At 44.4% G+C, this 144,179-nt stretch overlaps 2 protein-coding genes and 1 long non-coding RNA gene across 9 annotated transcripts; 1 reads left to right on the forward strand and 2 right to left on the reverse strand.

The window, feature by feature from the left end:
- Window positions 1-2,673: 2,673 nt before the first annotated feature.
- Window positions 2,674-30,148, reverse strand: SLC41A3 (solute carrier family 41 member 3). 5 transcript variants are annotated; one of them, XM_040406824.1, is made up of 11 exons: window positions 29,995-30,148; window positions 20,731-21,062; window positions 7,905-8,012; window positions 7,758-7,829; window positions 5,597-5,741; window positions 5,368-5,514; window positions 5,146-5,290; window positions 4,772-4,851; window positions 4,551-4,685; window positions 4,211-4,359; window positions 2,674-3,082 (listed from the first exon to the last, which is right to left on the reverse strand). In XM_040406824.1, exons 2-11 carry the CDS (start codon window positions 21,025-21,027, stop codon window positions 2,897-2,899), a joined length of 1,464 nt encoding a protein of 487 aa, XP_040262758.1. In that variant the 5' UTR covers window positions 21,028-21,062; window positions 29,995-30,148; the 3' UTR covers window positions 2,674-2,896. The 5 variants fall into 5 exon arrangements, with proteins under 5 accessions (XP_040262758.1, XP_040262760.1, XP_040262761.1 ...); XM_040406826.1 differs by lacking the exon at window positions 29,995-30,148 and adding an exon at window positions 29,803-29,954 and having other exon boundaries at window positions 20,731-21,059; XM_040406827.1 differs by lacking the exon at window positions 29,995-30,148 and adding an exon at window positions 29,626-29,766 and having other exon boundaries at window positions 20,731-21,059.
- LOC120978594 lies at window positions 26,670-59,536 on the forward strand. Of its 3 annotated transcripts, none has more exons than XR_005774130.1 (2): window positions 26,670-26,774; window positions 59,322-59,536. It is a non-coding gene; the product is annotated as an uncharacterized LOC120978594 (long non-coding RNA). The 3 variants fall into 3 exon arrangements; XR_005774132.1 differs by lacking the exon at window positions 26,670-26,774 and adding an exon at window positions 26,966-27,113; XR_005774131.1 differs by lacking the exon at window positions 26,670-26,774 and adding an exon at window positions 58,356-59,204.
- Window positions 59,537-61,146: 1,610 nt separating this feature from the next.
- CHST13 (carbohydrate sulfotransferase 13) lies at window positions 61,147-87,591 on the reverse strand. Its single transcript, XM_040407505.1, has 3 exons — window positions 87,430-87,591; window positions 64,716-64,795; window positions 61,147-63,211 (listed from the first exon to the last, which is right to left on the reverse strand). The coding sequence occupies exons 1-3, from the start codon at window positions 87,515-87,517 to the stop codon at window positions 62,366-62,368; spliced, it is 1,014 nt and encodes a 337-aa protein (XP_040263439.1). The 5' UTR covers window positions 87,518-87,591; the 3' UTR covers window positions 61,147-62,365.
- Between the last annotated feature and the right edge of the window lie 56,588 nt (window positions 87,592-144,179).

The following is a 144,179-nucleotide window of genomic DNA, read 5'->3' on the forward strand; positions in this document are numbered from 1 at the left end:
CTTCTCCCCTGCTGAGAGGAATTAGTGTATAGGAGACAGAGAGCTTCTGGCCATAAAACTTGCCTTGGAGGAGTGGCGTTATCTATTGGAGGGGGCCCAGCATCCGGTGATAATCTTCACCGACCACAAGAATCTTACGTATCTGCAGACGGCCCAGTGTCTGAACACTCGTCAAGCCAGATTGGCACTCTTCTTCTCCGATTTTAAGCTTCACTTACGCCTGGCCGAGAAGAACATCAAGGCGGATGCTCTGTCTCGGTCATTTGACTTCTCCGACCAGCAGGAGGTGCCCCAGTATATTGTAGATCCTGCTCGCTTTATTACAGTGACTGTCCTGGTAAAAGACATCCCTCCCGGGAAGACATTCATGCCATCTGCCAAGAGAAAACGTATTCTAGCTTGAGGGCACAACTCCAAACTGGCCGGTCACCCAGGGATCCGCAAGACCACAGAACTTTTGTCTCGCCACTAGTGGTGGCCCACATTGTCTAAGGATGTGTGTGATTATGTGTCTGCCTGCACTGTCTGTGCTCAGAATAAAGTCTCCAGGACCAAACCACCCGGGCTGTTGTTACCTCTTCCTGATGCCCCATGGCAACACATTTCCATGGACTTTGCTACAGATCTGCCCTCTTCTGCAAATGTACAGGATGGATCTTCTCCAAGATGGCGCGCTTCGTTCCTTTAGCTGGACTGCCCTCGGCTGCTGAACTTGCTAAACTGTTCATGAGACACATATTCCGCTTGCATGGTCTACCTTGGCATATTGTGTCCGATCGCAGAGTCCAGTTTACCTCTAAGCTCTGGAGAGCTCTTTGCCAGCTGCTCGAAATTGAGCTGGACTTCTCTTCTGGTTATTATCCCCAGACCAACGGGCAAGTAGAGCGGGTCAATCAAATATTAGAGAACTATCTCCGGCCTTTTGTTTCAGCCCAACACGACAACTGGGTACAATTGCTACCGTAGGCTGAGTTCTCCTATAACAACTATTCTAGTGAGTCTACTGGATCCTCTCCATTCTTTGTCGTTTATGGACAACACCCTCGTACTCCTCTCCCTGTTCCTACATCTTCTGGGGTACCAGCTGCGGAGGGATTTTTTGAAGATTTGGTGTGACACCAAGGACTGCATCAACAAAGCGGTGACTCGCACGGAAACGAATGCAAACAAGAGAAGAAGAAAACTGCCTCAGTTTACGGCTCTCTTCTAAAAACATCTGCTTAAGGGTTCCCAGTTTCAAGTTTGCTCCTAGGTTCCTTGGATCCTTTGAAGTATTGAGGAGGATCAACAAAGTGACATATAAGTTACGTCTGCCTCTCTGTGTATTCCTAAGGACTTCCACGTGTCCTTACTGAAACCAGTAGTCCTTAATCGCTTCTCGACGGCTTCTTCTACTCCAGCTCCGGTATATGAAAATTCTGATGAGATATTTGAGGTCAAAGACATCCTGGACATCAAGAAGCGTGGCAAGAAGACCTACTATCTTGTGGACTGGAAGGGCTTTGGTCCTGAGGAGAGGTCTTGGGAACCAGAACAGAACATTCATGCTGCGAACTTGATAAAAAGGTTTCTGTCTCATCGTGGACTTAAGAAGAGGGGGCACAAGGGGGGGGGTGTACTGTAACAGCGGGTGCTGTGTGCCACTGTTCCCCTCCTTACCGCCGCGGTCCCGGGCGCCATGTTCAGCGGTGATCTGCTGCCAGTGCTTCCCATTCACCTCTGCAGTCCTGGGCTCTGTCTGTGTAAATACTGTTGTTCTGGGATTCGCTCCACAGTTTCCTCTCAGCCCTGGCCACAGCATGCTTGCTGCTTGTTTCCTGCAGCACTTCCTTAAGGGCCAGCGCGCATCACTGCCTGTGCTTTATGGGTTAGATCATGTGACCTCGCTGACCAATCCTAGCCCTCCTGCACATATATAAGTGGCTCAGCCCCCTTCCCAGATGCCTCAGTGTCAAGGTCCTTGTGTCCTGCTAAGGTTCCTGTTATCCGCTTGTGTTCCTGACTCGTACTTGTATTTCTGGACTCCGCTACCTGTCTGATCCCTGCCTGCTTGCCTTGACTCTCCTGTTGCCGATCCGGATTGCCTGACCTGTACCTGCCCTATTGCCTGTCTGACTTCGCCTCTGCCTATTCCTTCGGTCCTGCGCTGTTGCTCCTGGTTACGACTCAGCCTGCTGACAACGCCTGTACCTCTGGCACCTTTCTCAGGTACCTCCTGGTCCGCCTGTACCAGCTGCCTCGTGTGCCTATCCTCCTCAAGAGGTAGCGACCTGGTGTTCCCCTCGGGAAAGTCTATCCCCACCATCAGGGGTACTGTGAAGATCGAGGGGTTCACTTAGACAACGCCCTTAGAGGTAGGACACATGGCACAGTGGGTTCACACCCACTGGTTCGTGACAACGTCCATGTGACATCCGTAATGCATGCGTTTTTTTTTTTTGCAGATCCATTGTAACAATGCCTATCCTTGTCTGCAAAATGGACAAGAATTGGACATGTTCTATCTTTTTTGCGGACCTATTGAAGTGAATTGTTCCAAATACAGTCTGCAAAAAAACGGAACAGACACTGGAAAAAAATATATGTTTGTGTGCATGAGCCCTAAATGTATGGATTATGTCCCTACGGCAGCAGATTTCCCGACCCCCCCCCCAACATTAAGATTCCATCAGAGCACACAGTTTTATTGCAAACAGCATCCGATTCCTATATAAATAAAATATCTGGATACTTCTCTATAAATCCGCTGTTTCGGCTGAGATTTTTCGCTGATGATAAATGTCAGTGGATAAGTCGTCCGTCTGGTAGAAGACACTAAATCCTCTATTGTTCCTTTCAAGTGCAAGTTTAGTAGCAAAAAAAGGAAAAAAATAAAAGCCAATCTGGATCGGCCCATTCAGTCTCCCAGGTTCGACTCCGCACCAGTAAGGAGCCAGACAAGCCGGAAGCAGACAGCCAGGAATCCGGTGCCCAGAAGGTCGCCGAGGGCGGTGAGGTACGGGATGGAAAAGTTGTCTGGGTCCAGGCCTCTTCTCCACATGAAGCGCACAATGAGGTCAGCTATGTACAGTAAGATGCAAACCTATAATATAAAAAAAATACATAAAAAGTTATACTTTGTGGTTCAAATCCTCCATTTACAAGACCTTTATGTGCTGTCAGTGAACGGAAACATTCTTACACAGGATGAAAGCTGTACTGCTCACGCAGCTGCAGGGCTTGTTACAATGTATCGTTGCTTTCTTTTTGCACCATGATAGAGACAGGTTTTCTGCCTCAGAAGCTAAACAGTTAATGGTTCCAATGAGTGACAGCAAGCGGAGATCTTGCAAATGGTCAGGAATTGAACCACAAAGTCTATTGGTAAGGCCTCATGCACACGACCGTTCCGTGTGCCTTCCGCAATTTGCGGAACGGAATGGGCGGCCCATTGTAGACATGCCTATTCTTGTCCGCAAAACGGACAAGAATAGGACATGTTCTATTTTTTTTTTGCGGGGCCACGGAACGGAGCAACGGATGTGGACAGCACACGGAGTGCTGTCCGCATCTTTTGCGGCCCCATTGAAGTGAAAGGGTCCGCATCCGAGCCGCAAAAACGGCGGCTCAGATGCGGACCCAAACAACGCCTTAGTCGTATAATTTTTACAAATGTAATGAATTTCCGTTACTTTCTCCCTCCTAACAGGCTCATAACAGGCTGACGCTTCCTGTTCTGTAGAGATCACTCATCAGCAGTCATCTCAGTATCACCATGGCCAGGATTAAAAATGACAAGTAACATATACAGTGTATATATATATATATGAGACAGGATCCACCATTCACAATAAATGATGGTCACAGCTCATCTCCTCCCCCTCCCTGCACAGTGACCCCTGCATAGGTCACAGAGCATGCTCACAAAGCTCTCCCATGTAATTCAATGAAGTCCTTGCCAGTCTGTTGTGTCTAGGGTCCATGATGGCTGCTGTAAAGCATATCGCTCAATGTTGTTAACAGCCGCTCAGGAAAGATGGCCGCCCCCATAATCATATACAGAAAACAGAACTGAAAAAAATCTACAAAAAATGAATATCTATCAGTATCTGGTTTAAACTAGTAAAATAAATATAAGTGATATGTTCCCTTTAAGAGCAGATCTGAGAATTTGAATATGCAAATTTTCAATGATGGGAAGCCCGCCTCTCGGCGGTGACTCCTCCCTCACCTGTAGGAAGGCTGCGGCCAGGTAGAAGGTGACAAACAGTAGAGTGATGGCGGTGTGACCGCCCTGCAGCAGGTGGATGGTGTACATGAAGACCAGGTGCCCGGGCACCACCAGCAGCAGTAATACTCGGGCTGATTTCGAATTAACACCTGAAAAAAGCAAAGACGGGAGGAAAATGAGGTCGTAGGGCAAATAATATGCGGAGTGTCCCTCCCAACATGCCTCAGGGTGGAGCGCCTGTTTCTTCGCACTGGGAGGCTCGTCGCCTCATCACGTGGGACCCACCACGAGGAGTGGGGGAAGGGCAGTGACAGCCATGTAATAGGCCCTGGGCTCCTACCTGAGGAGAAGAACGTCGTGCAAGGGTTGGGCCAGTGCTGCCTCATCTTGTACGGTAAGACGCCGGGCATGCTCCAGAAATGGAGGAACGTGGAGATCCGACTTGCCTGAATGGCCACCAGATTCCCGGCTACTCCTGTGACCAAAAGCAGAAAAAAAGCTAAATAATGAGGGGGAAAATACAGCAAGGGCCTTAAGGGCAAAAACAGCGCTTAACCGTACCGTTTATGACGGGGGTAAAAACCGCCATGCCCTCGAATTTGGGGTCCGTTACTGTCTTGTCTAAGATGAGTCCACCAAAACTAGAAAAGATCAGAAGAAAAATGTGAAATACTAAATTAAATTCTGTCATTTATGCTACTCCTCCAAATCCCCCCCCCCCCCGCCAGCTCCTAATTAGGAGTAGGGGGTGTTCTGGTACTGTGGTCATGTGGTCATTGAGATCTGTAGTAGAGCAAGTACTCGCTTTCCTCCACTGTTTTCAATGGTTGCCCAGAGCTGGAGTCAAGAGGGGTCTCCCAACCAAGGGACCTCACCCATTTCCAATGTAGTCTTGCATGGAGGACAATTTAGACCTCTCCACCAGTTTCCATTACCTGCTAATCGACATGGCCACAATCACCGGCTGCCAACCCGACTTCAAAACTTCAGCAATGGACGGGCTCTGTTTGGCTATGGCCACCCACAGCGGGATCAGGATGATAAAGACGGAGCAGATCAATGGAGAGAGATACTGAACATCTAGTGGGGGCAAAAGAAACCTCGCGGTTAGACTGCCGCGCGCCCGCCTCCGCCTGTCAGATGTCGCCATCTCGTACCTCTGTAGTCAAACAAGAAGCTGCTGATTCCCGCGAGCAACGACAGGGTGATGAGGTCCCCCAGGCTGGCCGCGATGGGGGTAGCAACATTGTCGGGGTTGATTCCCAGCTTCCTAGAGGCAATGATGACCCCGACCATCACCAGACCTGATGGACAGAAGGATCAAAGCAAAATCAAAAAGACCATCGGGACGAGAGGGATTTAGACTGAAGCGATCACGGGTCTTACCCAAGGACAGGGCAGCAATGAAGGCTGTGGTCACGCTGCTGGCACAGAGGACGGCGGCCTGGTCAAATTCCACGTAACCTTTAGATAACGCGCCCAAGAGGATAGCAGCAACAGCGGCCAAAAGACCGACGACGGTGGCCTGAACCTGCAACCATAGAACAGTATAAGGCCTCAAGCCCAGGGATGTTCCGTCAGCATGGTGTCATATGGCGGTGAATGGCCTGCACAACGGATGGTGACACGAGGCTATAGACGCTTTGGTAAAAGTGTCCCTTTTAGTTGTCTCCACCACAACGGGTCAATTCAGCACCGCCATAGGAATGTCATTTCTAAAATAGATAGGCCTCTTTCACACGGGCGTCATGGTTTTGGGCCGGATAAGATGTGGGTGCGTCGCGGGAAAATGCGCGATTTTTCCGCTCAAGTGCAAAACATTTTAATGCGTTTTGCATGCGCGTGAGAAAAATCGGCATGTTTGGTACCCAAACCCGAACTTCTTCACAGAAGTTCGGGTTTGGGTTAGGGTTAGGTGTTGTGTAGATTGTATTATTTTCCCTTATAACATGGTTATAAGGGAGAATAATAGCATTCTGAATACCGACTGCAAAGTACAATAGCGCTGGAGGGGTTAAAAAAAAAGAAAAAATAATTAAACTCACCTTAATCCACTTGTTCGCGCAGCCCGGCATCACTTCTGTCTTCTTTCTTCAGGACCTGGGTAAAGGACCTTTGATGACATCACTGTGCTCATCACATGGTCCATCACATGATCCATCACCATGGTTATGGACCATGTGATGAGCACAGTGACGTCACCACAGGTCGCTTTCCTACTGCACAGCAAAGAAGAAGACAGAAGGAGATGCCGGCTGCGCGAACAAGTGGATTAAGGTGAGTTACATTTTTTAATTTATTTTTTTAATCCATTCTGTATTCAGAATGCTATTATTTTCCCTTATGACCATGTTATAAGGGAAAATAATAATAATCGGGTCTCCATCCCGATCGTCTCCTAGCAACAGTGCGTGAAAATCGCACCGCATCCGCACTTGCTTGCGATTTTCACGCAGCCCCATTCACTTCTATGGGGCCTGCGTCGCGTGAAAAACGCACAAAGTAGAGCATGCTGCGATTTTCACGCAACGTACAAGTGATGCGTGAAAATCACCGCTCGCGTGCACAGCCCCATAGAAATGAATGGGTCCGGATTCAGTGCGGGTGCAATGCGTTCACCTCACGCATTGCACCCGAGCGGAAATCTCGCCCCGTGTGAGAGAGGCCATAAGCAGCTACCAAGAAGCATGGCGCCGCTTATCTAGGGAGAAACAAAGGACTGGACAAGTAAAACTTCTACTTATTTTATCCCTGTTGGTCTGTTGATGGATCCGGTCACCGCACATGTGAATATGCCCTTAAAGATGATTGCACTTGTCCCATGGTACCTTCCCCAAGTGTCACATAGGTCACAGAAGGTATAGTTATATAGAGACGGATGATGAAGAGATTCAGGTCTAGGGCACAGGAGAGGCAGGAGTCTGCAGCGGGCAGCATGTCACGGGCGGTGGTGTGCCGTTCAGGCTGCTGCAGTGCCTGGTGAGAAGAATTGCTTGCTAACAGCTTTATATCCTATGCGTCTCTATAAAGGGCATCTGTCAGCAGTTTTGTCCCTATGACACTGGCTGACCTGTTACATGTGCGCTCGGCAGCTGAAGGCATCTGTGTTGGTCCCATGTTCCTATGTGCCCGCATTGCTGAGAAAAGTGATGTTTTAATATATGCAAATGAGCCTCTAGGAGCAACGGGGGCGTCACCATTACACCTAGAGGCTCTGCTCTCTCTGCCGCATCCCCGGCACTTTGATTGACAGGACCAGGTGTGATGAGGTTTTCATTGTCTGGTCCTGTCAATCAAAGTGCAGAGGGCGCGGCAGTTGCAGAGAGAGCAGAGCCTCTAGGTGTAATGGTAACGCCCCCGTTGCTCCTGGGGGCTCATTTGCATATAATAAAACATAATTTTGGGAGGCATAAAAAAAAACTGGGGGCGCCACCACTGACTCCAATGTCCATGATCTCAGCAAATATACATTATTTTTAGTGCATTTTATATCAAAATACTGTATAATTGTTTTAGTTTGAATATGACATTTCATGGGATGACGAACCTGGATTAAAGCCAAATTACTGATCGCCATCTTCCATCTCTCGCTGGGGTCGTCCAGCTGTCCTGTGTTTGCCTGTGGACGGGATAAAGTGAGCGAGGACGCAAGGCGCTAAAACGGAAGGCTGCCGCCCTGGAAGCAAAAACTCACAGCTGTGGAGAGCCGAGAGGCCAGCGTCATCTCCAGGTTGCCCTTGAGGCCCACCAATGCTGGAACCAGAATGAAGACCTCTGTGATGGTCCTGAAGACAACCCAGTGCTGGAACAGAGGAGATGATGCACAGAAGGTGAGGAGTCATCTCCACTTAAAGGGGAACACCATTTAGTTTTACATCGTAGGTGAATACAACAGTAGGAGCAGTCAGGTGGCGCATACACGGATACCCGCCATCGCCTGTATAATAGAACCTTACTTCAGAATACAGCAAGATCCTGTAACACCGGCGCCCCCTGCAGTCTGGGACTGCCTAGAGGATAACTATCAGATCGGTGGGGGTCCTGCCGATGTGACCCCCACCGATCACGTGAACGGGGCCCTGTACCTCCTGCTGCTCCCCTGAAATGACGGGGCAGCCGGTTGCACATGCGTTCCAGAGAGTGGAGCGCTGCACTCCCATAGGAATGAATGGAGCGGCTTCACACACGTGCGACCGGCTGCCCCGTCATTTCAGGGGAGCAGCAGGGATTCTCGTGATCGGTGGGGGTCCCAGCGGTAGAACCCCCACCGATCGATAAAGGATAACTTGTACCTACTGGAATACCCCTTCAAAGAGGACCTCTCACCTCTCCTGACATGTCTGTTTTAGTAACATTCCCCATGTAATCACAATTCTGGAGCATCTATTCGTATGACTCTATGTTGTGCCGTTCCTCTATTACTCTTACTAGAGGTTTATAAATGAGGTGGTCCAGCTGGGTGTTAGCATTTGGGGGGGTCCCTGCACGGTCTGACAATATTAAATCAGTGCTGCCAGTGTCAGACTGTCCAGGGACACACCCCTACCGGGTAACACCCATCTGGACCTTCTATGCAAACTGCTGGCAATTCATTCATAAGCTTCTATTGGGAATATCAGAGGAATGGCACAACATAGAGACATGAGAATAGAGGCTCCAGAATTGTTATTACATGGTGGATGCAAGTAGCTACTAAAACAGACCTGTCAGTAGAGGTGAGAGGTCCCCTTTAAAGTGAGGTGATTACCTCGCCTCATGGTCAGTGCACTCCTGATCCCATTGTACACAGTATAGCTAAAAGGTCTAGAAACAACACCATAGACCGAACCCCAACATATTGGATTTTTGAGATCAGGAAACTCTTTTTGTCCTACACTATTAGGGTCCATTCACACATCAGTGTGTGTTTCGCGGAACCACGGATCTGCGGATCCGCAAAACACGGACAGCGGCAATGTGCATTCCGCATTTTGCGGACCGCACATTGCCGGCACTAATAGAATATGCCTATTCTTGACCGCAATTGTGGACAAGAATAGGACATGTTCTATTTTTTTCGGGAACGGAATTGCGGACCCGGAAGTACGGGCTGCCCCATAGAAATGAATGAGTCCGCAATTCCGTTCCGCAAAATGCGGCACAAAATTGCGGACGTGTGAATGGACCCTTAGGGCATCTAATCCCCAGAACGTGATGGGGGACATTCTACTTCTTTATTTTACATTCTCTGGTCCCAAAATTTTTTTTTTTTGTCGTTTGATTCTAAAAATGTAACAAAACAGATGCAAAAAGTTAGGTGCTAACAGAGGCGTAACGAGGTTCCTGGACCCCCGTGTAAGGGCTCCTGCACACGACCGTTGTTTGGGTCCGCATCCGAGCCGCCGTTTTGGTGGCTCGGATGCGGACCCATTCACTTCATTGGGGCCGCAAAAGATGCCCGCATCCTTGGCTGTCCGCATCCGTGGCTCCGTTCCGCGGCCCCGCTAAAAAATTATAACATGTCCTATTCTTGTCTGTGCTTTGCGGACAAGAATAGTCATTTATTTTGCCGGCGCAATCACGGGCGGAAGGCAACACGGGCGGCTTCTGTTTTTTGAGGATCCGTCGTGTGCATGAGGCCTAAGACTGATATCTGCCATGTTGTCATTTATAATACTGCCGTCTTCTCAAGTGGCAGAGGGGGCTGTGGACCCCCTTAGGCACCAGATGCAACTGCCACTTCTGCAGCCCCTACAGCCAAGGCCCGGTGGCCTAGTAACAAAGCTTCTTGGCTCCCGAGATTCTGACAACCCTCCTATCTTGGAGAAAAAAAATATATACATTTCCAACCCTTCAAACCGGCCAAGCAAGGTGCAGCTGATGTTGAGGAGGGAGACCCCCGGGCCATCAGTATGACTGGGAGTCGTAAGGTGGACTCTTGAAACATTCTTCTGCCTCTTGACTACAAGGCTCATCATTCCGGTTCCCACAGCCTGATCAGTAGATGACCCCACACATACCGTCTGACATCCATCATCCTTCCACCATTCACACCTTCCCAACTCTAATCCCTGTGATTGAAACATTTGGTCTAAAACCGAATAATTGTAATTAATTCCAAAAATGTTCAGGTTTTTTACCCCTTAGGGCACTTTCACACTAGCGTTTTTGTTTTCCGGTATTGAGTTCCGTCCTAGGGGCTCAATACCGGAAAAAAATGGATCAGTTTTATGCTAATGCATTCTGAATGGAGAGTAATCCGTTCAGGGTGCATCAGTTCAGTCCCTCTTACGCTTTTTGGCCGGAGAAAATACCGCAGCGTGCTGCAGTTTTCTCTCCGGCCAAAAATCCTGAACACTTGGCGGATTCGGCATTAATTTCCATTGAAATGTATTAATGCCGGATTCGGTACTAAGTGTTCCACACTTCTGGTACTGCCACTCAACTCCATTGCAGTGAACAGGGTCAAGATGCAATACCACACACAACCTGTGGACAGGTGGGGAGCTGTGTTTAGAAGAAAGCACCCTAGACAACCCCTAGAAGCAATCTCCATCCACAGTGCTACTTTTCCATCCCAACCATGGCGGAACCTGGTGGACCTTATAAGCTAGGGCATCAGGGTCCTTTTACCCAACTTTCCAAAGCCTGAGGGCCCAATCAGCCTAGTTATGCAACCAGAAGGGTGTGGAGGACATGTCATTGAATAACCAGATTGTAAACTGAGCTCGGTGTGATTTCAGGACATCAGAGCAAAAGTCGTGGAAAGTCACTATCCCAATCCACTGCAATGATATTACACAAGGAAGATAGCCTGGTATATGGTGGGGGGGGGGGGGGGCAATAATGATAAAACTCTCCTCTATTACATTTATAACTCGCTATAAAGAAGAAACTAACTAGAAATACAATTTATCCGGGGTAATTCAGCCATTCCAGAACCTTTATGGCCCACTATAAAGAATAGGAGCACTCTAGTTAATGAGTCACCAAACTTGGGGGCAACAGATTATGACCGAGGAAGCCCCAAAAACATCATCATGGCCCCCTCAGGAGTACGTACTTGAAAGATATCCATCAGCAGTCCAGCCGCCACCATGCCCAGTCCGGCCATCAGGAAGGGCAAGAGCACCTGGGCTGCAATGGAGAAGACAGTCTCCGGAAAAAACCCGTGGGGTAACCTTGAGAACTTGCATTTAAATCCTCTCAGCTTCTTCCCGTGATAGCAGAACTCCAGTTCCAAGTGAGTAACCACCATTTCTTTGCCTTACGACCTGGATTGTACAGAACTGAGGAGCCTTCAGGATCATCCAAAGAGCAGGGGAAGACCTGCATCCATTGACGTTGAAGGGAAAGATTCCAAAAAATGTTTTAAAAACTTTTTAGACTGGAGCCTGTATTTCCAGAAATGTCTTAGCCCATAATTAGTCCACGAAGGAATGAGATGGCTGACATAAGCTCGCAGTCCGCCAGTTTACCTGGGCCGATCTGCATGGTCCGCTTTTGGGAACCTCTTGTCGAAGGGCTCCGGGAGGGTGAAACTTTTTGAATTTGCAAAGTAAACCTTTTTAAAATCTGACCTTCAGAAGTGTGGTCTGAGGGTTCTCGTGTTGCTTTCTCCTGCAGGTTTCAACTACAAATGTCATGAAAGTGAAAAAAAAATAGAAAAACTTGACTGACCAGCTGCGAACACGAGGACTACAGGTTCTTGGGCAATAATAGTTGCTACAATGAACCGTGTGGTGATCGCTGATAATGCACACGTGCAGAGCTATACATAAGCGGCATATCTTTCCAGCACAAGATCCAGGATGGCGTCACGTAGTGACCGTCTCGCTCCACGCCTTCAGCCTATCAGTGGGATGTCAGCATCGTTTTCTCCTTCAGTTATAAGGAATAAGCGACTTTTACTAAGAACGCAGAAGACGAGTAATTCACTCTCTCTTGTGCTGGACAGAAGGTGTAATGTCAGAAGTGTTTCAGCGCGGTATCTGTAGACTGCGTTCCCTGGAAGAAGCCAATCACCAGCCAGAGATTCTTATCAGATGTCCTCACTTTTTTGTCACTAGTTTATGAGAACCTAGATAAAGATCCTGGTGGTGAGGCTTTCTCCAAGGTAGCTGAACTCTGAATAAATGTAATGGTTTATAAAATAGAACACAGATCAAACAAAGCTAAAAAAGTGCTTGTTAAAAAAAAAGCCTGACACCAAATAACTGATATTGGTAGGACCTTTCCACCCACAAACTTAAATATATTTTATTGGGATTTTATATGACAGACCAACACAAAGTAGCAAGTATGTGTGAAGTGAAAAGAAAATGATACATGGTTTTCAAAATGTTTAATAAATAAAAATCTGAAATGTGTGGGTGCATTTGTATTCAGTCCCCTGCACTCTGTTACTCCTAAATGAAATCCAGTGTGACCAATTGCTTTCAGAAGTCACCTAATTACTAAATAGAGTCCACCCGTGTGTAATGTATTCACAGTATTAATACAGCTGATCTCTTCTCAGAGGTTTGTTAGAAAACATTAGTGATCAAACGGCATCATGAAAAAAAAAAGGAACACCCTAGACAGGTCAGGGATAAAATTATGGAGAAGCGTAAAGCAGGGTTAGGTTTTAAAAACCTATCTCAAGCTCTGAACATCTCATAGAGCACTGTTCAATCTATAATCCTAAAATGGAATTAGTATGGCACAACTGCAAACCTACCAAGACGTCATCGTCTACCTAAACGTACAGACCAGGCAAGGAGAGCACTAATTAGAGGAGCAGCCAAGAGGCCCATGGTCTCTCTGGTGTAGCTGCAGAGATCCACAGATCAAGTGGGAGAATCTGTCCACAGGACAACTATTATTCGTGTTCTCTACAAATCTGACCTTTATGGAAGAGTGGCAAGAAGAAAGACATTTTTGAATGCAACCCATAAGAAGTCCTGTTTGCAGTTTGCCACAAACCATGTAGTGGACAAAGCGAACATGTAGAAGAAGGTGCTCTGGACAGATGAGACCAAAGTTGAACCTTTTGGCCCAAGTGCAAAATGCAATGTGTGGTAGAAAACTAACCCTGCACATCACCCTGAACATAACATGCCTACCACGCAGAGGCGCATGCGCGAGATGATACTGGGGAATCGCGCCGTCTCGCGCATGCGCACTCTCGCTGGCGCGTCCCGGAAGTATTTAACTCCGTGGCACAGTTACTAGGTGCGCTCGCCAGGACGCTACTCCCACTGCTTGCTGAGGTAAGTAAGGTTGGCGTACGGGGATAACATGCTTGGCACGATCTGGCATAGGTTTGATGCGGCTGTCCCTTCCTCTGTGCACACTCTTCGGTGGTGTTGGGGTAAAGGAATGAGTTTTTACTGATACTCCTTATTTATTTATCAGATGTCTGCCTCCCCAGTCCAGACAGCGATCCTGCAGGAATTGTGAACAGCCTATGCCAGATGATGCTCGTTCTGATCTGTGTCAGGGCTGCACTTCTGTACATTCTGAGTCTCCCCCCTCCCAGAATAATGACTTTCTGCACTGGTTTAAGGATCAGCTGTCCTCTGTTTTTAATGAAGTCAGAGCCTCAAATAAAAAAAACAAAAGATCGCATGAAAGTTCAGAGCCACAGTTTGCCTTATCCTCTGACATCTGAGGGAGAGATAGACTCAGATTCTGAGGATATGGAGTACACTATGCTGTTCCATAAGGAGAATCTAGGGGATCTTCTCAAAGCAGTCAAGCACACTATTGAATCCGATAGAGATATTTCTAATAAGTCAAAATGTGACAAGCTGTTTTATTTTCCCAAATCAGGATGCAAAGCTTTTCCAGGGCACCCGCTGCTCAATGATTGGCTAAGGCAGGATTGGGATAAACCGGAAGATTCAAGCATACATATAAATTAGCGGACGACACATGTAAAGAATGGATGTCAGTCCCTAAAGTAGACCTTCCAGTGGCCAGATTGTCAAAGAAGGCGCTTTTTCCATCTGAAGAGACTTCCTTGATCAAGGATCCAGTTGACAAAAAGGCAGAGTCTTTTTTGAAAAAAGCGTATGCGTCCACTTCTTCTTCTTGTGTACCGGCCCTAGCCTCTGTACCAGTGGCAAGATCACTGCGGATCTGGCTTTCCCAATTATCTCATGACCTGGAAGATGGGGTTCCAAGGGAAGAAATTCTAAAAAGTATTCCAGTTATGAAGCATGCATCTGAATTCTTGTGTGATTCTCCATTAGATTCATTAAAGTTTGCATCACGTTCTTTGGCGCTCATTAATGCCGCCAGAAGATCCATATGGATTAAGCAGTGGTCAGGTGACCTCTTGTCGAAGTTCCACTTCTGTAACCTTCCATTCCAGCCCACGTCCTTGTTTGGTCCTCAGTTGGATAAAATTCTGGAGTCATTAAATGACAGCAAAGCTTCTAAATTTCCTGAAACAAGAAGGAAGCCTTCCAGATCCTTTCGTTTTCAGAGAAGAAGATCTTCTAGATTTCGGAACAGACAGCAGTTTGACAGACAAAGAAGATTCCGGAACAGACAAGAGAGACCTGACTTCAGAAAAAAGAAGCCCGCAGAACAATGACGCCAGGCCTCAGCCCCGGGTAGGAGCAAGATTAAAAGAATTCGTGGAGGGACACGTTGAGCGACGCCTGGGTCATTTCCACTATTCAGAGAGGTTATGTCCTGGAATTTTCAAATTACCCTCCAGACCGGTTTCTTATAAACCAGACAAATTCAGTGATCCTTCAACTGTTAGAAGAATTCACAGAGAAGGCGGCATTGGAGCCGGTGCCTTATATGGAAGCGGGCAAAGGCGTTTATTCCAAGGTCTTCCCGGTACACAAACCAGGGAACAAGTGGAGGCTAGTAGTGGATCTAACGTACCTAAACAAGTATATTGCCAAAAAGTGGTTCAGAATGGAATCAATCCGATCGGTGATCTCACTATTAGAGGAGAACAGCTACATGGCATCGGTAGATCTCCAAGATGCGTATTTACACATTCCAATACTTCCCAAGCATCGGAAGTATCTAAGAATGGCGATTCAAACTCAACACAGAACATCTCATCTTCAGGTCACCTGTTTACCCTTCGGGATATCATCGGCATCCAGGGTGTTCTCAAAGGTAGAAGTGGTCCTGACAGAAGCGTTGCACCTCAAAGGCATATGTTGCATACCGTATCTAGACGACTGGCTTCTGATAGCGAACTCTGTGGCTCAACTATCAGATTTAAAAGAGGCTCTACTAATGCTCCGGAATCATGGGTTTCTGGTAAAATCACAAAAAATCTCAACTTGTTCCTTCTCAGGAGATAAAGTTTCTGGGATTCATACTGAACTCGAAGAAAATGAATGTCAGGCTATCCGCAGAACGGATAATAGCTATCCAAAAACATGTCTCGCGCCTGATCTCTTCCTCCAGAGTAACATTTCGACGGGCCATGTCTCTACACGGTTAACATCCTCAGTGGATGCAGTTCCGTGGGCAAGAGCTCACTTCAGAGAGCTACAACATGCCATCCTCACAGCGTGGGACAAGAGTTATCACTCACCAGACAGGAAGTTTGTGATACCAGTGTCGACGCGTCATCATCTCGGGTGGTGGATGTCACCCAAACGCCTTCAAAAGGGAAGAAATCTGCAACCTAAAACCCAGATTCACCTCACTACGGATGCCTCCTCCTGGGGCTGGGGTGCCCATGTCGACAGTCTGTGGGTGCAGAAGAAGTGGAACACAGCAGATTCCAAAAGGTCCTCCAACTGGAGGGAACTAAAGGCGGTACGCCTAGCCTTTATTCATTTCCAGGATCAACTGAAGAGCCGCAGTGTCCTAATCCAGTCAGACAACATCTCCACGGTGTACTACATAAACAAGCAGGGAGGGACAAGAAACAGCAGTCTCTCCAGGGAATGCAGTCTTCTGATGGCTTGGGCCGAAGTATGGACCCAAGAAATAACAGCAGTCCACATAAAGGGTGCATTGAATGTCATGGCCGACCTACTCAGTCGCAGGAAGATGCATCCGGGAGAATGGAGTCTCAATCCGGCTGTTTTTGCAGAAATCGAGAATCAGTGGGGAAAACCTTGTATGGATGTAATGGCAACAGAACAGAACAAAAAGACCAAAATATTCTGTTCCATTTACCGCGCCACTCAAGCGTTTGCGATCGACGGATTATCAATCAGCTGGAAGAAAGATCTGATATACATCTTTCCACCAGTTCCAATGATCTCAAAAGTACTCAAGAAAATTCAGCAGGACCAAGCAGAAGCAATTGTTGTCCTGCCTTATTGGCCACGAAGAACGTGGTTTTCCCTAGCTCTCCGTCTATCCAAAGGGAGGATTTGGAAGATTCTGCCCAGATGGGATCTCCTCAGTCAAAACAGTTTTCTCCATCCGAACCCCAACAACCTCAAGTTATCGGTTTGTAGACTGAGGGGGATTCTTTAGATCATTTAGGTCTTCCTACGGAAGTGATCGATACACTTCTAGCTGCTCGGAAAACCGGCTACAGTTAAAGTTTACAATAGAGTTTGGCGCATTTTTAAAACCTGGTGTCAAAGCATCTCAGAAGACCCAGAATCCCTAAATACGATCATACACTTTCTTCATGAGGGCTTCAAAAAAGGTCTGAAAACCAACACTTTGAAGGTTCACTTTACTGCAATAAATGCGCAGCAACAAGGAAAGTTTACAAATAATCCATTATTCCGCACTTTCTTCAAAGCCTTGAAGAATATTAATCCTTCCTTCCATTCTCCAATTCCATCCTGGGACCTGTCGGTGGTATTGTCCGCCTTGTGTAAACCTCCATTCGAGCCGCTAGAAGAAGCTTCCATAAAACATCTGTCTGAAAAAGCCTTATTCTTAGTAGCAATCGCATCAGCAAGACGTATAAGTGATATATAAGCCCTATCCTGCAGAGAACCATATTTTAGGGACTTAGGCCACTCCTTGGTTCTACGCACGATGTCAGTTTTTTTTGCCTAAGGTTGCTTCAACTACCAACATTAACCAAGAGATATCGCTCCCAGTAATCCAGTCTAACGCTCAAGACCAGGATCTCATTTCCTGGATGTCAGAAGAGTACTTCTGTTCTACCTACGAGTCACTTCATCACTCAGAGGATGTGAAAGTCTCTTTTTACAGCATCAGGGCCCTAATAAGGGTAAAATGGCCAGTAAAGCAACTTTAGCGAGGTGGATCAAACAGACTATAGAGTTGGCCTACCCAATGGCTGAGTTACAGTGTCCATTATTATTAAAGGCCCATTCAACAAGGTCTACAGCTTCGTCCTGGGCTGAGCTGGCACAAGTCCCATTGGAACAAATCTGCAGAGCCGCAACATGGTCTACATCATCGACCTTCATTAAACACTACAGGCTAGACATTCAGGCAGCAGAAGAGGCTTCTTTTGGCAAACGAGTGCTACAATTGGCAGCCAGTGCTCTCTCCCTTTCAGAACTGCTTTAAAATCCCTTTGGTGTGTGCTGCCAAGGACGAACAGGAAAACAAAAATTTACTTACTGAAATTTTTGTTTCCTGGAGTCCGTAGGCAGCACAATATGCCCACCCTTAATAAATTATTGCTGCATACAATACATGGCTCTGTGTGCTCTGTGGTGCTTTATACTGGGAGGTACCATGTAATTAATCAATCTATTGCTTGCTAATTGGTCTCTATTCTGATTGTACATAGGGGACTTAACCCTTTGGTGTGTGCTGCCTACGTACTCCAGGAAACAGAAATTTCAGTAAGTAAATTTTCGTTATAATACTGCTCCTATGTACAAGAATATAACTACTATAATACTGCTCCTATGTACAGGAATATAACTACTATAATACTGCTCCTATGTACAAGAATATAACTACTATAATACTGCCTCCTATGTACAAGAATATAACTACTATAATACTGCTCCTATGTACAAGAATATAACTACTATAATACCGCCTCCTATGTACAAGAATATAACTACTATAATACTGCCTCCTATGTGCAAGAATATAACTACTATAATACTGCTCCTATGTACAAGGATATAACTACTACACTACCGCTCCTATGTACAAGAATATATCTACTATAATACTGCTCCTATGTACAAGAATATAACTACTATAATACTGCCTCCTATGTACAAGAATATAACTACTATAATACTGCTCCTATGTACAAGAATATAACTACTATAATACTGCCTCCTATGTACAAGAATATAACTACTATAATACTTCTCCTATGTACACGAATATAACTACTATAATACGGCTCCTATGTACAAGAATATAACTACTATAATACTGCCTCCTATGTACAAGAATATAACTACTATAATACTGCTCCTATGTACAAGAATATAACTACTATAATACTGCCTCCTATGTACAAGAATATAACTACTATAATACTGCTCCTATGTACAAGAATATAACTACTATAATACTGCTCCTATGTACAAGAATATAACTACTATAATACTGCCTCCTATGTACAAGAATATAACTACTATAATACTGCTCCTATGTACAGGAATATAACTACTATAATACTGCTCCTATCTACAAGAATATAACTACTATAATACTGCCTCCTATGTACGAGAATATAACTACTATAATACTGCTCCTATGTACGAGAATATAACTACTATAATACTGCTCCTATGTACAGGAATATAACTACTATAATACTGCTCCTATGTACAAGAATATAACTACTATAATACTGCTCCTATGTACAGGAATATAACTACTATAATACTGCTCCTATGTACAAGAATATAACTACTATAATACTGCCTCCTATGTACAAGAATATAACTACTATAATACTGCCTCCTATGTGCAAGAATATAACTACTATAATACTGCCTCCTATGTACAAGAATATAACTACTATAATACTGCTCCTATATACAAGAATATAACTACTATAATACTGCTCCTATGTACAAGAATATAACTGCTATAATACTGCCTCCTATGTACAAGGATATAACTACTACACTACCGCTCCTATGTACAAGAATATAACTACTATAATACTGTCTCCTATGTACCAGAATATAACTACTATAATACTGCTCCTATGTACAAGAATATAACTACTATAATACTGCTCCTATGTATAAGAATATAACTACTATAATACTGCTCCTATGTACAAGAATATAACTACTATAATACTGCTTCTATGTACAGGAATATAACTACTATAATACTGCCTCCTATGTACAAGAATATAACTACTATAATACTGCTCCTATGTACAAGAATATAACTACTATAATACTGCTCCTATGTATAAGAATATAACTACTATAATACTGCTCCTATGTACAAGAATATAACTACTATAATACTGCTCCTATGTACAAGAATATAACTACTATAATACTGCCTCCTATGTACAAGAATATAACTACTATAATACTGCTCCTATGTACAAGAATATAACTACTATAATACTGCTCCTATGTACAAGAATATAACTACTATAATACTGCTCCTATGTACAAGAATATAACTACTATAATACTGCTCCTATGTACAAGAATATAACTACTATAATACTGCTCCTATGTACAAGAATATAACTACTATAATACTGCTCCTATGTACAAGATTATAACTACTATAATACTTCTCCTCCTATGTACAAGAATATAACTACTATAATACTGCCTCCTATGTACAAGAATATAACTACTATAATACTGCCTCTTATGTACAAGAATATAACTACTATAATACTGCTCCTATGTACAAGAATATAACTACTATAATACTGCTCCTATGTACAAGAATATAACTACTACAATCCTGCCCCCATGTACAAGAATATAACTACTATAATACTGCTCCTATGTACAGGAATATAACTACTATAATACCGCTCCTATGTATAAGCATATAACTACTATAATACTGCTCCTATGTACAGAGAAAGCTATGCAGGGAATACTTAGAAGGAGATGCACTGCTAAACCAGTGCTGTTGGCCCTTCATTCTCAGAATCATAGGGCCCCCAGAGGTCGGACCACCACCATTCATAAAGTAATGGCTGTCACTTTATAAGGCTTCAATCTGTACAGTGTCAGTCAGGGGCTGGGAGCAGCTGATCTTCATTCACTCTCCGTTTTCGTGTGACGCTTGTTTTCCCAGCGCACCCAGCCACGTGTCGGCCTCGCTAAGCTGACAAGTCACTGGCATGAGCACACGCTGTCTGCCAGGGCCTTATCTGATAACAGGGGGTAGGGTGACCTGTTCCCGCTGCCAAGCAGAATTAAAGGAGACCTAAAATAAATTTCAGGCCGAACCTTCTTGTGAGCGGTGGGTGAAATCACACCAGTACACCCCCCACCCCTATACCCCAACAATGCCTATAAAAAGTATTCACACCCCCACATTTTACGGGAATAGTGACTCTGACGTTTCCTTGTATCCATCCTCTGACTATCACTGTGACATGTGGGGATACTGACAAACAGAAGTGATACAATGTAACAGCAACAATGTTCTGCTTCTCCTACCTGCACCACATCCAGCACCATGCCAGCCATCACCATGCCCAGCCCTGCCAACAGGTAGGGGAACAACACCTGCAGGGTGATGGAGATAGAGGACTCATCTCCTGGTCTGGCCATGGGAACCTTCTTCTCTGGAGGGGGGCGCTTTTCCGGAATGAGTGGCAGATCGTCTTCCACAATCTCTCTGTGGACGCCTCGGTTCTCATTCTGTTTGCCTTTGTTCTTTGCTCTGTTTTTGGTGTGCTCTCCATTCCTGGCTCGGCCCTCCTTCCTCCTCTGCCGGGTCTCCTCACCCTTCATGGTGACCTGGTCGGGCACGGGGACCTGTCACTCTGCAGAGATAATGGTTTTGTTTACTGATTACAAAAACTGATAAACAAACAAACAAAAAAAATCAATAATAATTGCCAGGCTGCCAATTTGAAAGTCTTGATCTTTGAATGTTCATGAGATGCTCTCCTAAATGCATTGGCCGTTAGGGTGAATTCTACTAGTCCCCCCCCCCCACCTATTTTTACTGGCAGTGAGGTCAATGGGTGCCCCCATATTTCTATTGTAGTTAGGTGTGGAGAGTGTAGGGGTTCACCCTATGATTATGGGCAATTTGGTTTTATGCCCCCTAGATTCACTGGCAGTTAAAGGGGTTGTCTCATGATATGCCCCCATTGTCTTATAGGTGCGGGACCCACACCTATTTCGAGAACGGAGCCCCGAAAGTGAAGGAGGGCACACTGCGCATGCGCAGCCGCCCTCCATTAATTTTCTACGGGGCCGGCGAAAATAGCCGAGAGCTGGCTCGTCTATTTCAGTCGGGCCCATAGACGTGAATGGGAGCGGTGGCCGGTCATGCGCGGTGCGCTCCCATTCACTTCTATGGGAGCCGGCTTGGTGGTGGCCGGACCGGAGTCTTCCAGCCATCACCTTGAGGGGCTCCGTTCTCGATACAGGTGCGGGTCCCACCGATAATGGGAGCATATCCTAGCGATATGCCCCCATTCTCTATGATGAGACAACCCCTTTAAGTTTGCAAAGTCTTGGGGTGCACTATATGCTTACAGGCAATTAGGTTTGGAGGTTCTTCTAGTGTCCCCCCTAGATCAGTGGTGGCGAACCTATGGCACGGATGCCAGAGGGGGTGCTCAGAACCCTCTCCGTGGGCACGCGGCTCTTTGTGGGCCATGTGTAGTGCTGCCACCTGTGTACCATTACTCTGTGGCGCACCCATTACTCCCCCTCTTCTGCTTGTGTTAAAAAATAAAAAAAATAGAACTCGCCTCATCCATTGATCGCGCCGCGGGGAACGCTCGCTGCTCACTGGATGCGCAGGACAAGACCTGCCCTCCAGCGTGATGACGTTTCGTAGCATCGACTGGAAGCAGCAGAACCTGCGGAGACGTCATCATTCTGGGGCCCGGGTCTTGTCCTGCGCATCCAGTGAGCAGTGAGCGTTCCCCGCGGCGCGATCAATGGATGAGGTGAGTTCTATTTATTTTATTTTTTGCTCAAAAAGAGTGGGGAAGGGTCCGGGGGCACTAATAATACTGGGAGCTGCGAATGGAGGACAAATAATACTAGGGGGGCACTAATGGGGGCATTCATTTTACTGGGCGACCACTAATGGGGGCTTTATTAATACTGGGAGCCAATACTGGGACAGCTTTAATACAAGGGGGCCTGTGTTAATCCGCGCCCCTTGTATTAAAACTGTCCCAGTAATGGTAACTTAACTATGCCGGTATTTTTCAGTATTCAGGTTACGTTGCCGTGTTGGCGCTTTGATATAAATAAGTGGGCTTTGGGTTGCAGTTCGGGCGCTCGGTTTCTAAAAGGTTCGCCATGACTGCCCTAGATTATTTGGAGGGTCTAGGGGTGCACCCAAAATCAATTGGCAGTTAAGTTTGGAGTTTCTGGGGGTAACCCTTTATATTCATTGACAGGTCTGGAGAGTTGTTTCAAATGAGGCCCAATGCAGTGATCAGGGGGGTCCAGGAATAGGGGGACTTGTAATGGGACCTGCACGGCTGTATGTGTGGATGAGACACTGGTGCTGCCTACCACCCGATACAGCCCCTGCCTGACAACCGCCCCGCACCAGTGCCCCAGATTCACCGTCAGGATCCAGATGATCTCAGATGATAAAAATACATCTGCACCTGTCTAGGAGCCGGGGCCCTCCCTATGGCGTCCTCCGACAGCGCGCACCCGCTCCACGTGGAGCACAGAAGATGAAGTGACAGGAAGACAACGAGCGACCGGCCTCGTGCAGATTTCTGCTCTGAATGAAGACTGGGGAGGTTTATCAGAACTGGTGCAAAGGAAAAGTGGCTTCGGGCACTTTCACACCAGTGTTATTCTTTTCCGGCACTGAGTTCCGTCCTACGGGCTCAATACCGGAAAATAAGTGATCAGTTTTATCCTAATGCATTCTGAATGGAGAGCGATCCGATCAGGACGTCTTCAGTTCAGTCTTTTTGCAGTTTCAGGACGGAGAAAATACCGCAGCATGCTACCGTTTTATCTCCGTCCAAAATTCCGGAACACTTGCCGGCATTTTTTCCCATTGACATGCATTAATGCCGGATCCGGCCCTGAGTGTCCCGGCAAAACGGATCCGGCATTGCGGTGTGCGCACGCTGAGACCCAAAAAAATGTGAAAAAAATAAATGCTGGATCCGTTTTTTCCGGATGATACCGGAAAGAGACGGATCCGGCATTTCAATGCATTTGTCATACGGATCCTGATCTGTCTGACAAATGCCATCAGTTTGCGTCCATATTGCCGGAATCCTCTGCCGCAAGTGTGAAAGTAGCCTTAGCTGATCATAGCAACCAATCAGATTCCACCATTTTCCCAAAAAATGACAGGTGGAATCTGATTGGTTGATATAGACAACTAAGCTTTTACGCCAATTTTGAGAAGTCTCCCCCATTGTATATAATATTACATCCAGTCGTGGGTACAGATGATATCTGGGAAGATCCCACAGACAGAACAAGTTCAAAAATATATTCTTTTCAATTCCTTAACATCTCAGCTTGCGGTCAGTGAATGGGAACATTCTGTTTACATCCAGAGGATGAAAATCCCTCAGACCTATTACTTCTCACAGTGGATGGTTTGCAACAAGTGTATCAGGTGTGGAGTTACCTGCGACCCGGATACATGTTTCTTGCTCTGATACATTGTAACAAACTAGCAGGACAGGTGGGGGGCGTCGGCCGCCGATGAGCGGATCTTACAGAGGACTGACTGTAACGCCATTGTAACAAACCTTCACCTGTGAGAAATATTAGGTCTGTAAGGCTGTGTCCACACTCACATATTGTGCATCCAAAATGTCTTTTACTACAAGATCCAAGTCCAAAGCTGACGCTCAGATTTCTGCCTCGGACGCGCCGCCGGTTCGCAGCAGACCCACACAGGGACTTTCTACGTGTCTCAGGGATCGACTACATCTGTCGTGCGACCAAAGATCGCAGTGTAGCCGGGCTGCCACAGGAACGAATGGGGTCGCAGCACGACCAGGGATATTTCTGGACAGTCCATGAAAATAGCCGAATTTTTTCCTGTGTCCGTAAAAAAAAAACAACAGATGTGTCCGTAATTCTTTTTAGAGGCTGTTGGTTCATGCAACTTCATTGGTTCCTATGGCGGTCCTGCTACAGTGCGATCTTTGGTTGCTGCTGTGGCCAAAATCGAACCCTAATCCTCGCCATTTCCGCCTGCGTCCTACTTATTTTTATGGTGGAATTTTTCCACGCTGGCGATAACATTTCTGTTGCATGTGAACAGAGCTGCTGAAATCCTATTCACACGCAGTGGAAACGGATTGTTGACGCTGATTTCAGTCTGTCACATGTGAACCTACCCTTTGCGGAAACGAGTATAACAGCAAGCAGAGATCCTGAAAATATTGAGAACTTGAAAGAAAGAAAAAAAACGACATAGCTTTCCATTATACAATGAATAAACAGCGATATTAGGACTTGTAGATGTTATTGGGGGGCAGGTGGGGGGCACCCACTTGGGATTCCCCTCTATTGGCTCCAGACTCAACCTTCATTTGGCAGGGCCCCACGTACTACACCCCCCCCCCCCCCCCCCTCGATGCCAGTGCGTAGAGTTGAGTACGACACCCACCCTCCATCTGAACGGGCATTAAACATTTTAAATAAATTATTTAAAAAATCTTGTACCTAATATATGGCGGTGCGATACTCTATATGGCGGTGGGATACTCTATATGGCGGTGCGATACTCTATATGGCGGTGCGATACTCTATATGGCGGTGCGATACTCTATATGGCGGTGCGATACTCTATATGGCGGTGCGATACTCTATATGGCGGTGCGATACTCTATATGGCCGTGCGATACTCTATATGGCGGTGCGATACTCTATATGGCGGTGCGATACTCTATATGGCGGTGAGATACTCTATATGGCGGTGCGATACTCTATATGGCGGTGAGATACTCTATATGGCGGTGCGATACTCTATATGGCGGTGTGATACTCGTGTCCTCCATTATTACTACAGTATTGTGCCATCACGCCGCCAGAGCACCCATGTAAAGCACTGATGTCTCCGCCCCTCCCTTAGGGCTCATGCACACAAACGTTTTTTGCGTTCAGTATGCGTCACTTATACTGAACCATTCATTTCAATGGGTCACCACGAAGTGTCTCCGTGTGCATTCCGTTTCCGTATTTCCGTTTTTCCATTCCATTGAAAGACAAAACATGTTCTATTATTGCCCGCAAATCACGTTCCGTGGCTCCATTCAAGTCAATAGGTCTGCAAAAAAAAAAACGGAACACATACGGAATGTACTCCGTATGTCTTCCGTATCAGTTACGTTTTTGCGGAACCATCTATTGAAAATTGTTATGCACAGCCCAATTTTTCCTATGTAATTAGTGTAAACTGTATATGGCATACGGAAAAACGGAACTGAACCGGAAACACTACTGAAACAAAAAACGGATCCGATACAAACGGCTCGCAAAACACTGAAAACGCCATAAGGTCGTGTGCATGAGCCTTTAGAAGCAGACGATTATCAGGCTGAGGCCTCTTGCACACGACCGTGCGTCCCCCGTGGCCGTATTGTGGCCCGCATACGGCGGTTCCGCAATACACGGGACACCGGCCGTGTGCATTCCGCATCACGGATGCAGACCCGTTCATTTGAATGGGTTCGCAAATCCGGAGATGCAGTGCGGAACAGAATGGAACCACGGAAAGGAAGCACTACGGAGTTCCGTTCCGTGCTTCTGTTCCGCAAAAAGATAGAACTTGTCCTATCTTTTTGCGGAACGGAAGGATCGCGGACCCATTCAAGTGAATGGGGCCGCCATCCGCATGTGGCTGGCCCACAGTCGGTGCCCGTGCATTGCGGACCGCAGCACACGTCCGTGTGCAAGAGGCTTAACTTATAGGGCGTCATTTTGTCTGGGTTCACATCACGTTTTTCCCATCCGTCAAACGCATACGGTAAATGGATGCCTCAGACTGATGCCATACAGTGACATCCGTTCACCATAGAGTTTCATTGTAAAAAAAATATCCGTTTTTGAACGCAGACTATTACTTATAATACGCTTTGTCGCACAATGCGTTTTTATGATCCTGGCCACTTGGGAGTGACGGGGAATGGTTGGGGGGGGGGGGGGGGGGGGGGGCATATTCGATGGCACAGCCCCAGCTTATTTATTTACATTTACGCCAGTTTTAGCCGTAAAAGATTGCGGTCGGAGTAGAGCAGATTTCCGCTCGATGCTCATGGGCTGTCGCAGCCTTTGGCAGTGAAGGGAATGAAAGGCCGCTGTAAAACGCTGGTCTTTGTGAATGACCCCCATAAAGCTCGCGTTATACCAGGTCGGGGTGGTGGCACTGCGCCCCCTGTCGGGGAGAAGCTGCTGTTTTGTATTTCGGGGGCCGGACCCATATAGAGGGCAGCAGAACAGGGCCCAGCGCTCGGTGTCAGCGCCCTCTACTGGGAAGAACCTGCTACTGCAGCAGCCCGAGGGGGGAACGATAGGTGAGTGCAGAGCAGGCGAGACACGGCCGAGGGCCCCTAGAAGGGGGAGGTTGGGGGCCACGTGGCGCTTCGGGCGAAGGGTGGGGTGCAGGGGCTGCAGCAGGTATGTCCCCGCCACTACCTACCTTCTTCCTGCATCGGGGGCCCCCCCTCGGTCGGCGGAGTTTGGGGGGCAGCCCCGGGAGGAGGAGGCCGGGTGTCGGGATCCGCCCGCAGGAGGCGCCGCTCCTTACATGGCCGCCAGGATACAGTGTAACTATCCAGGCTCTCCAGGGGCCCCTGTGTCCGCGGGGCCCTAGGAAGAGCTGGACGGAAGGACTCGCCCCATATATCACAGGGGTAAATGGTAATTTGGTGGCGGTAATAGCACTGACGGGGGCTGAGCCATTATCAGGACCGCACCTCTGACTGCTGTACTGTGTGTGTATATATATGTGTGTGTGCAGTGTATACAGGGCAGTGATGTATATGTGTGTGTGCAGTATATACAGGGCAGCCATGTATATATGTGTGTGCAGTGTATACAGGGCAGCCATGTATATGTGTGTGTGCAGTGTATACAGGGCAGCCATGTATATGTGTGTGTGCAGTGTATACAGGGCAGCCATGTATATGTGTGTGTGCAGTGTATACAGGGCAGCCATGTATATATGTGTGTGCAGTGTATACAGGGCAGCCATGTATATATGTGTGTGCAGTGTATACAGGGCAGCCATGTATATATGTGTGTGTGTGTGCAGTATATACAGGGCAGCCATGTATATATGTGTGTGCAGTGTATACAGGGCAGCCATGTATATATGTGTGTGCAGTGTATACAGGGCAGCCATGTATATGTGTGTGTGCAGTGTATACAGGGCAGCCATGTATATATGTGTGTGCAGTGTATACAGGGCAGCCATGTATATGTGTGTGTGCAGTGTATACAGGGCAGCCATGTATATGTGTGTGTGCAGTGTATACAGGGCAGCCATGTATATGTGTGTGTGCAGTGTATACAGGGCAGCCATGTATATATGTGTGTGTGCAGTGTATACAGGGCAGCCATGTATATATGTGTGTGTGCAGTGTATACAGGGCAGTGATGTATATATGTGTGTGTGCAGTGTATACAGGGCAGTGATGTATATGTGTGTGCAGTGTATACAGGGCAGCGATGTATATGTGTGTGTGCAGTGTATACAGGGCAGCGATGTATATGTGTGTGCAGTGTATACAGGGCAGCGATGTATATGTGTGTGTGCAGTGTATACAGGGCAGCGATGTATATGTGTGTGCAGTGTATACAGGGCAGCGATGTATATGTGTGTGTGCAGTGTATACAGGGCAGTGATGTATATGTGTGTATACAGGGCAGCGATGTATGTGTGTGTGTGTGCAGTGTATACACAGGGCAGTGATGTATATATGTGTGTGTGCAGTGTATACAGGGCAGTGATGTATATGTGTGTGTGCAGTGTATACAGGGCAGTGATGTATATGTGTGTGTGCAGTGTATACAGGGCAGTGATGTATATGTGTGTATACAGGGCAGCGATGTATGTGTGTGTGCAGTGTATACAGGGCAGTGATGTATATGTGTGTGTGTGCAGTGTATACAGGGCAGTGATGTATATATGTGTGTGTGCAGTGTATACAGGGCAGTGATGTATATATGTGTGTGTGCAGTGTATACAGGGCAGTGATGTATATATGTGTGTGTGCAGTGTATACAGGGCAGTGATGTATATGTGTGTGTGCAGTGTATACAGGGCAGCGATGTATATGTGTGTGCAGTGTATACACAGGGCAGCCATGTATATGTGTGTGTGCAGTGTATACAGGGCAGTGATGTATATGTGTGTGTGCAGTGTATACAGGGCAGTGATGTATATGTGTGTGTGCAGTGTATACAGGGCAGTGATGTATATATGTGTGTGTGCAGTGTATACAGGGCAGTGATGTATATGTGTGTGTGCAGTGTATACAGGGCAGTGATGTATATGTGTGTGTGCAGTGTATACAGGGCAGTGATGTATATATATGTGTGTGCAGTGTATACAGGGCAGTGATGTATATGTGTGTGTGCAGTGTATACAGGGCAGTGATGTATATGTGTGTGTGCAGTGTATACACAGGGCAGTGATGTATATGTGTGTGTGCAAAGAAAGTGCAATAGAACAGAAGTATATAAGTGCAGAAAATAAATAAATGTCTGTATATAAATTCCCCCCCCCCCCCCCCCATATCCATGGTGCAATATTTGCCCTCTTTACTTCCTCTATCAGGACTGTAGGGGGCAGACGTGTCCTGCAGGGAGTGATGGAAGGACCGGACAAGGGGCGCTGTGTGACCATGTAATGTCATAGGGACCGTACAACAGGACCGGTGATGGTAACAATGTAGCATCGGCCATAGGGACCGTACAACGATATCAGTCACAGAGACCATATAGTTTCAGCCACAGATGGGGACTATTTAATAGTACCAGTCATATTGACCATATACTATCAGTCGTAGGGACTATACAGTAGTACCATTTGTAGTAATCATATAATATTTGCCATAGTGACCATACAATAGAATCGAAGATAGTAATAATATATTATCAGTCATTAGGGCCAGCTATAGTGACTGTATATAGTAGGCCCATTCACGGCGGCCATATACTTTTAGCCATTGGGACTATACAGTAGTACCATTTGTAGTAACCATATATCAACCGTAGGGACCATACAATAGTACCAGTGATAGTGACAATATAATAGCCGTAGGGACCATACCGTAGTACCAGTGATATTGATCATATACTATCAGCCAGAAGGACTCTGTATCCGTACCCTGTGTAGTAACCCTATAGTATTAGCCATACGGTAGTACCGGCGGCAGTGGTCCTATACTGCCGCACATGGTAGGAGCAGGCAGATGTAGCTGTTGGTGTCTTTCCAGTGTCAGGGAGGAATCTGCTCCAGTATAGCAATGGGTCTGTACAGGTTTCCAGCTTCTACCTGTGACCAGGAATGTTCCCATTCACTGACAGCAAACAGACCTTAAAAATGTTCAGGAACTGAAGCTCGAAATCTACTAAAAAGTTGCAGATCTCATCACTGAAGCCCCCTTGAGACCCCCAGTAGCAGGGACCTCCATGTTACTGGGTTCTGTGTCCGGCTTCACCCTTGGACTCTGCGCAGGATTGTGCTGCCTCCCGTACAGCACAGCGTTAGATACAGATCCGTTACCTGGGATAATTCATACACTGCGGCAGTAATGAGCTGGCGGGGCGGCCCCCGGTCGTTAGCGGCTGCAGGCTGCGCTGGTGCCTCTGTGACTGTGACGACCCCGCAGCTGTTGGCTCGCTGGGGCCACGTTCTCAGCGTCACGGCTAATGTAACCGGGTTAAATTTCTGTCGGCTCAGCCTTACTCCTCTTACACCAGCGAGGGTATAGGTGGCGGGGGTGGGGGAGCAGGCGATAGATTTATCCCTCAGGAGGTCGCGGTACTAAACTGGATTATGTTACATGACCTGAAAAAAAAATCCTCGAGATGAGGAATGGAAGATACTACGAGCGGCGCGGCAATCCGGCAAATATGCAGAGAATCGTCCAGACAGAAACGGCCAATTCCCGGCATTCTCTGCTGGGTCGCAGCGCCGCAGATGTGATCCGTCTTGGCTATGTTACAGATAATACCAAGGGATCCGTTCTGAACGGACGCAGACGGTTGTGTTATCTGGACGGATCTGCACCAAACGTGAAAGTACAGCTTGTATAATAAGACCCTTTTTCACACGACCGTATGGCTTTTTCAGTGTTTTGCGGTCCGTTTTTCACCTCCCAGAACCTACTTGACGTGCCAGGTGAGACGTTGCCATGCTGTGCTGCGGCTGTTGTGCCTGGAAGCCAAGACCCCCACCGGTCCAGCACTGCTTTCAGCTCTGCGGTCACAGGCCGATCAGTGACTAACCCTCTGCGGTCACAGGCCGATCAGTGACTAACCCTCTGCGGTCACAGGCCGATCAGTGACTAACCCTCTGCGGTCACAGGCCGATCAGTGACTAACCCTCTGCGGTCACAGGCCGATCAGTGACTAACCCTCTGCGGTCACAGGCCGATCAGTGACTAACCCTCTGCGGTCACAGGCCGATCAGTGGCTAACCCTCTGCGGTCACAGGCCGATCAGTGACTAACCCTCTGCGGTCACAGGCCGATCAGTGGCTAACCCTCTGCGGTCACAGGCCGATCAGTGACTAACCCTCTGCGGTCACAGGCCGATCAGTGACTAACCCTCTGCGGTCACAGGCCGATCAGTGGCTAACCCCGCTCAATTTGACAGTTGGTAAAGTGGTGTGCGACAACGGTGCCAATCTGCTGAGCGCACTGAAACAGGGCAAAATGACAGACGTGCCGTGCATGGCACACGTCCTGAACTTAGTCGTGCAGCGATTCGTTGCCAAATACCCCGGGGTCCAGGACGTCTTGCAGCAGGCCAGGAAAATCTCTGGCCATTTTAGAAGATCTTAGGCCCCTTTCACACGGGCGAGTATTCCGCGCGGATGCGATGCGTGAGTTGAACGCATTGCACCCGCACTGAATCCGGACCCATTAATTTCTATGGGGCTGTGCACATGAGCGGTGATTTTCACGCATCACTTGAGCGTTGCGTGAAAATCGCAGCATGTGTTTTTCACGCAACGCAGGCCCCATAGAAGTGAATGGGTTTGCGTGAAAATCGCAAGCAAGTGCGGATGCGGTGCGATTTTCACGCACGGTTGCTAGGAGACGATCGGGATGGGGACCCGATCATTATTATTTCCCCTTATAACATGGTTATAAGGGAAAATAATAGCATTCTGAATACAGAGTGCATAGTACAATAGCGCTGGAGGGGTTAAAAAATAATAATTATTTTTAACTCACCTTAGTCCACTTGATCGCGGCCCGGCATCTCCTTCTGTCTCCTTTGCTGAACAGGACCTTTGATGACGTCACTCTGGTCATCACATGATCTTTTACCAAGGTGATGGATCATGTGATGACCGGAGTGACGTCACCACAGGTCCTGTTCAGCAAAGGAGACAGAAGGAGATGCCGGGCCGCGACCAAGTGGACTAAGGTGAGTTAAAAATAATTATTATTTTTTTTAACCCCTCCAGCGATGTTTTACTAGGCATTCTGTATTCAGAATGCTATTATTTCCCCTTATAACCATGTTATAAGGGAAAATAATACAATCTACAGAACACCGATCCCAAGCCCGAACTTCTGTGAAGAAGTTCGGGTTTGGGTACCAAACATGCGAGATTTTTCTCACGCGAGTGCAAAACGCATTACAATGTTTTGCACTCGCATGGAAAAATCGCGGGTGTTCCCGTAACGCACTCGCACATTTTCCTGCAACGCCCGTCTGAAAGAGGCCTTACACGGCCATGGCTCGCCTTGCTGACGTTCAGCGGCGACACCACCTGCCCGTCAGACGTCTGATTTGTGACAGCCCGACGCGCTGGAACTCCACCTTGTATGTGCTTGATAGGCTGCTCCAGCAGGAACGTGCCGTTAACGACTACCTGTACGAACTCTGCGGCGGGACAGCTTCTGCGGAGATTGGTTTCTTTTCACCGCGCCAGTGGCTGCTCATGCGCGACGCATGCAGACTTCTGCGGCCATTTGATGAGATCACCAAACTGGTCAGTCGCAGCCAGGGCGCCATCAGTGACATCGTACCTTACACCTTCTTTCTGGAGCGTGCATTGCGTCGTGTCATTGATCAAGACGTCGAGATGCAGGAGCAGGAAGATGAGGAAGTCGCAATGCTGAATGAATTCCCAGGGGGGGGCTACTCCGTCTGAGACAAGTCAGCAGGAGTCTGAAGAGGAGTCAGAGGAGGATGGTGACTGGGGGGAGGAGGAGGAGCAAGAAGAGCAGGGTTTAAACTTTAGACCGAGGACGACATTCTTCTGGGCGATGAGCAGGAGCCAGGCCGCTCCACCGCTTCCAATTTAGTGCAAATAGGGGCCTTCATGCTCCAGTGTTTGAAGAGGGACCCCCGTATAAAAAGCATAAAGGGCAAGGACCAATACTGGGTGGCAGCATACAAACACAAAATAGCGGACATGTTACCAGCCTCACAGAGGGCTGGCAGAATGCAGCATTTCCAGGCCTTGCTGCGAGAGATGCTGCATTCTGCTGTTGCGGGCGCTGGCAGAGGAATTTCCACCCACAGCGAAACAGGTGCGGGTATCAATCCTACTGCGCCTGCAAGAAGAGGGGGCGGTTTGAAGATGTGTTGATCACTTCAGATATGAGATCATTCTTGCAGCCAACCCATCGACAGCCGCCCTCCGGATCCAACCTCAGGGAACGCCTAGACCGACAGGTGTCCGACTACATCGGGTTAACGGCCGATGTGGACGCTCTGAGAAGCGAGGAACCCCTTGACTACTGGGTGTGCAGGCTTGACCTGTGGCCAGAGCTGGCACAATTTGCCATGGAACTCTTGGCTTGCCCCTCGTCCAGTGTCCTGTCCGAAAGGACGTTCAACGCAGCAGGGGGGATCGTGGCTGATAAGCGCACTCGCCTAGCTCACGACAGTGTGGACTACCTCACATTTCTAAAAATGAATGAGGCATGGATCTCGGAGGAATTCAACACCTGTAATGACCACGTGTAATTGAATTTCCTCATGCCAGCCCACACATATCCGCCACCACCCAGAACAAAGAATGGTCCTTGTCTTATGTATATACAGCGGCATAAAAGGCATTTTCTGTCAGGTGAATGTCTAATTTTTGGGGCCTGTACTCCACTGGCCTAAAATAAAAATTTTACAGGCTCCAGCAGGGCACATTTTTGAGAGTTTCCCTTTAAGATGCATAAAAATGGCCCCTGGGAATTTTTGCCATTGATCCCCCTCTGGTATGTCACTGTCCATGTTGTGGGACGATTTGTGCACTTCTGTAGGTGTTTGCTGGCTGCAAATATGACCTGAAGGTTTTTTAGGCTCGTTTGATCGCGAACGTGGGTTCACGAACTGTCCCGGCCGATGTTCGTCCATCTCTAGTCATGAGGAGCCATGTTGAACTTCCAGTGACCAGTGTGAGAGCGATAACCCCAAATGTAACACACCTGCTCCCCGTTCACACCTGAGACCTTGTAACACTAACGAGTCACATGACACCGGGGAGGAAAAATGTCTATTTGGGCACAATGTTGCCGGTTTCACTTAGGGGTGCACTCACTTTTGTTGCCAGCGGTTTAGACATTAATGGCCGTGTGTTGTTACACACCAAATTTACACCGTTATACAAGCCGTACACCGACTACTGTACATTGTATGAAAGTGTCAGATCTTCAGTGTTGTCCTATAAAAAGATATAAAAAAAAAATTGCAAAAATGTGAGGGGTGTACTCGCTTTTGTTTGTTTTTCAGAAACAGCGCCACCATTGTGCATGGGCTGTGTTTGGTATTGCAAGAAAATGCTCAACTTAAAGGCTCATGCACACGGCCATTCTGTGCATTGGGGGCCACAATTTGCGGTCCCCAATGCACAGGCAGCATCCATGCTGATTCCACAGACGAATCCAGACCCATTCAACCTGAATGGGTCCGTGATCCGTCCGCACCGCAAAAATTATTATTTTATTTTGTTTACAGTGCTGAGGCACGGAGAGAAACCCCACGGAAGCACTGCGTAGTGCTTCCATGGGGTTCTGTGCCTCTGTTCTGTTCAAGTGAATGGGTCCGCATCCGTGATTCGGTGCAAAAAACGTCCGGTGCCCGTATATTGCAGACCCGCTGTTTGCCAGCCACCATATGGGCTCGGCTGTCACACGGTCGTGTGCATGAGCCCTAATAGAGGTGGGTGACAAACTGGGCCACCCCATATATTACATGCATATGGCACGGTATCATGCTCCTGCATGGGCTGAGTTATTTTCTATGCAGCGTCCCTGGTGCTATAGTGAAGAAATTGCCCATGAAGACCGCCATGGATCCCTGGAACAGCGAGGAGCAGCTATGCATATAACTTAGGGGGTGGGGTGAGCACTTTCTGTCCGCTTTGTAGACCCCCGGCTGGTCTGCCCTGCCTTATTTTTGTGTTTAAGCATTGGGTGGTATGGTGCTGTGTCTTCCTCCCAGAGCTGCGGGCAGCGGTAGTTGGCACAGCAGCCCAGGGAAGTCTGATGGAGCAGATTGTAGTGTCCCGCTGGTCTCGCCGGCTCGGTGTACATTCCAGCCGCCCTGTGTTCTGTCCTCAGCTGCTCTGTGACTTTCTCCCCTTCCTGCATTAATGCTGCACATGGGGTTCCTGGCAGGATACCTGGCGCACAGATATGACCAGACTGGCAGAGGATCCTGACCCAGTCCAGGAATCAGTGAGCGGTGCACAAGGCAGGAGGTGAGCGCCACCCAGAGGTATACAGGTTATATCCAATTAATCTACAGGGACCAGTAAAGGGTTAATACAGCCTCAGCCATGCTGATTGGTTGGGGGCAGTTGTCAGACAGGGACCTCAGTGCTGCTAAACTCGGTCTCATGTCCGAGACCCAGCGACTTGTGTAGCTTATAATGAAATGGCTGATAACAGGGAACTACAGCTTGCATTGCACTAGACCAGGGATCAGCAACCTCCGGCACTCCAGCTGTTGTGAAAAACTACAACTCCCAGCATGCTCCACTCACTACTATGGGAGTTCTGAGAACAGCCAAGCAAGTGTGCGTTCTGGGAGTTGCAGTTTTACCACATCTGGAGTGCCGAAGGTTGCTGACCCCTGTACTAGACAATGGGCTGAGCTGCAATACCAAGCACAGCCACTATACAATGTGCGGCGCTGTGCTTGGTGAGCAGGGAGATGGTCGTGGCGCTACTGTGAGCGCAGGTGCCTGCTCAAACAGCTGATCGGTGGGGGTCCCGGGAGTCAGACCCTCACCGATCAGATACTGATGACCTATCCTTTAAATGTATTGACCCTTTAAAAAATGGAGGGAAAAGCTACAGAGAGAACTTGCTGCACCTACAGGCAATGACATAAACTGCACCTGCGTACAATCTGCGTATTATAAAGTATAGCTACAGTGGAGTTCTCAGCTTTTTATACTTCTGCAACGTTCCAATAGACTTTTTACATTTGAATTCCACACGAGATCTCTGCTTGTTTTCAGTGAATGGGGACATTTTGGGAACAACCTTTTAACAAAAATAGGGTATGTATCATTAAGGGAACAGGAGTTTATGCCCACTTCATGAAAAGACATGAACTACTCAGCAGCTTGGGAAAGCTGGGTGAGAGGCCTCCTGGGGGCAGTAATGGCAACCATCCTGTTTGTCCTGAGTACATGGAAATGCTTTAAAAGGGGTTATTAAATATCATATTTATTTACTTACATAGTATGGCTCCACCTGGTGTTCAGTTACTGACATAGTATGGCTCCACCTGGTGTTCAGTTACTGACATAGTATGGATCCACCTGGTGTTCAGTTACTGACATAGTATGGCTCCACCTGGTGTTCAGTTACTGACATAGTATGGCTCCACCTGGTGTTTCGTTACTTACATAGTATGGCTCCATCTGGTGTTCAGTTACTTACATAGCATGGCACCACCTGGTGTTCAGTTACTTACATAGTATGGCTCCACCTGGTGTTCAGTTACTTACATAGTATGGCACCACCTGGTGTTCAGTTACTTACATAGTATGGCTCCACCTGGTGTTCAGTTACTTACATAGTATGGCTCCACCTGGTGTTCAGTTACTTACATAGTATGGCTCCACCTGGTGTTCAGTTACTTGCATGGCTCCACCTGGTGTTCAGTTACTTACATAGTATGGCTCCACCTGGTGTTCAGTTACTTACATAGTATGGCTCCACCTGGTGTTCAGTTACTTACATAGTATGGCTCCACCTGGTGTTCAGTTACTTACATAGTATGGCTCCACCTGGTGTTCAGTTACTTACATAGCATGGCTCCACCTGGTGTTCAGTTACTTACATAGCATGGCTCCACCTGGTGTTCAGTTACTTACATAGCATGGCACCACCTGGTGTTCAGTTACTTACATAGTATGGCTCCACCTGGTGTTCAGTTACTTACATAGTATGGCACCACCTGGTGTTCAGTTACTTACATAGTATGGCTCCACCTGGTGTTCAGTTACTTACATAGTATGGCTCCACCTGGTGTTCAGTTACTTACATAGTATGGCACCACCTGGTGTTCAGTTACTTACATAGTATGGCACCACCTGGTGTTCAGTTACTTACATAGCATGGCTCCACCTGGTGTTCAGTTACTTACATAGCATGGCACCACCTGGTGTTCAGTTACTTACATAGTATGGCTCCACCTGGTGTTCAGTTACTTACATAGTATGGCTCCACCTGGTGTTCAGTTACTTACATAGCATGGCTCCACCTGGTGTTCAGTTACTTACATAGTATGGCACCACCTGGTGTTCAGTTACTTACATAGTATGGCTCCACCTGGTGTTCAGTTACTTACATAGTATGGCTCCACCTGGTGTTCAGTTACTTACATAGCATGGCTCCACCTGGTGTTCAGTTACTTACATAGCATGGCACCACCTGGTGTTCAGTTACTTACATAGTATGGCTCCACCTGGTGTTCAGTTACTTACATAGTATGGCTCCACCTGGTGTTCAGTTACTTACATAGTATGGCTCCACCTGGTGTTCAGTTACTGACATAGTATGGCTCCACCTGGTGTTCAGTTACTTACATAGCATGGCTCCACCTGGTGTTCAGTTACTTACATAGCATGGCTCCACCTGGTGTTCAGTTACTTACATAGTATGGCACCACCTGGTGTTCAGTTACTTACATAGTATGGCTCCACCTGGTGTTCAGTTACTTACATAGTATGGCTCCACCTGGTGTTCAGTTACTTATATAGTATGGCTCCACCTGGTGGTCCTTTACTTACATAGTATGGCTCCACCTGGTGGTCCTTTACTTACACAGTATGGCTCCACCTGGTGTTCATTTACTTACACAGTATGGCTCCACCTGGTGTTCATTTACTTACATAGTATGGCTCCACCTGGTGGTCCTTTACTTACATAGTATGGCTCCACCTGGTGGTCCTTTACTTACATAGTATGGCACCACCTTGTGTTCATTTACTTACACAGTATGGCTCCACCTGGTGTTCAGTTACATACATAGTATGGCTCCACCTGGTGTTCAGTTACATACATAGTATGGCGCCACCTGGTGTTCAGTTACTTACATAGTATGGCGCCACCTGGTGTTCAGTTACTTACATAGTATGGCGCCACCTGGTGGTCCTTTACTTGCATAGTATGGCTCCACCTGGTGGTCCTTTACTTACATAGTATGGCTCCACCTGGTGTTCAGTTACATAGGATTTTATTTACAATTGGTCACTAGGACCACAGGTGTCCCTAGGTTTACACGTGTCATTGATAATAAAATATAGCATTTATTTCTTGTCCTTAAAAAATAGTAATAATATCTAGACCTTTTAGATTAAAATTATCAGCTATATCTGACTTAGTATATTCATAGTCATCCTGTGTCTGATGATAGAGTACAGCCACTAGAGGGCACTCTGCACTTATATCTGTTTTGCTCCTAGCTTCTTTTGTTATAGCATCATCTGTGCTCGGACAGTACTCACTGTTAATTGCACAGTGCGCTGCTTTCCGGCAGCAATTGCCTTAGTGGACTAACTCCTCTTCCTCACCGATCTACCAGGCTACTAATGGGTCAGATATACGCTGGCTAAAAGACACACTGTTATCACTAGCTGCCCCCCGACATGTTTCGCCAAGCACTTGGCGTCTTCAGGGGTATGGGCAGTGGATTGTGTGTTGGGGGCGGAGCCAGGCTTATGAAGCCTCCCCCCAAGTGATTGGCGAAACATGTCGGGGGGCAGCTAGTGATAACAGTGTGTCTTTTAGCCAGCGTATATCTGACCCATTAGTAGCCTGGTAGATCGGTGAGGAAGAGGAGTTAGTCCACTAAGGCAATTGCTGCCGGAAAGCAGCGCACTGTGCAATTAACAGTGAGTACTGTCCGAGCACAGATGATGCTATAACAAAAGAAGCTAGGAGCAAAACAGATATAAGTGCAGAGTGCCCTCTAGTGGCTGTACTCTATCATCAGACACAGGATGACTATGAATATACTAAGTCAGATATAGCTGATAATTTTAATCTAAAAGGTCTAGATATTATTACTATTTTTTTAAGGACAAGAAATAAATGCAATATTTTATTATCAATGACACGTGTAAACCTAGGGACACCTGTGGTCCTAGTGACCAATTGTAAATAAAATTAAACAAGTCCCAACACGTGTCACGGAGCTATATGTAAAACAAGTCAGTTACACAGTATGGCTCCACCTGGTGGTCATTTACTTACATAGTATGGCACCACCTCGTGTTCAGTTACTGACCATAGTATAGATCCACCTGGTGTTCAGTTACTTACATAGTATGGCACCACCTCGTGTTCAGTTACTGACCATAGTATGGCTCCACCTGGTGTTCAGTTACTGACATAGTATGGCTCCACCTGGTGTTCAGTTACTGACATAGTATGGCTCCACCTGGTGTTCAGTTACTTATATAGTATGGCTCCACCTGGTGTTCAGTTACTGACATAGTATGGCTCCACCTGGTGTTCAGTTACTTATATAGTATGGCTCCACCTGGTGTTCAGTTACTTACATAGTATGGCTCCACCTGGTGTTCAGCTACTTACATAGTATGGCTCCTCCTGGTGTTCAGTTACTTACATAGTATGGCTCGACCTTGTGTTCATTTACTGACATAGTATGGCTCCCCCTGGTGTTCATTTACTGACATAGTATGGCTCCCCCTGGTGTTCTGTTACTGACATAGTATGGCTCCCCCTGGTGTTCTGTTACTGACATAGTAATGGCTCCCCCTGGTGTTCATTTACTTACATAGTATGGCGCCACCTGGTGTTTATTTATAGGAATGAGTGACTCGACTTCAGATGCTACATCCGAAGTCATCTCGCAAAAAACATAGTTGTAATACTGTATGGAGTTCCCGCTCCGTGCAGTATTAGAATGTATTGGCTCCGATGAGATGCGAGATTTCATGTAATAAATTTGGGAATTACTGTAAAAAAACCTTGGTACCAAACTCTGGTTCGGTTCCTAGGTACCACTACTAGGTACCAAGGTTTTTTACAGTAATAATTCCCAAAGTTTTTACAAGAAGTCTTGCGCGACTTTGTGAAGTATTAGCTGCCAGTGGGGGAAGGAGACTGATTCTGTCCGCAGCCTGCCCATGGAGGCCACATCAAATTACTAAAAAGCAGTGATTTTCAAAACTTTTGGAATGAACCCATTTGTATATTTTCTGCAGTATGGTGTTGTCTGTGGAAGCGCACAGTGACTGACTATAGCGATGTCTGTGGTGACCGCACTGGTTTTACACTGACAAGTCAAGGTCTAAAATGCCATTAATGCCAGTTGTGAATTTACATAGTGGTCTACGGTAATGATGTGCAGGGATGGTAGTAAAAGGGGTATTCCGGTGGGGAATACCTTGTTTTTACCAGAATATCCCTTTAACAACTGTCACTTTGTAGTGGTGATGGTTCTTTGGTAACTTGAAGCCAGAAGAATTGTGAATTCAGCTCCGGATATGATGTAGTGCTACTCCAGATCAGTAAATAGAAGTTAAGCATAAGTATTTTCACTTTTTTTGTAGATTTTAAATTGTAAAATGTTTATATGCAGCATCCTGAAAAAAGTAACATGCTGATGCACACGGATGAGGTTTTCCTCTGCATCTGATCCAAATTTTTTGGACCCATTTACTTCAGTGGGGCTGCAAAAGATACAGACAACCTGCCGTGTGCTGTCCACATCCGTATGTCCGTTTTGTAGCCCCGGAAAAAAATAGAAAATGGCCTATGCTTGTCCGTTGCATGTATGCAACTTGCGGAACGCACACGGCTGGTGTCCGTGTTTTGTAATCCGCAAAAATAGCTACAGCCGTGTGCATGAGCCCTAAATTGTATGAGGTGTAGCTGTCATAACCACATTTCACCAACAGGTGTCAGTGTTTCACAATTCTGCTCTGCAGCACTGACTTCCTACATCAATATATTTCCCAGTTAGGGCTCATGCACAAAAACTTTTATTTTTTACTGTTTCCACGCCGTTTTTTTTTTGTTTTTTTTTTGCAGCTCGTTTGCGAATTCATTCACTTCAATGGTTCCGCATAAAACACGGAGTTTACACCGTGTCCATTCTGTTTTCATATGTCCACATGGCCATTTTGCCAATAAAATAGAACACTTCCTATTATTGTCCGTATTACAGACAAGGATAGGACTGTTCTGTTCCGCAAAATATGGAATGCACACGGCCCCAAAACAGGCAACGGTCAGGTGCACAAGCCCTAATTATTATTGTTTTCTGATGAGCTGCTGTATTCAATTTTTAATGACTTCTGCCTCTTTTTAAACCTCTGCTTTCCTGTGCTGTCTATTGGAAATCTTTGCATCTATAAAGGGGGAAACTCATACATAATACATTGCTGCCATCAGCAGAATAGTGAGTGCAGCTCTGGAGTATAATACAGGATGTAACTCAGGATCAGTACAGGATAAGTAATGTATGTACACAGCGACTGCACCAGCAGAATAGTGAGTGCAGCTCTGGAGTATAATACTGGATGTAACTCAGGATCAGTACAGGATAAGTAATGTATGTACACAGTGACTGCACCAGCAGAATAGTGAGTGCAGCTCTGGAGTATAATACTGGATGTAACTCAGGATCAGTACAGGTTAAGTAATGTATGTACACAGTGACTGCACCAGCAGAATAGTGAGTGCAGCTCTGGAGTATAATACAGGATGTAACTCAGGATCAGTACAGGATAAGTAATGTATGTACACAGTGACTGCACCAGCAGAATAGTGAGTGCAGCTCTGGAGTATAATACAGGATGTAACTCAGGATCAGTACAGGATAAGTAATGTACGTACACAGTGACTGCACCAGCAGAATAGTGAGTGCAGCTCTGGAGTATAATACAGGATGTAACTCAGGATCAGTACAGGATAAGTAATGTATGTACACAGTGACTGCACCAGCAGAATAGTGAGTGCAGCTCTGGAGTATAATACAGGATGTAACTCAGGATGAGGTATATCTGTACTAACTGTTCTGTGTCATGCTTCGCCTCTCATACCCTGCTCTACGTATAATACATTGGCCCACATGTGCTAATGTGAGTGCACCTAGATTTTGGCATAAATTATGGCAAAATCTGGTACAATTTGGCACATCTAGGTTTTGAGAAATTATCTGTGCCTCACCAAACAAGAGGTTAATGACGAAGGGCATGTGACCTAATATACAGTATTTTTCATAAAAATGTTGGTGTAGAATTCTGTCTGAAACCAATAGTTGGTATATAGTCAGAGAAAGGCGTCTCTCCCTGCACCAGATTTATCATCCAGCCTGCGGCACTGATTAATGTGGTGCCGGTCTATAGGAGTAAACCCGCCCCATTGTGTTCCTTTTTGGCTGGGGAATTACAGATGTGGAGGGAGATCATATGAGATAACAGGCAGCTGATGGAAAGTTTTTCAAGGAAATACAAAATGCTGATTTGGCAGAGATTTGATGATGAAGCTCTACTAGATGTGCTGATACCGCACGTTACTCATAAACCGCTCCGGCCAGTGATTGTGCCGCGTTGTAAGATACAGCTGGATGTACATTCATAGTAGTGATCAGCGGAACCTTCTACTGCAACTAAACAGCACGCTTCCTTCTACGGATCGTACCCACAGATGACGTCCACCCCCGCACTGCAACCCGACCTACAAGCGGCTGTGTCACGGAAACCATTATATATGAATTACATGCTCTCTGTGTTAAACAAGGTTTTTAAATTTAATTGGAAAAATGTATTGTAATGAAAAGAATAGATCGCTATAAGTAGCATATTGTGCCATTCATAAGGGAGTTCTAGTCCAGTGTTATAGTATATCTTCTATTTGCCATAGGGCGCAGTATTATAGCAGTTATATTCTTGTACATAGGAGCAGTATTATAGTAGTTATATTCTTGTACATAGGAGGCAGTATTATAGTAGTTATATTCTTGTACATAGGAGCAGTATTATAGTAGTTATATTCTTGTACATAGGAGCAGTATTATAGTAGTTATATTCTTGTACATAGGAGCAGTATTATAGTAGTTATATTCCTGTACATAGGAGGCAGTATTATAGTAGTTATATTCTTGTACATAGGAGCAGTATTATAGTAGTTATATTCTTGTACATAGGAGCAGTATTATAGTAGTTATATTCTTGTACATAGGAGCAGTATTATAGTAGTTATATTCTTGTACATAGGAGGCAGTATTATAGTAGTTATATTCTTGTACATAGGAGCAGTATTATAGTAGTTATATTCCTGTACATAGGAGGCAGTATTATAGTAGTTATATTCATGTACATATGAGGCAGTATTATAGTAGTTATATTCTTGTACATAGGAGCAGTATTATAGTAGTTATATTCTTGTACATAGGAGCAGTATTATAGTAGTTATATTCTTGTACATAGGAGCAGTATTATAGTAGTTATATTCTTGTACATAGGAGCAGTATTATAGTAGTTATATTCTTGTACATAGGAGCAGTATTATAGTAGTTATATTCTTGTACATAGGAGGCAGTATTATAGTAGTTATATTCTTGTACATAGAGGGCAGTATTATAGTAGTTATATTCTTGTACATAGGGGGCAGTATTATAGTAGTTATATTCTTGTACATAGGGCAGTATTATAGTAGTTATATTCTTGTACATAGGAGCAGTATTATAGTAGTTATATCCTTGTACATAGGAGCAGTATTATAGTAGTTATATTCTTGTACATAGGAGGCAGTATTATAGTAGTTATATTCTTGTACATAGAGGGCAGTATTATAGTAGTTATATTCTTGTACATAGGAGCAGTATTATAGTAGTTATATCCTTGTACATAGGAGCAGTATTATAGTAGTTATATTCTTGTACATAGGAGGCAGTATTATAGTAGTTATATTCTTGTACATAGAGGGCAGTATTATAGTAGTTATATTCTTGTACATAGGAGCAGTATTATAGTAGTTATATCCTTGTACATAGGAGCAGTATTATAGTAGTTATATTCTTGTACATAGGAGGCAGTATTATAGTAGTTATATTCTTGTACATAGAGGGCAGTATTATAGTAGTTATATTCTTGTACATAGGAGCAGTATTATAGTAGTTATATTCTTGTATATAGGAGCAGTATTATAGTAGTTATATTCTTGTACATAGGAGCAGTATTATAGTAGTTATATTCTTGTACATAGGAGCAGTATTATAGTAGTTATATTCTTGTACATAGGAGCAGTATTATAGTAGTTATATTCTTGTACATAGGAGCAGTATTATAGTAGTTATATTCTTGTACATAGGAGCAGTATTATAGTAGTTATATTCTTGTACATAGGAGGCAGTATTATAGTAGTTATATTCTTTGTCAAATTTCTTTTTATTGAAAAAAAAAAGGTAGCAGAGTAAAAACAATGTCGGAACATTCCAACTTCACAATTTGCCATACAAGACAAGGGCATCACATATAATGTACTTAGTTAGTAGTAAAGCATACAATTCTTCATAATATACATTGAATTATGTCACAATAAGATTTAACATAATGAGTGTTGTATAAAGGATTTCACAACAAACCTCGATCCTGTGAAGCGCCTTGTTTCTATAGCATAATTGTTTCTTGCATAGGTAAGCTTTATTATGAAGAATATATGTCAGTGAGTATTGGGATAATTATGCTTCCTGAGGTGAACTAATATTAATTCCTACCACCAGTATCTGTATGAGGTAGAAAAGTTCCAACCAGAAAAGGGGGATACAAGGGAGAAGAAAAAGGGACAGTAGTCCTTAAACTTGGGATGGAAGGGAACTGGGGTGGTGAGGCCTCCTAGGGGGGGCCCTCCTGAACACACATGTTCAAATGCTTTCCATATATGTTTTATCTAAACACGCTCTACCAGGAGTTGTTGGATTTTGGTGGTCACGGATTGAAATTATAATAAGGCGACTGTATAAATTGCATCTCTAACATCTTAGCACACCTGGGGATCTGTTCTCTGGTTCCTGTATGTCAGCCATGGGGACCAAGTTTTAAGATATTTCTCATGCCGTCTGATCTCCCAACCAGCCAGCTCCTCCATTCTACATATCTGGTCTACTTTTATTTCCCAATGTGGGAGTGCAGGTGGATCTTTACTGAGCCACTTCTGTGGTATTAGAAGCCTCGCGGCTTGTATTAAATGTGTAGGCAAGCTTGATTTGGATGGAGACAGGCCTGTAGTGGGAAGCCAGAGAAGCACCAATTCTGGTGATAGCTGGATGTGTCTATTTATAACTTTATCTATTACTTCAGATACTCCTTCCCAATACTCGCGTATTTTTGGACAAGACCAAAATATATGTGTTTGCGATCCACTTTCCTCCCCACATCTCCAGCACAGGTCAGAACTGCTGAGACCTATAGTAAATAGTTGTTTCGGTGTGTGATACCACTGAGTTAGTAACTTGTATGAGTGCTCTTGTACTCTCACGCATCTTGAGAATCCATGCGAATGTGCGTGGATGCGCAAAATATCAGTTTCTGAGAATTCCATATCTAGTTCAGTAGCCCAGGTTTTTAAATAATGTGGGATCCCTACAGGGTTTTGAACATTGAGTGCTAAGTATAATTTAGATATTAGCTTGTTAGGGGGCGACTCTAAATGCATCAGTTTCTCAAACCAAGTGGTTTCTGCTTTGCTCTGTCTATCCTTTAGTAATGGTTTGCTAACAGAATTAAATTCAATGGTATCTAGAAAGTTGCAGGATGACAGTACCTTGTTTATGGGGTGTTGGTCATGAAGAGCACTGGATGCTCCGTCTAGGAATTCTTCTATTGTATAGGAGTGTAATTTGTTCCATGCTGGTGGTACACTATCTGCATTAGGTCTAACTAGGAATGGAGCAAGGTCGGCTGGCATCAAGGATGACGGAGCAAGGAGCAGACTTTTTTCCTTGTTTAGCTGTTTAACAACAGCTACCGTGCCTTTAAGCAGCACATGTGAGTGTAGTGTAGAGGAGTTCAGGCCCCATAAACCCGCTCTCTGCTTCCTATCAAGTTGTGCGATCTCTATTTCTTTGCTTAAGATATTGGACCAAGAAGCATGAATATGCAACCACCTCTTCAGGTGTATGGCTTTATAATATAGCTGCGCATCAGGTAAGGCCATACCTCCTTGAGCTTTTCTTAAAATCAGCGTGCGATGTGCCAGTCTCGCTCCCCTCCCCCTCCAAAGGAACGTGCTAAAGAGTCGTCTGATTTGCGTAAAGAAGGAAGAGGGAAGAAAGACAGGCAGCATCTGCATGGCATATAACAGTCTAGGCATAATAAATGCTTTCAGCATATTCTTCCGGCCCATCCACGATACATACGGGATCCGTAGGGTGTGTAACTGCTGTTGGATATCTTTCAGTAATGCAGCATAATTTAATTGGAATATTTTATCCAGTTTATAAGGAATTTTGATGCCCAGGTAGGACAGGTGAGACGTTTGCCATATAAAGGGAGTATTAGATTTGAGTAAACTGATCTGATTGGCTGGTGCGGACACATTCATTGCCTCTGATTTTGTGTGATTTACTTTGAAGTTGGACACTTGTCCATACTGCTCGAACAGGGAGAGCAGACGCGGGAAGGCCTCGACCGGGTTAGACACCATGACCAAGAGGTCGTCTGCATATGCTGCATTAAGGTGCTCTACGGAGCTATTCTCCAATTTAATACCCTTGATATCTGGGTGTTCCCTAATTGCCTGTAGCAATGTTTCCATTACTAGAATGTACAAAGCAGGCGATAACGGGCAGCCCTGCCTCGTCCCGTTCCTTATGGGGAAGGGAGGCGACAGGGTGCCATTAACTCTGATCCGGGCGCTTGGGTCGCCATACAGTGACATGATAGCATTCCTGAACTGCTGAGGAAAACCAAACTTTTGCAAAGTACTCATCATATAGGTCCAATTCACCCGGTCGAAGGCCTTCTCCGCGTCTATACCCAGCAGGACCAGGGGAATTTTCTTTTTAATAGCTAGCTGCATGATGGACAGGATTCTACACGAGTTGTGACTGCCTTCCCTGCCAGGTACAAAGCCTGTCTGTTCAGGGTTTATGAGTTTAGGGAGAAGAGCACTAATTCTGGTTGCCAAAAGTTTTGCCCAGATCTTAACATCAACGTTTAACAACGAGATTGGCCTATAGCTGCCACATGATTTAGGGTCTTTCCCTGGTTTGGGGAGGATAGTAACTGTGGCTTCGAGGGATTGCTTATGTAACTGAGAACCCTTCAGAAGCTCATTGCACCAGGCCGCCAGGCGGGGAGCTAGCTCTTTTGAGAATTTTTTGTAATAACCCACTGGGAAGCCGTCTGGGCCCGGGCTTTTCCCTAGTGGCATGGAACCTAGAAGTTTGGTGACCTCTTCTTCTGTAACAGGAGATAATAAAGCTTGACCTTCCACCTCGGTTAAAGTGGGTATCTTCAGATGGCTTAGAAAGCCATCTATCAACGAATCTCTTGTTGCTGTGGATCCTGCTACTTCCTCTGGAAGGCCATATAGTTCTTTGTAAAACTTTTGGAACTCTGTGGCTATATCTGACGTTTTGTGTAGGGTAGTGCCATCTCTGGTGTCGATGCCTGCTATATACATTGAGTCCTTCTTTTGTTTAAGCAAAGAGGACATGAGTTTAGTGCCCTTGTCTCCATGGGAGTAAAAGCGGAACTGCGAGTACTGGTACGTCTTCGCATAGCTTATGTTTAGGTGATCTGTTAGCTGTTTACGTAGGGTGTTTAGTTTATCTCTGGCGTCTATAGCTCTGGACCGTTTATGCATTGACTCAATATCCGCAATTTGCTTGAGTAGGCCATTTAAGTGCTCCTGTCTGTCCCTTTTGACCCTGCTGCCCAGTGCAATGAGCGCCCCCCTCATGACTTGTTTGTGCGTCTCCCATACCGTTGTGAGCGGCATTCCTTCCGTGCAGTTTTCTTTAAAGAAAAGAGCCAATTTCTGACCCAGATTATTCAGGTCCGATTGTTTATCTAAAAGTGTCTCATTTAGCCGCCATTGTCTGGCATGAATTGGCAATGTTGGGAATCGGAGTGAGATAGTCACTGGGGCATGGTCAGAGACCGTGATGGATTCAATGGTGGACCGCTCCAGCCTGTCCGCACAGCTGGCAGAGATCAGGACATAGTCCAGCCTCTTATAAGTGTTATGCGGGGCTGAAAAGAAAGAAAAATCCCTGTCGACAGGGTGAAGCAGTCTCCACGAATCCACCAGGTTGGCGTCTGCAAGGTAGCTATTTACCCTGCCTAAGACCGCCTGAGTTAATTGTGAAGTGCCATCAGATGCATCTACTAAGGGGTTTAGTGTCATGTTTAGATCTCCACCTATTAGTCTTATCCCTTCCGCAAAGGAAGCAAACGTCTTCAGAGTGTTGATGAGCCATTTTGCTTGTCCCCTATTAGGGCAATATAAACTAACAAGTGTCACCACCTGGGTACCAATTGAGCCCTTCACAAATACATAGCGCCCTTCTGGGTCCTCTTGTTTACTAATCAATTGAAAAGGGATTTTTTTAGATATGGCGATGCCCACTCCCCTAGCCGCCCCGCTCCATTCACTAGTAAACCAATGCTGGAAATATGTCTTGGGGAGGGTGGGCACACGTCCTGACTTAAAGTGCAGTTCTTGCAGAAAACAGATGTCAGTGTGCAATTTTTTCATCAACCTTATGACTTGTGACCTCTTCTGCGGGGTGTTAAACCCTCTCACATTAAATGATGTACATTTAATCAATGCCATGATATATTCCATATAGAATCTTTAGAGCGAGCAATGGTTTAGATTCACGTGTGTGACCAGGGAAACTAAATAACAAGAAAAACTTTAAAAGCAACTGAAAAGTGGAGTAAGTCTCCAACACGTTGGTCGGGTGACTTGTGCCTAACGCGCAGCCCGTCAGAAAAAGGCAAAGCGCGAATGGCCCAAGCCAACCTGTTCTAAGGCGCTTACACCAGGATTGCGCCAATATTTCCCTGGTGAGTGCCATGTAGGACTGTGGCAGGTGGCAATACAGGGGGGAAAGCCAACCCGCCACATGAGCCATGGCAAACAAGGTGAAGTAGTGTAAACAGCTTAACATCCTAGCCTGACCGGCCCAAGGCCACACTTTGTCATGACAATGCTATATTTTAGTGCAAATGTGATGAAGCAGGCAACATGTCCTTTAAACATAGGACCCTATTAAATGCAGCGCATGTGTTTAAAGTATTTACGTTCTCTAAACCTGATCCTGAGTGGGGTATTCCACCTCAGCAGCAGTGGTTCTACCCACCCGCCATGGAGCGGCCCATCCGCGGCATCACAGCCAAGGCCCTTCTGGGTGCTCGGTCGCGAGGCAGCGGCTGGGCGTCTCACATAAAGCTATACATATAGCAGACATATATGGCATTGCAGTATACTTGCAGCATAAACCATTAGAAACGTCCATTGTGCGGCCTCGTCCGGCTCTCTCGCTTCCAGCAGAAGTCATTGATGTGCAAAGAGGGTGTTATTAGGCAATGCTTGCAGCTTCAAGGCCTGATGTTAGATTTTCTTTTACTTGCTGCTTTGACCCATCTCTGCTCCACGGGTAGCTCTGGTAGTGGGACTCCTGTGTCTGCTGATGGTAGCCAAGATGGTATGTCCAATGGAGTCGTCTGGAGAAGGGACCAAGCTGCCGGTAAGTCTGCTGGTGTGCGTATCGTACATCTCTTGCCCTCTGAAGAGAAGGTTAACCCGAACGGAAAAAGCCATTTATAAGGCATTTTGATTGCCCTAAGGTGGTCTGTGAGCGGCCTCAGGATTCTCCTCTTGCTTAGGGTCGAGGGTGCCAGGTCTTGATATAATAGAATCTTGGCTCCTTCATGGATCGGCTCCTTCTGTTCTCTGGCTGCTTTGAGAATAGCCGCTGTGTCAGTGTATCGCAGCAGACCGCACACCACGTCTCTCGGTGGGTCTGTGTCTTTTGGTCTCGGCCTCAATGCTCTGTGGATACGCTCCACACAGATCTCTGCAGCCCGCGCTGCTCCTAGTAGGCCGGAGAAAATGGCGGCAGCCGCTTCAGGTAATGCGTCATGAGGCACCAGCTCTGGGAGACCACGTAGCCTGATATTTTTCCGACGGCTACGGTTTTCTTGGTCTTCTATTAGGGCGAATGCATTGTCCAGTGAGGAGGCCAGCGCTACACTGTTGTCGCCCATGGTATGAGCAAAAGTTAGTATGGCCGCCTGGTTGAGCTCTAGCTTTTCCACCCGGTGTCCAATGTGCTTCACATCGCTTTTTATCTCTGTGAGATCTTGTAACACCGGAGCCAGTGCTGATGTCAGAGCCTGCTGTATGAATTGGCGTGAGATGGGTGCCGATGGGTTCGCACGAGACCGGGTGTCTCTATCTGTAGAGTCGCCCTCTGTTCCGTCTGCGTCCTGCAGCCATTCATCTTGCTCATGCGGCGCCATCTTGGCAGCACTTGCGGCTGGAGGCCTCTTGTTGAGGAATTTATCCATGTCTTGTGTGTTTCTGTCCGATCTGTTAGGTTCAGGTTTATCACTAGGAATAAATCTACCTACTTTGCCCATTTTTGTAAGGCTAGATAGCGGAATTTACTTGTTTGCTGACTCACATGGAGAGGAGCTCTCTCACATGCGTCTCTCTCGGTCGGCTGTCAGGCTCCGCCCCCCATAGTAGTTATATTCTTGTACATAGGAGCAGTATTATAGTAGTTATATTCTTGTACATAGGGGCAGTATTATAGTAGTTATATTCTTGTACATAGGAGCAGTATTATAGTAGTTATATTCTTCTACATAGGAGGCAGTATTATAGTAGTTATATTCTTGTACATAGGGGCAGTATTATAGTAGTTATATTCTTGTACATAGGGGCAGTATTATAGTAGTTATATTCTTGTATATAGGAGCAGTATTATAGTAGTTATATTCTTGTACATAGGAGCAGTATTATAGTAGTTATATTCTTGTACAGAGGAGCAGTATTATAGTAGTTATATTCTTGTACATAGGAGCAGTATTATAGTAGTTATATTCTTGTACATAGGAGGCAGTATTATAGTAGTTATATTCTTGTACATAGGAGGCAGTATTATAGTAGTTATATTCTTGTACATAGGAGGCAGTATTATAGTAGTTATATTCTTGTACATAGAAGCAGTATTATAGTAGTTATATTCTTGTACATAGGAGCAGTATTATAGTAGTTATATTCTTGTACATAGGAGGCAGTATTATAGTAGTTATATTCTTGTACATAGGAGCAGTATTATAGTAGTTATATTCTTGTACATAGGAGGCAGTATTATAGTAGTTATAGTCTTGTACACAGGAGCAGTATTATAGTAGTTATATTCTTGTACATAGGAGCAGTATTATAGTAGTTATATTCTTGTACATAGGAGGCAGTATTATAGTAGTTATATTCTTGTACATAGGAGGCAGTATTATAGTAGTTATATTCTTGTACATAGAAGCAGTATTATAGTAGTTATATTCTTGTACATAGAAGCAGTATTATAGTAGTTATATTCTTGTACATAGGAGCAGTATTATAGTAGTTATATTCTTGTACATAGGAGGCAGTATTATAGTAGTTATATTCTTGTACATAGAAGCAGTATTATAGTAGTTATATTCTTGTACATAGGAGCAGTATTATAGTAGTTATATTCTTGTACATAGGAGCAGTATTATAGTAGTTATATTCTTGTACATAGGAGGCAGTATTATAGTAGTTATATTCTTGTACATAGGAGCAATATTATAGTAGTTATATTCTTGTACATAGGAGCAGTATTATAGTAGTTATATTCTTGTACATAGGAGCAGTATTATAGTAGTTATATTCTTGTACATAGGGGCAGTATTATAGTAGTTATATTCTTGTACATAGGAGCAGTATTATAGTAGTTATATTCTTGTACATAGGAGCAGTATTATAGTAGTTATATTCTTGTACATAGGAGGCAGTATTATAGTAGTTATAGTCTTGTACACAGGAGCAGTATTATAGTAGTTATATTCTTGTACATAGGAGCAGTATTATAGTAGTTATATTCTTGTACATAGGAGGCAGTATTATAGTAGTTATATTCTTGTACATAGGAGGCAGTATTATAGTAGTTATATTCTTGTACATAGAAGCAGTATTATAGTAGTTATATTCTTGTACATAGAAGCAGTATTATAGTAGTTATATTCTTGTACATAGGAGCAGTATTATAGTAGTTATATTCTTGTACATAGGAGGCAGTATTATAGTAGTTATATTCTTGTACATAGAAGCAGTATTATAGTAGTTATATTCTTGTACATAGGAGCAGTATTATAGTAGTTATATTCTTGTACATAGGAGCAGTATTATAGTAGTTATATTCTTGTACATAGGAGGCAGTATTATAGTAGTTATATTCTTGTACATAGGAGCAATATTATAGTAGTTATATTCTTGTACATAGGAGCAGTATTATAGTAGTTATATTCTTGTACATAGAAGCAGTATTATAGTAGTTATATTCTTGTACATAGAAGCAGTATTATAGTAGTTATATTCTTGTACATAGGAGCAGTATTATAGTAGTTATATTCTTGTACATAGGAGCAGTATTATAGTAGTTATATTCTTGTACATAGGAGCAGTATTATAGTAGTTATATTCTTGTACATACTTCAACACTACTGCCTATACGGCTGCTAACCACTCTTGTCCCAGACTAAAAAAACATAACTTTTACTTAATCATGTTAAAACACGAGTGAAAAAATAAATTGTGAGCTACCTATAGGATTAAAAACACTGAGCACATGAGAATTGCTGTATATTAAGGGTCACTAAAGTGCATGGATTGGCGGGAGTGCACTAGCACCGCTCAACCATACACCAAAAACCCTGCTGTATAAACAGATTCCAACTGTGTCTGATAACTACTTGGCCCCCATGTCTGGGGTATGAACACCAAGATTCAGCAGGCCTGATGGCAGCATTCGTTAGTGTATCAGGCACACAAATCACTGCGAAAACTCAATGTGGTCAGCAGATTAAAACCTAGATTCCGCCCCCCAACATGTTTCGCCAGCTATTCTGGCTTCATCAGGGGTATCGGGCAGACTTGAATACCTACCGCTGGTGGAGGAATTTAACCTCTCATCTATCATTTCCTGTGGGAGGAAGCACCAATCCTAAACAGGTTTGGATCAGGCTGGTTAATTCTAACCTATCATTGCTACTAATGTTGCAATGACAGGTTTGTGGCGTCACTTATGGGGGAAGGTCCAGGATGACCCGATGCGCAGTGGGAACAGCCGCACACACTTACCCTTCATGCGGGCCCGAGGTATCCTAGTGCGCATGCGTTGGGACTTAGATGACAACAGCCTACTGATGCAGTGCCGATCGCCGCCAATGCTTGTCCTAGGTTCGCGCTTTCTAACATTCTGCGCATGCGCCGGCACTTAGACAGACGTATGGTAGGGACACAGTATTTGCTGATTACTTCTATCTCCATAGTGCGCATGCGCTGGGACTTAGACACCAGAATGACATTGATAGTCGGATGCTCATACTTAGCCTCTGGACGCCCCTACTACTCACTACTGCACATGCGCCAGGACTTGGAGAAAGACGAGCTAATGAGGGTGTTGTGGCTGCTCCCATGTTATATTCATATTGCCACAAAATCGTATATACTTGCGTCTGTAGAGTAGGTTACAAAGGAAAGACCCTACCACAGATATCTATGTTATTACGCGTGTATATACAGCAAATTAACCTAGTTTATAAACCCAGTTATGGAAACCTAAGAGGCTATACACTTATTTCCTCAATCCTTATATAATAATGATGGTTTTTCAATATACTTTTTTACATTATATAGCTTTTGCATTTTTAGTGCTATCCTGACAGGCACCTATCGCTTCAAAATCGCCACCATATATCATAAGGGTATTAGCCTTATAGCTAATAACTTGTCAACTCATTAACATGAGGAGATGTTGGCCCCATCTGGGAATTCCTATATCCGGGTCTATTTGCTACTACCCACAAAGGAAAAATTGTATATAAATTTAAATACCCTAAATCAGTATAGTATTAATAGAATTAGATAAACCAGCGTTTGTATCTGCTCACATTGGATTCTATTTATTTCGGAAAGAACCCAATGTGCTATCTTCATCTTACAGAAATGATGTATAGGTGAAGCCTTCATTGAGCCCTTTTGGGCTAAGGCTGTTTAGGCGGTAAATCCACCTTGTCTCTTCCTGTAGCAGGATTTGGTCTAAGTTCCCTCTCCGTGGCCCCAAGGTTTTTTTTACATACACCCCAAAACTTTAGGGATTTTGGGTCACCATTATGAAAAGCTCTGACGTGTCTTGATATTGTTGTATCCGACTTTGTATTAATGCTGCTTATATGTTGGCAAATTCGTCGTCGGAATTCTTGAGATGTTTTGCCCACATATAATTTGGGACACGGACACAATGCAATATAAATGATACCCATTGTTTGGCAGTTAATAAACTCCCTAATCTCATATTTCTTGTCATCCGGGGGATTGGTAAACATCTTAAGTTTTTGTATATATGGACAGAAACTACATCTCCCACAAGGGTAGGTTCCCACTATACTAGACTTTAGCCAGGTGGTTTTAGGTGGATCCGTGCTATGAAAGCTATGCACTAAGACGTCCTTTAGATTTTTACCCCTCCGGTATGTGATCTTGGGTTTGTTTGACACAACTTCCCTAAGGTCATTATCAGTGCTTAGCACATGCCAGTGTTTTTGTAGGATTTGGAACACCTTACGGTGTTGTGCATCAAAGGTGCCAATGCATCTTATTGGTGGCGTCTCATACGTTAATGGTTTGTTTGCTAGGAGGTCTACTCGATTAGTGCTTTTAGCCCTATGAAAGGCTTTATGTAGTGTCTTTTTTGGATACCCCCGTTGGTGGAAGCGGTGCAATAAAGTATTGCATTCCTGAGCAAAACCCAAATCATCGGAACAATTCCGGCGAGCACGTAAGTATTGGCCAGTAGGGATTCCTCTTTTCAAAGGCAGAGGATGATAGCTCTGCCAATGTAACAAGGTGTTAGTTGAGGTAGGTTTTCGATAGACCTCTGTCCTGATGCGGCCGCCAGATTCCAGGGAGATTCGAAGGTCAAGAAATGTGAGCGTATGCTGATGTATTTCTGAGGTAAATTTCATACCTACATCATTATGGTTAAGACTGGCAACAAAGTTGTGAAACAATGCTGTTGTGCCATCCCACAAAATCAGAACATCGTCGATATAACGACCCCAAAAAATAATGTGCTTAGTGTACTGTGAAAAGGTGTCCGTGAAAACTATAGTGTCCTCCCACCAACCTAAAAAGAGGTTTGCGAAGTTTGGTGCGCATTTGCTCCCCATAGCTGTCCCAACTAGCTGCAAATAAAAGTGCCCATTAAATAAAAAATAATTGTGTGTGAGGAGAAAACGTAACAGTGTAAGTACTAACTTATTGTGCGCATGAAATTGTGTACCTTTAGTAGAGAGAAACGATGGCTCAATGAAGGCTTCACCTATACATCATTTCTGTAAGATGAAGATAGCACATTGTATTCTTTCCGAAATAAATAGAATCCAATGTGAGCAGATACAAACGCTGGTTTATCTAATTCTATTAATACTATACTGATTTAGGGTATTTAAATTTATATACAATTTTTCCTTTGTGGGTAGTAGCAAATAGACCCGGATATAGGAATTCCCAGATGGGGCCAACATCTCCTCATGTTAATGAGTTGACAAGTTATTAGCTATAAGGCTAATACCCTTATGATATATGGTGGCGATTTTGAAGCGATAGGTGCCTGTCAGGATAGCACTAAAAATGCAAAAGCTATATAATGTAAAAAAGTATATTGAAAAACCATCATTATTATATAAGGATTGAGGAAATAAGTGTATAGCCTCTTAGGTTTCCATAACTGGGTTTATAAACTAGGTTAATTTGCTGTATATACACGCGTAATAACATAGATATCTGTGGTAGGGTCTTTCCTTTGTAACCTACTCTACAGACGCAAGTATATACGATTTTGTGGCAATATGAATATAACATGGGAGCAGCCACAACACCCTCATTAGCTCGTCTTTCTCCAAGTCCTGGCGCATGTGCAGTAGTGAGTAGTAGGGGCGTCCAGAGGCTAAGTATGAGCATCCGACTATCAATGTCATTCTGGTGTCTAAGTTCTAGCGCATGCGCACTATGGAGATAGAAGTAATCAGCAAATACTGTGTCCCTACCATACGTCTGTCTAAGTGCCGGCGCATGCGCAGAATGTTAGAAAGCGCGAACATAGGACAAGCATTGGCGGCGATCGGCACTGCATCAGTAGGCTGTTGTCATCTAAGTCCCAACGCATGCGCACTAGGATACCTCGGGCCCGCATGAAGGGTAAGTGTGTGCGGCTGTTCCCACTGCGCATCGGGTCATCCTGGACCTTCCCCCATAAGTGACGCCACAAACCTGTCATTGCAACATTAGTAGCAATGATAGGTTAGAATTAACCAGCCTGATCCAAACCTGTTTAGGATTGGTGCTTCCTCCCACAGGAAATGATAGATGAGAGGTTAAATTCCTCCACCAGCGGTAGGTATTCAAGTCTGCCCGATACCCCTGATGAAGCCAGAATAGCTGGCGAAACATGTTGGGGGGCGGAATCTAGGTTTTAATCTGCTGACCACATTGAGTTTTCGCAGTGATTTGTGTGCCTGATACACTAACGAATGCTGCCATCAGGCCTGCTGAATCTTGGTGTTCATACCCCAGACATGGGGGCCAAGTAGTTATCAGACACAGTTGGAATCTGTTTATACAGCAGGGTTTTTGGTGTATGGTTGAGCGGTGCTCGTGCACTCCCGCCAATCCATGCACTTTAGTGACCCTTAATATACAGCAATTCTCATGTGCTCAGTGTTTTTAATCCTATAGGTAGCTCACAATTTATTTTTTCACTCGTGTTTTAACATGATTAAGTAAAAGTTATGTTTTATTAGTCTGGGACAAGAGTGGTTAGCAGCCGTATAGGCAGTAGTGTTGAAGTAATAAATTAACCCTTCCCAGATAGGATCCTTTATAAGTATTCTTGTACATAGGAGCAGTATTATAGTAGTTATATTCTTGTACATAGGGGGCAGTATTATAGTAGTTATATTCTTGTACATAGGAGCAGTATTATAGTAGTTATATTCTTGTACATAGGAGCAGTATTATAGTAGTTATATTCTTGTACATAGGAGCAGTATAATAGTAGTAGTTATATTCTTGTACATAGGAGGCAGTATTATAGTAGTTATATTCTTGTACATAGGAGCAGTATTATAGTAGTTATATACTTGTATATAGGAGCAGTATTATAGTAGTTATATTCTTGTACATAGGGGCAGTATTATAGTAGTTATATTCTTGTACATAGGAGCAGTATTATAGTAGTTATATTCTTGTACATAGGAGGTAGTATTATAGTAGTAATATTCTTGTACATAGGAGCAGTATTATAGTAGCTATATTCTTGTACATAGGATGCAGTATTATAGTAGTTATATTCTTGTACATAGGAGGCAGTATTATAGTAGTTATATTCTTGTACATAGGAGGCAGTATTATAGTAGTTATATTCTTGTACATAGGAGCAGTATTATAGTAGTTATATTCTTGTACATAGGAGCAGTATTATAGTAGTTATATTCTTGTACATAGGAGCAGTATTATAGTAGTTATATTCTTGTACATAGGAGCAGTATTATAGTAGTTATATGCTTGTACATAGGAGGCAGTATTATAGTAGTTATATTCTTGTACATAGGAGCAGTATTATAGTAGTTATATTCTGGTACATAGGAGGCAGTATTATAGTAGTTATATTCTTGTACATCGGAGGCAGTATTATAGTAGTTATATTCTTGTACATAGGAGCGGTATTATAGTAGTTATATTCTTGTACATCGGAGGCGGTATTATAGTAGTTATATTCTTGTACATCGGAGGCGGTATTATAGTAGTTATATTCTTGTACATAGGAGCAGTATTATAGTAGTTATATTCCTGTACATAGGAGCAGTATTATAGTAGTTATATTCTTGTACATAGGAGCGGTATTATAGTAGTTATATTCTTGTACATAGGAGCAGTATTGTAGTTATATTCATGTACATAGGAGCAGTATTATAGTAGTTATATTCTTGTACATAGGAGCAGTATTATAGTAGTTATATTCTTGTACATAGGAGGCAGTATTATAGTAGTTATATTCTTGTACATAGGAGGCAGTATTATAGTAGTTATATTCTTGTACATAGGAGCAGTATTATAGTAGTTATATTCCTGTACATAGGAGCAGTATTATAGTAGTTATATTCTTGTACATAGGAGCAGTATTTTAATATTTTTTATTGAGCAGTGGCAAATCTCATAAGAAAATATGGATTGATGTTGATGCCAAGTTTGATGAATGGAATCACTGTGATAACAACTAATAATAATAAAGTTTCTATAAAAATCCAGCAATACATTTATGTATCATAAAAATGCAGTCAAAGGGTTAACCTTCAGGGAATCCCTCCACACATCTTGCATTCAGGGTACATGTCTGGCTGAAGTCCTGGGCTGTAAGATGAACCCTCTGGGGGATAATGGGCGTTCTAGGCCGGGTGATTGCCAGTGGGTAAACACAGACTGAACCACAGGGCACACAGGAGAACAGCAGCGACTGTTCTCACCTCAATGGAGACTTCTTCTCCACTCGCTGCCCCTGTTTACCAAACTGCTGCCTGTTCCGATCCTCCTCCGGTAGCATAAACTCCCAACACGCAGATCTGCACGCAAACGTTCCAGAAATAGGATTTGGAAAAGACAGATCACTGTAATGTTATAAGATATCAGGGGTATACAAGGAGTATGACCAGACGTTGTCACAGCTTCCGTCCGTGTACTAGGCATGTAATCCCAGGCAATCCTATGTCCAGCGCAACCCCCAACATGAACTCTTGTTCTCCGAACTCCCAGAGAATTGAATGGAGCATGCTGGGAGTGGTAGTTTCACAACACTGAGTGCCGGAGGTTGTTGAATCTAGTGCAGGGATGTCAAACTTGTGGCCCTCCAGCTGTTGCAAGACTACAACTTCCATCATGCCCACACAGCCTACAGCTTATTGGGCATATTGGGAGTTATGATCTTCCAACTGTCCATCACAGGTAAGAAAATTAAAGGGCCAGTCTTGCATAATTTTATGTTTTTTTTTTTTTATTGAATGAAATGTGAGTCTGTAGGTGAGAAATGATGGGGATTTTTTTATTGTAAAAAACTTGTAGGGCAGCCATATTGGAGCCACATACTTCCTTCCTGTGTAGACAGTGAGACAGGGTGTGTGCACTTTGTGGCAACTGCAATGAATGGAAGTTCGCGGTCAGAGAAATGTCAGTGGACGGAGTCTCCGGGAAGTGATGGTGTACGGCCCCTCCCCCACAGACCGGCTAACAGGATATACCGGCTCATTTTTTTGTTCTGTCCACTAGGCCAGAGTGGGGAAAAAAAATGCTACATTTTAGGAATTTTATTATAGATCGGAAACAATGTTATTGATAAAGAACAAAATTCAAAAGAATGACTTTTTGATGATTAATTCCCTTTATATCCAGTTATACTTCCTTCCATGGGCCCCACAATTCTTAAGCCTTAGATGTCGCCAAGCTTGCTTGTTGGCAGGTCCTGCCGAAATTATCTAGTTGGGGGGGGGGGGGGGAGGAGAAGAGTCATAAAGTAGCATGTTGGATTTAAACGTCCTGTCCTTTTTGTTCTCCTGTTGTGAGATAAACAGCGGCTACAGTTATGATTAAAGGGCATCTGTCAGCAGTTTTGTCCCTATGACACCGGCTCACCTGTTGCATGTGCGCTTGGCAGCTGAAGGCATCTGTGTTAGTCCCATCTTCATATGTGCCCGCATTGCTGAGAAAAAGGATGTTTTAATATATGCAAATGAGCCTCTAGGAGCAACGGGGGCGTTACCATTACACCTAGAGGCTCCGCTCTCTCTGCAGCTGTCGCGCCCTCTGCTTTTTGAATGACTTTTTCACTGCCTGGTCCTGTCAATCAAAAATCAGAGAGTATGGCGTTGCAGAGAGAGCAGAGCCTCTAGGTGTAATGGTAACGCCCCCGTTGCTCCTAGAGGCTCATTTGCATACAGTACAGACCAAAAGTTTGGACACACCTTCTCATTCAAAGAGTTTTCTTTATTTTCAGGACTATGAAAATTGTAGATTCACACTGAAGGCATCAAAACTATGAATTAACACATGTGGAATTATATACATAACAAACAAGTGTGAAACAACTGAAAATGTCATATTCTAGGTTCTTCAAAGTAGCCACCTTTTGCTTTGATTACTGCTTTGCACACTCTTGGCATTCTCTTGATGAGCTTCAAGAGGTAGTCCCCTGAAATGGTTTTCACTTCACAGGTGTGCCCTGTCAGGTTTAATAAGTGGGATTTCTTGCCTTATAAATGGGGTTGGGACCATCAGTGATGTTGAGGAGAAGTCAGGTGGATACACAGCTGATAGTCCTACTGACTAGACTGTTAGCTGCTTTTTTCTTGCCATAATACAAATTCTAAGTAAAGAAAAAACGAGTGGCCATCATTACTTTAAGAAATGAAGGTCAGTCAGTCAGACGAAAAATTGGGAAAACTTTGAAAGTAAGGGCTATTTGACCATGAAGGAGAGTGATGGGGTGCTGCGCCAGATGACCTGGCCTCCACAGTCACCGGACCTGAACCCAATCGAGATGGTTTGGAGTGATCTGGACCGCAGAGTGAAGGCAAAAGGGCCAACAAGTGCTAAGCATCTCTGGGAACTCCTTCAAGACTGTTGGAAGACCATTTCAGGGGACTACCTCTTGAAGCTCATCAAGAGAATGCCAAGAGTGTGCAAAGCAGTAATCAAAGCAAAAGGTGGCTACTTTGAAGAACCTAGAATATGACATATTTTCAGTTGTTTCACACTTGTTTGTTATGTATTTAATTCCACATGTGTTAATTCATAGTTTTGATGCCTTCATAGTCATGAAAATAAAGAAAACTCTTTGAATGAGAAGGTGTGTCCAAACTTTTGGTCTGTACTGTATAATAAAACATCCTTTTTCCCAGCAATGCGGGCACCTATGGACATGGGACCAACACAGATGCCTTCAGCTGCCAAGCGCACATGGAACAGGTCAGCCAGTGTCATAGGTACAAAACTGCTGACAGAAGCTCTTTTAAGGCTTCTCAGCTGAAACATATAAACCCGTCATAATGCGCTACTGTGGAAGCGTTTTTACGAAGACAAAGATTTTTTTATCTGGATCGCACGTGGTGCTGGAAGATTGTTGTTAAAGCTGGAGACAACATACATTTGGCAGGTTACCAAGATGAAGAGGGCACATAAGAGAAGATGACTGAAGGATCAGACTACACGGTATGTTTGGTGTCTGTTTCCATGGAAACGCATACGCCTGGATAGTAGCTGTAGAAATTTTATAAAAATAAAATAAAAAATTATATATATTACGTGAATGTAGGTTTGTAAGAATTAAGGGGTCCTTGGAAGGAAGCATTACTGCAGAGTCGGACTACACAGAGTGTTTGGTGTCTGTTACCGTGGAAACATAGGCTCGTAGAAGGCCCTGCATCATATTATTATTATTTTTATTTTTTTTAGATATAAAGCAAAAAAGCTAAGTCGGAAGAACCCAAAAAAGGAGGGCCTAATAGGAAAATAATCATGTTTCCAACAGCAGCTAATCAGAGCCCAGCTTTCATTTCTTAAATGCTCTGGAAAAACGAAAGCTGAGCTCTGATTGGTTGCTTTGGGCAACAGAGACCGGGTTACAGTTAGTTTTCAATAACTGAGGGCCACAGGTGGTCATAAAAACTAAACAAAGCCACCAGTGACATCATAGTTAAAGATAGACATTTGGAAATCCATCAATCATGAAAAATCTTTGCTCATTGTCTCTAAGTGTTATGCAGGTGGCATGGGGGGGGGGGGGGGGGTGTGACCCAAATAATAATAATAATAAAAACCCTCCCAACTGATAAGCGCTTGTGCTGCCCACCGTAGAGCAAAATGGCCGATTCCTGCAGCCTCATCTTGCTGACGGAGAAGGCGACGACTACTTAACACTACAGCATTCAAGTCCTGGTTTCTAGGAAAGGTTGACTAGAAAAATAGATAGCGCTGGCACAGTCTTCTCTGCGTTCACAGCCAAGGCAAAAACACTTGAAAAAGTTTTACGTCACAATAAATAAAGTTTGGCTCCATCGTATTATTTTAAGTGCTTGAGAGCTCCAGGCCCCTGCACCTTCCTCCTCCCGCGCTTAATGTATCTGCAAGTAATGTGGAATACTGTAATTGAAGAGCAAGAAGTCCATCTTGTAGAGGTTGAAGAGACGCCGTTGGTAGAAGCGCTCGATGCCCTTGAAGAACTCTGCTGCCATCCCATCGGTGGTCCGCTTGGTCTTGGAAGAAGATGGGAACTTAATGTAATCTCCTACCCCTATCAGCTGCAGGAGGTAGTTGGCGTCCTCTTCTAGAGTCTCGTATTTGCCCACTATGTCATACTGGACAATACACGGATGGCACAAGGAATGGACTCGCTCCCAGTGCTCATTGAATGGCTCTTCTCGTTGGGTCTGGGGGTCTACCAAGTAATATAGGAATTCCTCAAAGGTGACATCGTCTCCATGTTCAAGTGCTTCAAGAGAAGGGTCTCTGCGATGGCGCTCTATTATCTTGGTGCCGTATCGCTTGTGAAAGGCCGTGTTGTACGTGCGAGTAAATTTGTTCCTGTAGGCAGAGACCAGCCTCTCGAAAGGCTCCCTTACGAAGATGAACTTGAGGTAGTTCCGGAGCCGGTAATTGATCTCTGAGGTGCTGAACTCTGAGAGGGTGCGAAGGTTAGTCGCAATGTGGGCCTCGTTGGCTGGAATGAGCGCAGGATCCTTATACTTGCCCTGGCTGGTGAGGACCATCATAACTCTCTTCCAGTTGGTGCATGCCACCTTCGGAACATAACAATACAGCAACCCATGTGCGTCATCCACAATTAGGTGTTTTAGGTCATCGGCGGTGAGGACGCGTCGTTTTCTGGTGTAGACCTTGCAGGCGCTGGCCAGCAGCTCCCGACGCTTCTGGTGTTTAGCTTGGATTGAAGAAGGCTCAAACTAAGGGCGAAAAGAAAAATAATATGCAGGTAAAAAAAGACCAGAGGAACAACCTACTAGTCACTAAATAGTCAGACGTTTAGGTGATGCTCAAATTCCCCCTCCCATCCCCATCTACAAAATTCTGTGGGAAATGGCCTTAAAATGATAAAATCTTGGCACCCTTGTTCTGAAGAACACAGTGACTGTTTATGTAAATGGTGAGACATCAATGACTTCTTTCCAAGGCTAGTGAGGGAATTGGGATGAGGCCGGGTAGAACACGTTATGTTCTTTTTACTAGAGCAGTCAAGTGCCCAATGGCACAGGTGGGCGCTGACAAATCCCAATTGTAAACCCTAGTCTGAATTGGAAGAACTTAAAAGCACAGAAAGAGCAAGTTGGTCATGGAAGGTGAGAAGCAAAGGTGTATGCTACAGGGCAGCCTCTGTGACCACAAGATCCATATCCTCGTCTCCTACAGACGGTGGCAACATTTGACTTTGCTAAGGGTCCACCCTATGTGCATGTCATGGCGTCTACCCTTAACAGGCTTATCCTATCCACAGGACAGGTTATAAATGCATGATCCTCAACAATCCTGAGAAGAAGGGTCTCTAAATCCCACATTTGACTAGAGTACAAGAGCATGTGACAACTGGAGCATCATCTACACGAGTCCCATATAGATGAATGGAGAGGTGGACGAACTAGTCTGACCTCCATCAATCAGAAATGTATCACCCATTCTGTGGATTGGTGGTCAATGCTGTTCACAGGATAACATTTTTTATTTTTAAGTTCTCCCCCAACCATAAACTCCTCATCTGCTCCTTCATGTAAACTTCCTGCATGGACGGGGGTCACATGCACTGCTACAGCCAATGACTGGCCTCAGCAGTCACATGTCCCTGTCCATGCAGGAAGTTTACTTCTGGGGATCGGAAGACCATGGAAGCCATGGTGCTTGAAAGGAGGAGCAGGTAAGTATAGATGTCTAAACAGGACCCCCCAAAATGACAAACATTTTCTTGGTTGGGTGACTTGATGTTGCTGTGCAACTCTAGCCTTACGCTGGGTTCACACCTGAGCGTACCGAAGGAGCGATCTGTATGCTTGATTTTATCGGGCGTACAGACGCGGCTCCGGCAACTAGCAAACGCCCATTGTCGCGCGTTCCCGGAAGTCTATGTACGGGAACGCGCGACCATATGCCCCAAAGAAGCTCCTGTACTTCTTGGGGCGTAGAACGTTTTATAGCGCGTTCGTACGCGCTGTAAAACGCTCAGGTGAGAACCATTCCCATAGGGAATCATTGGTTCTTGCCTGTTGAGCGTTTTACAGCGCGTAGGAACGCGCTGTAAAACGCTCAGGTGTGAACCCAGCGTCAAGGTGAAGCTGGAATTTAAGGTAGGGCTATACACTGGCTTTGTGAGACCTGCGACCAAAAATCCACCAGGTTTTGATTTTTCTTTGCAACTGTTGCATTGTGGGGCTGCGATCTGGAGACGGGGCGTCCACTCACCTGCTCGCTGTCATACAGCGCTTGCAAGGGGTTTCGTCTTGGCTTCCCATTCCAATGGCCCACAGAAAAATGATCCTCATCTTGAAGAGTTAGAAAAAAAAATATTAAATCAAACAATCTAATATTTGGGACATGGATGCAAGGAAGGAAGGAAGGGGAAAGAGAGAAAAAATAAAATAAAAAATCCCCATCATTCACATAATGGTTTAATAGAACTTCTGGCAGCTTTACCGGAGCCCAGACTGTTTGGTTTACAAGACGTCGGGCTCCGTGACGTCCTTAAGAAAACTTTATGAGCTACTAGCGAAAGCTCTGCGGTTCTTCCAAACGTGACACAAGGGATTCTCCAAATATGTAGTAGTATTTACTTCTAGAGAACGTGAGGTTACCTCATCACCGGGAGCCTCTCCAACCCCCCCAATCATTACAGTCATCAATCTCTGACATTTACACATTCTTTCCAGGTGATATAATTGATATAATAAATAAATAATAATAATAATTCTTCCCTGCCCCCCCCCCCCCCTTTCTATATCAGGAAACAAACAAGGTCTAAAAAAAATAAACCCAAAAATAAAAAATTGGATAAAAACCTTGTTCATTCTACTATTTTATACACGTCAGTCAGCCTTGCGTGAGAGCATTTAGCGTTGCGGTCGCCCCATCAGGATTTAATCCCAAAAATGGTGGTGGAGGAGGGGGGGGATGTATAGTCTGTAAAGTAAAGTCCTCTCCCATGGCCCCTCAGGAATCCCAAATCACATCTGTTTTTTATTCCCCCAGCAATGCGGACTACATAAAAAAAAAAAAAAAAGTTTGAGAACTGGAAAGGTTTGGTATGCGATGACATCACATCATTTAACAGGATGACATCACAGATCATTCAGAATGTGAACAGATCAAAGCTCATTAGTCATGGCACGCGAAGAGGAGCTGCCCCCTCTGCTGCCATGTCCGCTTTAGTAACTCCTTTCATTCACTTGTAATAATTCGGAAGCATCTGCTCTTCTGTCTCTATGTTGTGCCATTCTTCTGTTATTCCTGCTAGAAGTTATTAATGGATTACTAACAGTTTGCAATAAGGGTCCAGATGGGTGTTAATAGTTGGGGGCGTGTCCCTGCACAGTCTGACACTATCCAATCTGTGCTGCCAGTGTAGAGACACACCCTCAACTGGTAACACCCATCTGAACCTTCACTGAAGACTGCTGGCAATTCATTTATAAACTTCTAGAGGGGATAATAGAGGGATGGCACAACAGTCATAAGAATAGTTGCTTCAGAATTATTACATGAAGAATGCAGGAGAGGGGAGAGGTCCCCTTGAAACTGGCCATGACTAATGAGCTTTGATCTGCTCACTTTCCTAATGAGCTGTGATGTCATCCTGTTAAATCCCATGATGTCATCGCATACCAAACCTTCCCTGTTCTCCTTCCCTTTTTTCCCCCTATGTAGTCTGTTCCTGGTGCAAGTTCTTTAAAGGGGGTTTCCATAACTGTAATCTCGTTAGTTTATCTGTAGAATTAATCATCCATATAAGTGAGCGTCCGATCAGCTGTCTGAAAGGGGTTGGCCCACATCATACATTGGGGGCATATCGGCCATTATCGGAAGTCCTATAGAAATGAATGGGAGGCGCACCGTGCAAGCGCGGCCACCGCTCCATTCACTTCTGTGAGGTTGATGGAAATAGCAGAGGCTCGGCTATCCTCCGCAGTCTCGTAGAAATGAATGGAGGGTGGCTGTGCTTTGCGGGCTCCGTTCTAGAGATGGGTGTGGGACCGCACCTATCAGACATTGGGGGCATATCCTAGCGATATGCCGCCAAGGTATGAGACAGGGCAGTTCCTAGGGAAATTTACCAACAGGGCGAACATCAAAAAATAACTGCACCCAGCAAATAGTGCCCCTGACACTAATAGTGTAACCATAATGTCCCCCAAAAATAACTGTGCTAAGCTGATACTGTGCCAGGGTGCCCCCAGAGTAATAGTGCTCCCCAAAATCCCAACAATAGTGATAATTCTGTGCCAGAGTGCACTTAGTAGTAATAGTGCCCCCAACAGTAATTTTGTCCCAGAAGTACGGTAATGCTCCCATAGTCCCCCAGTTGTAATGAAGCCCACCATAATGCCCCTGGTAGTAATAATTCTCTTTATAATGTGCGCCAGTACAAAAAATGCCCCGTTGTGTGGGTGTCAGTAAAAAAATAAAATAAAATTTGTGCCCCCAGTAGAGCCAATGTCCCCAGAATGCCCCCATGTGTTCCAATGACCCGTACTGTGTGCCACTAGAAAAAACACTTAGTGCCCCCAGTTGAGCTTAGGTGCCCATAGTGCCCCTATAATTTGTTAATTTGTGCCAGTATAAAATACTCCTATATAGTGCCCCCAGAAGATGCCCTATAGTGCTCCTTCCCCGCCCCCATAGTGTCCTCCATAATGTGCCAGTATAAAATGCCTCTATATAATGCCCCCATAGTGCTCTTCTTCCCCATAGTGCCCCCCCATAATCTGTGCCAGTAAATAGGGCCCCCAGTAAATGCCCCCATAGTGCTCCTTCCCCTCTTCTCCATAGTGCTCCCCATAATGTGCCAGTATATAGGGCCCCCATAGTGCTTCCCCCTCTTCTCCATAGTGCCCCCCCATATTTTGGCAGTATATAGGGCCCCCATAGTGCTTCCCCCTCTTCTCCATAGTGCCTCCCCCCATATTTTGGCAGTATATAGGGCCCCCATAGTGCTTCTCCATAGTGCCCCCCCATATTTTGGCAGTATATAAGGCCCCCATAGTGCTTCCCCCTCTTCTCCATAGTGCCCCCCCCATATTTTGGCAGTATATAGGGCCCCCATAGGGAGTCCCCTCTTCTCTATAGTGCCCCCACATATTGTGGCAGTATATAGGGCCCCCACCCCCCTTCTTGCCACAGTATACTTTAAATAATATAAACAATAAACACATATACTTACCTTATGCTGCTGTCAGCGATGCGATGCAGCCTCTTCCGGCCTGTGTCCCGCGCTGTACGGCTTAGGCAGCGCGATGACTTCATTGCAATGCCTACAGCGGCCTCTGATAGGCTGCCGGCCCTAGGCCGGCAGCCTATCAGAAGAACGGGCAAGGGAGACGCCCCGCACTGTTCATCTGTAGGACGGCGATACAGATGAATATGGAGATGAGCGATTCCACAATGGTAGCGCTCATCTCCACTCCTGCTGCCTCCAGACAGAAAGGCCCCCCCCCCCCCCCCCCCCCCCCCCCCCCCCCCCCCCCGGTGCTGGGCCCTGCTGACGGCGCCCCCCCCCCTCTTCTGTCCCGAGTTATACGCCCCGTGCAGTCGCACCCCTCGCCCAGCTGTAGAAACGGCCCTGGTATGAGAGGGGCCAACCCCTTTAAGGGGCTGCAGTGCTCCAAAACAGCACAGCTCCATACACTGGGCAGTGGCCGTTAATGGTACTGCATGCCCCCATTTAAAAAGGGGTTCTCCGTATATATGAGATCAGTAGGATTTCCCATAAACGTCCAATAGGTTACGGTCCCAATATTAATAAATAACATGCCGCACGCACGCCATCTTCTCCATTCTAAGTATGGAGCTCCCAAAAATAGCCAAGGGAGCACGCTCCTCAATATTTGGAAGTCGCTTAGAAGTGAATGGAACCATGCTCCTCCGTTCACTGCCGTGGGAGTTGGAGCTCGGCTTTTTTTCTTGAGATAGGAGTAATTCTCAGAGCCGGGACCTGGAGCTATTGGACAGTTATGACAAAGCAGTGGGATGATAAATGTCTAGATGGGAATAACTGCTGCAGTACCGCGGCGAAAGACTACGGCGAAAAACCTTGGAACCAAACTCTGCTTCAGTTCCAAGGTACCACTGAAGCAGAGTTCGGTTCCAAGTTTTGAAGTAGTTTTGCACGGTAATAATCAATTACTGAAGTTATACAACGAAGTCTTGCGCGACTTTGTGAATAACTTACTTGAATCTCCATACAGTATTATAACTAATTTTTTAGCGACGCGGCTTTGAATGTAGCATCCAACTCCCAATGATCTGATATTGATGACCCGTCCTTAGGAAAGGTCATCAATATGACGGCCCCAGAGAACCCCTTTAAAATTAAAGTCACTAGCCAGCTTTTATCCAGCTTTTCTAGGACCCTGAAAGGGGCAAATCTGCTGCTATACCAGACGACTGAATTAGAGCGCAGTTACTACTTCTTAGCCGGTGTCGGCACGGGTCCAGAGCGGTTAGAGTCATCACCATAGATCGAATTACCTGATGTATGGAAAGTATGACCCGTGTGGCTGCAGCCGCCCTCGTATAGATTCTATTTCCCTTTAATGCTTAAAACACAGCGATAGCCGACAGCCGCAGGACCGACTCCAGACAACATGCAGGTGTCAGCCAGCGGGACCAGACCATAGGAGACCGAGACCGCAATAAGAGAGACCGCCCGTATGAGGGAAATGGAAAAATACCCGCACATAAATAAACGTTGGGACTAAAGCCGTATCGCATCATGGGCTTAGATACACTGGCTCAGCAGACAATAACAAGCATAAGAGGCCTAGATACAAAAGAACAGTTTCACATAGAAACTTCGGCCTCTTTCAAACGACCGTATGGCTTTTTCAGTGTTTTGCGGTCCGTTTTTCACAGATCTGCAGTAAGCCAGATTGGAATAATGCACTCTGACGCTATAATATGCAATGACTGGGTCAGGTGTAGATGATAGATAATAGTTTTTGTTTGTGACGCCAATTGCAGCGTGCGCAGGGTACAGTCTCAGGGCCCTTCAGGGTGTTGCAACTCACGTACCAGGTTAGGAATGCCAGAGTGGGGTAATGTCTCTGTGTGGTAGTGGGTATAGTGTCAACGGGGTCTCCTACCTGGGTACGGCTGGTCGCCTGGATCCTGGCTCACTTGCAATAAAATGAGTGTGTTGCTAGTAGGAGTAATTGAGGGATTTGCAGCAATAATTGAGATCCAGACTTGGAATAAAGTTCCAACTGGTCTTTACTTGATGCAGCAGTAATCCATGTGAGCTACAGCAATAGTCTGAAGTCCCAGCAGGTATTGGTAATGTATGGCAGGAATCTATCTTCTGCTCTATCATGTACCTGGAGCTCTTTGCAGGATAAGTCATCTGCTTGGGGCAGGAATCTATATCTTCTGCTGTATTGGGGACTGACTAGCTGAGGAGGAATTTGGCTTCTCCTGGTCTCTGGACGTTACGCACAGTTGTGCTCACAGGGTATGCTTCTTCCTGGAGTTCTGGAGGTGGCTGCTTGCTTTCTACCAGCTGAGGCTGAAGGGCTCAGGCTGGGAATGATGATCTTTTGTCTCAGCCGAGACAAGATTCTGGCTTGGATCCCTAGAACTGGGAGCTCCTACAAGCACAGGCTTCCCCTAGCCGGGGTGGCTGGCACACTAACTCTAACTTCCTTCTCCACCCATGAGGCAGGATGTAGGAACATTCCACACCTCACAGAGGGGGGAGCTAAACTGGAATGTACTATTCCAGTCTAGAAATACTAAACTGAACTAAGTCCCTGGTAAACACATTACTGCCACCTGCTGGTGTACATGGAAATTACAGCAAAATACATTTAACAAGGGTTTCAATGCACATTAGTAAGGATGTGATGTTAAAGAGGACCTTTCACCCGAAGAAAGTATGTAAACTCACCATAAAGATGTGTAGAGCGGCGCCCAGGGATCCCTCTGCACTTACTGTTATCCCCGGGCGCCGCTCCGTTCTCCGGTTATAGCCTCCGGTATGTTTGCAGTTAGGCTCCACCCAGTTGAGCCTGCCGCGGTCTCCTTCTCCTATGCTGTAGCGCTGGCCAATCGCAGCGCTCAGCTCATAGCCTGGCTCACCTCGGAGCAAGTTCTATCTTTTTGCGGTGTGGAAGCACGGAACGGAACCCCAGAAAGCACTCCGTAGTGCTTCCGTAGTGTTCCGCATCTCAAAATGAATGGGTCCCCATCCGTGATGCAGAATGGCCACGGAACGGTGCCTGTGTATTGCGGATCCGCAAATGCTGTCCTCAATACGGCAACAGGCATCACCCGTTCGTGTGAACGAGCCCTAAAGCTGTTTCCAACTTTGTCACAAGGTCTTGACTCAATTTATTTAATCTGGCCCCTCATCAACAAACCCCCTTTTCATTGCTGCGGAGCCAACGCCTTGGGTCCAGCGTATCCAGGTAGGAGCACCGTGACACGTGCACTAACATTAAGGGACATTTAGACCACCCTACACCACTCTGGCATTCCTACACCTGTGTACCATCCACAGTATCACTAAAAGGGGCCCTGTGCCCTTGTTTCTTCACTGCAACTGGCGTTACGAAAACAAGTACTTTTTTTTTTTTTCCTTCTTAAAGGGCCCTGGGGGAAGGCGCCCGCTGCAGATGCATACAGTGAAATCTTCAGCAAAATGTTCAAGTAACTTATTGGAATTTTGATCCTTGGAGGGTTTCTCCTGCTTCAGTTTACATCCTGTGTGGACCTAACCTTAGATGATCAAGTATATTCAATCCTCCTGCTAATTATCATGTATGGGGAGAAGGGCTTATTCCTGGTTAGAAAGGGAAATTCCTCAGGAGGCCTACAATTTTTTCTTCACCCTCTTATAATGTATTGAGGTGGGGGGGGGGGGGGGGGGGGGGACCATTTTGACCTTGGTCTATTCCTGGATGCTCCATTGAAATTGAAGTTTTATAGCTGTATTATTGGACACATAGGGAAGATAAACCTCAGGCTGTACATTGGGGATCAGAGAAGATTCTCAAGAAGCAGACACGCAAAAGACAAGTCCATGGAGAGCTGAAGACAAGTCTTGTCCTGCAAGAAACCACACAGTCTTGAAATCTGATGGTGAAAGAAGAAGGGCAAAAGGGTCATGCTGGCCACCAGAAGGTTCTCCAACAAGACTAAAGACCCACCATAAAAATCACCTATATGATCCTCTATGACCATCCTCTTTCTGGAAAAACTGGGTTCTAGAAAGATTCCAATGTTCATCATCCGGTTTTCTTAGACCCACAAGCAGTACTACGTTCATAAATTGGGTGGGTTGCCATTTAGGAGTCATTTCTTAACATGTGCACAACCCATGGACTTGTATTTCCTCAGATATTTTGTGTCTTTCATCAGCTACAATCCTGTGTAATATGGTGACTCGTCACCCTGCGGTCCTTTTGTCTGGGATTAGCAGTGAACTCTGTGTTCTCCTGAATCAGGACTGGAATTTAGTAGCAGTTGTACATCTGGAAGAGATTAGACCTTCTTCAGATGTCAGTCTACAGAGGAGCAGGATTGATGTATTTAAGGAACCTTTTGTAAAATACTGTCCTAGACGTCTGGTCGCAGGTCTGGTTTTGTGTATACGTTATAATAAAGGAGACACAGTGTGAGGACAATGGCACCTTTCATTGGCAAATTGGATCATATAAATCAGGTATTGGAAAATAGAGGAACCCAATTCTGCAGCAAGTCCATGGCTTCACTTGGGTCTGACCTTGGTACCGGGCAAACCTGAGCAGATGTCAGTTGACTGACTTTGGTGATGGGGAACATGCTCTTTGCTTGTCGGGCTGGTAGAGAAAACACAGGGAAGGGTTATGAGGCCTTGGTCAAGGTTGAGAAGGACTTTTTTGAGGTGTAACCTATGGATTCTTGGCTCCAATGCAATATCTGTAACAGTCCACCACCTACCATGCCCAATTTATAATACTGGTGTCTTCTTACGTAACATCAGAACTCATGAAGAAATCTATTATGTAGGCAGACATCCTTGCTCCATTACTTTTGAAGGTTGGCCATCTTCTCCTCTCTTGGATGGGAGTGCAGCCAGCCAGTCGCAGGGGCAACACGTGAGGTGCACGGTGGACCGATGAGGGGCCAAATAATATAACACACCGTTCATCAGTTTACTCACGGTTAGCAGAAAGCCTCCCTGGGCCGGCAGCACAGTGTTGAGGTGGACAGCACGAAATCCTCCGGGGCACGCTCTGTGGTAGGGAAGCATCAGCCAAGATGGTGGTTGAGGTGCCCTTGATGTTAGGGGTGCTTAGGGTGCTTGTTGCGGCTGAGTCCCTTGATGTTTTTTGTCGTGACGCCGGTACCGTTAATGGTGGTACAACCATAGGTAGTAATAATGAGGTAGACAGTGGTAAGATGCAACTCACAACTTTTACTTTGGATGTCTCTTGGTTGCAGCAGTACAATTATGCAGTCTCTAGATGGTACAGATTCAATTCTGCAAATCCACTGTTTTAGGCTGTTTAGGTTTTGTGGCTTTGGAGCAGTGGGTTAGGTGTACCTGGTTCCCTTAGATGCTTTGGATCCTATTCCTTGTCTTTCCCTACATCTGAATATTCTGGACAGGAAAACTCAACTGTCTCTTAGAAGTTTGGTGTGGCTGCCAGAAGCTATAAATCCTCCACCGTGCAAAGGTGTCTGTGGCCCTCAATAATGGCTCCTATCACCGATGAATACCTAGGAATGCTTGTTTCTTTTCCAGGGAGGCAAACTCTTCTCCTACTGGTCAGGGATGCAAGTCTATAGTCCGGCCACAGAAGGAAAACGCTCTTCTGCGCCTCACATCTGAGTATCACCTCCTAGCGAAGTTGGCTCCACTCACTAATCTGTGTTGCGAAGTCTTCACTCTATCTTTCCTCCCACTAATCTGATCTGAACTACCTCAGATCTGCTCTCTTCTGAACTACATTTTTACTATCATCTCATCTCAACTCCCTCCTGGTCTCAACTGAACTAAACTCCTCTAACTAGGCCTGACCTGAGTATATATAGGACCCGAACTTTATCCCCATCTAGTGGCGGGATGTATAAATTACACCTAATAGGCCTGTTAACAGGGATTTTGCAGATGCACACAAATGCAAAGTTATACATTACTGTACAATGTAATTGTTTAAGATGAAGAAGTACTTTAAGCAGTGCCCACACACACGTAGTGGGACGCTGCAGGAGTTGTGGTCACATGTTCCAATACACTCTGCCACCAGTTGTGGTGACCTACAGAGATTTATACATGCATGTGGACATCTTCAAGTGTTACCTGCATGACTCCTCTGACATTGCAGTGCTACAACCAGAACGATTTGCGCCCCTGCTTGACATAAGACACGGCAAGACCCCCTAAAAATTACAGTGGGAAACAGCTAAAGGAAACTGCAGGAAGATCTCATTTTGGAAGATGCAAATAAGTCACATCTTCTCCTCTTGTGATGTTAGTGTCACTCCACTTCTAAGGACACATTTGTTTATTCATGGCAGTTGAGCAATAAGGTTGCATGCACCAAGTCATAAAAATTCCCAGCGTCATTGGGTTTTCTCCTCAACTTTGTGGTTTGGCTTCTAACGGTTTCTCTTTCACCAAGTTATCTGGTCTCAGGAAACCTAGGGATTCTTCACTGTTTAGGCAAAAGTATAAAAATCAAGGAGGAAAAGATCAGAGCGGAGTGTCCAATGGTTCAGTGCCCTGAGTGTGAGGTCAAGTCCATCTCAATATGCTCCATTTCTTTATCAGGTTCTCCATTTGGTTACCCTAACTCTCAAGTACCTGGCATGTTTGCATATTACATGGACAGCCTGGTGTTGGCTTCAGTGGGCATCTAAAATGATGAGAGGGAAGGGGGAGGAGAGAGTAAAGACCATTAACAGGACAGGTACCATCAAAGTGGCCTAAGGCATACAATAGTGCCCAAATCCCTACAGGAGGGTCCATTTCTGAGGGTCATTTCAGGTTTGGGGCCATAATCTAAAGGGAACTTGTAATATTCTCAACAATGGACAAATGTTCCTGAGTGGTCCATCAGTGACCTCTATTGAATGACCTTGTGCACGGCCTGGGAGACTAGCAGTGTTATTCAATATAGGCCTGTGCGTCTCCATGGTTACAAACTACAAAAAACCCCTGTGTAGTCTGACCCTGCAGCCATACTCCCTTTTGTCTATCCCATACTTAATGTTGAAGGGGTTATCCAAGACCATTAAATGCTCCCCCCATATGCCCAGGCCCCTCACACTGAATATACTTATCTGGCTCCCCGCACTGCCCCTGGTCTCTGCACCGCCGCCTCTCCCCGTGCGCTGATGAAAACATTCGGAGGGGGGGGGGGGGGGGGGCGGCGTTGGTTGCCGTCAATGGCAGGCAGGGATGAGCCTCCCTAGCATCACTGGAGACGCTAGGGAGGCTTGTCCCCATCCCCGCCTGCCATTGGTTGCTATCCCCCCCCCCCCCATCCCTCGACACCGGATGTTTTCATCTGCACACGGGGAGAAGCTGCAGCAAGGGGCGGACTGGGAACTTAACCACTTAAGGACCACAGGTTTATACCCCCCTAAAGACCAGGCCCTTTTTTACAAATCGGCACTCCACAACTTTAGCGGTTTATTGCTCGGTCATGCAACTTACCACCCAAATGAATTTTACCTCCTTTTCTTCTCACTAATAGAGCTTTCATTTGGTGGTATTTCATTGCTGCTGACATTTTTACTTTTTTTGTTATTAATCGAAATTTAACGATTTTTTTGCAAAAAAATGACATTTTTCACTTTCAGTTGCAAAATTTTGCAAAAAAAACGAAATCCATATATAAATTTTGCTCTAAATTTATTGTTCTACATGTCTTTGATAAAAAAAAAATGTTTGGGTAAAAAAAAAAATGGTTTGGGTAAAAGTTATAGCGTTTACAAACTATGGTACAAAAATGTGAATTTCCGCTTTTTGAAGCAGCTTTGACTTTCTGAGCACCTGTCATGTTTCCTGAGGTTCTACAATGCCCAGACAGTACAAACACCCCACAAATGACCCCATTTCGGAAAGTAGACACCCTAAGGTATTCGCTGATGGGCATAGTGAGTTCATAGAACTTTTTATTTTTTGTCACAAGTTAGCGGAAAATGATGATTTTTTTTTTTTTCTTACAAAGTCTCATATTCCACTAACTTGTGACAAAAAATAAAAACTTCCATGAACTCACTATGCCCATCAGCGAATACCTTGGGGTGTTTTCTTTCCAAAATGGGGTCACTTGTGGGGTAGTTATACTGCCCTGGCATTCTAGGAGCCCAAATGTGTGGTAAGAAGTTTGAAATCAAAATGTGTAAAAAATGACCAGTGAAATCCGAAAGGTGCTCTTTGGAATATGGGCCCCTTTGCCCACCTAGGCTGCAAAAAAGTGCCACACATGTGGTATCGCCGTACTCAGGAGAAGTTGAGGAATGTGTTTTGGGGTGTCATTTTACATATACCCATGCTGGGTGAGATAAATATCTTGGTCAAATGCCAACTTTGTATAAAAACATGGGAAAAGTTGTCTTTTGCCAAGATATTTCTCTCACCCAGCATGGGTATATGTAAAATGACACCCCAAAACACATTCCCCAACTTCTCCTGAATACGGAGATACCAGATGTGTGACACTTTTTTGCAGCCTAGGTGGGCAAAGGGGCCCATATTCCAAAGAGCACCTTTCGGATTTCACTGGTCATTTTTTACACATTTTGATTTCAAACTTCTTACCACACATTTGGGCCCCTAGAATGCCAGGGCACTATAACTACCCCACAAGTGACCCCATTTTGGAAAGAAGACACCCCCAGGTATTTCATGATGGGCATAGTGAGTTCATGGAAGTTTTTATTTTTTGTCACAAGTTAGTGGAATATGAGACTTTGTAAGGAAAAAAAAAATAATCATCATTTTCCGCTAACTTGTGACAAAAAATATAAAATTCTAGGAACTCGCCATGCCCCTCACGGAATACCTTGGGGTGTCTTCTTTCCAAAATGGGGTCACTTGTGGGGTAGTTATACTGCCCTGGCATTCTAGGGGCCCTAATGTGTGGTAAGTAGGTAAATGACCTGTGAAATCCTAAAGGTGCTCTTTGGAATGTGGGCCCCTTTTCCCACCTAGGCTGCAAAAAAGTGTCACACATGTGGTATCGCCGTATTCAGGAGAAGTTGGGCAATGTGTTTTGGGGTGTCTTTTTACATATACTCATGCTGGGTGAGAGAAATATCTCAGCAAAAGACAACTTTTCCCATTTTTTTTATACAAAGTTGGCATTTGACCAAGATATTTATCTCACCCAGCATGGGTATATGTAAAATGACACCCCAAAACACATTGCCCAACTTCTCCTGAGTACGGCGATACCAGATGTGTGACACTTTTTTGCAGCCTAGATGCGCAAAGGGGCCCACATTCCTTTTATGAGGGCATTTTTAGACATTTGGATCCCAGACTTCTTCTCACGCTTTAGGGCCCCTAAAATGCCAGGGCAGTATAAATACCCCACATGTGACCCCATTTTGGAAAGAAGACACCCCAAGGTATTCAATGAGGGGCATGGCGAGTTCATAGAAATTTTATTTTTTTGGCACAAGTTAGCGGAAATTGATTTTATTTATTTTTTTCTCACAAAGTCTCCCTTTCCGCTAACTTGGGACAAAAATTTCAATCGTTCATGGACTCAATATGCCCCTCACGGAATACCTTGGGGTGTCTTCTTTCCGAAATGGGGTCACATGTGGGGTATTTATACTGCCCTGGCATTCTAGGGGCCCTAAAGCGTGAGAAGAAGTCTGGAATATAAATCTCTAAAAAATTTTACGCATTTGGATTCCGTGAGGGGTATGGTGAGTTCATGTGAGATTTTATTTTTGGAGCCTTACAGGGGGGTGATCAATGACAGGGGGGGTGATCAATGAAAGGGGGGTGATCAGGGAGTCTATATGGGGTGATCACCCCCCTGTCATTGATCACCCCCCTATAAGGCTCCATTCAGATGTCCGTATGTGTTTTGCGGATCCGATCCATGTATCCGTGGATCCGTAAAAATCATACGGACATCTGAATGCAGCCTGACAGGGGGGGGGGTGATCAATGACAGGGGGGGGGTGATCAATGACAGGGGGGGGGTGATCAATGACAGGGGGGGTGATCAGGGAGTCTATATGGGGTATATGGAAGGCTCCAGGGAGACGCCTGTATGTGTTTTGCGGATCCGATCCATCTATCAGTGGATCCGTAAAAATCATGCGGACGTCTGAATGGAGCTTTACAGGGGGGTGATCAATGACAGGGGGGGTGATCACCACAGTCATTGATCACACCCCTGTAAGGCTCCATTCAGACGTCCGTATGCGTTTTGCGGATCCGATCCATCTATCAGTGGATCCGTAAAAATCATGCGGACATCTGAATGGAGCTTTACAGGGGGGTAATCAATGACAGGGGGGTAATCAATGACAGGGGGTGATCAGGGAGTCTATATGGGGTGATCAGGGGTTAATAAGTGACAGGGGGGGGGGGTGTAGTGTAGTGTGGTGCTTGGTGCTACATATTACTGAGCTGCCTGTGTCCTCTGGTGGTCGATCCAAACAAAGGGGACCACCAGAGGACCAGGTAGCAGGTATATAAGACGCTGTTATCAAAACAGCGTCTGATATACCTTTCAGGGGTTAAAAAAAATACATCTCCAGCCTGCCAGCGAACGATCGCCGCTGGCAGGCTGGAGATCCACTCTCTTACCTCCCGTTCCTGTGTGCGCGCGTTCACAGGAAATCTCGGCTCACGCGAGATGACACCAATCGGCGTTAGTGTGACCTGGGAGCGCCGCAGAAATTACGCCTTTCGGCGTTAGCGTGGCGGGAAGTGGTTAAAGTGGCCCTGGAAAAAAATACTAAAAGTGGCCCTGTTTTGTAGTCAGGACCAAATTGATGGAAGACAGGGCCAACACAAGTAGGCGAGGCCAGCGATACTATAATATGGCACATTATACACCCCAACAGAGCCAAATACCACAGTCCATCACAAAATACATCCACAAAAACTTCCAGTGGCCGGCCGTAAGGAGGGTTCAGACGGACCCCTGGGCATCTCCCTCTGGGAAATTTCCCTGTAGGGTCTATGGCCAATCCGCCCCTGGCTGCAGCGGCGTTGCAGGGACCAGGAGAGGCGCGGGTAAGTATATTCAGTATGGGGGAGCAGTTAATAGTCTTTGATAACCCCTTTAAAGTTAGATTAGCAAGACATTTTTTTCTGCGAGATCTGACAACACAGATTGTTTTTAGTCTGTTACCATAGAGACACATAAGTCGGCATAGGAGCTGTAGATACAAAACGGTAGCACGTATTTAAAAGAACTGATTGCAAAATGAAAGTGTACATAGCCTTTAAATCTACAGAATTATAAACTTTCCTGAATTCAGAAGATTTGGAAACTTCGCCCCAAATCTGTTGCTTTAAGTTTAGAGGGAAAATAAATAAATAATAAATTCCCCAAAAGTTGCAATTCACTATACGTATCCCCCAGGCAACACGAAACATGGCGAGAGCGCGATGGAAAATTACCAGCCGATATTTTTCCTAGGATCATAACTTTCAGAGTCCCCAGTTATCCTGAGGGGGGAATAAGAGACTCTCAATAGGGTCCTATCATTGGACGGCCGTAGAAGGTTTACCGGACACATTATTATTCTAGACTCCTGCCAACACTTCCCTTGCCATGCACTTGAATGGCGCGGTTTACTGCAGCGACGTTGAGAATTATATTCCGTTACAATCTGCATTTAATAACTATCCAGCTGTTCCTGGGCTATTTGTGGTCAACCACTGTCCCCCGGCCATCAAAGCAACAACCTTCCGTTTCTCCAATAGCTCTGGCGTAGCTCAGGAGGAGCAATCGTACAAGTGGAATTAAATGGTAAAATTAATAAAGGTGATCACCGCCATGATGCTCAGTGGCTCCAACCTATGGTCCCTATAAAGAAACCAGCCATCTAGGTCCACCCAGCATCCTAAAACGTGGCATCCTAGATCTCACAGATGTAGCTTCAGGTCATTTCTTCCAGACATCAGACACTACTGCAATGCGAGTACCTAGGAAGTCCTTGAAAACAGATGATCTAATGCAAGGCCAGGTTCTCTGGTTACACTGGGACACACGTCCTCGGCTCTAGTTTCTGAGGACCTGACCTTCCTTATTCAATATTAACCGTGTCCATACACATAAATCCAATCCAGCCCGATCCAGCATAAGTGGCGAGTAAAGGATGTGATGGACATTCTGCATCTTCTCAGTCAATGTTCTTTTCACACCCCAGGAGGTGCTAATGCTTAAAATGTCTGAGGCTGGGAGGCAGCTTTCTGCAGTAACCTCCCTCCACTGCTCAGACTGCAATAGGAGACCAATAGCTCTGCCCCCTCACTCCAGGCCAAGATGGAGCTGATCAGGACACGAAGGATCCTTATTGCCTTTGCTGATGGACGGTCTTGCAGACTAATAGCGACAATTGCAATGTCAAAATGCAAGTGACCCCCAGTCCAGTTGTTCAATCTGCAGCACTCACATTTGTGCAGGACTATTACTGAAGAGTGACTTTTACCCTGTGTGGAGCTAGAGACTGCAAATATCACACAGAATACTGAGCAAACAACTCCCGTCCTGCCACTTTAACCCTTTATTTGGCAGCACTACCTCGATGTTATGTATAAATCCCATGGGAAGTGGGAAATCAGTGCAACCATAGAAGACACCCACAAACACCCGCTCTGGTCACAATCATACCTCACGCCATTTTTTCACATTTGAAAAAGCTGATAAGGAAGAGAGTGTACATGTCACTGCTGGGTGGAGGGGAATCCGTTGTAAAGCTATACTAGACACTTCCATAGTCTGGTCACAGGTCCAGCAAAGTTTAAAGTTTTTTTTTTTTTTATATTGATGGCTATAATCAGGATAGGTCATCAATAGGAGATTGGTGGGGGTCCGACTCCCAGCACCCACACGATCAGCTGTTTGAGGCAGCCGTGGCACCACCGGAGCTCCATTGAGCGCAGTGGCCTCCTGACCGCTTACCAAGCACAGCTCAATCCATTGTATACTGGCTGTGCTTGGTATCGCAGCTTTGCCTTCCTTTAGGCCAGGGATGCCCAACCTGCGGCCCTCCAGCTGTTCCAAAACTACAACTCCTAGCATGCCCGGACAGCTATCGGGGCTTGTTGGCAGTTGTAGTTTTGCAAGAGCTGGAGGGCCACAGGTTGGGCGTCCCTGCTGTAGGCCATTGTCACGGACACTCCCGTGACAGGGGCCAGGAGATCAGAGAGACTGGCAACATGTGGGTTAATCTGAATGGTTCCTTGTGGATCATTCGTGTCTGTGTTGTTTTGGTAATGACCACACCTCTGGCAGGTGTTGTTAGTTTGGTCATTTAACTTCCCCTATTTATTACTGCTTACCCCTTCTAGGGGTGCGGTTTATAGCTTCAGTTTCTGGACTCTGGGCTAGCTGGTTGTTGGTCCTCGGTTGAGCTCCTGGCGCTGCCTTTGCTCCACGTGAAGGTAAGTGTCGTCTTTCCTATTTGTATTTTGTTTGTTGTGTTCCCCTGTCTGTTGTATCCAGGCCTGAGGGAGACTCCTGTTCATCCTTCTGGTGGAGGAATAGGTTGTCTCAAGTCCTGTCACTATAGCAGGGCCCTACAGGGTGTGTTAGGGCTCTAGGTTCCTGTGTATGAACTTTCCTACCATCAAGGTCAGTTCATACTGATAGTCGAGATTTGGATTAGGGTTGTTCTAGGAGGTGACCTTCTCCTTTACCCTAGTTTCCAGGCCTCGTTCCTGTGCTCTGTGTGGAGTTTTCCGCCCACACGGCATCCGTGACAGCCATGTGACAGATGAACGTTACGTCATCTGCCTATGAAGAGACCTAAGCGCTCAAAGGACGCTGTTGTCTTTTCGTACAGCTGATTAGGTTAGGTCGGGTGCGAGGAGACAGACCCCCACCGATTTGGTATTGATGATCTATCCTGAGCTTAGGTCATCAATATCAAAATCTTAGAGAACCTCTTTAAAGGGGTCGTCTGGGTTAGAGAGCCTATTATGCAGTTAACAGAGGAGTCCGCCATTTCAGAACCTCCATCTATTAATGAGAACACAGAATGGCTAGAAAGAGTCCCCCCTCTCTCTCTACGAGGACCTGGAACGTCCATTCATTACATGATCTAGATTGATTTCAATGGTCTCCATGTAATACTTCATTCCCCCTGTGGTGGCGCTGCAGGGAAACTGAAGACAATGCAGAGACCCGTCATGGTTAGCGATCACACAAGTGGTCTTCACACAACTGAATAGAATATTCCTGGAAGACAGAGATAAGCAGATGTATTTCACCAGTCTCTGGACATTGAAGTTCTACAGCCTCCATTAAGGCTACTTTCACACTAACGTTTTTTCTGGATCTGGCAGGGTCCAGCAAAAACGCTTCCATTACTGATAATACAACCATCTGCATCTGTTATGAACGGATCCGGTTGTATTATCTTTAACATTGCCAAGACGGATCCGTCATTGAAGTCAATGGGGGAAGGATCCGTTTTCTATTGTGTCAGAAATCTTGCTCTGCATCCCAGGATGGAAAGCAAACTACAACATGTTGCGGTTTGTTCTCCGGTCTGGGAACGCAACTAAAGGGAACAGAATGCATTTTGAAGCATTCCGTTCTGTTCTGTTCAGTTTTGTCCCCATTGACAATGAATGGGGACAAAACTGAAGCGTTTTTTTTCCGGTATTGAGCCCCTAAGACGGAACTCGATACCGGAAAACTTAAACTCTAGTGTGAAAGTAGCCGAAGACAGCCTGTTGTAAGTACAGTCAATCCTAAACCACATTCCTCTACATCACAAGGATTGCTCAGATGCGATTGCTCTGTTGTCTGTTTTCAAGCAAAAGGGTGATAAAGATTGCAGTTTACCATCCCCGTCCAATGCCTCTGTGACAAAGTGAGCGTCGGAGCGGGGGATGGTAAATACATACTAATGCCTCACACCTGCTGCTGCAAAACCACAACTCCCAGCAGCCACAGGATGTAGAATACCGCCATATGCACTGCCACCTGGGGCCAATAGCAGCTGCTCTGACTATAGTCACAGCCATAACCCTTTAATCAGTCAATTCACCCATCATCACCTCCAGCTTAAAAGGGTTCAGCCATTTCACATCCAATGTCAGATCTGTGCGAGTGGCGTTCTGGACCCCTTCCCAATTACCCAAGGTAAGGGGTCTTAGTAAACGTCTGGTCTGCTACAAGTTTGCTCAGCCCTCTTCATATTAATGGAGAGAAGCATCGAAGAGAATATTGAAAAACTGGACTGCCCCTTTAAGCCTAGAAATAGGTGCAAATTGCACGAGCTCCCGGTGGTGACAACTGCACATCAGAAAGGGCAGTCATCTAGTAATGGGGTGTAAATGAGGTGCTATTTCCCGGTGTGTGGTCACCTGGGATGTGACAGGGACATTTGCCACCTGTGACTACACTGGCATGGCATCAAAACTGTCCAGCGGCCCACAGCAACCAGAGCACAGCTTTCATTTCTAAAACAACTGTGGAGAAATGAAAGCTGCGCTGTGATTGGTCGCCATGGGCAACTGCTTGTATGAGTGAGGCCTAGTGTACACCTGGGGCAGACTGGCTTTACTTGCGCCCAGGACCCCAGACGCCGTGAGGTCACTAGTCCACTGGCGTGTCCGGTCTAGTATATAGCGGCCCTCGTTTAGCTCTATTTAGTCGTTATTGTGATGATGTACACTACTCAAAAAAATAAAGGGAACACAAAAATAACACATCCTAGATCTGAATTAATTAAATATTCTTCTGAAATACTTTGTTCTTTACATAGTTGAATGTGCTGACAACAAAATCACACAAAAATAAAAAAATGGAAATCAAATTTTTCAACCCATGGAGGTCTGGATTTGGAGTCACACTCAAAATTAAAGTGGAAAAACACACTACAGGCTGATCCAACTTTGATGTAATGTCCTTAAAACAAGTCAAAATGAGGCTCAGTACTGTGTGTGGCCTCCACGTGCCTGTATGACCTCCCTACAACGCCTGTGCATGCTCCTGATGAGGTGGCGGATGGTCTCCTGAGGGATCTCCTCCCAGACCTGGACTAAAGCTTCTACCAACTCCTGGACAGTCTGTGGTGCAACGTGACGTTGGTGGATAGAGCGAGACATGATGTCCCAGATGTGCTCAATTGGATTCAGGTCTGGGGAACGGGCGGGCCAGTCCATAGCATCAATGCCTTCGTCTTGCAGGAACTGCTGACACACTCCAGCCACATGAGGTCTAGCATTGTCTTGCATTAGGAGGAACCCAGGGCCAACCGCACCAGTATATGGTCTCACAAGGGGTCTGAGGATCTCATCTCGGTACCTAATGGCAGTCAGGCTACCTCTGGTGAGCCCATGGAGGGCTGTGCGGCCCTCCAAAGAAATGCCACCCCACACCATTACTGACCCAATGCCAAACTGGTCATGCTGGAGGATGTTGCAGGCAGCAGAACGTTCTCCACGGCGTCTCCAGACTCTGTCACATCTGTCACATGTGCTCAGTGTGAACCTGCTTTCATCTGTGAAGAGCACAGGGCGCCAGTGGCGAATTTGCCAATCTTGGTGTTCTCTGCAAATGCCAAACGTCCTGCACGGTGTAGGGCTGTAAGCACAACCCCCACCTGTGGACGTCGGGCCCTCATATCACCCTCATGGAGTCTGTTTCTGACCGTTTGAGCAGACACATGCACATTTGTGGCCTGCTGGAGGTCATTTTGCAGGGCTCTGGCAGTGCTCCTCCTGTTCCTCCTTGCACAAAGGCGGAGGTAGCGGTCCTGCTGCTGGGTTGTTGCCCTCCTACGGCCTCCTCCACGTCTCCTGATGTACTGGCCTGTCTCCTGGTAGCGCCTCCATGCTCTGGACACTACGCTGACAGACACAGAAAACCTTCTTGCCACAGCTCGCATTGATGTGCCATCCTGGATAAGCTGCACTACCTGAGCCACTTGTGTGGGTTGTAGACTCCGTCTCATGCTACCACTAGAGTGAAAGCACCGCCAGCATTCAAAAGTGACCAAAACATCAGCCAGGAAGCATAGGAACTGAGAAGTGGTCACCACCTGCAGAACCACTCCTTTATTGGGGGTGTCTTGCTAATTGCCTATAATTTCCACCTGTTGTCTATCCCATTTGCACAACAGCATGTGAAATTGATTGTCACTCAGTGTTGCTTCCGAAGTGGACAGTTTGATTTCACAGAAGTGTGATTGACTTGGAGTTACATTGTGTTGTTTAAGTGTTCCCTTTATTTTTTTGAGCAGTGTACAATTTTCATCACTGTCAGCAGCACATCCCTTTCTCATAGTAAGTAACAGTCCTAAATTTGCAGGGACTGCCCTGAATTTTCAGAGACATTCCTCCTGGCTAATCTGGCTTGTCCTGGCCTGAAAATGGGTAAGGTTTACGGAGACAGTGCCCAGAAGTGTTCTTGGGCAGGACTGGGGCGTGCCAGAGACAAATTTACCTTCACAGATGTTGGTGAGGCTGGTTTCACATCTGCGGCACGGAGATCCGGACGCTGTGCCGGAAGAGCCTGTGGGAATCTATGCCGCAGATGTGAAACCAGCCTAAGAATGGCATTTACATAGGGCTGCTGACAGCTGATGGATTTTTAATGCTACGTTTGCTCATTTCTCGGACGATTGGTGTACACGTTCACACCGGGCAACTGAACAATCCTTCCCGATAGTCGGTCCTAATGGTGGCATTACAGCAATCTATTCCTCCCTGTCCCGCACAATCCTGACTCCGTATCACATATCTCCCACATTTACATCCACGTGTGTGACGGTTATCAGCTGTGCAGCCACCATAGGCTCCCAGGTAGCGACCGACGCACCAAAATCCTCATTGAAAACCATTAGAAATACCTACCTTAGGCTGCGTTCACACGTGACCGATTAACTGCAGATCTGCCGTTGTGTTTTTTTCTGCGTTTTACAGTACCAGCGAAGTGGATGAGAATTTCAAGAATTCACATACTGCATAAAAGAAAAAATGCTACGATATTACGGATTTGTAATCTGCAGCGTTGTAATCCGCATCCGTTGCTCCGTTCCGAAGGCCCGCAAAAAAAATATAATAGCATGTCCTATTCTTGTCAGTTTTGCGGACAGGAATAGGCAGGTCTACAATGGGCCGTCCGTTCGGTAAATTGCGGAAGGCACACTGGCGGCTTCAGTTTTTTTGCGGATCCGCGGTTTGCGGCCCGCAAAAAAAAAAAGGCACGGTCGTGTGCATGAGTCCTAATATTCAGCTTTTCTGCAACAAAATCCGCAGTGTGTGCATGCCCCCCAGCGCATTTTTCCCCCCGCTGCAAATTAAACGCAGAAAATCAGCAGCTTCTCAGTATTGTGTGAATCCAGCCTTAGGGTTAGTAGCCCTTTAAGACTTGTGCCAGGAAGTCTTGAAGGAGGATTTTTTATTTTATTTATTTTTATAAATATTGCATGGAGGGGCAGCGAGGTTCTGGGGTGATGTCAGCGTTAAAATATTTCAGTGTTTTTATAAGCCCACCGCCTCCAGGGGTCTGAGACAGATTGTGAGGCCGGAGAAACTTCCACAATGCAGCCAGACATGGGGAGCATGTGTTGGGACGGACAGGGGGGGATGGGATGGGGGGGGGTAATATGGAGGTGTTTATTTTGTTCTGCCACATTGGCAGAGGGGCGGGCGAAGCCTAAACAATTAACCCATTCTGTGCCATTCTGTGTTATTTTAGAATCACTGCGCTCTATGGTATGTATACAGTCTGGACCGCAGAATGAATGAACGGACATTTCCTGGGGTAGGGGGTTCTCAAGATAGATGTAGCAGAGCTAAATTTGTCAACTTGCGCATGATTCCGTGCACGATAATAAAGCCTGAATGTGGAAGATGGGGTGCAAGACAGAATGGTGAAGTCCACCTATAAGGATTAACCCCACGATGTGCAGGCTCTACCCGGTGCCTAAAGTGGAAATATCCAGAGAGTTGCTGAGAGGTTCCATTCATTAAACAGCTAACCCAAGAAGGGAACATTCCTGCGCCGACTGCTGGGAGGCAATGCATGAATAAAGGGAATATTTCATGCCCATAGCACAGCGAGGGGGGCACATATTATTTATAGGGTGCCTACAGAACTGGCTTAACACTTTGCCTGCCACACTGTGACAAATAAATTAATGGAAGTCAATGGTCAAGGGAAATGCAGAAAAAAAAAAATAAGAGTGCCAGACTCTAATACTCATACGACAGATTTGGTCAAAGAGCTTGCAATCTGTACCAGCCAGGAAGCTCCAAGGAGTTTGTAAATGTGCCAGTCTTGCAAGTCTTAATCCTCATAGAAGGGCCCGCTCTTTATTTTATGTAGCTCGAAGCTATGCAGATTTGGACTTGCATGCAACTTCGAAGTTTCTTTTTGCAACTTTGTTGCCGCTGTAGCACGACTCAATGGACTCCTATGGACGGTGACTGTGCCGCGAGGATTGCGATGGTCTCGGACGTCTGTGACTTGTCCCGTTCATAATTAACCAATCGCCATGGTGACAAATGACGGAATAGTCACAGACCGGCCACATCCAATACATTGGGAGAATTGATCTTTTTGGTTGAAACCAATAATTTTACCGTCACAGACGCACCAATTGTCATGACGAGAGTGAGCGGACTATTGAGGGGGTCTGTGGCCAGAATTAGTTACTGACCCACGAAGCCTGTAGGGTATAAGTTAGTGGATTGTGCATTCCTTCTCCCAGCCCCTCTACTTCCAACCCTTCCCGGAGGGCAGTCGTCACTTACCTGAGCTCAAGCTGCTCTGGAAGTAGAAGATGATCAATATGAAGGATCCCAGACAGGTAGCCAGGACCATCACTTTGCCTCTCCTCATGCTGCGCAGGGAGCCAGCCCTGGGTGCTCATTGCCTGCAAAGTGTGCACCGATCCACTCTGTCCCTGCACAGCCAGAGAACCCACAAAGGAGTGTACCACCTGCCTCCACCTTGATGGGGGTGGAACAGTCTACATATCCTGGAACATTTTCTTTACAAAACCCACCCTGTAATTTTTGCATCATACAATGGCTGGTCCCTGAGCTTACTATAATTCTGTAAGTGATCATATGATTTCAGGAATCATTTAAAGTAAAAAATAGCCAACGCTTTGCACACCCTCCTCCTATGTGAGAGATGGTACAGACCGTCCTGGGAGCTTCTGTTCTTACACAGTCTGCTGTATCTGCAAAAGTTTGATAGTGTGTGCAAATACCGTTATGTGTGAGAAACAATACCGCCTTGTGATACATTGTAACTGTGTGGTACAGTCCTCCCTGTGATACATTGTAACTGTGTGGTGCAGTCCTGTATGTGATACATTGTAACTGTGTGGTACAGTCCTGTATGTGATACATTGTAACTGTGTGGTACAGTCCTCCCTGTGATACATTGTAACTGTGTGGTGCAGTCCTGTATGTGATACATTGTAACTGTGTGGTGCAGTCCTGTATGTGATACATTGTAACTGTGTGGTACAGTCCTGTATGTGATACATTGTAACTGTGTGGTGCAGTCCTGTATGTGATACATTATAACTGTGTGGTACAGTCCTGTATGTGATACATTGTAACTGTGTGGTGCAGTCCTGTATGTGATACATTATAACTGTGTGGTACAGTCCTGTATGTGATACATTGTAACTGTGTGGTGCAGTCCTGTATGTAATACATTGTAACTGTGTGGTACAGTCCTCCCTGTGATACATTATAACTGTGTGGTACAGTCCTCCCTGTGATACATTGTAACTAGAGATGAACGAATTTCATATTTTGAAATTCGTTCACGCTTCGTTTGGTGGTTAAAAGCAGAATTGCGTTATGGATTCCGTTACCACGGACCATAACGCAATTCTATGATCGAAGGCATATTGGAATGCCTTTAGAGACATCATTCATGCCGTCATAATAGAAGTCTATGGGCTGCGAGACTGATCTGTCGTGTTTCCGTTATGCAGGCCATAGACTTCTATTATGACGGAATGCCTCTAAAGACATTCCGTTATGCATTCTGTCATAGAATTGCGTTATGGTCCGTGGTAACAGAATCCATAACGCAATTCTGCTTTTACCACCAAACGAAGCGTGAACAAATTTAATAACAATACAATTTCCTCATCTCTAATTGTAACTGTGTGGTGCAGTCCTGTGTGTGATACATTGTAGCTGTCTGGTAGAGTCCTGTGTGTGATACTGTCACGGACGTTCCCGCGACAGGTAGCAGGAGATCCGTGAGACTGGCAACACGTGGTTTGATCTGACATGTTTTCCGTTTGGATCAAATGACGTCTGTGTTGTTTCTGGTGCTCGCCGCACCTTCTATCCCCAGGTGTGGCTATTATGGTAATTTAACCCGTAGGATACCAGCGGCGTACATGTACGGCAGGCTGATCGGGCGGGTGCAGGAGCTGCGCCCGCCCAATCAGCGACAGGGGTCCGGCAGTCACTGATAGCCGGACCCCTGCTGTATGCGCTGGCATCAGTGAGCGGGGCTCTGACCGGGGCACGTGCGGTATCCTGCTGGGTGTATGGTGTCCATCGGGTCCCCGCGCTGCTGTTACGGAGACCAGATGGCAGGGAAGGCAGCCCGATGCCTTCCTTAGGCATCGTGGCTGCCTTCCATGACAGCCTGTGAGATCTACTGTGTAATACACTTACAGCCAATGCATTACAATACAGAAGTATTGTAATGCATTGTAAAGGGGATCAGACCCCCAAAAGTTAAAGTCCCAGAGTGGGACAAAAAAATAAAGTGAAAAAAAAAAGTAAAAAAATTAAAGTTTTTCAAAAAAAAAGTAAAAGTTTCAAGTAAAAAAAAAAAAAGCGTCCTTTTCCCAAAATAAAGTGCATATTTATTATTTTTTAAATAGGGAAAAAAAGAAAAGTAGGCATATTAGGTATCACCGTGTCCGTATTGACCGTCTCCATAAAAATATCACATGACCTAACTCCTCAGGTGAACACCGTCAAAAAAATTAAATAAAAACGGTGCTAAAAAAAAAAAAATTTTGTCACCTTACATCACTAAAAGTGCAACACCAAGTGATCAAAAAGGCTTATGCCCCCCGAAATTGTACCAATCTAAAAATCGCCTCATCCCACAAAAAATGAGCCCCTACCTAAGACAATAGGTAAAAAACTATGGCTCTCAGACTATGGAGACACTAAAACAGTGATGCCCAACCTACAGCCCGTGAAGCTGTGTCATGCGGCCCGCGCAGTAACAGAACTTTATCAGCGCAGGGCGCGCTGTGAACGGCACAGGCAGCAAAGCAATGCTGCCTGTGCCTGCAATCTCCCCGCCTCCTAGCTAATTTATTCACTGCACTTGCCTCTGTGAAATTGAAGAGAAGCGCCGTTATCTCGCACAGGCGCACTGGCAGAGGCATCGAAGTGCGCATGCACTGTCTTCCTGGCCTCTGCCAGTGCGCCTGTGCGAGATTACGGCGCTTCTCTTCAATTTCACAGAGGCAAGTGCAGTGAATAAATTAGCTAGGAGGTGGCGCTGGGTGGGGAGGATATCTGTGGCTGACACTGAGGGGGGATATCTGTGGCTGACACTGAGGGGGGATATCTGTGGCTGACACTGAGGGGGGGATATCTGTGGCTGACACTGAGGGGGGATATCTGTGGCTGACACTGAGGGGGGGATATCTGTGGCTGACACTGAGGGGGGGATATCTGTGGCTGACACTGAGGGGGGGATATCTGTGGCTGACACTGAGGGGGGATATCTGTGGCTGACACTGAGGGGGGATATCTGTGGCTGACACTGAGGGGGGATATCTGTGGCTGACACTGAGGGGGGATATCTGTGGCTGACAGGGTGATCTAGGGAGGGGTGTGGGGATGTTGGGGTGGGAGGTCCTGGAGGGGTGTTTGGGTGGGAGCTCTGGAAGGGGTGGGAGGTCCGATAGGTATGTGGGGGTGGGAGATCCGGGAGGGGGGGGGCCCATAAAAATTTGTGCTATGGAGCCTAGTCATTTCTAGCTACGCCCCTGATTGGTAAGATTGGGTGGGCACTGGAGCGATAGAGCTCCCTGCTGTAGGAGAAGCCGGCGGGAGATGAAAGGAGGAGGGGCCAGCTCCTGGTGGTGTCGGGCACACGGCGCAAGCATGGCAGTGGAGGATCTGACTGAAGCCTAAAGACCAGACATCAAGGTAGACCTGCAGAAGGTGACAGCGCAGTATGTGATGTATACATGTGTGTAATGTATGTAGTGCAGTGTGTGATCACATACTGCACTACATACATTACACACATGTATACATCACATGCCTCTCACCGTAATAATGCCAAGATATGTGCCCTCTTCACAGTAGTAATGCTCACACATGCCCCCTCACACTAGTTATGCCTAGATATGTGCCCTCCTCACAGGAGTTATGCCCTGATATGTGCCCTCCTCACAGTAGTTTTACCCTGATATGTGCCCCCTCACAGTAGTTATGCCCAGATATGTGCCCTCTTCACAGTAGTAATGCTCACTCGTGCCCCCTCACAGTAGTTATGCCCTGATATGTGCCCTCTTCACAGTAGTTATGCCCTGATATGTGCCCCCTCACAGTAGTTATACCCTGATATGTGCCCCCTCACAGTAGTTATGCCCAGATATGTGCCCTCTTCACAGTAGTAATGCTCACTCGTGCCCCCTCACAGTAGTTATGCCCTGATATGTGCCCTCTTCACAGTAGTAATGCTCACTCGTGCCCCCTCACAGTAGTTATGCCCTGATATGTGCCCTCTTCACAGTAGTTATGCTCACACGTGCCCCTCACAGCGTTTGCATTTCTTTCTGGCAAAGCTACCTGGTTCCGGCCCGCAAAATTTATACCAAGTCTAGTGCGGCCCTCAGACGAAAAATGGTTGGGCACCACTGCACTAAAACATTATTTTTTTTGTTTCAAAAATGCTTTTATTGTGTTAAATGTAAAAAAAAATAAAAAATTATACATATTAGGTATCATCACATCCGTAAGAACCTGTTGTATAAAAATATCACATGAACTAACCCCTCAGGTGAACACCTTAAAAAAAATAAAAACGGTGGAAAAATAGCCATTTTTTTGTCACCTTACATCACAAAAAGTGTAATACCAAGTGATCAAAAAGTCATACCAATCAAACCGTCATCTCATCCCGCAATAGTACCAATCTAACCGTCACCTAATCCTGCAAAAAATGAGCCCCTACCTAAAACAATCACCCAAAAAATAAAAAAAACTATGGCTCTCAGAATATGGAGACACTAAAGCATGATTTTTTTTTTTTTTGTTTCAAAAATGCTGTTATTGTGTAAAACTTAAATAAATAAAAGAAAGTATACATATTAAGTATCGCCGCGTCCGTAAGAACCTGCTGTATAAAAATATCACATGACCTAACCCATCAGGTGAACACTGGAAAAAAATAAAGTGTCAAAAAAGCCATTTTTTGTCACCTTACATGACAAAAAATGTAATACCAAGCAATCAAAAAGTCAAAAAATTGTACCAATCAAACTATCATCTCATACCGAAAAAAAATTAGCCCCTACATAAGACAGTCGCCCAAAAAAAAAAAAAATATGGCTTTCAGAATATGGAGACACTAAAAGGTCATTTCTTTCAAAAATGTTTTATTATGTAAAACTGAAACAAACAACCAATATTTGGTATTGTTGCCTCCGTAACAACATGCCCTATAAAAATACCACATGATCTAAGCCAGTGCTTCTCAATTATTTTCTGTCATGCCCCCCCCTAGGAAGAAGAAAACATTTCGCGCCCCCCCGCGCGACTGTAAATAGTATCATTTGTCTATAAAATTGTTATAAGTACACCTCTGCATAACACTGTATCCTTATTAACGTATAAGAGAATAAAAAAAGAAAGAAATGTGGATCGGACACACACTTATGGGGGGATCTGTGGATGACGGACACTTATGGGGGGATCTGTGGATGACGGACACTTATGGGGGGATCTGTGGATGACGGACACTTATGGGGGGATCTGTGGATGACGGACACTTATGGGGGATCTGTGGATGACGGACACTTATGGGGGGATCTGTGGATGACGGACACTTATGGGGGATCTGTGGATGACGGACACTTATGGGGGGATCTGTGGATGACGGACACTTATGGGGGGATCTGTGGATGACGGACACTTATGGGGGGATCTGTGGATGACGGACACTTATGGGGGATCTGTGGATGACGGACACTTATGGTGGGATCTGTGGCTGGCACTGTTACAGGGGGATCTGTGGCTGGCACTGTTATATATGTGCCATCCACAGACCCCCCCACCCCATAACAGTGCCATCCACAGTGCCCCCCCCAGCCCATAACAGTGCCATCCACATCCACAGACCCCCCACCCCTTAACTGTGCCATCCACCGATTCCGTGTGCCCGCCGCCGTCGTTTAAAGCTATTAAACATGCCCCCCTCACTCCTAATAGTACAGTATATCTTCTGTATAATGCCGGCAGGCGGGCCGGGCAGCCGGCGCATCCCTCAGTGACGTCACTTGTCTGCGTCGCCTGCTTCATTCATAAAGCAGGCGGCGCAGGCACGTGACATCACTGAGGGACGCGCCGGCCGCCCGGCCTGCCTGCCGGCATTATACCGAAGAAATTCGCACACCCCAAAGGCCGGCCCCCCTGGGGGGCGCGCCCCACTATTTGAGAAACACTGATCTAACCTGTCAGATAAACATTGTAAAAACTGTGCCAAAACAGCAAATTTTGTTACCTTGCCTCACAAAAAGTGTAATATAGAGCAACCAAAAATCATATGTACCCTAAAATAGTACCAACAAAACTGCCACCTTATCCTGTAGTTTCCAAAATGGGGTAATTTTTTGGGGAGTTTCTACTCCATCAAGGGGTCTTCAAATGTGACATGGCAACTTAAAATTATCCCAGTGAAATCTGCCCTCCAAAAACTATATGGCGTTCCTTTCCTTCTGCGCCCTGCCGTGTGCCCGTACAGCAGTTTTTACGACCACATATGGGGTGTTTCTGTAAACTACAGAATCAGGGTAATAAATATTGAGTTTTGTTTGGCTGCTAACCCTTGCCTTGTTAGCGGGAAAAAATGGATTAAAATAGGGAATCTGCCAAAAAAGTTAAATTCTGAAATTTCATCTACATTTTCCTTTAATTCTTGTGGAACACCTAAAGGGTTAAGAAAGTTTGTAAAATCAGTTTTGAATACCTTGAGGGGTGTAGTTTCTAAAATGGGGCCATTTATGGATGGTTTCTATTATGTAAACCTCACAAAGTGACTTCAGACCTGAACTGGTCCTTAAAAAGTGGGTTTTGGAAATTTTATGACAAATTTCAAGATTTGCTTCTAAACCTCTAAGCCTTCTAAAAAAAAATTAATTTACAAAATGATCCAAACATGAAGTAGACATATGGGAAATGTAAAGTAATAACTATTTTAGGAGGTATCACGATCTGCTTTGAAAGCGGAGAAATTGAAATGTTGAAAATTGTGAACTTTTCCCAATTTTTGGTAAATTTAGTATTTTTTTTTTTTATAAATAAAAATGAAATATTTTTACTCAAATTTACCACTGTCATAAAGTAGAATGTGTGACGAGAAAACATTCTCAGAATGGCTTGGATAGGTAAAAGCGTTTTAAAGTTATCACCACATAAAGTGACACATGTCCGATTTGCAAAAATCGGCCTGGGATTTAAGGTGAAAAGTGGTCTAGTACTGAAGGGGTTAACCTTCTCTATTTATTGTTGTTTCTCCCACTATGCTGTGCGGTTTATAGCTTCTGTTGGAGTTGTGGATAGCTGGTCTGTGGATCTCGGCTGAGTTCCTGGTGCTGCCATAGTCACTTGAAGTTAAGTGTTTTCTTTCCCTTTTGTATTTTGTTTGGGTTATTTTGTGTGTTGCATTTTCCTGTCATTTGTATTAAAGCCTGAGGGAGACTCCTGTTCGTCCTTCCTTTAGGAGGAATAGGTTGTCTCTGTCCTGACATTGGTACCAGGGAGTTGGGACACTAGGTATTCCGGTGTATGAACTCACCTACCTCTGGGGTCTGTTCATACTGGCAGTTAGTCAGGACTTTGATTAGGGTTTTATTAGGAGGTGTCCATCTCCTTTCCCTAGTTTCCATTTTTTTTGCTTGTTTCAGTACAGCCATGGATCTTATTGCTGCATTGGCTGGACAGCCTGTCTTTGGAGGTTGCTGACCTCTGCACGACCGTCTCGCGGATGCAGAGATCACAGGCTGTTGGTCCTGGTTTTGGAGACCAGGCCTATCTTGAGCCTAAAGTTGCCCTCCCAGACATATTCTCTGGGGGACGTAATCATTTCATTTAGTTTAGGGAGGCGTGCAAACAGTATTTTAGGCTACGTCCACACTCATCTGGTGATGAGATTCAGAGAGTTCGTGTGGTTAGTCAGTCATGGGCTTTTTTTTTTTCTGCCGACCGGATCACAGTCTCTACGGTCGGTGGATGAATTTTTCAAAGCTCTGGGTCTCTGCCACGGACGTTCCCGTGACAGGAGATCAGTGTGACTGGCAACACGTGGTTTGATCTGACAGGTTTTCCTGTGGATCAATAGGCGTCTGTGTTGTTTCTGGTAATGGCCTCACCCCTTGCCTCAGGTGTTGCTAAATGTGGTCATTTTATCCTTCCTTATTTATAGTTTCTTCTCCCACTATGCTGTTTATAGCTTTACTTTCAGTTTTGGATTGCTGGTGTTTTGGATCTCGTCAGAGTTCCTGGTGCTTCCATTGCTTCTTTGAAGTTAAGTCTTTCCTCCCCTTTTGTATTTTGTTTTGGTTCTGTGTGTTGCATTTCCCTATTGTTTTGTATCAGGCCTGAGGGAGACTCCTGTTCGTCCTTACTTTTGGAGGAACAGGTAGTTTCATCCCTGCCATTAGTACCAGGGTCCAATAGGGCTAGATAGGACTCCTGTGTATGAACTCGCCTATCTCTGGGGTCTGTTCATACGGATTGTCAGTTAGGATTTAAATCAGCTCATTAGCATGCGGCATCTTTTGTGTATATTATGAGGTAACCATCTGTCACACCAGTAAGTGAATACATCTAAGGCACTTTTTAGTAGTTAATGATTGTATATAATTAGTTAGATTATAATCAAATATCCACATGACAGGTTCCCTTTAAGTGTTTTGACTTGGGGACGCGGGCATCTAGCTGCAGTGTGGGCCACCGCAAGTAGAACACTCGTGTTTATACTTGCAAAGTCCAGCGAATCTGCAATGTCCTTCGCTAAATAGCCAACATGCCCCCGGGCGTCGCACGGCCACTGGTCCCTGGGAGGACAAGACACCGGAACCAGTGGCCACACTGGAAAAAGAAGGGCTTTGTGACACCATCAACCGCAGCCACACATCGGTGGCCTTCCACCCCCCCCCATCAAATACCTGGCTGGAGCGCCAGGCGGCGACAGAATTCCTTGTTATATCTTCACCAAGCGGATCTGCGATGGGATTTGTAAACGCTATAAATAGTGTCTTGGTATACAAAAAGCTCAGAGCAGCGTTCAGGATGCCGCTGACCCATAATGCATCCCAAGACAGAAAAGGCTTGGAGCCAGTTCATAGTTTTAGCGACTCAAGGACGCCGTTTGTATGGCTTATGCATCGGGGGGGTTCTTAGCAGCAGGAGGAGGAAGAGGAGGTTGTGAAGAAGCAGGCTGCAATTTTTCAAGGATGGCCTTAAGGGCCGCGGCAACCTCTGAACCCCCAGTCCCGGATCTTGCTGCGGAGTTTGGGAAGCCAGGCTGGACACCCTGGAGGGTTGAGTAGGCTCCCGCCTCTTACGTCTTGAACGTAATCCCGGACCAGATGCGCCCAACAAAACGTCCGATGACGATGATGAGCGCCATCTCGAAGATCTGGAGAGCCGGCTTCTCCCAGAATCCCTGGAACGGTGACTGGACTGGCACCTGCGAGAACGGGGATGACCCCTCAGTCTGGTTCCCCCGGATGAGGAGGAGGGAGAGCGACGGCGACGCCTACGTGACGTGGCGGGGGGGAGGCTGGAAAGGGGCTGGCGGTGCAGACTGGATAAGGCAATTGGGCACCACCTCTGCAGGATGCTCAACAGCATCGTCATATACAACCGGATGGCCTGTAGCAGGCATAAGGGGAACATGGGGCTGAGGGGGTGCAGGCTCATGAAGGGGTGGTATAATTGATTGTGAGAGGGTGGTCAGAGGAAGAATATGCACTTGCCTGGGCCCCCATTACTGTAACTACTGTGTGTGTGTGGGGTGGGGCGGGTACGAGGAGAAGACCGCCGGCCCCCCACCGCAGGAAGAACTGGAGGGCCCTGCAGGGCGGGAGGAGGGAGCGTGGAAGAGCGAGCTTGAGGAGGAGGGATGGCAGGCACATTCAGCAATGAACGCAGCCAGCCATTCCCCTCCCACTGTATGCGCGCCAGGAGAGCCGACATCAGCGGGTCACCCGCGGACATCTTGGACCAGGTACGTAAATAACAGCCGCTGGTCGTCCAAGAGGAAGAAGTAAGGGGGAGGCACTTATAAACTGTGGGGGCTGGCTCTCTGAGCACATGGAGGTAAGGTGAGGGAGCAGCAGAAAGCACAGTGGTGTTTTAACCTCCCGCGCTGCTGGTCAACGGCCTGGTGTTGGCACAGGCCACCCAAGTGCTACAACCCCTTCAGAAGGACAACAGAGGGTGGGGTGCCCAACCAAGGCAAATGGAGGGGGGAGGGGATCCCAGCAGTCCCCGACCCCCATCCTTATACAGTCGGGGGCTCATCAGAAATTATGATGTGGGTAACAGAAAGTTACTGGCCATTAAGTTGGCTTTTGAGGAATGGTGTCATTGGTTGGAAGGGGCGATTCATCCGATCACGGTGTTCACAGATCACAAAAACCTGGCTTACCTGGAGTCTGCTAAACGACTGAACCCGAGGCCGGCCAGATGGTCCTTGTTTTTCACCAGATTCAATTTCATTGTCACTTATCGTCCTGGGTTTAAGAAAGTCAAGCAGATGCCTTGTCACGTAGTGTTCCTGGAGGTAGTGATTTTTAAAATCAGAGTCCGATACTGTCGGAAGGGCTGGTGATATCCGCCCTTTATCCCGACCTTGAGGCAGAGGTGTTAGAGGCCCAGGGAGATGCACCAGATTCTTGTCCCTCTGGGAAACAGTTTATGCCATCGGAATTGCATCAGAAGGTGTTTGAGGAACATCACTGTACGGTTCTTATGGGACACCCTGGGAGTAGATCCACTGTCGACCTCATCTCTCGTAGATTCTGGTGGCCGGGGTTGCGCAAGTGTGTTGAGGATTATGTGTAGTATCTGTGCACGCGCTAAGGTGACACATACTCGGCCTTCTGGATCTCTACTTCCGTTGCCCATTCCTTTCGGACCATGGACTCACTAATTAGTCTGGAAAGACAGTTATTCTGGTGGTAGTTGATCGTTTTAGTACAATGGTGCACTTTATAGCATTGCCGGGCCTACCTAATGCTACAACACTTGCGCAAGTGTTTGTTGACAACATTGTGAAACTCCATGGCATTCCCTCTGACGTGGTCTACTGGTCTCGTATCATGGGACTCTGTTTGTTTCCAGATTCTGGAAGGCGTTCTGCACTCGGCTGGGGGTACAACAGTCTTTTTCTTCTGCTTTTCATCCTCAGACGAATGGACAGACGAAGCGCACTAATCAGAGTCTGGGGACTTGCTTGAGATGTTTTGTCTCTGAGAACCAGGAGGAATGGTCCTCGTTTTTGTCTTTGGCAGAGTTTGCCATAAACAATCATAGACAGGAGTCCACTGGTAAGTCGCCATTTTTTGGGGCATATGGAAGGCAAAAGGACTAGTAGTTTTATAGACAAATGGTCAGAGGCTGCCGGAAGTGGATGAATATGCGTCAATAACAGAAGCATATAATTATAAAGAAAGTGAAAGAGAGCCAAAAAAAGCTCAACCACCGTACGGGCGCCAGTCCCCAAGATGAAATAAGATCAGATCAAAATAGAGACCCGTAGGAATGGAAAAGTTATTTAGCAGTTTTGAGATATAGCAGCTAAAACAATTCTTAGCAAGAGAAAACCGTAAATAGGTTAATGTATGTCGACTTGGAAATCGGTGCATACCCATGTATAAAAGCACTCAAAAACGGCTAAAAGCATCAATAAAGGTAGGTATATGTATGTGCATAGGTAACTCACTTCACAGGGGGAGAGAGTCTATGGGATGAAGCTCAAGACACCCATAGACTAAACTCCCCTGCCAGGAATGACCGCAGTCACCACGGACGGTACTTCTGGATAATTCCCTTTATTTGGATTGAGGCTCGACGCGTTTCAGGGGTTTACAAGAATACCCCCTTCCTCAGGAGCAAACACTATACACAGAACATAAAAGACTTATTTTATGTTTTCCAGGCCTTATTTCCCCACCCCTTTCCCTCCTATGTTCGGTGTGGTGTTTCCCTCCCACACCCGAACGTGACAGTTACATTGTAACTTTGTGATACATTGTAACTGAGGTATGGTCCTGTGCGTGATACAGTCCTGTCTGTGATACATTGTAACTGTGTGGCATATTGCTGTATATAAAGCATTGTAATGGTTTATGTCCCTTTGTGTGACCCATTATAACTGTATATTTACTTCATGTGTGATACATTGTGACTGGGAGGTCCTTTCAGGTGTAATGGTGGTACTTTACTGTGTGTCACACGTTCTGATTGTGCGGTTTGTTCTGGTTTCTGATACACTGTATAGATATCTTATACAGTATTTACAATCACAACAGTTAAAGGGATTGGCCACTTTCTGACCACTTATGATTGTTGTGCATGTAAGATGACTATATGGCACTTACCAATATACACCTTGTCGATATTCTGTGGTGTTGACCCCTTGTTAGACAAATCGTCTGTGCTGTTCCCATAGAAGTCCTGTCCATAAGATGGCGGCTGGTGGAGGGTCATGTGACCTGCTGAGGTGCAGTGTATTTGAATGGAGGAGACATCACATGGAGGTGATTTATCTGGTGATCCTCCATCAGCAGCCATTACATGGACATGGCAAACAAGGGGACATAGCTTATGAAATATTGAAAATTGTGCAGAATTTCAACAAAGGCCATATTAGTAAGTGCCATATAGTTAACTTACCTACACGATGGTTACAAGTAGCCAGAAAGTGTCCAACCCCTTTAAGAACAAATTCCTTTGTCAAATACCCTATACATGTTCCTTGAATCGTGTCATGCTCCGCCCCTTAAGGTCCTTTAAAGGGTTATTCCACTATTATGTTACTGCCAGGATATGGTGTGCACATAAAATTTGACATTGACATAGTTGTAAAAATTCATACTTTTTCTTTATGATCGTCTCCCCAATGTGAAGCTACAAGTCCCAGTCTTTATCTGCACACAGGGGTGGGCTGTTTATCCGATCAATGTGGCGCTACTTAGCTTACCCACAATTCCCTGCACCTTTTGTGTACTATAGAAAGGCACTACAGCTTCTGCACAGAGGAGCTGATTCAGACCAAGGAGGGATACTGCACATGCGCGACCACCAAATGGCCGTGCTGTGGGTGGACATAACACATGGCAACTAGATGGATTATTATTTTATTTATTTATTAATTAAAACCAGATAGTGAGGCCTATTCAATTTCCATAGTCAGTTTTTTTTTATTCTAATGCAGGCTGCCATCTTACCAGAGCTAGTGTTAAAAGCATTTGCAGATTTGATTTGCAGCAGCCACGAGGACCATAGGAACCTATAGTCTGGAGATGGCTCATTGACTCTTGTGGGAGAGTGTCCCGGGCATGCTCTGTGACCTGTGCAGGGAGGAGGAGGAGGCGAGCTGTGACCATCTCCTATTGTGAATGGTGGACCCTGTGACATCTCCCATTACAATCCTGCCTGTGATGATAATAATACAATTACTGGGGGTTAAGCTTCCTAATAGACATTTCATTTTTTTTTTTTACCTGGACCACCCAGTGTACTGAACACTGCCCATCAGACTTCATATTACAGTAAGTGATTGACTTGTATGGTAGCCACATGAACAGGCTGTAAATGAAGGCATTTGTTTTCCTCAAATTCCACCATGAACTCCTCTTCCTCTACCTGCTTGCCATCACACTGCCAGCAGCCACCACTAGAGGGAGCTCACTGTATAGAAATACATACAGACCTGGGTCTTCTTGGTGCCGCATCCTTTAAGTGCCGCTCTTTAAGGTGCACATTATTGAATTATACCAGAATGTAATATTATGGATATGGAATGCACTTTGTCATCACTGCCTACTGGCTATAACCCATGTGTCTACTCTACAGGTATGTCTGCTCCACCCTCAAATCTAACTACCCAGACTGAATATTTCCTCCCTTGGTACGTCTGCATTCAGCGTTTCAGTCTTTATTTCCCCGCTGTGTGCTGACATTGGCCACATCACCTTGTCTCCGCTCCTCCTTTGATTCCTGATTCAATCCTGTATTACACTGGCAGATTTTCTGCCAGATGATCACTAACGAACGTTCTTTAGTAACGCTTGTTAGCGATGATCTGGCAGTGTAATACTACCGCCGATTACCCGGCTGAAAGATCATGATCTGCTGCCGGAAAATAACTAGACAGTATGGGGAAGAGCGATGGCATAACAATCGCTCCTCCCTATACTGAGGAGGAGATTGCTGCATGTAATTGCAGTGGTCTCCTCCACTAGCGAGCAGCGCTTCCTTTCCGACAATCGCCTGCAGAATCGGATGGTGTAATATAGCCTTTAGGCAATGTAGCCCCCTCCCCTCTAGTTCACACCTGATTGAGCTCTAGGAACTATAAAGGCTATGTTGGTGCACAGAGAGGTTACTAGGAGCAGCGCACTATATGTGCACCTTCTGCTCCCCTGAATATAGATGCCCAACAGCATAGGTAGGACCTGCCTGACTGAGACCACCGTGGCGCGGGTAGGCGGGCACAGATGTGTTTTGATCAAAATATATTGGCTAAGAGTCTCAGATTTTATTATTAGTGTGAGGGCTTAGTCCATATCTTATGTTTGCATCTCTTGTTTTAGTGCACTATTTTCCGTGACTTTATAGATGTAGCCATGTACATCTGCATATTTACTATCCTATCGTGCAGGATGTTTTGTATCTTTTTTTTCTGTGATTTTAAAGGCTGTATTACACCAGCTGATTCTGCTTGTCTCTAGCGAAGGAGACCACTGCTATTACTTGCAGCGATCTCCTCCACAGCATGGGGAGGCGCAATCGTTATGCTCCTTCACATAAAAGCTTCTCTCTCCTGTTTGTCTTGACAAACTTTTCCTGGACATTCCAATACAGGCTGTGGAAAGGGGGTGGTGGGCTACATAACCTGCTGTGTCCTGACATGAGGCTATCATGCACTGTTTCTTCTAATCTGATTGGATCAGTGACCCTACCATAAACATCTGATTGGTTTTGTGTTTGTGTAGGGGAAGCTACTCTAACATTAAGTGGGGGCTCATGTCCGGAATCCCCCTCATGCTCTCTCCTACTCCACCTACTAACACTTTCTCTGCTTCTCCTTATTGCTGGTGATGTATCTGTAACGCCCCAGAGTGGCATTACCACTTCTTCACCCCGCTACTGTCTCTAATGGGCTAATATAATGTCATCTTGTGTATTTATTTCAGGTCCACTATACTGTGCATTCCTATTTCTAATGTAACTGTTACGTTAACATGTAATGTGCCTGGTTCACCAGCAGGTGGCAGCAAACACCACAGAGCTACAGTTAGATAGAATGGAACCTTCCATTCCATTCTACCCCCTTCTGTGGAGGAGTGGGCGAGTACCACTTCCTGCAGGAAGGGTGGGGAATAGTTAGTCAGTTCCAGCTTACCCCTTGCCAAGGGAGGGTGTGCTGGGCATGTCTCTGCTGGACGTGCCCAAGCCAAGCCACGCCGGGCCATAGCACACTAAGCTCCGCTGGCCATAGAGGCCAAATCTTGAGGCCTCAGGAGCCAGGAGGAGAGTTCTCTGGTCTAACTTAGAGTGAGATCACAAAGTGTTTTGCAGCCTACTGAAGAAGCAGAATATTAAGCAAGCCTGTCAGTACAGCAGAGCCAGAGAGAAACAGATGTAGCAGAGATGAGTTTGCCTGCCAAGTGTAATGCTAAAGCCTGCTGGGACCAAGATAAAGCGTGAAGATTGTTTTAAAGAACGTTTATACAAAGTAAAGCTGCTTTTACATCTTAAGGTCTGGACTCAAGTTATTATTTTATCCCTCAATTATTCCCCCTATTTGTTTGCTTCAGAGCCAAAGCCTGGGGTCCAGCTGTATCCACGTAGGAGCACCGTGACACACCCTAAGGGACATTTTTATGCCGCACTATACCACTCGGCATTTCTTACGTCTGGGTACCATCTTAAAGGGCTTTGGGGGGAGGCGGCCATTGCATATCTCCAAATCCTGGCCCTCCTCAGCAAATCGCCACTATCTTATCTATCTCCCACAACTTTCTGCAACCCTTCAAATCTTAAAAGCGAATTCCCTGGCCCCTGATCCCCTTGTCCCTTTTTTTTTTTTTTTTTAAACCAAACTTTTTTATTTTTGATTCATTTAAGACATATACATTGTGTACAATCCAATGTTTACAGAGTTATTACATAAGTCTATTAACAAGCTTATTCAGGATTGGTCTCATGAATCATTTCAAGACATAACTCAAACTCCCCCTCCCCCTCCCCCCCCCCTGAAGCTTCAAGACCCTTGTCCCTTTTTAAGGAGCATTATAGAATGCTTGCTCTATCTGCAACAAACTTTCCTACATTCATGACCTTTTCTCACTTTCCTTTCTGGGTTTAACAGAAATATGTCTGACACCCTTGGACAGTGCCTCCCTTGCCGCACTCCCTTATGGCGGATTTCATTTTACTCACACCACTCGCCCCGGCAGTAAACATGGTGGAGGAGTTGGTCTTCTATAAGACAACTACTCTTACAGCACAACTCCACTGCGACCCTCCATTATGGTCCCTTCATTTGAATTACACTCTGTTCGCACCTACTCTCCTCCAACCTCCAAGTAGCTGTCATTTACCGCCCCAGTCCCACCCACCATCTTTCTTGACCACTTCAACACCTGGCTTTTACACTTTCTTTCTGTTGACACCCCAATATCATCATGGGTGACTTCAACACCTCATTGACACCTGCCACTCAGCTGCCTCTAAGCTTCTAGCACTCTCTTCCTCCTTCGTCCTCTCACAGTGGACCTCCGCTCCCACATACTGAGATGGTCACACTCTGGATCTGATCTTTTCCCGCCTCTACTCCCTATCTAACTTGCCTCTCCCTCGATCCAATCACAACCTACTCACCTTCTCTTCACTGGCCTCTTTGCTTGCCCAGTCCACACACTAGCGCACCCTCGCAGGAACATTGACTTTCACTTGGTTTCTGACTCTCTTCTGCCACTCTCTACCATACGTTTCCTCTGGGATGCACTTTCTGCTGCCACTCTGCAGAATATCACAATAACTACAGATCTCTACTCAGTTGCTGTCATGCCCTGCTCAGGTTATGTGCGGAGGTCTGCCAGGTTAGCAGCACGTGTGTAGCCTTTTGTTTTTGTTTTGGTTTTCAGCTATATCCGCCTCCCTTCAGGTGCACTGGCTGGGGTCGTTGGTTTGAGTTTAAATTACGCCCACTCCCAGTGTCCTGTGCGGGTTATAGCTTCTGTCTGGCTCAGAGGAAGGAAGGATTTGCTGTTCCTGCTCAGTAACAAGATAAGTTGGTTTTGTTTTATTATGGTTGTCTGTCTAGGCTGTTAGAAAGACGCCTGCCCCCTGCAGGTCCTGAGGAAGCAGGCTACCTCTTTCCCCCTTTCACCATCTTAGGGATTTTAGGGAATCTACAGCCTAGGCACGGGGACACGTTTATTCCCACCTTCAGGGTCTGAACGTGGGCATAGAAGTCTAGGGAGAGCTGGTAGGGATTTGTCAGGAGGTGACCTTTATCCCCAGCTTCTTGCCTAGACACTTGTTTGGTGGTATTCTGTGTATCTTGTATCCTGTCCGTCGTGACAGTTGCCCACTCACACACAACAAAACCCCAAAAATCAATAGGCAACCCTGACACACCAGCCTGACTAAAGAGCTGAGACAAGCTTTCAGGGTTGCTGAGCGGCGATGGGAGAAATCCCACTCTAAGGATCACTTCACCGCATACAAGCAATCCCTCCTCAATTTCAAGTCCGCACTTCACATCTCTCATATGTTCCTTGTCTCGCAACCCCAAATATCTTTTTAACAATTTGAAATGTCTTCTCCGTCCCCAGTGCCCCCACCTTCTCCTCTCATATCAGCCGAGGACTTTGCCACATACTTTAAACAAAAGATTGACAACATCAGAGAAAGCTTCAGTGCACAGTCCCCACAGACCCTCTACACAACTGCTCGGTCCTCTTCTCCCAAAAACAGCTTCTCCACCATTACAGAGGAAAATCTTTCCACCCTACCAGTGGCGTACCGCCAATAAAGGCAGACCACGCAGCTGCTATGGGGCCCGTGGCAGGGGGGGGGCCCGGAGTGGATAGAATACCCGCCCCCTACAATGTCTCCATTTGTGTATTATGCTATTGCCATTGCCACAGTCCTATCTGGGGCCCTGCTTCCACTCTGCTCGGGGCCCCCTCCTCCCTTACTTACATTGTGTGCACAGATGGCGATGTCCGACTTACCCTGACAGCCAGCACTGCAGCCAGGTGAGCGCTCGCTCTCCTTTGTCTGCTGGGCGCTGCACTGGCCAATCAGCATTTAGCAGTGCTAAGCTCCTGCTTCTGATTGGCTAGTGTATGGCAGGAGCAGACAGAACTAAACGGGCGGGACGCGGCACTCTTCAGAGTGATACCCCCCCCCCTCACCATGAACTGTGGGGGGGGGGGGCTGGTGTACACTAAGTATCAGCAAAAAGACCTCAGATGTGGGGGGATGGGCTATGTCAGGCTCTAGTGCAGTGGGCACAGGCAGGAGGAGTGATGTGTATGCGGGCCCCTGCCCTGCACTCGCTCAGCTGTGCATGCATACATATGGCGCCCTGTGCCCACTACCTATCTTGAGGTCAGTATCTTTTCTGGCTTCGCTGGTTCTGGATTACTTTTTTTACCCGACTCTTATTCAATACTTACCCCAGCATTTTTATATATCCTTTTGCCAGTATCTTCAACATTTGAGGCAGTATGGTTATTATCGTAAAGACTCATTCCTCATATAAATAATTTATTTATCACTGTTTATACGTGCTGCAATTATACTCTATTGAGATATGTTCATTACTCTTTTTGGTATGTGTGCAGCGCCAGGATGGCGTTCTGTCCCTTTCCTTCCCCTTTTTAATGGCATATATACTTTTTAATCATGTCATAATAAAGATTTATATATTTTTACAATGGTACTGTGTGAGCTCCATTTTTCTTTAGTTGCTAAAACCTGACACAGCCCCTCTATGCCCGGCTCTACCAAAGCAGACAGGCGGGAGCAGTGATGTGTGCCGTACATGGCTCACTGCACCCCAGGGAGACCCTTACTCCCATACACCACTGTCATATCCTTGGTTTATGAGAGTACGGATTATAAAGCGTTATATGCACCTGAATTCAGCGTCTATTTCTCATAGAGAAAAAAAGTGTCAGAAAATGTAGTTTAAGGTACTTACAATAGGTTTTAATAAACTTTATTTAAAAGTTTAGATACACTTTGTCAGGGATGCCCAACCTCCAGCTGGTGCAAAACTAAACTTCTTCGCATGCCCTGTCTTGTAGTGGCAATAGCTGGAGGGCCACAGGTTGCATATTCCCGCTTTAAAGGGGTATTCTGGTTGTTTGAAGTTATCCCCTATCCACAAGAAAAGGAGGGGGGTGGCGGAGGAAGAGCCAGGGCAGTTAGTGGGATGGGCCAAGGGTGGGTAGTGGCAGGAGCTGGGGGGCTTGATTCAGACTCTTGCTATGGGGCCCAATGATTTCTATGTACGTCCCTGCACCCTACTCTCCACATCACATCTCACCACCTGTGCACTTGACCCGATCCCATCCCACCTCACCCCCAACCGCACCTTACTGTTTATCCCTGCCCTAAATCTCTTCAACCTATCAATGTCCACCAGTGTCTTGCCCTCCGGTTTAAAACATGCTACCATTATACCCATACTCAAAGTCTTACCTTGACCCGTTTTCTTTGTCCAGTTATCGCCCCATATAACTTCTTCCATGAGCCTCAAAGTTACTTGAGCAACATGTCCATTCTGACCTGTCCTCTCACCTCTCCTCCTGCTCCCTCTTTGACCGGCTACAATGTGGATCCTGACCCCACCACTCGACTGAGACTGCCCTTACCAAAGTCACCAACGACCTGCTAACGAACAAAACCAAAAACATTACTCTGTCCTCCTTCTCCTTGACCTGTCCTCTGCCTTCGACACTGTTGACCACTCCCTTCTGTTGCGAACTCTCTCATCTCTTGGCATCACTGACCTGGCCCTCTCCTGGATCACATCATACCTCACAGACCGGATGTTTAGCGTCTCCCACTCTCACACCACCTCCTCGTCTCATTCCCTCTCTGTTGGTGTCCCACAAGACTCTTTCCTAGGACCCCTGGTCTTCTTAATCTACACCTTCGGCCTGGGACAGCGCATAGAGTCCCATGGCTTTCAGTATCACTTTTATGCTGATGACACACAAATCTACCTCTCTGGTCCAGACATCACCACCTTATTATCCAGAATCCCACAATGTCTATCTTCTATATCCTCCTTCTTCGCCTCTAGCTTTCTAAAACTTAACATGGATAAAACAGAACTCATCATCTTTCCCCCATCTTGCTAAATCCCCCCAACAGACCTATCTATCACGATCAATGGCTGCACACTCTCCCCCTTCAACTAAGTCCACTGCCTTGGAGTCACCTTGGATTCTGCCTTGTCCTTCAAACCGCACATCCAAGCCCTTACCACAATCTGCCGACTCTAACTAAAAAAAAATCTCTTGCGTCCGCGTTTTCCTCAGCCAGGTGTCTGCAAAAATACTTGTACATAACCTAATCATCTCCCGCCTAGACTCCTGCAGCATTCTCCTTTGTAGCCTCCATCTAACTGCCTGACTAACCCACCTCTCACCCCGTTACTCCTCTGCCAATCCCTTCACTGGCTCCACATCACCCATCGAATTCCGTTTAAAATACTAACAAATACATACAAGGCCGTCCACAACCTGTCCCCTCCCTACATCTCTGAGCTACTTTCCTGATACACCCCCACACGCACTCTCCGATCCTCACAAGACCTCCTCCTCTCCTCTTATCGCCTCTTCCCACAATCTCCTCCAAGATTTCTCCCGCGCATCCCCCATACTCTGGAACTCGCTGCCCCAACATATCAGACTCTCACCGACAGTGGAATCCTTCAAAAGAAACCTGAAAACCCACCTCTTCAGACAAGTCTCCAACCAGTGACCCTGCTGCCTCTATACCGCCATGACCAGCTTCACCCGCACCTACTGTGCCCTTCTCCCATAACATGTAGATTGTAAGCCTCGCGGGCAGGGCCCTCTCTCCTTCTGTACCAGTCTGTAACTCGTCTTGTTCCTGCTTAGTGCAATTGTCTGTATTATGTATGTGCACTGCTTATCATATGTACAGCGCTATGGAAGGAATGGGGCTATAATAATAAATAATAATAAATATTCATATATATATATATATATATATATATATATAGCACCCTGAATTTTTGGCGCTATATAAATAAAGATTATTATTATTATAAAAGAATGCTCCCCTGTAGAGGTATATGATGAAAGAAAGCAGAACAGAAAAACAGAATAGTGAAAATTAACTTTATTATACGTCTAATGCATTTGTCTGACCTCGTAATGGAAAGTGCAGCCCACTCTCAGCAGGTCTGCCATGGATTCCCATTATTTCTGTGTATGTTCCTGAGTAAGAGATTTGGTCAAAATAGGACATGCTGTATATAATCAGCACCTGGTTGATGGCAACTGCAGGGCAGCAAGGGGACATACACTATTCTTGCAGAAAAATGGCTGCCTCTGACCACAGCAGACACTAGGGAAGTTTAGTTTGTCACCGTGAAACTAACATTTCCCCAATAGCTGTGAGCTGATTTGCATTGCGTATAATTATTTTTGTTGCTTTGTTTTGTACAGTTCCAGTCACCACTGTGGCTGGGAAAACTTGCACAATAAAAATTGCTGGAAACATAATAATAATAAAATAAACTTCATGGCAAAAGGGAGGAGAGGTCAAAAAAGCTATAACTATAATACAATTAGATTCTTTTACCAATGTACAAGAATATAACTACTATAATACTGCTCCTATGTACAAGAATATAACTACTATAATACTGCTCCTATGTACAAGAATATAACTACTATAATACTGCTCCTATGTACAAGAATATAACTACTATAATACTGCTCCTATATACAAGAATATAACTACTATAATACTGCTCCTATGTACAAGAATATAACTACTATAATACTGCTCCTATGTACAAGAATATAACTACTATAATACTGCTCCTATGTACAAGAATATAACTACTATAATACTGCTCCTATGTACAAGAATATAACTACTATAATACTGCCTCCTATGTACAAGAATATAACTGCTATAATACTGCTCCTATGTACAAGAATATAACTACTATAATACTGCTCCTATGTACAAGAATATAACTACTACAATACTGTCTCCTATGTACAAGAATATAACTACTACAATACCGCTCCTATGTACAAGAATATAACTACTATAATACCGCTCCTATGTACAAGAATATAACTACTATAATACCGCTCCTATGTACAAGAATATAACTACTATAATACCGCCCCTATGTACAAGAATATAACTGCTATAATACCGCCCCTATGTACAAGAATATAACTGCTATAATACTGCCTCCTATGTACAAGAATATAACTGCTATAATACTGCCTCCTATGTACAAGAATATAACTGCTATAATACTGCCTCCTATGTACAAGAATATAACTACTATAATACTGCTCCTATGTACAAGAATATAACTACTATAATACTGTCTCCTATGTACAAGAATATAACTACTATAATACTGCTCCTATGTACAAGAATATAACTACTATAATACTGCTCCTATGTACAAGAATATAACTACTATAATACTGTCTCCTATGTACAAGAATATAACTACTATAATACCGCTCCGATCTACAAGAATATAACTACTATAATACCGCTCCTATCTACAAGAATATAACTACTATAATACTGCCTCCTATGTACAAGAATATAACTACTATAATACTGCCTCCTATGTACAAGAATATAACTACTATAATACTGCCTCCTATGTACAAGAATATAACTACTATAATACTGCCTCCTATGTACAAGAATATAACTACTATAATACTACTCCTATGTACAAGAATATAACTACTATAATACTGCCTCCTATGTACAAGAATATAACTGCTATAATACTGCTCCTATGTACAAGAATATAACTACTATAATACTGCTCCTATGTACAAGAATATAACTACTATAATACTGCTCCTATGTACAAGGATATAACACTGACCCTATGTGACAGCCCCTGGTGTTGTACAGCACTTACAGTACGGTATTATTATTTACCTACTTTGCTGTATCTGCGAAATAATTTTTCGTAGGACAGGTGGAGAATTGCTTTGTGAATATGGAGTCTGACATTCAGTACTGGGTGATGAGTGGTTCTGGATTTTCCGGAGATCGGTGCTTCATCAGGAGCTGCACTCTCTGTGAAGAATAAACCTGCAGAATGTTCACATTGATGCTATATCACTGCAGTATGGAGATCAGTGCTGGTCCTGAATGAGGCACAGGAATAGACAATGGAGGATATTTATCAATTTAATTATTTTTTAACAGTTTTAGTGAATTTTTTTTTATTTATTTTTTTGAAAATTTGTGACTTTTGCACCAGAAAAGAGGGAAGGTGCGGGGGAGGGCATGGCCACTCTCCTAGCTGGCGTCGATTTCATCACTACAGAGTGCAATATTTTAACTCTGTTACTAAATCTGCCACCATGTGTTACCAAACCTACAATTTCATATAGCACAGGACAGAGTGGAAGTGTAACCACACACCGCAGGCTTTTGGGGAAATGAGCACAACAGTAAGAAACCTGTTATTTCGTAGGATGGGTCTGACTAAACATGTTTCCAAATGTGTCATTTGGAGGAAGCAGCCGTTTTTATCCCAGTCATGACCAGAGACACTGGACAGTAGGTTGTCCGCAAATTATCTAGGATGGATAAAGTGCACAGAGTCTTAAAGGGTCACTGACCCCAAAGTCAACAGTCAACCAATGTATTTTCTTTTCCAAAGATCGATTGACCATAAAGTGTGGGCGCTGTAATGGGGGCAACATTTACCCCAATTTTATCAAACCTTTTAGAGGAATAGTTAAAAGTACATGGCGAGAAGAGGCAAATGGGGGGGGGGGGAAATAATTAGCGTTAGATAGTGTAAGAAACAGAGTCCCCAGCAGCACAAAGTATTTCAGGAGGACTGTATTCATCTTTTAAGGGGACAGGGGTCTATGCACTCATATGATCCTAACAGCTAGGACAGGAATGCATGTGACAGGGTCTACATCATGATCCAGTGTCTACAGCAGCACAGAGAATTTCAGCAGAGATCAAGAAGTGAAGAATATTGTGATGCTAAATCATACATATGACAGGATCTTACTAACTTCAGATCTTTGCTGTAAAACCCACTGGCCGTCCTGTGCGCTCTGTTGTGGTCGGCTCCTCGCATTTCTGTCTAGCTTCTGCTGTTCCCAAAACCGCAGCGTTGTGCAAGAAATTTTCCGAATTTTGAGAACGATTATAAATAGAATTTTACAGCAATAAAATGGAGGCAGAAATGTGTTTCGCAAAGTCTTCTAGATTCTCCAGCAACCCCCCTCCCTGATGCACTGCAGAGGATCAGCCAGGATCAGATGTGATCCATTCACTGGCCCAGGGCAGATCCATCATGAGACTGGATAATTCTGCGCTGGTCTACTTTTTGGAATCTGAAACAACAGAATTGCTCTGATCGTGGGAAAACTGGGGGATAATTAATGTGCAGCCAGTAGAGCTTTCATAGAACCCTGAACGGCAAATCTGTCTGGTTAATACGGGAGCAAAAGATGTCCGCCCACATAACTAGGCAGATACGGCACTCGGGAGGATTGTTAGTGGTTATATTGTTTGGCGCCCAGCTTTCGCTGAAACGGATAGTCCACCTTCTATAATCAGCCCTGATAGTGGTCAGTCATCCATGACTTTTCTGACACAGTGCCCCTGTATAGGCCGAGTTAAAAGGTACCTGCAGCCACTGTTAGGGGAGCGCATACTGAGATATTATTGAGCTTGATGTATACCGGTATACAGTAAGCTCCCCCTAGTGGTGGCTGCAGGCAGACAGACTTTAGCAATGGGCACTGGTATTATTCTGCACTATTGGATGCCAGACTGTAATATCTGCAAACCCTTGATGCATGCCCCCTTAAATATTATTATTTATTATTCCATGGCGCTGTACATATGAAAAGGGATATACATACATATATTCTAATCAGACTCTCAAAATAGCTCAGGAGGAGAGGAACACGGCCTTACATTTGCGTCTCTGTGGTCACCGCTGTATGTTCTGAATGCTTCCTCTGTAGGTCCCATACAGCTTAACGCTCTGTGCCTTGTTTCTTCCTCTCTTCAATGATCTCTGAAATTAACTCACTGAGAGCAGATTAGATTTTTATGCAGTGAGCTCCCTCTAGTGGCAGCTGCTGGAAGCCAAAATTTGTATAGAAGGTGAGCTGGCAGACATGCCCCCTGACTACACATCACTGGAGTCTTCTCTAGACAAGGACTTGCTTCGGAAGCTGGAGGCGATATCAGTTAGTGGCCACTACAGGAGGAATGTGGTACTGCATGCTGCCCATTCAAATGAAATATGAAACATATGGTCATGCTGAGTCCTCCAGAGTAGGAGCCATGTTTCTCTGCTATGACTAATGGGGGTCCAAAGGGGGAGACAGCTGTCTGCAGTAATGGTTGCTTCTGGGAAAGTTGGGTGACAACCAATATGGTCCCCTTTCCATCTACTTGAGTCTTCAGTGGTCCGTCGGTCCCCTTTATGCTGTGATACATCCCCTCCGCTGTATATTAGCGCAGATAACCCCTCTGGCAGTTGTAATGGGGGCTGTGTTCTTTCCACCCAGCTTTTCCGCAGGGAGATAGAACTGAGCAGGACTGTATTTATGGGGTTGGTGATGGGGACTCTGCTTGTTCTGCACAGTCGGGAGCATTGAGTCCTATAAACTTTGGTAAAATATTCCGGCTCCTGAACACAATGGTCACCTCTGTCCCCCCCCCGGCACATGACCGGCAGCTCGGAGCAGGGGTAACGCTCCACAGAAAGACCAAAAAATCCTCTTACACATGAAACACGTCGTCCGCTGGCGGCAGAAGTCTGGAATGTGAGCCCGAGGGAGGGACGGCCGGTATAAGACCCAACATGTCCCCTACACATGGTGGAGGCTCGTCATGAATGGAGCCTGAAATGTGCTGTGTGATATAGGAATGTCAGAGATGCCCCGGGGGTGTCACAATAAAGGGGGAAGAATGCGAACCCATCCTGAAGGATCTTCTACATTGGGGCTCATCTAGTGCGCCTATGTGCAGCATTACCAGTCCCTGGTTGTAATGAAAATTGTGTGTCAGTGTGTGCGCCTATAATCTACAGCTGAGAGCTGCAGTGTAAAGCATAGCGAGGAAAATAAAGAACAATAAATAGACTGAGCAGGATTTGATTTTCAGAGATCCTCCGACTCCAGCAGAAGGTTCAGCTAAAATTACCAGAATAAAACCCATTTATTAGACGGTTCACATCTCCGTTCGGCATTCCGACAGAGGAGCAGACTACCGGAATTACCGTAGCCGCCATAGCTGGACGCCGCCAAATCCCCATTCACTGTAGTGGGATCCTGTGGTGAATAGGCATCTGGCGGTGCCCAGCTATGCCGGCAATTCCGCTAATCTGATCCACTGTCAGAATGCTGAAGGCAGAGCGGTCATTGGATGTTCTCTGTATCGCTGAGCTGGACCCAGACGACGCCTCTGCTCCGGACCACCAGGTATCACCACATGCGAGAAGGATTCATCCATCTTTGTAAGCCATAGTCAACTGCCAGCTCCTAATAAAGAACTATGTGTCTCCATGGTTACAGACTACAAAGAAACCTCATGTAGTCTGACGCCGCAGTCAGGCCCTCTTCCGTTTGTCTGCAGGATCAGACTACACAGGGCTTGTTTGCAGTCTGTTACCATGGAGACACATACGTCTGTATAGGAGCTGGATACACAAATTAATTAAAATTTATCAGCAAAATGGATTCATATAATATCTCTAAATAGAGCTATAGAGACAAGTGAGCGATTACGATTTGAGCCTATGGGGGTTTATTAGGGGGTGCGCCGCTCGGTCTTTGCCGGGGCTGTACGTCCTGAGCTGCCATACTTTTCCAGATTTTTAAAGGACTGATCTGTACAGAAATACAGACACTGTCAATGCCAGAAATCATCACAATCCAAATATTATAAAATATTGGTGTCCAAGGGGTAAATATTGCCTGGAAGCAAAATGATGTCACACAAATGGGTCTTTGAATTTTTAATGGAAGCCGGGGCTGAAAATAAAATATTTCTGAAAAAGCCACAAGCTGGAAAATTCTGCTGCAAATATTAAACCCCCCCCCCCCCCCCCCCCTCTCCCCCCCCCTAGGAAAGAGCACAGGTAAACTGTGGAAAATGCAGGCGTCAGGCTGGAGCTCAGAGAGCTGCACTGATTGAGTTGTAGCCTCTGTTCTTACTAGTCCACAGCTACACCTAGTGGCAGAAAGTGGTCATTACACTCCCAGTTGGAAAAGTTTTAATACTGCACATTTAAAAGCAGTGTTCCCTAAACTTCAACTCTCTAGTCTTTGCAAGACTAAAACTTAGAGCATGCCCTTTCAGACAGGGGCTCTCAAAGCATGCTGGGAGTTGTAGTTTTACAACAGCTGGGGAGCTAAAGTTTGAGGAACAATACATTTACACTATTGGTTCAATGTGTGATTCTTTGTATGGGCCTGGTAAGCTTGTGCATCAGGGGCCTAGCTATAGGGTAAGCAGGATAGGTTGCTGCTTTGGGTGGTGGTTGCGAAGAAGTTGCTGGGAGGGGGAGAAGGGGGCTGTTAAAAAAATTTGCTGGGGGAACCAGAGCTAGCGCCGGAAGGGAATGGTCGCAAGTGCTTGAGCTCCGTTACATCGAGTCTCTCCCTATATAGCCTATGCTAGCACACCCGACGAACCATGGAAAAAATCAGGAACCCTAAACCTGGGGAAGCTACCCGCCACCAAAAGACCGTGCCAGGGGAAGGTGACATGGACAAATTTATAAAGAAAGCGGCGGCGATATGCGCCGCTAGAGAATCCAAGATGGCGCCCGCTCCTCAAGCTGAGGCGGCCACAAGCGAACATGAAGCATCTGAAGCCGACAGCGACAATGAAGAAACAAGAGGCTCACAAAGCTTACCGATCTCAAGGAAATTCCTTAAAAAGACGCTGGCGAGAGCTCTTGAACCAGTCGCCCATGAGTTGGCCTCTCTCAGACAAGAGATGAGACACATCGGAGGCAGGGTGGAGATGCTGGAAACGGCCCAAACCTCCATGCGAGAATGTCAATTGGCGGCTACAGACAGCTTCAAGAAGTGCCAAGACCATATGAATGCGGTCCACACGGCACTTGAAGATCAAGAGAACCGCGGACGGAGAAACAACCTCCGGATTCGGGGAGTTCCAGAAGCCATTACCGCTCCAGAAATTCCGTCTGCGATTTTGGCTATATGCACTGACCTTCTAGGTCCGGTCTACCCGTCGCAAATTATTCTTGAAAGGGCCCACAGAGCTCTGAGGCCCCAACCTAATGCTTCAGATCCGCAAAGGGATATAATTTTCCGTTTCCTTAATGATCAAGATAAAGAAGCGGTCCTCTTCAAGTCCCGTAACGCCTCTGAAATCGGCTATAACGGGGCATAAAGAAACCTTAAAGAAACGGAAGACCCTCAAACCTTTGACGGACTGGCTCAGGGCTCAAAAAGTTCCATACCGCTGGACCTTCCCGTTTGGTCTCTCCTTCGCCATGAATGGACGCAGGCACAATATCCACTCTACCGACGGATACTTTCTACTAGGGTAGGGAAAGGTTCCTAAATGATTGGACCCCTCTTTCCCCCCTTTAAGGTGATCAATGATCCTGTTTATTATTTTGTTTGTGTTATTTATATTGTTTATTTTGTTACGTATGATCTTAGATCGCGAAGAAAAATCCAAGAGAGAGTCAAGCTGCACCAAACCAACCTTAAGTCTTCATACATTACAACCTGGTCAGTAAAATCTCTCACCTTGTTTCAGACATTACCTCATACTTCTTCTACTTATTTAGACGGTTCGGGCTCTCCTCCACACCCTCAATGGCGGACTTACGGATAGCATCATACAATGTCCATGGCTTTAACTCGCCATCTAAGAGGCGCCAAATATTTGGGGTGTTGAGGAGAGACCGAGCTAATGTCCTATTCCTCCAGGAAACTCATCTAAAGATAAATAGATTCCCTAACCTCTCATTTTCTCAATACCCTCATTGGTATCACTGTGGATCCCCCTCCTCTAACTCGAAGGGTGTGAGCATAGGTTTTAAAAAAAATGTCCCCTTTCTATTTAGCGACCAGATTATAGACCCTGAAGGTAGATATTTAATGATTAAAGGGAAAATAGGACCACAGTCATACACATTTATCAACGTTTATGCCCCTAACTTTATTAAACAAACCATTTGGCTCAAAAAAGTCCTGTCTTTAGCCATTCCCTTCCAAGAGGGCATCACCCTATTTGGCGGTGACTTTAATGTAGCCATAAACCCCCTAATGGACTCTTCCTCACATAAATCAGTGCTCTCCCAAAAAGCCCTTAGCTCCTTAACAACCTGTCTATGGAATTCTCACTTTATAGATACATGGCGAACGCTACACCCAGATGCTTCTGAATATACCTTTTATTCCTATGCCCACAATTCGTACCAACCTGTTTATTACCAAAAATCACATTGGGCTATGTACTGAAGCAGACGTAGGTTCTATCTTATGGTCGGACCATGCCCCGATTTATTTATCTGTTTCGGCACCTCAACCAAGGAATTACAATAAACCTTGGCGGCTAAATGAGTCCCTATTGGGGATCCCAGAGACAAAAGAGCGACTTCAACTCTTACTAGAGGAATATTTCACCCTGAATAACACCCAAGATATCTCGCCTCAGACTCTCTGGGATGCCCACAAGGCTTTCATTAGGGGCCAATGTATAAACTTAAGTTCTTACCTTAAAAAGAAAAGGGAAAAACAACTGGACTCATTATATAAACAAATCAAACACCTAGAGGGTTTACATAAACGCTCACTTTTTAATACACATCTAGAGGAACTTAGTAACCTTAGAATACGGTATCTCTCAAAAACGTATTAAACACGGCCTCGGCTAAATATTATCTGCACTCTCAACAGAAGATATTTGCACACGGTGATAAAGCGTCAAAATTTGTCACCCAGAGAATTAAAAAAAGAAAACTAGATAACTATGTACATAAACTAAAAGATGCATCAGGATCCTGGGTCTTCGACCCCTTAAAAATCGCATCCCAATTTAGAAACTACTATGAGGCCTTATACAACTTAGACCCCCCTCAGCAACCCACAAACGTCACTCATCATAGTAGTCCATTCAACGCCTTTTTGAAGGATCTACTACTCCGAAAACTTTCAGAAGAGGTCAGAACATCTCTCCAAGTCCCATTCAATAAAGATGAACTAATAGAAGTCATAAGGAAGTCGCCCAAAGGAAAAAGCCCAGGCCCAGATGGGCTCCCAACCCCCTACTATTTAGCCTTTCTCGACACTTTGGTCCCACATCTGCTTCCAATATACAATGCGTCCCTAATGCACAAACCTCTTACGGCAGATATGACAAAGGCCCACATCATCCTTATACCGAAAGAAGGCAAAGACCATACTCAATGCCCAAACTTCAGGCCCATCTCTCTTCTTAACATCGACCTAAAATTTCTTGCCAAACTATTAGCTAATAGACTAGCGAAAATCCTCCCTTTGCTTATTCATAGGGACCAAGTGGGCTTTGTCAAAGGCAGAGAAGGTAAGGACAATACGGCTAGAGTCCTGAATATCTTACACTATGCCAAAAAAAAAATCATTACCGGTGGTCCTACTCAGCACAGACGCTGAAAAAGCCTTTGATAGAGTCAACTGGTCCTTCATGAAACAAGTTCTCTCATCCCAGAATTTCCCGTGTGCCTTTATGCACGCTATAGACGCCATGCACACTAACGCTTCCGCCTCTATTTCAGTTAACAGTACAATATCACACTCTTTTAATATTAGGAATGGCACTAGACAGGGGTGTCCCTTGTCCTCCTTGTTATTTGTTTTGACACTTGAGCCCCTTCTTCAAACAATCAGAAAAGACTCCACTATTAAGGGCATTACCCTTGGAGATCAAGAACATAAAACAGTAGCCTTCGCTGATGATATGCTTGTAATGATTAGCAATCCAAAATCCGCGCTTCCTAGGATTTACCAACATCTGGAAAATTACGGACTTTGTTCCAATTTTAAAGTGAACCATAGCAAATCGCTTGTCATCTGCCTCTACAAAACAAAAACTAGCCCAGGCTTCCCCCTTTAACTGGACAGCCCCTTTCTTGACATATCTAGGGGTCAAAATCAGCGCAGATCCATCTCAATGGTTCGGTCTGAATTATGACCCCCTGTTATTAGACATTACTAAGTTAATTAAAAACTTGGAAATGCCAATACTTTCTTGGTTTGGGAGGAAAAACATACTGGCTTCATTAATCCTCCCGAAGCTAACATACAGTACCTACAACAGGTTCCCTCTTTATTCTATCAAAAGGTGAGATCCCTTTTCAGTTCATTCATTTGGCTTAACAAAAGACCTAGACTTTCATATAAGTCTTTGAATAGAGCAAAAAAAATGGGGTGGTATTGCCCTTCCAGATCCAGAATTTTATGGAAAAGCGGTTCTTCTAGCCAGAGCGATAGACTGGTTGAGGGAACCTCCCAACAAATTGTGGGTCTCCATGGAACAATCTCTATTGGGCTGCACCTTTTAGGGCCTTTTTATTAGGCCATAGAACTGATCAAATTCTACCCCCACTTGCTTCTTCATTAATGAGAGCTACATTTTCTGTTTGGAAGGGGCTCAGGGACTCACAACACTGTACACCTTTTCCTTCTATAACCTTACAAATCAGAGATATTATGAACGTTGCACCTAAAGCTTTGCTAGATAGTGTGGTGGGTTCACTTAAAAACTCCACAACTCACGTAAGGGACATCCTGGGTGACTCTCATTTCTATTCCTTAGCAGATCTACATACAAATGTCTCTCCTCTACTCTTCCTAAGGTCATATCTTCAACAAAATATTAACAGTAGAGACTTTTCCCGCCCATCAGTCTGGCTGGAAAGTCTTTTTAGAAGGTACACAATATCCAGCCAAATTAATTTCTCAGCTTTATGATAAATTAAGAATACCGGAAGCCCTCGTTACCCCGGCGTTCATTAGACTCTGGGAAAGAGATCTGAAGAGAACATTTTCCAGACAGGAAATAGATCAGATACTGATTTCCCCACACAGAGCATCAAGGTGTGTTAGAATTCAAGAAAACTGCTATAAAGTAGTAGCCAGATGGTATAAAACACCAGATAAAACATGTTTGTACTCGGCGTCAGCATCAGACACATGCTGGAGGTGCTTAAGTTCTAGAGGTTCCTTCCTACTTATATGGTGGGACTGTCCTCCTTTAAAAGAGTGGTGGAAACAGATATTCGAGATAGGCAACAAAGTCTGTGAGTCTTCTCTTGCTCCTCGACCGGAGTTGGCTTTGTTGAATTTATATCCTACAACTACTAAGATCCCAAATATAGGCCTTTATAGACAGCTAATTAACGCAGCTAGATTTTTGATCCCACTCCATTGGCTCTCGACAGATATCTCTCCTATTGAAAAATGGTGTTCCAGAGTGGACCAGATATATAGGCTTGAGGAAATGTCTAATTGGGAATGCAGATCTAATCACAAATTCAGGTCCACATGGCTTGCCTGGGAAACTTATAGAGGGTTCAAGAGTGGATAGCTATCAGTTACAGTCATCTGGAGCTTTTCCTACCCTTTCCCAGTCTATTTAACAATTACACAGTTACACATGTACTCCGTTGGATATCAGTACTGTCTTAGTAATATAGTCCAGAAGTGGTGCATCTTTCTTGGAGTTTGGACACCTGCCCGAATATCTGATACCTATTTTAATAATGCTAATAATTTAAGCAAAATGTCGTAATGTCTTTTATTCATCTTGTGATCTTGTATACATCATACTGTCGTCGACTTGTTAACTAATATGTTGGTGCATGGAGATCTGTCATCACTCTCCGTTGCGCCTATGTTAATATGTACTCATGCTTTTACAAATAAAGCTTTTTGAAAACCAAAAAATAAAATAAAATAAAAAAATCTGATATGCTCCAATTAAAAAAAATAAAAATTTGCTGTGGGGCCCAGTCATTTCTTCTTATGCCACTGTTGGGCATGCAACATGGATTTAAAGGGTATCATGCACTGCCCCCTTTAGACCTTGCAAAAAAACAGCTGCATCTACTTTCCACCCAGTCACAGTGAATGGGCCATGCATTCTCTTTCTGGAAGGGTCCTACAGTGCACGGCCTAGACTTGTTCTGGTACCAAGTGCATACCTCCCAACTTTTTAAAGATTCAAAGAGGGTCACCTATGGTTAAGGGCTCATGCACACAGCCATTGTGCTGCCAGCGGGTCCGCAATACACAGGGCACCCCGCATCACGGATGCGGACCCATTCACTTGAATGGTTCTGCAAAACCGGAGATGCGGTGCGGAAGCACGGATCGGAACCCCACGGAAGCACTACAGTGTGCTTCCGTGGTGTTTCTAGCGGTGCCTCCGCACCGCAAAAAAGTAGTGCATGCGGTGCGGACCATCGGATGCGGATCGCGGACCCCATTCATACAGATGCCCCGCGGTCGGTGCCTGTGCATTGCGGACGCAGCACGGAGCCCTTACGTTCGTGAGCACAGGGGGATTTGGGTCAAAAAGAGGGACACTTGGGAGGTCTGCAGGTGCCTTCAGCAACCCTCCCTTCAGGTACAAGAGCCCATCCTGGATGTGCAGGACCTCAGAGCTGGGGGTATCTACAATGATAGCGTTTAATTGTGTATTGTAATGTTCATGTTCTATTTTGGCTGTTTATTTCAGCATAGGAGGTATGGTTGGTAATGGTGGGCAGGTAGGAGTGGGTTTGTCCTACAGTAGACAATGAAGGGAGAGGAAGCACATGTCAGAGCTCCTACCTGTAGGAACCACATCCCATTCTCATGTGAAACCATCACTCCAGAGAGAACATTAGAATCCAGAACACAGCTTCCAGAAAGCATCTGTGAGTGAACAGCGAAAGTACAGCTTTACAGATACTGCTGCAGATGAGGGACTATGGCTCAGACACCCATGCAGATGCTGCATTAGATACCCTACAGATAGATACTCTTAGATACTAGTTATTACTCGAGGTACGCTATTGATAGGAAACATTGACCTGACCTGCAGCATTTTGCAGCAGTGACACCTAGGGGCGCTTTGGTGGCTGGGGGTGCAGGGTGACCTGGGTTAAGGCGATGATGTAGACAATCCATGTGACAGGAGCTCAGGAATATACAGTCTTCTCAGTACTGGAAGCAGAGAGGCATGAATACTGTGTTATTCGGTCGGCTGAGCTAGTGTATCTAAGCCTATCCTTTGTGATACTGTTTGCTGAGCTGGTGTACCTAAGCCTATCCTGTACGATACTGTCAACTGAGTCAGTGTAGCTAATCCATTCATGTGTGGTATCGCCTTTGGAGGCATGCATCACGTCTTCTGAGCTGTTGTATTTACAATGGTAAATGTCTGATGCTGCTTTATAGTAGAGCACTACGACCCCCATCATGTACTGTTACTGCATTTCATACATCAGGCCTCATGTCCATCTTTATATTTGATGTTCTCATGTTGTCACAGACTTTCCCGTGACAGGTTGCAGGAGATCGGTGAGACTGGCAATACGTGGTTTGATCTGACAGGTTTCCCTTGTGCATCAATGGGCGTCTGTGTTGTTTCTGGTAATGGCCTCACCCCTTGCCTCCAGGTGTTGCTAATGTGGTCATTTAACCTTCCTTATATATTGTGGCTTCTCCCACAATTCTGTGCGGTTTATAGCTTCAGTTGAGGATTGCTGGTGTGTGTGGATCTCGGTGGAGTTCCTGGTGCTTCCATAGCCCCTTTTGAAGTTAAGTCTTTCCTTTCCCCTTTTGTATTTTGTTTGGGTTCTGTGTGTTGCATTTCCCTTTAGTTTTTATTAGGCCTGAAGGAGACTCCTGTTCGTCCTTCCTTTTGGAGGTAGTCTCGTCCCTGCCATTAGTACCAGGGTCCTATAGGGCTAGATAGGACTCTAGGGATTCCTGCGTATGAACTCACCTACCTCTGGGGTCTGTTCATACTGGTAGTCAGTCAGGATTTTACTTGGAGGTGTTTATCTTCCTTCCTAGTTCTCAGGCCTGATTCCCTGTTCCCCCCTTCCCTTTTATGCTCAGTGTGGTGTTTTCCTCCCACTCCGAAGCAGGACATACGTCTGGCGGTGGTCACTGGATAAGAACATTCCCAGCAGCTGGAGGATAGGCATCATCATCATCCTGCGCTGTCCTGGTATCTGATGTGCTATAATTCTCCTGCTGTCCGCCTGTGGACTGTGAACTGAACAGCAACAATGTATCACTGACGATAGAAGAAATCAATATCTGATACATATCACCACATTAGATATACCTCTGCAGACCGTCCATTCTATACTGACACAGGAGCGGCGATTATATCCGTGCAGGACAGCGGCTCCTGAAACACAACAGTGCATATACGTTTACTGGAAAAGATGGCAGCACATGACTTGGGCTACTTTCACACCAGCGTTTTTGCAGAATCTGTCATGGATCAGCAAAAACGCATCCGTCACGATAATACAACCGTCTGCATCCGTTATGAATGGATCCGGTTGTATTATCTTTAACATAGCCAAGACCGATCCGTCATGAACACCATTGAAAGTCAAGGGGGGACGGATCCGTTTTCTGGTGTGTCCGATTGTGGCAGAGAAAACGGATCCGTCCCCATTGACTTACATTGTGTGTCAGACTTACATTGCGGACAGAAAAACGCTGCTTGCAGCATTTTGCTGTCCACGATGGGGACGCAACCAAATGGAACGGAACCCATTCTGGTGCACGCCGTTTCGTTCAGTTCAGTTTTGTTCCCCCATACAATGAATGGGGACAAAATGGTAGTGTTTTCCCCCGCTATTGAGATCCTGTGACAGATCTCAATGGCGGAAAGGGAAAGCGCAGATGTGAAAGTGGCCTAACACTGTTACTGGGTCCTGGGGAGCAGTATTATAGTAGTTATATTCTTGTACATAGGAGGCAGTATTATAGTAGTTATATTCTTGTACATAGGAGCAGTATTATAGTAGTTATATTCTTGTACATAGGAGCAGTATTATAGTAGTTATATTCTTGTACATAGGAGCAGTATTATAGTAGTTATATTCTTGTACATAGGAGCAGTATTATAGTAGTTATATTATTGTACATAGGAGCAGTATTATAGTAGTTATATTCTTGTACATAGGAGCAGTATTATAGTAGTTATATTCTTGTACATAGGAGCAGTATTATAGTAGTTATATTCTTGTACATAGGAGGCAGTATTATAGTAGTTATATTCTTGTACATAGGAGCAATATTATAGCAGTTATATTCTTGCACATAGGAGCAGTATTATAGTAGTTATATTCTTGTACATAGGAAGCAGTATTATAGTAGTTATATTCTTGTACATAGGAGCAGTATTATAGTAGTTATATTCTTGTACATAGGAGCAGTATTATAGTAGATATATTCTTGTACATAGGAGGCAGTATTATAGTAGTTATATTCTTGTACATAGGAGCAGTATTATAGTAGTTCTATTCCTGTACATAGGAGGCAATTTTTATTGTAAAAAACAAGACAAATATAGTTACATGAACAAAGTTTCACTTCAGTTCAAAAACATAAATTACATTCAGTGTTCGTAAATGATTACTCCACTATAGAAAACACAAAAACATTTTTAACTTAAAAAACATCCTATAGTACAACCGAACAATAAGAGAACCATTTCTAATCCAGATGTACATTTCTCCACAATATTTTGTTGTTCTGGTTCTTACTTATCTCCAATGACCTGATCCACCTGAGTTCAGACAGTATTTGGCTGACTGTTGTTGTGTGTTGGAAGGCCTCACTGTGTAGGGACACTCGAGTTCTTGCATGCCAGTGGTAATACCTAATGGTGGATATTATTATATATAGCGTACCCTTGTCGATGTTACCATTAGTAGATGGAATACCATAGATAATCTCAGGATACTTTAGGGACTGCAACCTTGGGATTCTTAAATTGCCAGAGACTTCTGTCCATATTTTCCTTCCTCCCGAGCACTCCATTATGAAATGTTCCATGGTCTCTTCTTGTGGACATCCCAGAGGACACTTTCTATCTGACTGAGATAGGTACTTCAAATTACCTTTGACAAAGAGCCTCCCGTGTAGTGACAACCAGGCAATGTCATACAGTTTAGCAGGAAGTCTCTTCCCATTGAGGAACCTCAGACTTTCCTGCCGTGTGGTGGTCGGACAATCCCTCAGAGCAAGGGGAGAACAAAAGAAGTCCCTACATATCTTATTGTATAGTTCTTTCCTGGTCTTACTCATGATGAAAGACTTCTCTAGCCTCCACTTCCTGACACACTTCAGGGCATAGTCCAGGTACTGGGGGAGGTAGTCACTCGTCCTTCTCCTCCTCTTGAGACTGTCGCCTCGCACCCAAGATTCTGCAAAAGGCAATATCCAATCCCTGACACTATTCACCCACTATTCACCCACAGGGAGCTGTTCTCTGAGTCCAGGCCACCAAAATTTTAGAAACATGGAGTCAAAGAACACTCTTGGATTTATCATATCCAGCCCACCCTCTCTCCTCTGCAGGTATGTTATACCCCTCTTTATTAGGTTCAACCTGTTCCCCCAAAGAAGCTGGAAGAACAGGCTAAAGAGCCTAGCCGAGAAAGATTCTGGCAAAGGAAAAATGATAGATATATATAAGAAGACAGGGACCAGATAAGTCTTTAACATTTTGACCCTTTCTCTATAGGTCAGCCTCCAGTTCTTCCATCGCTGAACCTTTGCATTTCCGGCTTCCAATTTATCTTCCCAGTTTATCCTGGCATTATCGTCCCTCCCAAATTTAACCCCTAAGATCTTAATATAGATGGAGGCTTTCGTAAATTGTGGCAGATCAAAGTCTGGATCAGAACTTAGTGTCCAGAAAGCTTGACTCTTCTCAAGGTTGACCAGAGACCCTGAGGCCTCCGAGTAGCTTCTGATGACTGCAGACAACATCTTCACCTCATGAGGCTCAGATATCACCACAGTAACATCATCCGCGTAGGCGACAACACTCAGGGGCAGGCAGTGGGGGACCGGCACCCCCTGAAAATCACACTCCTGCAGTGACCTCAGGAACGGGTCTAAGGCAAACACATACAGCAGTGGACTCAGCGGGCAACCCTGTCTCACCCCTGCCTCAACCCCGAACGTGCCCCCCTGCCAACCATTGATCAGAGGAAAGCTCTCTGCCTCTCTGTACAAAGTCTTCAGCCAATCGATAAATTGTCCCGGAATACCGTACTTTGACAAAGTGGCCCATAGATACTCATGGTCTACTCTGTCAAAAGCTTTAGCCTGGTCCAGACCTACAACATATCTCCCACACCTCAGGGCTTTACATCTCTCAAACATCTCCCTTATCGAGATGACTGCTCCAGAGATGTTCCGCCCTTTTACTGTGCCGAACTGACAGCCTGACAACAGTGCCTGGGACAAACAAACTAACCTAGAGAACAGAATTTTCGCCAGAATCTTCCTGTCGACATTCAAGAGGGCAATCGGCCTCCAGTTCTTGATATCACTAGGCTCTTTCCCTTTAGACAGCAGAATTAAGGAGGACACCCTCATGGACGGAGGCATCAGGTGACTTTCTAGACAATTTTTGAACACGTCCACGAGGATTGGAGCTAAGTGGTCTCTGAACTTCTTATAAAATTCTGCGGTAATACCATCTGGACCTGGTGCCTTCTTCAGATGTAACTGATCAATGGCCTCTTTAACCTCCTCCACCGTTAATTCTGCTGTTAAAGGAGAAAAGTCCAAATTTTTAGTATCAGGGCCTGGAGTTGCCTCCAAGAATTGAGCCATCTTTTCTTTATCCAAAACCTTCTTCTGAAATAAGTCAGCATAGTAGGATCTCACCACCCCCAGGATACCCTCCCGAGATTCCTGCAAAACACCCTGGGAATCAGTGAGACCCGCAACAGATTTATTAGCCACACGCTCCCGGCAGTTCTCAAAGGGATCAGGAGACCCTAAGGTCCCATAATCCCGTTCAAGAACCAGGGAGGTGTACCTGTTGTACTGATACTGCCTCATCTCAGATTTCAGTCGGTTTATCCTTCGTTGGTCCCCCCCATCTGCCGAATACAGTGACTCCAATTCTTTCCGCAGCTTGAGATACTGGCTATATTTACTCTTCCCTTTTTTTAAAGACAATCTCTTTAAGAGGGATCTGATCTCATCCTTGACGTCCTCCCACCAGTCAGCCACGTTTTCGTAAAAATCCATTCTCTCTAGCTGATCTTCAAGAAGGGAGTGGATGCAACTCTGGATGTAAGGATCATCCAAGAGGCTGGAGTTGAGTTTCCATGACCCTCTCCCGAGATCAGGGCGCTTGGTGGCTCCCAAACAGAAGTACAAAGCTAGGTGGTCAGAATAAGGGACAACTTTCTCTCTCCTCTCGCTGATGTTTTCAGAAGGACTCACCAGAGCTAAGTCTATCCGACTACTTCTGCCAGCACAAGAATAAGTGAACTTTGGCTTTCTACCACCACATGCAAACACATCGGACAGACCAGCCTGAAGAATCATCCTGTTCAGGACCTTAGAATCTCTAGTAAGCGGCCTGTCAGTAGGTCTGTCACTGGGCATCATAACAGCATTAAAGTCCCCCGCCATGACCACAGGAAAAGATGTGAACAGGTATGGCTTTACCTCATTAAAAAGGTCAGTCCTCTCAGTCACTGTCTGTGGACCATAGATATTGATGAATCGGAGCCTTCTACCTCGGATTGTGACCTCCAGGACCAGACACCTTCCCATGGAAACCTCCGTTAATCTATGTATGGTCACATCCCTGGTGTTAAACAGTATGGAGACCCCAGCATATGGTTCCACAGCCAGCGACCAGAAGGAAGGACCAGACTGCCATTCTCTCTCTGCCTCTCGTACTAGACCCAAAGTATTTAGATGGGACTCCTGCAAGAAGAAGACATCGGCATCCAGATACTTCAGATGTTCATACACAGCATGCCTTGTTCTCCTCACTTTCATGCTATTTACGTTGCTGGAAATGACTTTAATATAAAAATCAGCCATTAAAATAAAACAAAGTGGAAGAAACAGAGAGATGGACCCCATCATCATATATCAGAGTCTGAGCATTCCCGCTGACCCCCACCAGTTTCCATGTCTGAATCATACTGTTCCCCAACTTGAAAAGGTCTCTTTTTAGAAGGAGGATCATCACTTGGGTCCTCATCATACTCGGCCATCATACGTTTTAACTCACTTTCCATTTCTGCCTCTGCGTCTGACTCCGACAAGACACTGAATCTATTGGCGGTCACTGTCCCATCTGGTCTACTGTCCACTTTCACCTTACTTGGCTTTCGGACAGTGGTCCACTCACCCTCAGGCTTACGGCTGGACTTATCTTTTTTCTTTCTTTTAGGCTGCTTATTCTCCCCAGTGGTGAACACTGGAGCAGAAGAAGAGACAGCCTCTGTGTCTACAGCCTGTGTGACCACCTCCATGTTCCCCTCAAAGATATCCGACTGGGGTTGGGTTTGTACTGGATCACTGTCCGGTAAGTCCTGTTGAGGCTCTGGCCCTGTTGGTACTGACCCCGATAACAACGTGTCCTCCTCTAGGTCATCTATCCCTTCCGGTAAGTCATCATCAGGAAAGTCCTTGCTTATGTTGTGCCAGGCGATGGGACAGTCCCTGTGGGAATGACCAATTGTACCACACAAATTACACCTAATGACCTGGCAGTTGGCACTGACATGACCAATCTCACCGCACAGGTTGCACTTCACCATGGTGCACGCACTCGCTAAGTGACCGGTCTTCCCACACTTAAAGCACTTTCTAGGCTGACCCGCGTAGAAGCACACACCCTTCTCCCTGCCAATGAAGAAAGAATTGGGCAGATGTTGGGTTATATTGTGGTGCTGATGGAGCTTCACCAAGACCTTCCACCCCCCAGTCCAGATACCGTCTTCATCTCTGGTTTTAGTGAGTTCGGACATAAGGTCACAATGTCTCCTCAGCCAAACTACAATGTCCTGGTGGGGAACCGACTCATTCCAGAAGATGATGGTGACGTTAACAGTATCTGGCTTAGAGATGGGGATAAAACTGAACATATTCCAGCCTTCTTCTTCCCTGAACCTGGTGAAGCTAGCCCAGAAGAGATCGAGATCAGACATAAGCTTAAAGCTGATGTCAAAACCCTGCCTGTCCGGGAGGTTTATGACAGCCAGGATGTTGGATGGCTGGAACCCCATTTGCTTACATAGCAGCTCTCTGATGACATACCTCCTATCGGGCAGCTCTTCCTTGGAACCTCTATGCTTGAACCTGACCACGTTCCTCCTCTTAAAAGCCTGGCCGGTATAACTGGTGTTTGACCTAAATGATGGTGAGCCACGGCTCCAGGCATTCCCAGAGGAGGTGTGACCAGGTCCACTATTTTGCTGTCTTTGTGAGCCTTGTGTAGGCTGCTGGCCTCCTGTACTAGGGGGTTCTGGTGCTGTCTGTGTAACTAACGGGGGAAACTCCTGTACATTAGATTGTACTGACCCCTCCACACCATCAGTGTCACCAACATTAACAGAGGGATCCACAGACTGGCCTGATTCCCCAGAGGATCCCAGATCCCAAACAGACTGTGGTGCACCCTCCCCTGACAGAGCAGTATCACATAGCGTATTATCACACACAGTATCATCAACATCATCAGACACTTGAATGTTCTTAGCAGTATCCTCAGACACCTGAATATGCTCAGCAGTACTGTCCTGTACATGGATGTCCTCAGCAGTACCGCCCTGCACAGCACAGTCCTGAGGACCTGGCTCAGTAATAGCAGTTTCATGTGCTGCTGCACTGTTACCTTCTGTTAGGAGTCCACAGTCCATGTGCTCAGTGCTGCCCCCAGACTCTTGTGGTGACTGCACTGTTACTACAGGGTTACCTTCAGGTAACAGGCCACATTCCTCCTGCAGAGTAGTGGATGCTGGGACTTGTAGTGCCATGCTAGGAACTGCTTCAGGTGCTTGCTGCTGCTGGACGCTTGCTTCCCCTTTGTACAGACTTCCTTCTTTAAAGGAAAAACTTGCTGGCTGCAGTAAGGGTTTTCCATGGGACTGCCGGGCGCCATCTTGGAAAAAATCTGATACAAAGCGCTGCTGGTTCTTATAAGTCTCTCCAACTGGTCCTAGTTGTTCCAGGACAGAGTCCATCTCCCTTACGGTGTCAGCGAGCTGTATGGCCAGGGAGCTCAGCTTGCGGTCGTGCAGCTCCTGGTGGTCAGGGTTTGCTGCCTTCAGCTTGTACATGCAGTCTATCTGCTTCTGAAGCTGCAGTTTCTCTCTTCTCAGAGTCTCCATTCTCTGCACCAGTGCTGGGATTTTGTCAGCGAGGCTCAGCTCAGGTGCGCGCTCTCCCCCTCCAGCAGACTGTCCATTGCTGGGTATTGCAGGCTGTGGACTCACAGGTGTAGTGGCCCCGCTTGTGTCCAGCCCAGGTCTCTGCACTGCTGGTGAAGACACTTGTGGCTTTGGACTTGTTGCGGTCACTGCGGTGGGGGCACAATCCCCAGTTTGGAGACCGGCTCCCAGGTTTTCTCCAGTGGCTGCCCCTGGTAACCTTCCTGCTTTACCTTCTTTGGTTTCATCCACACTTTTTGCATCTTTCTTGCTGCTGCTCCCAGATCTCGTACGGTCAGAAGTTATCAGGACATTTTGCTGCAGATTTTGCTGTATGGTCTGTCTCTCCAGAGAAGTTCTTCTCTGTCTGCATGGGGAGGGTGAGGGCTGCACACCTTCCGGCCGCAATGGAGTCTTCACCTCCTGCACAGTCTGCTGGCCTCTTCCCTCAGGGTATTCTGGACGCTGCACATTCACACTGGTCGATGGCTTCATCACACTCTTACTTACTGCGGCTGCTTTCTTTTCTGCTGTTACTTTCTTTACTTCTTGGCTTCTTCCTCCATAAAGACTGCTGACACCTTGACTTGGACCGCTGACGACATTACCGCTGACATTCATTTTCTTCACAAGAACTTTGGGATTTTCATCCACAGGTTGAGATGTCTGGGAATTGTTTCCCAGAGTAGGCCTTGGAGCAGGGGCCTTGCCTGGGGAGTATCCCCGCCCAGGGTGACCCCTCCCTGGGCTAGCTCCTGCCATGAGGAGAACCACCTACACACGTCCTCTCAGCTAGGAGGCAGTATTATAGTAGTTATATTCTTGTACATAGGAGCAGTATTATAGTAGTTATATTCTTGTACATAGGAGGCAGTATTATAGTAGTTATATTCTTGTACATAGGAGGCAGTATTATAGTAGTTATATTCTTGTACATAGGAGCAGTATTATAGTAGTTATATTCTTGTACATAAAAGCAGTATTATAGTAGTTATATTCTTGTACATAGGAGGCAGTATTATAGTAGTTATATCCTTGTACATAGGAGCAGTATTATAGTAGTTATATTCTTGTACATAGGAGCAGTATTATAGTAGTTATATTCTTGTACATAGGAGGCAGTATTATAGTAGTTATATTCTTGTACATAGGAGCAATATTATAGCAGTTATATTCTTGCACATAGGAGCAGTATTATAGTAGTTATATTCTTGTACATAGGAAGCAGTATTATAGTAGTTATATTCTTGTACATAGGAGCAGTATTATAGTAGTTATATTCTTGTACATAGGAGCAGTATTATAGTAGATATATTCTTGTACATAGGAGGCAGTATTATAGTAGTTATATTCTTGTACATAGGAGCAGTATTATAGTAGTTCTATTCCTGTACATAGGAGGCAGTATTATAGTAGTTATATTCTTGTACATAGGAGGCAGTATTATAGCAGTTATATTCTTGTACATAGGAGGCAGTATTATAGCAGTTATATTCTTGTACATAGGAGCAGTATTATAGTAGTTATATTCTTGTACATAGGAGGCAGTATTATAGTAGTTATATTCTTGTACATAGGAGCAGTATTATAGTAGTTATATTCTTGTTCATAGGAGCAGTATTATAGTAGATATATTCTTGTACATAGGAGCAGTATTATAGTAGTTATATTCTTGTACATAGGAGCAGTATTATAGTAGTTATATTCTTGTACATAGGAGGCAGTATTATAGTAGTTATATTCTTGTACATAGGAGGCAGTATTATAGTAGTTATATTCTTGTACATAGGAGCAGTATTATAGTAGTTATATTCTTGTACATAGGAGGCAGTATTATAGTAGTTATATTCTTGTACATAGGAGCAGTATTATAGTAGTTATATTCTTGTACATAGGAGCAGTATTATAGTAGATATATTCTTGTACATAGGAGCAGTATTATACTAGTTATATTCTTGTACATAGGAGCAGTATTATAGTAGTTATATTCTTGTACATAGGAGGCAGTATTATAGTAGTTATATTCTTGTACATAGGAGCAGTATTATAGTAGTTATATTCTTGTACATAGGAGCAGTATTATAGTAGTTATATTCTTGTACATAGGAGGCAGTATTATAGTAGTTATATCCTTGTACATAGGAGCAGTATTATAGTAGTTATATTCTTGTACATAGGAGCAGTATTATAGTAGTTATATTCTTGTACATAGGAGGCAGTATTATAGTAGTTATATTCTTGTACATAGGAGCAATATTATAGCAGTTATATTCTTGCACATAGGAGCAGTATTATAGTAGTTATATTCTTGTACATAGGAAGCAGTATTATAGTAGTTATATTCTTGTACATAGGAGCAGTATTATAGTAGTTATATTCTTGTACATAGGAGCAGTATTATAGTAGATATATTCTTGTACATAGGAGGCAGTATTATAGTAGTTATATTCTTGTACATAGGAGCAGTATTATAGTAGTTCTATTCCTGTACATAGGAGGCAGTATTATAGTAGTTATATTCTTGTACATAGGAGGCAGTATTATAGCAGTTATATTCTTGTACATAGGAGGCAGTATTATAGCAGTTATATTCTTGTACATAGGAGCAGTATTATAGTAGTTATATTCTTGTACATAGGAGGCAGTATTATAGTAGTTATATTCTTGTACATAGGAGCAGTATTATAGTAGTTATATTCTTGTTCATAGGAGCAGTATTATAGTAGATATATTCTTGTACATAGGAGCAGTATTATAGTAGTTATATTCTTGTACATAGGAGCAGTATTATAGTAGTTATATTCTTGTACATAGGAGGCAGTATTATAGTAGTTATATTCTTGTACATAGGAGGCAGTATTATAGTAGTTATATTTTTGTACATAGGGGCAGTATTATAGTAGGTATATTCTTGTACATAGGAGCAGTATTATAGTAGATATATTCTTGTACATAGGAGCAGTATTATAGTAGTTATATTCTTGTACATAGGAGCAGTATTATAGTAGATATATTCTTGTACATAGAAGCAGTATTATAGTAGTTATATTCTTGTACATAGGAGCAGTATTATAGTAGTTATATTCTTGTACATAGGAGGCAGTATTATAGTATTTATATTTTTGTACATAGGGGCAGTATTATAGTAGTTATATTCTTGTACATAGGAGCAGTATTATAGTAGTTATATTCTTGTACATAGGAGGCAGTATTATAGTAGTTATATTTTTGTACATAGGGGCAGTATTATAGTAGATATATTCTTGTACATAGGAGCAGTATTATAGTAGTTATATTCTTGTACATAGGAGGCAGTATTATAGTATTTATATTTTTGTACATAGGGGCAGTATTATAGTAGTTATATTCTTGTACATAGGAGCAGTATTATAGTAGATATATTCTTGTACATAGGAGGCAGTATTATAGTAATTATATTCTTGTACATAGGAGCAGTATTATAGTAGTTATATTCTTGTACATAGGAGGCAGTATTATAGCAGTTATATTCTTGAACATAGGAGCAATATTATAGCAGTTATATTCTTGCACATAGGAGCAGTATTATAGTAGTTATATTCTTGTACATAGGAAGCAGTATTATAGTAGTTATATTCTTGTACATAGGAGCAGTATTATAGTAGTTATATTCTTGTACATAGGAGCAGTATTATAGTAGTTATATTCTTGTACATAGGAGCAGTATTATAGTAGTTATATTCTTGTACATAGGAGCAGTATTATAGTAGTTATATTCTTGTACATAGGAGGAAGTATTATAGTAGTTATATTCTTGTACATAGGAGCAGTATTATAGTAGTTATATTCTTGTACATAGGAGGCAGTATTATAGTAGTTATATTCTTGTACATAGGAGCAGTATTATAGTAGTTATATTCTTGTACATAGGAGCAGTATTATAGTAGATATATTCTTGTACATAGGAGCAGTATTATAGTAGTTATATTCTTGTACATAGGAGCAGTATTATAGTAGTTATATTCTTGTACATAGGAGGCAGTATTATAGTAGTTATATTCTTGTACATAGGAGGCAGTATTATAGTATTTATATTTTTGTACATAGGGGCAGTATTATAGTAGTTATATTCTTGTACATAGGAGCAGTATTATAGTAGTTATATTCTTGTACATAGGAGGCAGTATTATAGTAATTATATTCTTGTACATAGGAGCAGTATTATAGTAGTTATATTCTTGTACATAGGAGCAGTATTATAGTAGATATGTTCTTGTACATAGGAGCAGTATTATAGTAGTTATATTCTTGTACATAGGAGCAGTATTATAGTAGATATATTCTTGTACATAGGAGCAGTATTATAGTAGTTATATTCTTGTACATAGGAGCAGTATTATAGTAGTTATATTCTTGTACATAGGGGCAGTATTATAGTAGTTATATTCTTGTACATAGGAGCAGTATTATAGTAGTTATATCCTTGTACATAGGAGGCAGTATTATAGTAGTTATATTCTTGTACATAGGAGCAGTATTATAGTAGTTATATTCTTGTACATAGGAGGCAGTATTATAGTAGTTATATTCTTGTACATAGGAGCAGTATTATAGTAGTTATATTCTTGTACATAGGAGGCAGTATTATAGTAGTTATATTCTTGTACATAGGAGGCAGTATTATAGTAGTTATATTTTTGTACATAGGGGCAGTATTATAGTAGGTATATTCTTGTACATAGGAGCAGTATTATAGTAGATATATTCTTGTACATAGGAGCAGTATTATAGTAGTTATATTCTTGTACATAGGAGCAGTATTATAGTAGATATATTCTTGTACATAGAAGCAGTATTATAGTAGTTATATTCTTGTACATAGGAGCAGTATTATAGTAGTTATATTCTTGTACATAGGAGGCAGTATTATAGTATTTATATTTTTGTACATAGGGGCAGTATTATAGTAGATATATTCTTGTACATAGGAGCAGTATTATAGTAGTTATATTCTTGTACATAGGAGGCAGTATTATAGTAGTTATATTTTTGTACATAGGGGCAGTATTATAGTAGATATATTCTTGTACATAGGAGCAGTATTATAGTAGTTATATTCTTGTACATAGGAGGCAGTATTATAGTATTTATATTTTTGTACATAGGGGCAGTATTATAGTAGTTATATTCTTGTACATAGGAGCAGTATTATAGTAGTTATATTCTTGTACATAGGAGGCAGTATTATAGTAGTTATATTCTTGTACATAGGAGCAGTATTATAGTAGTTATATTCTTGTACATAGGAGGCAGTATTATAGCAGTTATATTCTTGAACATAGGAGCAATATTATAGCAGTTATATTCTTGCACATAGGAGCAGTATTATAGTAGTTATATTCTTGTACATAGGAAGCAGTATTATAGTAGTTATATTCTTGTACATAGGAGCAGTATTATAGTAGTTATATTATTGTACATAGGAGCAGTATTATAGTAGTTATATTCTTGTACATAGGAGCAGTATTATAGTAGTTATATTCTTGTACATAGGAGCAGTATTATAGTAGTTATATTCTTGTACATAGGAGGAAGTATTATAGTAGTTATATTCTTGTACATAGGAGCAGTATTATAGTAGTTATATTCTTGTACATAGGAGGCAGTATTATAGTAGTTATATTCTTGTACATAGGAGCAGTATTATAGTAGTTATATTCTTGTACATAGGAGCAGTATTATAGTAGATATATTCTTGTACATAGGAGCAGTATTATACTAGTTATATTCTTGTACATAGGAGCAGTATTATAGTAGTTATATTCTTGTACATAGGAGGCAGTATTATAGTAGTTATATTCTTGTACATAGGAGGCAGTATTATAGTATTTATATTTTTGTACATAGGGGCAGTATTATAGTAGTTATATTCTTGTACATAGGAGCAGTATTATAGTAGATATATTCTTGTACATAGGAGGCAGTATTATAGTAATTATATTCTTGTACATAGGAGCAGTATTATAGTAGTTATATTCTTGTACATAGGAGCAGTATTATAGTAGATATGTTCTTGTACATAGGAGCAGTATTATAGTAGTTATATTCTTGTACATAGGAGCAGTATTATAGTAGATATATTCTTGTACATAGGAGCAGTATTATAGTAGTTATATTCTTGTACATAGGAGCAGTATTATAGTAGTTATATTCTTGTACATAGGGGCAGTATTATAGTAGTTATATTCTTGTACATAGGAGCAGTATTATAGTAGTTATATCCTTGTACATAGGAGGCAGTATTATAGTAGTTATATTCTTGTACATAGGAGCAGTATTATAGTAGTTATATTCTTGTACATAGGAGGCAGTATTATAGTAGTTATATTCTTGTACATAGGAGCAGTATTATAGTAGTTAGATTTTTGTACATAGGGGCAGTATTATAGTAGTTATATTCTTGTACATAGGAGCAGTATTATAGTAGATATATTCTTGTACATAGGAGCAGTATTATAGTAGTTATATTCTTGTACATAGGAGCAGTATTATAGTAGTTATACTCATGTACATAAGGGGCAGTATTATAGTAGTTATATTCTTGTACATAGGGGCAGTATTATAGTAGTTATATTCTTGTACATAGGAGGCAGTATTATAGTAGTTATATTTTTGTACATAGGGGCAGTATTATAGTAGTTATATTCTTGTACATAGGAGCAGTATTATAGTAGATATATTCTTGTACATAGGAGCAGTATTATAGTAGTTATATTCTTGTACATAGGAGCAGTATTATAGTAGATATATTCTTGTACATAGAAGCAGTATTATAGTAGTTATATTCTTGTACATAGGAGCAGTATTATAGTAGTTATATTCTTGTACATAGGAGGCAGTATTATAGTAGTTATATTCTTGTACATAGGAGGCAGTATTATAGTATTTATATTTTTGTACATAGGGGCAGTATTATAGTAGTTATATTCTTGTACATAGGAGCAGTATTATAGTAGATATATTCTTGTACATAGGAGGCAGTATTATAGTAATTATATTCTTGTACATAGGAGCAGTATTATAGTAGTTATATTCTTGTACATAGGAGGCAGTATTATAGCAGTTATATTCTTGAACATAGGAGCAATATTATAGCAGTTATATTCTTGCACATAGGAGCAGTATTATAGTAGTTATATTCTTGTACATAGGAAGCAGTATTATAGTAGTTATATTCTTGTACATAGGAGCAGTATTATAGTAGTTATATTATTGTACATAGGAGCAGTATTATAGTAGTTATATTCTTGTACATAGGAGCAGTATTATAGTAGTTATATTCTTGTACATAGGAGCAGTATTATAGTAGTTATATTCTTGTACATAGGAGGAAGTATTATAGTAGTTATATTCTTGTACATAGGAGCAGTATTATAGTAGTTATATTCTTGTACATAGGAGGCAGTATTATAGTAGTTATATTCTTGTACATAGGAGCAGTATTATAGTAGTTATATTCTTGTACATAGGAGCAGTATTATAGTAGATATATTCTTGTACATAGGAGCAGTATTATACTAGTTATATTCTTGTACATAGGAGCAGTATTATAGTAGTTATATTCTTGTACATAGGAGGCAGTATTATAGTAGTTATATTCTTGTACATAGGAGGCAGTATTATAGTAGATATATTCTTGTACATAGGAGCAGTATTATAGTAGTTATATTTTTGTACATAGGGGCAGTATTATAGTAGTTATATTCTTGTACATAGGAGCAGTATTATAGTAGATATGTTCTTGTACATAGGAGCAGTATTATAGTAGTTATATTCTTGTACATAGGAGCAGTATTATAGTAGATATATTCTTGTACATAGGAGCAGTATTATAGTAGTTATATTCTTGTACATAGGAGCAGTATTATAGTAGTTATATTCTTGTACATAGGGGCAGTATTATAGTAGTTATATTCTTGTACATAGGAGCAGTATTATAGTAGTTATATCCTTGTACATAGGAGGCAGTATTATAGTAGTTATATTCTTGTACATAGGAGCAGTATTATAGTAGTTATATTCTTGTACATAGGAGGCAGTATTATAGTAGTTATATTCTTGTACATAGGAGCAGTATTATAGTAGTTAGATTTTTGTACATAGGGGCAGTATTATAGTAGTTATATTCTTGTACATAGGAGCAGTATTATAGTAGATATATTCTTGTACATAGGAGCAGTATTATAGTAGTTATATTCTTGTACATAGGAGCAGTATTATAGTAGTTATACTCATGTACATAAGGGGCAGTATTATAGTAGTTATATTCTTGTACATAGGGGCAGTATTATAGTAGTTATATTCTTGTACATAGGAGCAGTATTATAGTAGTTATATCCTTGTACATAGGAGGCAGTATTATAGTAGTTATATTCTTGTACATAGGAGCAGTATTATAGTAGTTATATTCTTGTACATAGGAGGCAGTATTATAGTAGTTATATTCTTGTACATAGGAGCAGTATTATAGTAGTTAGATTTTTGTACATAGGGGCAGTATTATAGTAGTTATATTCTTGTACATAGGAGCAGTATTATAGTAGTTATATTCTTGTACATAGGAGGCAGTATTATAGTAGTTATATTCTTGTACATAGGAGCAGTATTATAGTAGTTATATTCTTGTACATAGGAGCAGTATTATAGTAGTTATACTCATGTACATAAGGGGCAGTAATATAGTGGTCAGAGCAGTAGCCATTTCTCTCCCTTGGTCATACATAGTACATTATATACTTATGGGAAACATAAGGTATTACTCTGGATTTGGGGTCGTAGACTTGAGGTGGGGAGATGTAATTCAGCATAATTCATTTATGTTTGGATACAGTTGTAATCAATGTGTAAACCACTAGAAAGCTCTAAGACAAGCAGACGACTTGTACAGTGACATAAGCCATGGAAAACAACCGCCCTGAAGATGATGGGAGAGAGCTGCCACTGGCTGTCTCGTTAATGACTGGTAATTACTTCAGTATATATCTATATATGTATCTACTGAGCGCATCTTCTGCTCAGCAGTGTAAACATCTCTTTATAGAATTACAGCATCAGGGAGATGTGAGCAGGAACAATGGTGAGAACATCAGCGAGATTCAATCTCCCTCCCACACACAGGTGCGCGCTCAGACACATTGACTGATTCATGGCCGCCATTAACGCTGCACCAGTCGAGGATCTGTATGTTTTCCACTAAGAAAAGTGATATAAAAAATACGTACAATACAGGGGGGAAATCCATTTACTGCTGAATACCAATGATCCAGAAATCAGTTCACAGTGACCGGGTAATGATACTTTATTGTATTTTGAATGTGGCTCCCATGATGTCTCCAGGTGGAGCACAGATGTCATATTCCTGGGTGGACCTTATTCTTCTTCTCATTTTACCCTATGCAAAGTGGAGAAAGGGAGGCGACAAATACTCTGAACAAATTATTTGCCTTTGTTACTTTTAAAGGGAGTCCGTCACCTACATAACATGTAATAAACTGATTATATAGCTCGGTGGGAGGCAGATCCATAACCCTGATGGTACCTGGGTTTAGTTTTTCAGAGCAGACGCTGGATTTGGAATGTAAAAGAGAATGACGCAGCAAGGACACGGGGCTGGCCGGACGATACAGAGGGAAGGCGTCAGGCGGGAGCACTGGGCACTTGCGACATGCAAATTACCTATGTTTAAAACTTCGTTTTTGGCACTTTGGAGGTTCTGAAAAAGTAAACCCGCGTACCATCAGGGTTATGGATCTGAGCTATATAAATCAGTTTAAAACATGTTATGTAGGTGACGGACTCCGTTTAAAGGATAGCTGTCGTATATATTTTTTTTGGAGTATTGGATTGTGGTGATATCACCTTGGTGGCCCTATTTCAACTTTTCACTGTGTATTCAATTACCCCCTAATTCCACATTTTTGTTCCCTGTACTGCCTACTTTTACCTGTGCTTAAAATAGGGTTGCTAGGCACGGTCCGTCTATCTGTTGAAGGACGGAGCACGCAGAAGCAGACGGCGTGCAAGGTCACATTACTGACCGTCAGGGACTGTAAGTAAATGATTAAAGCCAGGTCCTCCCCAGCAGCTGATAACAGTGCCTGGGCTGTGTGCACTTCTCCCTGTCCCTGCACTTGGCAGACGCTCCCTCACTCAGCAGAGCTGGAGAATGCAGAGTGGAAGCAGCGCAGACCAGGAAAGGGAGATCTGCCGTCTGCTCAGTGTATAAATGAGAGCAACATGTGGTAAGAGGACCCCTTTGTGCTGCAGGACATTAACCCTTTAGGGGGGAGGGCTCTGGTTACTAACACTTTTGGGGGGCTATTGTTACTGGCTAGTGAGGGCAGGCGGGATGAGCCTCAGGGTGAGGGCAGTGGCGGCCATATTAACTGAATAGTGAAATAGAAGTTTTATGCAGACTGGTTGCTAAGGGCTGAATCTTATTAAATATGGGGTAAGTCAGTCTAATAGCAACTGATTCTGGAATATCATGTTATTAGTAACTACATACAGTTCAGACCAAAAGTTTGGACACACCTTCTCATTCAAAGAGTTTTCTTTATTTTCATGACTATGAAAATTGTAGATTCACACTGAAGGCATCAAAACTATGAATTAACACATGTGGAATTATATACATAACAAACAAGTGTGAAACAACTGAAAATATGTCATATTCTAGGTTCTTCAAAGTAGCCACCTTTAGCTTTGATTACTGCTTTGCACACTCTTGGCATTCTCTTGATGAGCTTCAAGAGGTAGTCCCCTGAAATGGTTTTCACTTCACAGGTGTGCCCTGTCAGGTTTAATAAGTGGGATTTCTTGCCTTATAAATGGGGTTGGGACCATCAGTGGCGTTGAGGAGAAGTCAGGTGGATACACAGCTGATAGTCCTACTGAATAGACTGTTAGAATTTGTATTATGGCAAGAAAAAAGCAGCTAAGTATAGAAAAACGAGTGGCCATCATTACTTTAAGAAATGAAGGTCATTCAGTCAGCCGAAAATTTGGGAAAACTTTGAAAGTAAGGGCTATTTGACCATGAAGGAGAGTGATGGGGTGCTGTGCCAGATGACCTGGCCTCCACAGTCACCGGACCTGAACCCAATCGAGATGGTTTGGGGTGAGCTGGACCGCAGAGTGAAGGCAAAAGGGCCAACAAGTGCTAAGCATCTCTGGGAACTCCTTCAAGACTGTTGGAAGACCATTTCAGGGGACTACCTCTTGAAGCTCATCAAGAGAATGCCAAGAGTGTGCAAAGCAGTAATCAAAGCAAAAGGTGGCTACTTTGAAGAACCTAGAATATGACATATTTTCAGTTGTTTCACACTTGTTTGTTATGTATATAATTCCACATGTGTTAATTCATAGTTTTGATGCCTTCATAGTCATGAAAATAAAGAAAACTCTTTGAATGAGAAGGTGTGTCCAAACTTTTGGTCTGTACTGTATATGAAAATTGAAATTAGGGTCTAAATGTGACAGTTATCCTTTAAGGGATATTTTTATGATGAGCCAAGTAGGATATCTTTACTTACAGACAACACTCAATGGCAGGTCATTTATAAAAAGAAAACAGTGGTTTATGCCAATCTTTGAAATCCCCTGCACTGCCAGAGGATGTGCAGTGTCATAAATTAGAATCATCTTCCAGCAGTCCCAGTTCCTAGATTGCAGTCTACTCCAGTCTGTCACACGGGCATTAAAGTTGTAAAACGAGGAGTTTCCACTTTATCCACAAAACTTGCATAAACTTTCTTGGTAAATAACCCTAAATATCTACAAGAATATAACTACTATAATACTGCCTCCTATGTACAAGAATATAACTACTATAATACTGCTCCTATGTACAAGAATATAACTACTATAATACTGCTCCTATGTACAAGAATATAACTACTATAATACTGCTCCTATGTACAAGAATATAACTACTATAATACTGCTCCTATGTACAAGAATATAACTACTATAATACTGCCTCCTATGTACAAGAATATAACTACTATAATACTGCCTCCTAAATACAAGAATATAACTACTATAATACTGCCTCCTATGTACAAGAATATAACTACTATAATACTGCTCCTATGTATAAGAATATAACTACTATAATACTGCTCCTATGTACAGGAATATAACTACTATAATACTGCCTCCTATGTACAAGAATATAACTACTATAATACTGCTCCTATGTACAAGAATATAACTACTATAATACTGCTCCTATGTACAAGAATATAACTACTATAATACTGCTCCTATGTACAAGAATATAACTACTATAATACTGCCTCCTATGTACAAGAATATAACTACTATAATACTGCTCCTATGTATAAGAATATAACTACTATAATACTGCTTCTATGTACAAGAATATAACTACTATAATACTGCTCCTATGTACAAGAATATATCTACTATAATACTGCCTCCTATGTACAAGAATATAACTACTATAATACTGCTCCTATGTACAAGAATATAACTACTATAATACTGCTCCTATGTACAAGAATATAACTACTATAATACTGCTCCTATGTACAAGAATATAACTACTATAATACTGCTCCTATGTACAAGAATATAACTACTATAATACTGCTCCTATGTACAAGAATATAACTACTATAATACTGCCTCCTATGTACAAGAATATAACTACTATAATACTGCTCCTATGTACAAGAATATAACTACTATACAACTGCCTCCTATGTACAAGAATATAACTACTATAATACGGCTCCTATGTACAAGAATATAACTACTATAATACGGCTCCTATGTACAAGAATATAACTACTGTAATACTGCCTCCTATGTACAAGAATATGACTACTATAATACTGCCTCCTATGTAGAAGAATATAACTACTATAATACTGCTCCTATGTACAAGAATATAACTACTATAATACTGCTCCTATGTACAAGAATATAACTACTATAATACTGCTCCTATGTACAAGAATATAACTACTATAATACTGCTCCTATGTACAAGAATATAACTACTATAATACTGCTCCTATGTACAAGAATATAACTACTATAATACTTCATCCTATGTACAAGGATATAACTACTATAATACTGCTCCTATGTACAAGAATATAACTACTATAATACTGCTCCTATGTACAAGAATATAACTACTATAATACTGCTCCTATGTACAAGAATATAACTACTATAATACTGCCTCCTATGTACAAGAATATAACTACTATAATACTGCTCCTATGTACAAGAATATAACTACTATAATACTGCTTCTATGTACAAGAATATAACTACTATAATACTGCTCCTATGTACAAGAATGTAACTACTATAATACTGCCTCCTATGTACAAGAATATAACTACTATAATACTGATTCTATGTACAAGAATATAACTGCTATGGGGCGGAGTTTGGCCGCTGAGCTGCATGGCTGCTGGTGACTGAGCTCCTTTTCCTAATCGGCACAAACCCCCTTAAATAGCACTTTTCAGAAGCTAAAAATGGGCAAAACGGGGAGAGATCGCCCCAGGACACCTGTCGACCCACCTGTGAACCGCTCCAAACAGCCTGACATGGAGCAATTTCTGAGGAAAGCTGCCAAGGGCACCGCTGCAGGGACGCCTAAGATGGCGCCGGCTCCCTCACTCCACTCCGATGCGGAAGACTGCTCAAAAGCGGGAAGTATTTCGGATGCTTCCGAATATAAAAACAGACGGCGGGGATCAAATCTTTCAAAAGCGATCCTGCGCGAAGTTATGGATTCTGCTCTGGCTCCCCTGAAGCAGAATTTGGCGGAAATAAAGACCGATCTCCGTTCCATCGGCCAGAGAGTCGCGGCGCTGGAAAATTCGCAAGATGCGATTATTCGCTTTAGTGAGGAAACATGCTCTACCCTGGGTGCGCATAAAGATCTCATTAACGATGCCCTCCTGCGAATCGAAGACCAGGAAAATCGCAGCCGCAGACGTAATATTCGCATCCGAGGTATACCTGAAATATTCGCACCGGAAGCGCTCGAAAAAATCGCGAAAGAAATATTCGCGAATCTTTTGAATCCAGAAAGAGCAGCGAATATTGTTATTGAACGCATACACCGCGCTCTTCGTCCCAAGCCAAAGGCTTCAGATCCTCCGAGAGATGTTATCTGTGGTATCCTCAGCTTTGTGGACACTGCGGCTCTTTTGAAGGCCAGTAGAGAGACAGACCGTCTAGAATATGAAGGCTCGCAGCTGCAGTTCTTTCAGGA

The sequence above is a fragment of the Bufo bufo genome, chromosome 9, assembly GCF_905171765.1.
Source record: "Bufo bufo chromosome 9, aBufBuf1.1, whole genome shotgun sequence".
NCBI lineage: Eukaryota > Metazoa > Chordata > Amphibia > Anura > Bufonidae > Bufo > Bufo bufo.

What these genes read in the sequence shown, in the direction of transcription:
- SLC41A3 (XM_040406824.1), bottom strand. Translation starts at nt 21,027, where the DNA reads ATGAAGGGTGAGGAGACCCGGCAGAGGAGGAAGGAGGGCCGAGCCAGG. An exon ending in TGGTGCTGGATGTGGTGCAG is followed by an intron (nt 8,013 to 20,730) that starts GTAGGAGAAGCA and finishes CCTCTGTTCCAG; the next exon opens with CACTGGGTTGTCTTCAGGAC. An exon ending in CCTCTCGGCTCTCCACAGCT is followed by an intron (nt 7,830 to 7,904) that starts GTGAGTTTTTGC and finishes TCCCGTCCACAG; the next exon opens with GCAAACACAGGACAGCTGGA.
- CHST13 (XM_040407505.1), bottom strand. Translation starts at nt 87,517, where the DNA reads ATGAGGAGAGGCAAAGTGATGGTCCTGGCTACCTGTCTGGGATCCTTC. An exon ending in CCAGAGCAGCTTGAGCTCAG is followed by an intron (nt 64,796 to 87,429) that starts GTAAGTGACGAC and finishes TAACTCTTCAAG; the next exon opens with ATGAGGATCATTTTTCTGTG. An exon ending in CGCTGTATGACAGCGAGCAG is followed by an intron (nt 63,212 to 64,715) that starts GTGAGTGGACGC and finishes TTTCGCCCTTAG; the next exon opens with TTTGAGCCTTCTTCAATCCA.